The following is a 144,179-nucleotide window of genomic DNA, read 5'->3' as shown; positions in this document are numbered from 1 at the left end:
CCAAGCCTTACCATGTGCCCAAACAGTGGTTTACCCCCACATATGAGGTATCGGCGTACTCAGGAGAAATTGCCCAACACATTTTAGGATCCATTTTATCCTGTTGCCCATGTGAAAATGAAAAAATTGAGGCTAAAATAATTTTTTTGTGAAAAAAAAGTACTTTTTCATTTTTACGGATCAATTTGTGAAGCACCTGGGGGTTCAAAGTGCTCACTATGCATCTAGATAAGTTCCTTGGGGCATCTAGTTTCCAAAATGGGGTCACTTGTGGGGGAGCTCCAATTTTTAGGCACACGGGGGCTCTCCAAACGTGACATGGTGTCCGCTAAAGAGTGGAGCCAATTTTTGATTCAAAAAGTCAAATGGCGCTCCTTCCCTTCCAAGCCCTGCCGTGCGCCCAAACAGTGGTTTACCCCCACATATGAGGTATCAGCGTACTCAGGACAAATTGCACAACAACTTTCGTGGTTCAGTTTCTCCTTTTACCATTGGGAAAATAAAAAAATTGTTGCTAAAAGATAATTTTTGTGACTAAAAAGTTAAATGTTCATTTTTTCCTTCCATGTTGCTTCTGCTGCTGTGAAGCACCTGAAGGGTTAATAAACTTCTTGAATGTGGTTTTGAGTACCTTGAGGGGTGCAGTTTTTAGAATGGTGTCATTTTTGGGTATTTTCAGCCATATAGACCCCTCAAATGTGAGGTGGTCCCTAAAAAAATGGTTTTGTAAATTTCGTTGTAAAAATGACAAATCGCTGGTCAAATTTTAACCCTTATAACTTCCTAACAAAAAAAAATTTTGTTTCCAAAATTGTGCTGATGTAAAGTAAACATGTGGGAAATGTTATTTATCAACTATTTTGTGTCACATATCTCTCTGGTTTAACAGAATAAAAATTCAAAATGTGAAAATTGCGAAATTTTCAAAATTTTCGCCAAATTTCCGTTTTTATCACAAATAAACGCAGAATTTATTGACCTAAATTTACCACTAACATGAAGCCCAATATGTCACGAAAAAACAATCTCAGAACCGCTAGGATCCGTTGAAGCGTTCCTGAGTTATTACCTCATAAAGGGACACTGGTCAGAATTGCAAAAAACGGCAAGGTCTTTAAGGTCAAAATAGGCTGGGTCATGAAGGGGTTAAATGACTTCAGGACAGGCCAAAAAGAGTAAAATAGGAGTCTCCTGATTGGCCCCTTTGAAGTAGTGCTAACAAGCAGTGGTCCATTATTTACAGACAAAGGCAGCAGCTAATCATTTATTAAACAAACTACCCACGTTAATATTATATGGACGGATAAGTACATCTGTATACTAGGGTAAAGTTAATTGTACATGTGGCCAAACCCCTATACCAAAAGGAACCCCCAACCCTTACAAGCCAGTATCTGCACCGATCATGCCTTAGCATTACAGTTTCCGTGGTTAGATCTTTAGAAAGTCCTTTGGTGACATTATGGTCATGTGACCAAAGCTCCTTTATCCTGCTGGAAAATGAGTGGAAGTGTGGAGGAACTGATGATGAGGAGCCAGACTGGAGCAACTGAATGTCCTCTAGTGTGTGCATATATGTGGAACATGAGGGGTGGGGGGTGAGAGAGAGAGAGAGTGAGAGAGTGTGTGTGTGTAAAAGAGTGTGTGTATGTTTGCGTGTGGCATAGAGTATTGGTATGTGAAAAAGACAGAGTGTGTGTGTATACTGTATGTGAGTTATACGGCCATCTATCTGCTCCCTAAGGAGAATAATGAAAAGATAAGGCAACAATTGTAGGATGTCGTGAGAAACGCCCTGCATATCTCTGTGTCCAATGCTGATTTAATACATAGAGGCAGCAATTTCAATTCTAAGCCTTATACGGCATATCCTCTGCTATAGAATACCTATTTTAGAAGAGGCGGTCTACACCATTTATTTGTGCTGGAGTTTTAATCCCCTTCGACTATATTGGCTCTCTCATTGGGCAGTCCATCTCTATTATTATTACCTTAAAAACAGTGTAATTTTATTCATACACATAACCCATCTGGTCAAAATAGTTGTCTTGCCATGGTTCCAGTTTACCAGTGGTGGTTACAATCTTCTTTCTGAACGGGTCAGTGGCATAAAAGACTTTATTCTCTGTGGCTCTTTAATAGACAGGGACACTGGTCAACATAAAAAAAAAAATCAGCAAAGGTAATATGTCTGTTTTATGGAGTTTGATGTGCTGATTCAAAAAATATGCTTAGTTTTGCTCTAGCACAAAGTTTCTGACATATAAGTACTTTTGCTATTACGTTATATCTGCATTTTCAAAGCATGTGTTTTTTTCTATGGTATTTACGATTTCTTTGCTTGTCTTACTTAATTGTGAATTTTCTTACAGGGAAAACATTAGTAAAGGTTTTAGTGAGTTTTATAGGAAGGAGTATTGACAGTGCAGTCAACCAATGACTGCTTCTCGGAAAGTCACATGTTATGGGGAAGAGCTAACTATTATGAGGCGGTAAGATTTGAGTCAGTCAGAAAAGGATGGTGATGGCAACAAGGAGTAGCATGTGAGATTCTGACAGGAGACAGGCCTCTACAGGGATCTGAGCCCTGCCACAGTGAGATAGAAGGGAAGGCAGTGGACAGACGCCATTATGAGAGGATTTTCACAGCATTTCTTGGAGGGCAAGTCACCTCAGAGGGAAGAAAACAGCTCAGCCACTGAGGTGTAACTGAGTGAGGGTCTCCACAGAGAGAAAACCTAAAAGCAGCCAATATCACACCGAGAAACTGCCTGTTTGCAAATGTTCATCTGCAAGGAATAGGCTGACCCATTTACCCGTTTACCTCACAAGTGTATATAGTTACCTACCAGATTACCTCCAGTAAAATCAATTCTAAATACAAGCTGCCTCTTTCATCTCTGGGGAAATATCTACATATAGTTGGTCGGCTCATCACTTTTTTTTTTTTTGTCACCACCATTGAACTGAACTTACTGTACTGTTTGATCTGATTTAAAGGAGAGAAAATGCCCCGACAGAGTAGCAATCATCTGAACAGATTCTGCTGTGTGTGTGGTTCTTTTACAACAAATGGCCAAGTACGTTCAATCACTCATGATATTAAAAACATGTACCAGATGTACTTTAAGTGTCCACTTGGTGATCAAGACAAAAGCTAGGCCCCTCATGTGATATGCTCAAGTTGTTCAAATGGTCTTTGTAACTGGTTGAATATGAGGAAAGTGGCTATGCCATTTGTGTTCCCATGATTTGGAGAAAACCCAAAAATCATAGTGATGGTTGCTACTTTTGCTTTGTCAATTTTTTTCTAAAAAAGAACAAACAGAAGATTAATTACCTTGAACTTGAATCTGCGATTAGGCCAGTTCCACATGATGGTACCTTGCCAGTTCCTGTACCAATGTTGTCTGGGTTGGATGAAAATGAAGTAGAATATGAAGACTATGGAGCTGAAGTTACTAGCGTAGACATGGAGACCTCAAGTCAAGATGAGTATGTACGTGATGGAGCAGCCGATTAGCCAGAACCCTTTACTCAACGTGAATTAAATGATCTCAACAGAGACCTTTCATTGGCAAAAGATAAAGCTGAACTTCTTGCACCTAGGTTGAAGAATCTTCTTCATGATGATGTCAAAGTGTGTTATTACTGAAACAGAAGTAACACTTTAACACAACTTTTCACAGTTGATGGACCAATGGTGTACTGTAAAAATGTGAATGTCCTCTAATGCAGAAGAGCATTTGTAGGTGTAAACAGGTCGACAATCATTCAACAAATGAGCAAAATGCTGATTTATCAAGTGATTGCATCTTTTATGCCTGAATAACAGGATGTGTTGCTGATGACAGGTCGATGTATTCGTAATTGCTCTGTCCCCATCTCTCATCGTCAGCTTGCGTAAAGAGGCCAACAAACAAGAGCTTAACAACTAGAATATAGTCAACCAGAACTGTCTGATATCAGCGTGTGTAAATGAACCCTAGTGGTATATTCACACAATGTTTTATTCAGGTGTATTTAGAGCAGGTCTGATCTGAAAACATCCTGGAGAAGGGCTCAAGAAATGCTAAAAAAACAAAAAAAAAACTATTCATTTCTCTGTAAAAACAACTTTCTGTTCATAAGTTCAGACATTAGAGCATCATTTAACTCCTTTAGGTTTCTAAAAATGCCAAGTGGTTAAAAGAAGTGACCTCACCATTCTTCAAGAATTTTATTTTATTTTTTTTACTTGGAAGACAATCAAAGAGAAGCCAAAAATAAAAAATGCCTGGGCAAGTGTTTTTGACTAAGAAAAGCAGGCGTTTTACTCATTGATTAATGGATTTTTTAAAAAAATGACCACAAATTGCCCCCAAAACACTACAAAAATGCTTAAAGGACACCCCAAAAAGTGTTTAAGAAAACGCCACCAAAAAACTTAAAACTGTTCGGATGTTTCGGATGTAAAAAAATTCGGATGTTTCTGCATGTAAAAAAATTCGGATGTTTCTGCATGAAAACCTTGATGATTTTCTCAGCCTGGAAAAAAAAAATGTGTGAAGATACCACAAGTGTATCGCTGTGTAATTTTGCAAAATGTGAGAATTTGGTGCTACACTTTTAATTTTTGCCCGGGGCCACGGTGTAAGTTTTAATGTTTATAGCTTGGTGTTAAAGTTACCGACTACAGCTGAGGTCTAACCGCAGTGGTCAAACATGCACAGCAAGCACAAGCTCTTTCCAATAGCGTTTGTAATCACTGATCTGAAGGCGGCTGGATCGCTGGATCCCTCTGTTAGGGTACCGTCACACAGTGGCATTTTGATCTCTACGACGGCACGATCCGTGACACTCCAGCATCGTAACAATATCGCTCCAGCGTCGTAGACTGCTGTCACACTTTGCAATGTACGACGCTGGAGCGATAATTTATTCTAATTTCATGACGTATGTGCGATGTAGAAGACGTTGGTTACTATGCGCACATCGTATACAATATCGTGCACACCTTTGTTACACCATGCGATCATGCCGCCACAGCGGGACACTAGACGACGAAAGAAAGTTTCAAACGATCTGCTACGACGTACGATTCTCAGCGGGGTCCCTGATCGCAGGAGCGTGTCAGACACTGCGAGATCGTAACTATATCGCTCGAACATCACGAATCGTGCCGTTGTAGCGATCAAAATTGCACTGTGTGACGGTACCCTTAGACACTTATCCCAGACACCTTCAGTGCCACAGAGCTCCTGTGAGCTCATTTATATAAAGTGATAACAGATGATTTCTCCACAACAAGGCATCTGATATGAGACACACAAGGAGGACTGTTTCTAGTATGCCCATAGTAATAGTTTAGATAGGTAAAATGTGGTGACAGATTACCTTTAAACCAAGTTCTAGATCCTACAAGTCATACTGCATGAGAATATTAAAGAAACAAGAAGCGTATAATTTGCATTTTCATGACGTATAGAGTAATTCTGTGGAAAAAAAGTACAATCGCGTGAATCAGTCATTTCATGGTCTCGGTTTTGTTCTCCCACCTATCGAACCAGTCTTGTTTTCTTCTCTATAGCATACACCACCCTACACAGTCATGGACATTACACCTACTACGCTCCTAGTAGATCAGTTCCTCCCACTAAATTGCTTTTTCCTGTCACAATAGGGTGACTTCATTCATATCTGCTGAAAAAGGGATGATATGAAAACCAATGATCTCTATAACATCACATTTCTACAGCTAAACAAGCCTACTCGCTGACTATCATCTGAACAGCCTTCACTACGTCAACCTGTGTCATACTCAGGAGATGGAGACAGACAATAGAAAGTATGCAGCTGCAACTGTGCTGGGAACATTAACCCTTTTTTTCTTTTAGATTACCTGAGTTGCTTTTTTCAGTGCAATTTCATGCTCACTAACATTAGACGACTGTCACCAGATACATCCATGAAAGGTGTAAAGATCCAACGCTGAATTTTGTTGCAATAATTGAGGAATTCGGTGGTTCAGAGTCCGCACCAACTCTGAACACCGTATTCTTCAAATATTGCAACATATCTCCTTGGTGGTCCTGCTGCAGCCTTTAGATGCCTCTATAGGAGTCGTGACCGGCACAACCCCATCAGGTGAGTGTACCGATATCTAATATATAATTGCCTAGAATACTACTTCCTGCAATTTGTGCCAACTTCCGTGGCTTTGTCCGGAGCTAATGTCCGGAGCTAATGTCCGGAGATTAATTGCCTAGAATACTACTTCCTGCAATTTGTGCCAACTTCCGTGGCTTTGTCCGGAGCTAATGTCCGGAGCTAATGTCCGGAGCTAATGTGCGGAGATAATGTCCGGAGATAATGTCCGGAGCTAATGTCCGGAGATAAGTGACGTCAACAGTGTCCAGTGTCTGATTGGTTGCCGCCTGCTGCGAGCGACCAATCAGAAACGTGCCGTACTGTGACACACTCCGCCCGCCATTTTGGTGTGATTTTTGAATTTTTACCTCACAGCAAGTTTCTACTGCGTGGAGGCGGGCCCAGTGACGCTGTTCTTCAAGCTCCTGCCGAATTTCGTCAAAAAAATGATAATACCATTTACCAAAACTATATATATTTAGTTGTGAAGTGGTTCAGTGACATTTTCACACCAATTTTGAACTTTTGTTTGGTGTTTTCTCCATATACTGCCTATTATTTTTGTTCTTTCTTACTATTATTTATTAATTGTATTATTCTTACATTTGAATAAATAAAGTATATATGGATTCTAGACTCCCGATTCTTTAGAATCGGGCTGCCATCTAGTTTTACATAATTTGGCTATCAGATAAGACCCTATTTACACTTTTTGTCTCTACAGTTTTACCATTTGATTTAACACTGAATTTAGGACACCCCACCACTAATTTACTTAATGATAGACTCAGAAGAATACTTGTGTGTGAAAAAGTGTCTGCCCCTTCCCGATGTCCTATTCTTTAGCATGTTTGTCACACTTAAATGTTTCAGATCACCAAACAAATATAAATATTAGATAAAGATAACACAAAATGCAGTTTTTAACCCCTTTACCCCCAAAGGGTGGTTTGCACGTTAATGACCGGGCCAATTTTTACAATTCTGACCACTGTCCCTTTATGAGGTTATAACTCTGGAAGGCTTCAACGGATCCCAGTGATTCTAACAATGTTTTCTCATGACATATTGTACTTCATGATAGTGGTAAAAATTATTTGATAGTACCTGCGTTTATTTGTGAAAAAAACGGAAATTTGGTGAAAATTATGAAAATTTTGCAATTTTCCAACTTTGAGTTTTTATGCAATTAAATCACAGAGATATGTCACACAAAATACTTAATAAATAACATTTCCCACATGTCTACTTTACATCAGCACAATTTTGGAACCAAAATTTTTTTTTTGTTAGGGAGATATAAGGGTTAAAAGTTGACCAGCAATTTCATTTTTACAACACCATTTTTTTTTTAGGGACCACAACTCATTTGAAGTAATTTTGAGGGGTCTATATGATAGAAAATACCCAAGTGTGACACCATTCTAAAAACTGCACCCCTCAAGGTGCTCAAAACCATATTCAAGAAGTTTATTAACCCTTCTGGTGCTTCCCAGGAATTTTTGGAATGTTTAAATAAAAATGAACATTTAACTTTTTTTCACAAAAAATTTAATTCAGCTCCAATTTGTTTTATTTTACCAAAGGTAACAGGAGAAAATGGACCCCAAAAGTTGTTGTAAAATTTGTCCCGAGTACACCGATACCCCATATGTGGGGGTAAACCACTGTTTGGACGCATGACAGAGCTCGGAAGCGAAGGAGCGCCATATGACTTTTCAATGCAAAATTGACTGGAATCGAGATGGGACACCATGTTGCGTTTGGAGAGCCCCTGATGTGCCTAAACATTGAAACCCCCCACAATTGACACCATTTTGGAAAGTAGACCCCCTAAGGAACTTATCTAGAGGTGTGGTGAGCACTTTGCCCCACGAAGTGATTCACAGAAGTTTATAATGCAGAACCGTAAAATTAAAAAATCATATTTTTTCACAAAAATTATCTTTTCGCCCCCAATTTTTTATTTTCCAAGGGTAAGAGAAGAAATTGGACCCTAAAAGTTGTTGTACAATTTGTCCTGAGTACGCTGATACCCCATATGTGGGGGTAAACCACTGTTTGGGCGAATGGGAGAGCTCGGAAGGGAAGGAGCGCCGTTTGACTTTTCAATGCAAAATTGACATTAATTGAGATGGGACGCCATGTTGCATTTGGAGAGCCACTGATGTGCCTAAACATTGAAACCCCCCACAAGTGACACCATTTTGGAAAGTAGACCCCCTAAGGAACTTATCTAGATGTGTTTTGAGCGCTTTGACCCACCAAGGGCTTCACAGAAGTTTATAATGCAGAGCCGTAAAAATAAAACAAAAATTTTTTCCCACAAAAATTATTTTTTAGCCCCCAGTTTTGTATTTTTCCGAGGGTAACAGGAGAAATTGGACCCCAAAAGTTGTTGTCCTATTTGTCCTGAGTACGCTGATACTGCATATGTTGGGGTAAACCCCTGTTTGGGCACACGGGAGAGCTCGGAAGGGAAGGAGCGCCATTTTAAATGCAGACTTAGATGGAATGGTCTGTAGGTGTCACATTGCGTTTGCAGAGCCGCTAATGTACCTAAACAGTAGAAACCCCCCACAAGTGACACCATTTTGGAAAGTAGACCCCCTAAGGAACTCATCTAGATGTGTTGTGAGAGCTTTGAACCCCCAAGTGTTTCACTACAGTTGGTAATGCAGAGCCGTGAAAATAAACAAAATAAAAACTTTCCCCCAAAAATTATTTTTTAGCCCCCAGTTTTGTATTTTCCCGAGGGTAAGAGGAGAAATTTTACCCCAAAAGTTGTTGTCCAATTTGTCCCGAGTACGCTGATACCCCATATGTGCGGGGGAACCACCGTTTGGGCGCATGGGAGGGCTCGGAAGGGAAGGAGTGCCATTTGGAATGCAGACTTAGATGGAATAGTCTGCAGGCGTCACATTGCGTTTGCAGAGCTCCTAATGTACCTAAACAGTAGAAACCCCCCACAAGTGACCCCATATTGGAAACTAGACCCCCCAGGGAACTTATCTAGATGTGTTGTGAGAACTTTGAACCCCCAAGTGTTTCACTACAGTTTATAACGCAGAGCCGTGAAAATAAAAAATCTTTTTTTTTCCCCCACAAAAATGATTTTTTAGCCCCAGTTTTGTATTTTCCCAAGGGTAACAGGAGAAATTGGACCCCAAAAGTTGTTGTCCTATTTGTCCTGAGTATGCTGATACTGCATATGTTGGGGTAAACCCCTGTTTGGGCACACGGGAGAGCTCGGAAAGGAAGAAGCACTGTTTTACTTTTTCAACACAGAATTGGCTGGAATTGAGATCGGATGCCATGTCGCGTTTGGAGATGTGCCTAAACAGTGGAAACCCCCCAATTATAACTGAAACCCTAATCCAAACACACCCCTAACCCTAATCCCAACAGGAACCCTAACCACACCTCTAACCCTGACACACTCCTAACCCTAATCCCAACCCTATTCCCAACTGTAAATGTAATCTAAACCCTAACCATATTTTTAGCCCCAACCCTAACCCTAACTTTAGCCCCAACCCTAACTGTAGCCTTAACCCTAACCCTAGCCCTAACCCTAATGGGAAAATGGAAATAAATATATTTTTTTAATTTTTCCCTAAGGGGGTGATGAAGGGGGGTTTGATTTACTTTTATAGCGGGTTTTTTAGCTGATTTTTATGATTGGCAGCCGTCACACACTGAAAGACGCTTTTTATTGCAAAAAATTGTTTTTGCGTTACCACATTTTGAGAGCTATAATTTTTCCATATTTTGGTCCACAGAGTCATGCAAGGTCTTGTTTTTTGCGGGACGAGTTGACGTTTTTATTGGTAACATTTTCGGGCACGTGACATTTTTTGATCGCTTTTTATTCCGATTTTTGTGAGGCAGAATGACCGAAAACCAGCTATTCATGAATTTCTTTTGGGGGAGGCGTTTATACCGTTCCACGTTTGGTAAAATGGATGAAGCAGTTTTATTCTTCGGGTCAGTACGATTACAGCGACACCTCATTTATATCTTTTTTTATGTTTTGGCGCTTTTATACGATAAAAACTTTTTTATAGAAAAAATTATTTTTGCATTGCTTTATTCTCAGGACTATAACTTCTTTATTTTTTTGCTTTATGATGCTGTATGGCGGCCTGTTTTTTGCGCGACAAGATGACGCTTTCAGCGGTACCATGGTTATTTATATCTGTCTTTTTGATCGCATGTTATTCCACTTTTTGTTCGGCGAAATGCCTATGCAGCATCAATAGTAAAATATAAAATGTTAAAAACCAAAAAAAAAACAAAAAAAACCTGCTATTCTCACCGTCCGTCATCCAACGATGCACGCGCGGCTGCAGTCAGCTTCCGTTCCCAGAGATGCATTGCGAAATTACCCAGAAGATTTAGCGGTCTCGCGAGACTGCTAAGTCATCTGGGTAATTTCGCAAAGCATCGCAGGGAACGGAAGCTGGCGGCAGCAGCGCACGCATCGGGACAGCTTCGCTGGACGCCGGCGGGTGATTATATAACTTTTATTTTAATTTTTTTTTTTTTAACAGGGATATGGTGCCCACACTGCAACACCTGGGCTGTTATATACTGCGTTGCTGCTATATACTATGTGGCCAGTGTTATATACTGCGTGGGCTCTGTTACATACTGCGTGGGATGTGTTATATACTGCGTGGCTGCTATATAGTACGTGGGCAGTGTTATATACTACGTGGGCTGTGTTATACACTGCGTGGCCACTGTTATATAGTGCGTGGGCTGCGTTATATACTGCGTGGGCTCTGTTACATACTGCGTGGGATGTGTTATATACTGCGTGGCTGCTATATAGTACGTGGGCAGTGTTATATACTACGTGGGCTGTGTTATACACTGCGTGGCCACTGTTATATACTGCATGGGCTGCGTTATATACTGCGTGGGATGTGTTATATACTGCGTGGCTGCTATATAGTACGTGGGCAGTGTTATATACTACGTGGGCTGTGTTATACACTGCAAGGCCACTGTTATATACTGCGTGGGCTGCGTTATATACTGCGTGGGATGTGTTATATACTGCGTGGCTGCTATATAGTACGTGGGCAGTGTTATATACTACGTGGGCTGTGTTATACACTGCAAGGCCACTGTTATATACTGCATGGGCTGCGTTATATACTGCGTGGGATGTGTTATATACTGCGTGGCTGCTATATAGTACGTGGGCAGTGTTATATACTACGTGGGCTGTGTTATACACTGCAAGGCCACTGTTATATGCTGTGTGGGCTGCGTTATATACTGCGTGGGCTGTGTTATATACTGCGTGGGCTGTGTTATATACTGCGTGTCTGCTATATACTACATGGCTCATATATACTATGTGGCTGCTATATACATACATACATACATATTCTAGAATACCGGATGCATTAGAATCGGGCCACCATCTAGTTACCCATAAATGGCAAAAACATGGATCAGTGGTGAACCTTCCCAGGAAATCAGGAAGGAAGCAAAAACTTTTTCACACAGCTGTATGTAAAGATGAGAAATATCTAAATTTGCACTTTTCTTTGGGAAGTGAGAATGGGTAAAGTATTTTCCTAGTGAATTTTGCAACACGTTGTGCTTAAAGGGAATCTGACAGCAGATTTTTGCTACCTCATCTGAGAGCAGCCTGATTTAAGGAAAAAAAAGCTGAATCCAACGATGCATCAATTCGATTGGTGGGTGCAGCACTTATGACAAAATTAGAGCTTTTAGATTTAGCATGAAGCAGAGTTGAGTAAGCTAACAAGGCCCACTCAAGGCTCTCTATACACAATGTCCATAGACCACGAGCTGCCTATCACAGGAGGAGGCGTCTTGAACCAAGGCTAGTCACAAGCTAGTCACAGCAATGATAAGCAAACAAAGCTTGGAGTTTGATAAGAAAGGCATTGCTGAAATCTGTGTTTTAACCCCTACCTCATGTGGTCTTACATAGCAAAAACCTGATGACAGATTCCCTCTAAAGAATGCAAATCAAATCTAGGAAAAAAAAAGCTACTTTTGCAAAACAAATGGAATTCTAAATATCTTTACTAGACTTGGGTGTCAATTCCCTTTTAATTTAACTGACCATAAGAGAATATTAGGTTTATAGAAAAGACATTTGGTATTATGGCTTTCCATATAATAACTACAACTTACATTTAGGCTATGTGCACACGTTCAGGATTTCTCGCAGAAAATTCCTGAGAAAAACCGGACATTTTCTGCAAGAAATCTGCATGCGGTTTTGACACGTTTTTGCCGCATTTTTTTCCGGACACTTCCCAATGCATTTTGTAGTGGGAAATCCGCAAAAAAAACGCAAACCTAATCAACATGCTGTGGTTTTTACCGCGATGCGTTTTTTTGCGGAAAAAAACGCATCATGTGCACAAAACATGCGGAATTCATTCTAAATGATGGGATGCTTATTGTATGCTGTTTTTTTGTGGTTTTATTGCGTTTTTATCGGGAAAAACTGAGAAAAAAATGTGAAAAAAACGCAATGGGAGCACACAGCCTAAGAATCAATAAAAATTAAAGTAAAAAAAAAAAAAATAATAAGTTCATAAAAAATGGATAATTAACATGAACAGTGGCATTCAAAGAAAAGAACACGGTCCCTACAGTCAAACATGGTGGAGGTTCCCTGATGTTTTGGGGTTGCTTTGCTGCCTCTGGCACTGGACTGCTTGACCGTGTGCATGGCATTATGAAGTCTGAAGACTACCAACAAATTTTGCAGCATAATGTAGGGCCCAGTGTGAGAAAGCTGGGTCTCCCTCAGAGGTCATGGGTCTTCCAGCAGGACGGACCCAAAACACACTTCAAAAAGCATTAGAAAATGGTTTGAGAGAAAGCACTGGAGACTTCTAAGGTGGCCAGCAATGAGTCCAGGCCTGAATCCCATAGATCACCTGTGGAGAGAACTAAAAATGGCAGTTTGGAGAAGGCACCCTTCAAATATTATTTTGGCTAAAGGTTGCGCAACCAAGCATAAAGCTGAGGGTGCCAATACTTTTGTCTGGCCCATTTTTGGAGTTTTGTGTGAAATGATCAATGTTTTGCTTTTTGCTTCATTCTCTTTTGTGTTTTTTCATTTAAGACAAATTAAATGAAGATGATACCAAATAATTTTTGATTGCAATCATTTTCAGGAAGAAACTGAGTATTATCTGACAGAATTGCAGGGGTGTCAATACTTTTGGCCACAACTAACTAAATATTTATATATATATATATATATATATATATATATATATATATATATATATATATATATATATATTTATCTATATATATATATATATATATATATATTAATATTATATACTTGGTGCGCTCTGCCAACCCTAACAGCATGGAAATTAAATTTTTCCACATATGTGTCCCCCATCTTTATCTGCATGAGGCAGGGTGTGGGGAAAGCTAAAGATATAGCACAATACTACAGAGGAGCAGGGAGCAATTGGCTCCTTGTGCTGTTGTTCACTCTGGAAGATTCACCTATCAAGAGGCAACATTGATCGGTTAAAGAGCCTTACTAAAAACTAAAGCAGAAACTCCATTTGGTGACACGTGTTTCAGGATGTTTGCCACTTATCAGTGCAAAGTAGGAAAACTGGATTGGCTAGGTGGGAGACCTCTGACAGGGTACTTAAAGGGGGTGAACGTTTATCCTTTTCTAAAGCACCAAGTCCACTTAAGGAAGATTATAGGCTATACAATGCTCCCCTGGTAATTTAAGTCGCTCTAAGGCTGGCTTCACATTTGCGGTGGTGTCTGCAGCGTTTACACCTGCATGCGTCTTGATTTCCTATCTTTAACATTGTAGACACGGGTGTGTCTGAAGGAGCTGCAGAGTTCCCAAGCAGAGTACCTGTCCATACGACCACAATAAGCCGTACACTCCATAGAGGTGGCCTTTAAGGAAGAGTGGGCAGAAAAAATCTTTACTTACACACAAAAATTGTAAGACTTGTTTTGAGTTTGCCAAAAGACGATAGGAAGATTCCTCAAATGTATGGAGGAAGGTGCTGTGGTCGGATAAGACCAAAATATAAATTTTTGACAACGAAGGTAAACAATATTTCTGGAACAAAACTAACACAGCTCATCATCCCAAGAACACCATGTTTTTTGGCAGCAGTGACAGGGAAAATGGTCCCAGTCGAGGGGAAGATAGATGGTGCGAAATACAGGGATATTCTTGAGCAAAACCTGTTTCAGTCTGTCAGTGATTGGAGAGTGGGACAGAGGTTCACCTTCCAACAAGACAATGACCCAAAACATACTGCTAAAGCAACACTTCAGTGGTTTAAGGGGAAACGTATATGTTTTGGAGTGACCTACTTAATCAGATTGAGAATGTGTGGTCAGACTTGAAGATTGCTGCTCCCCAGTGGAAACTATCTAACTTGAAAAAGCTGGAGTAGTTTTGCTTAGAGGAATGGGGAAAAAAATATCACGGTGGCCAGATGTGGAAAGCTCAGAGACTTATCCAAAGAGTCTTCCAGCTGTAATTGCTGCAAAAGGAGGCTCTACAAAGTACTGACTTTAGGGGGATGAATAGTTATGCACATTGAAGTTTTCATTTATTCTGTCCTATTTATTATTTTTTTTACAATAAAAAGAAAACCAATTGTTCACGGTAGGCAAGTTATTTAAATGAACTGATGCAAACCCTCAAAGAAAACAGTGAAATTCCAGGTTGTGAGGAAGGAAAACACGAAAAATGCCAAAGGGGTGAATACTTTTACAAGCCACTGTATATATAAGGAGGTAGAAAGGATGGACAAATAAGGTCTGTTCTGCTGTCAAATATGGTTTACCTGTTAGACAGTAGGATGTGTCTGGTGTGCCAGCTGTGCCCTGTCCTTATATGTTTAGTTCCTGACAGCGACAACCACAGCTCGTCCCCACATGAGCCATTAGACAAGCTTTGTGAGTCATCCGCCAGCACCATAGGTAGCCTTATCGGGAGCTCTGCACAGCTCTCACCTTGACATTTCTAAGGATTCAGGCCAATATAATGACATGTTAACCGCCTCTGTCCTCCGCCTACACACAAACACCATGAGGGGCTGCCAGGGAATCTCCTGCAACTAGCGCTAGCATTAACCCCTGGTGTTCTCCCAGGCTGCAGGCAACCTATTTATTGCCTTCAGTCTATGCCTTAAAAAATAGAGAGCGAAAACAGAATTGATTTTGATTATGGCAGAACAAACATGAATAATATCTTCTTATCTAAATAGCTTTTGCACCAAGATTTCCATCAGCAATTTTTGTGTTAACATTGTTATGTAGGGACAGGGGACCGATATGTTAATCTGACATCCCTTATGCTGCATTGCCACCCACACTGCACAAAACCCCATTACATCTTCCTGCCGCTAATCTAAACTTGATAAATATACTAATGGTCACCGCAGGCATTGGAGGTTAGACGTAGGATATCCACATACACTCCCACACAGCACTTAACAAAACAATAAAGTGCAATCAATGATCTCCTAATTAGTGAGGATTTTCCCCGTGCTACCATTACATTATACCATGGAAATCAATAAGATACTTACTGGCATGTTGTCCACTGACATACTGCATAGCAAAATCCTATATTATGCACACGTTGCGGATTTTGATGCGGATCCGTAATGCTTTTGGATGCGCGGAAATGCATCAAATCCGCAGTGTAGTGCACTACCAAACTTATTGTATGTGAAATAAAGAATTGTTGTGCACACACTGCGGAAAAGTCTGCGCAGATTTACAGCGTTTTATTTCCCGCAGCATGTCAATTTTTTGCGGATCTGCAGCGTTTCTGCACACATTGACTTCCATTGAGTCAGGCACATATGCAGCAAAACCGCAGGCCTAAAAAAGATCTGCAGATTTGCTGAGGATGTGCGTGCGAGAATTGCTGCAGGTCGGGAGGAGGGAAGTGTGTGGGCGGTGACTGAGTGTGCGGAGAAGATGTGCGTGTCTGTGTATCTCTGTGTATCTGCGGGGCTCTGTGTGTGTGCGCGCGGGGGTCTGCGGGGCTGTGTGTGTGTGCGCGGGGGACTGCAGGGCTCTGTGTGTGTGTGTGCGGAGCTGTGTGCGTGCGGGGCTGTGTGTAGGCAGGCATCGTCCGATGGGACTACTAGTCCCATCCGGCTATGCCTACTACAGTGACAGCAAGCCGGATGATGGGACAGTAGTAGTCCCATCATCCAGCTACTGTGTAGAAAAAACAAAACACAAACACACATACAAGATACAGTACCTACTCACCAATCACCTAGTCCCCGAAGCCCTTGATAACCTGTAAAAAAAAAAAAATAATAAACCAACAGTATACTCCCTGATCCGAAGTAAACCATTTAATAACGAGTGTCCCACGATGATCTCCCGTGGAGAGCTGTCACATCGGGAGATGTGACCACTCTCCAAGGGCTCCGGTGTTACAATGACGGAAGGTATACTTCCGCACTGTATTACTCCACCGTCAAAGGTCACTGTCACCTGCAACGCTGCGTGGGAAAATTCTCATGCAGCATTTCCATAAAGTGGGAGCCTGAGCTCTCAGTGACAACACTGCAGGAGCCATTGTCTCCTGTCAGTGTGTCCCTGTAGGCTTATAGAGCAGTCACATCTCTTGATGAGACTGCTCTAGAGGGGAGATTGTCTTGGGACACTCATTATTATATGGACTGCGTCAGACCAGGGAGTATTTGTGTTGGGTTATTATTTTTTCTTTTTTGCAGGAGATCGAGGGAGTCGCATGGATTACCAGTACAATAAAGATGGCAAAACTGTGTGGTGCTTTATTTCAATAAAATACTGTATTCTGGCTGTGTGTTTATTTACATAGTAACATAGTAACATAGTAACATAGTTAGTAAGGCCGAAAAAAGACATTTGTCCATCCAGTTCAGCCTATATTCCATCATAATAAATACCCAGATCTACGTCCTTCTACAGAACCTAATAATTGTATGATACAATATTGTTCTGCTCCAGGAAGACATCCAGGCCTCTCTTGAACCCCTCGACTGAGTTCGCCATCACCACCTCCTCAGGCAAGCAATTCCAGATTCTCACTGCCCTAACAGTAAAGAATCCTCTTCTATGTTGGTGGAAAAACCTTCTCTCCTCCAGACGCAAAGAATGCCCCTTTGTGCCCGTCACCTTCCTTGGTATAAACAGATCCTCAGCGAGATATTTGTATTGTCCTCTTATATACTTATGCATGGTTATTAGATCGCCCCTCAGTCGTCTTTTTTCTAGACTAAATAATCCTAATTTCGCTAATCTATCTGGGTATTGTAGTTCTCCCATCCCCTTTATTAATTTTGTTGCCCTCCTTTGTACTCTCTCTAGTTCCATTATATCCTTCCTGAGCACCGGTGCCCAAAACTGGACACAGTACTCCATGTGCGGTCTAACTAGGGATTTGTACAGAGGCAGTATAATGCTCTCATCATGTGTATCCAGACCTCTTTTAATGCACCCCATGATCCTGTTTGCCTTGGCAGCTGCTGCCTGGCACTGGCTGCTCCAGGTAAGTTTATCATTAACTAGGATCCCCAAGTCCTTCTCCCTGTCAGATTTACCCAGTGGTTTCCCGTTCAGTGTGTAATGGTGATATTGATTCCCTCTTCCCATGTGTATAACCTTACATTTATCATTGTTAAACCTCATCTGCCACCTTTCAGCCCAAGTTTCCAACTTATCCAGATCCATCTGTAGCAGAATACTATCTTCTCTTGTATTAACTGCTTTACATAGTTTTGTATCATCTGCAAATATCGATATTTTACTGTGTAAACCTTCTACCAGATCATTAATGAATATGTTGAAGAGAACAGGTCCCAATACCGACCCCTGCGGTACCCCACTGGTCACAGCGACCCAGTTAGAGACTATACCATTTATAACCACCCTCTGCTTTCTATCACTAAGCCAGTTACTAACCCATTTACACACAATTTCCCCCAGACCAAGCATTCTCATTTTGTGTACCAACCTCTTGTGCGGCACGGTATCAAACGCTTTGGAAAAATCGAGATATACCACGTCCAATGACTCACCGTGGTCCAGCCTATAGCTTACCTCTTCATAAAAACTGATTAGATTGGTTTGACAGGAGCGATTTCTCATAAACCCATGCTGATATGGAGTTAAACAGTTATTCTCATTGAGATAATCCAGAATAACATCCCTCAGAAACCCTTCAAATATTTTACCAACAATAGAGGTTAGACTTACTGGCCTATAATTTCCAGGTTCACTTTTAGAGCCCTTTTTGAATATTGGCACCACATTTGCTATGCGCCAGTCCTGCGGAACAGACCCTGTCGCTATAGAGTCACTAAAAATAAGAAATAATGGTTTATCTATTACATTACTTAGTTCTCTTAGTACTCGTGGGTGTATGCCATCCGGACCCGGAGATTTATCTATTTTAATCTTATTTAGCCGGTTTCGCACCTCTTCTTGGGTTAGATTGGTGACCCTTAATATAGGGTTTTCATTGTTTCTTGGGATTTCACCTAGCATTTCATTTTCCACCGTGAATACCGTGGAAAAGAAGTTGTTTAATATGTTAGCTTTTTCCTCGTCATCTACAACCATTCTTTCCTCACTATTTTTTAAGGGGCCTACATTTTCAGTTTTTATTCTTTTACTATTGATATAGTTGAAGAACAGTTTGGGATTAGTTTTACTCTCCTTAGCAATGTGCTTCTCTGACATTAACCCCCTATTAACCTATATGCCACCACTACAGGGAAGTGGGAAGAGAGAGACTAAGTGCCAGAATTGGCGCATCTTACAGATGTGCCATTTCTGGGGCAGCTATGTGCTGGTATTTGTAGCCGGGAAGGGAGCAATATCCATGGTCCCTTCCTAGGCTATGAATATCAGCCATCTGCTGTCTGCATAGCCTTTTCTGGCTATTAATTATAGAGGGATCCCAAGTCGTTTTTTGGGGGGTCCCCCTATTTTAATAGCTAGTAAAGGTTAAATATACAGCTGCAGGCTGATATTCATAGAATGGAAATATCCATGGGTATTAATGCCTTCCTAATTTATAAACATCGGCCCCAGTCGCTGGCTTTCCCTCCCTGGTGCAGAAAATTGCGCTGGAGCCCACACCATTTGTTTTTAAATTCAACAGATATTGCGTTTAAGGCCGGGGTCACACTTACGAGAAACTCGCTCAATACCCTGCACTGTCGCCGGCACTCGGGACCGGAGTGTGAGGCTGCATGTTTTTCTATGCAGTTGAATGCTCCGGTCCGAGTGCCGGTGCCAGTGGCGGGTACTGAGGTGCGAGACTCGTGCGAGTTTCTCGCAAGTGTGACCCCGGCCTAACACAGATTTTGTGTGTGTCTTTATTTAACTCTCTATGTACCATTTTATTATGCTTATTACTAAACATCGGGCTTGGTATTATCTATCTTTAGATCTATCATCTATCTATCTGTCTGTGTAAACATTATTATTCAATGGAGTATGTAAATGAAGAGGTTGGACAAGAAATGACATCACAATTCTTTTTTTTTGATAAATAATAGATCTTTATTTAGCCTACAAAAACGCACACAATCAGCATGAAAAAAGCACATGAAAATCTGAATCAAAAACGCGTGGGATTTTAAACTGCGTTTTCTGCCAAGAGATTTTTTCCAAAGCGTTTGATACCGTGCCGCACAAGAGGTTGGTACACAAAATGAGAATGCTTGGTCTGGGGGAAATTGTGTGTAAATGGGTTAGTAACTGGCTTAGTGATAGAAAGCAGAGGGTGGTTATAAATGGTATAGTCTCTAACTGGGTCGCTGTGACCAGTGGGGTACCGCAGGGGTCAGTATTGGGACCTGTTCTCTTCAACATATTCATTAATGATCTGGTAGAAGGTTTACACAGTAAAATATCGATATTTGCAGATGATACAAAACTATGTAAAGCAGTTAATACAATAGAAGATAGTATTCTGCTACAGATGGATCTGGATAAGTTGGAAACTTGGGCTGAAAGGTGGCAGATGAGGTTTAACAATGATAAATGTAAGGTTATACACATGGGAAGAAGGAATCAATGTCACCATTACACACTGAATGGGAAACCACTGGGTAAATCTGACAGGGAGAAGGACTTGGGGATCCTAGTTAATGATAAACTTACCTGGAGCAGCCAGTGCCAGGCAGCAGCTGCCAAGGCAAACAGGATCATGGGGTGCATTAAAAGAGGTCTGGATACACATGATGAGAGCATTATACTGCCTCTGTACAAATCCCTAGTTAGACCGCACATGGAGTACTGTGTCCAGTTTTGGGTACCGGTGCTCAGGAAGGATATAATGGAACTAGAGAGAGTACAAAGGAGGGCAACAAAATTAATAAAGGGGATGGGAGAACTACAATACCCAGATAGATTAGCGAAATTAGGATTATTTAGTCTAGAAAAAAGACGACTGAGGGGCGATCTAATAACCATGTATAAGTATATAAGGGGACAATACAAATATCTCGCTGAGGATCTGTTTATACCAAGGAAGGTGACGGGCACAAGGGGGCATTCTTTGCATCTGGAGGAGAGAAGGTTTTTCCACCAACATAGAAGAGGATTCTTTACTGTTAGGGCAGTGAGAATCTGGAATTGCTTGCCTGAGGAGGTGGTGATGGCGAACTCAGTCGAGGGGTTCAAGAGAGGCCTGGATGTCTTCCTGGAGCAGAACAATATTGTATCATACAATTAGGTTCTGTAGAAGGACGTAGATCTGGGGATTTATTATGATGGAATATAGGCTGAACTGGATGGACAAATGTCTTTTTTCGGCCTTACTAACTATGTTACTATGTAGATGTAGAATCTGCACTGAAATTCCACAGGCAAATTTGCAAAGTGTACACATACCCATATTAAGCATTTTAATCTCTTTTGCCCATCTCTCACACAAAGTCAATGGGTAGCACTGGTGCTTTGCAGCACTGGGGTCCTGGGTTCACATCCCACCAACGACTACATTTGCAAGGAGTTTGTATGATCTCCCCGTGGTTGCGTGGGTTTCCTCCTGGTTTTCCGGTTTCCTCCCACACTCCAAAGACATACTGATAGGGAATCTAGATTGTGAGCCCCAATGGGAACAGTGATGATGTCTGTAAAGTGCTGTGGAACATAATTGTGCTATAGAAGTAATATACATAAATCAAATCTTACATAACATTATTAGAGTACTAAATGGTGGCCCGATTCTAATGGGTATTCTAGAATATGCATGTCCACGTAGTATATTGCACAGCCCACGTAGTATATTGCCCAGCCACGTAGTATATTGCCCAACCACATAGTATATTGCCCAACCACATAGTACATTGCTCAGTCACGTAGTATATTGCCCAGTCACGTAGTATATTGCCCAGTCACATAGTATATTGCCCAGTCACGTAGTATATTGCCCAGTCACGTAGTATATTGCCCAGTCACGTAGTATATTGCTCAGTCACGTAGTATATTGCCCAGTCACGTAGTATATTGCCCAGCCACGTAGTATATTGCCCAGCCACGTAGTATAATGCCCAGCCACGTAGTATAATGCCCAGCCACGTAGTATACTGCCCAGCGACGTAGTATACTGCCCAGTGACTTAGTATACTGCCCAGTGACGTAGTATATTGCCCAGCCACGTAATATATTGCCCAGTCACGTAGTATATTGCCCAGTCACGTAGTATACAGCACAGAGCCACATAGTATATTGCACAGCGACGTAGTATACAGCACAGAGCCACGTAGTATATTGCCCAGCCACGTATGTCACAGGTTAAAAAATAAACATATACTCACCTTCCGAGGGAGCCCTTGTAGTCATGTCGCCTGTGTGCGGTGCACTCGGCAGCTTCCAGTCCCAGGGTTGGTAGCGCAGGACCTGTGATGAGGTCGCGGTCACATGACCGTGACATCATGGCAGGTCCTTGTCGCATACCATCCTTGCCACCGGAACCTGCCTCTTGCATGGAGCGGTTACTGGAGCGTCGTGAGGAGCGGGAAAGGCGGCGGAAGGTGAGAATATAATGATTTTTTATTTTTTTTAATTATTTTTAACATTAGATCCTTTTACTATTGACGCTGCATAGGCAGCATCAATATTAAAAACTTGGTCACACAGGGTTAATAGCGGTGGTAATGGAGTGAGTTACCCGCGGCATTAACAACCCTGTGTGAGCGGTGACTTTGGGGAGTATGGAGCGGGCGCTGGGCACTGACTGCAGGGGAGTAGGGAGGGACTAATCAGACTGTGGCCGTCGCTGATTGGTTGCGGCAGCCATGACAGGCAGCTGGCGAGACCAATCAGCGACTTGGATTCCATGACAGACAGAGGCTGCGACCAATGAATATCCGTGACAGAAGGACAGACAGACAGAAAGACGGAAGTGACCCTTAGACAATTATATAGTAGATTTGCGGATTTTCAGATCAGGAGGTCAATGGTGCTGATGACTTTGATCCCTACACACTCAGCAGTAGGATACGTGTACTGGGTTACCAATTTTATTTTTTATTTGTTCTGTACAGCTTTTCAAAAAATCTCGTACAACCAACTTTTTTCCCTGACATATTAGAATAACTATCTTAATATCTTGCAATATACTTACCTTGCAATGTCTTCACATCCTGTTCCATCCAGATGTGTCCGGATCCCAGTATTCCAAGCTGCGGAAGATCACCGACCTCCATATTGGGACACCCAAGTGATGGGTGTCAATATGGAAACTGCTGGTGGTACAAGTCTCTTACGCGGCACCACCAGTGGAACACCATCACACTGTATACGCCATACGCACCACACACACACACACTGTATTCGCTGTACGCAGCTTATTGTGCAGTACCACCAGCGGAACACCGTCGCGAACACTTCTCCACCAGGGTCAGCCAAATGATTCACTGACCACCGCCATCTTTGTATAGGAGGAGCGCATGTGCAGTTTTAATGTGACTGCCACTATCTGTCTGCACAAAGATGGTGGTGGTCTGATTTACTGCACCTGCCCAAAAAAACATGAGGGAAGAAGACAGCACGGTAGTGCAGAGAGAGAGAGCAGACAAGGGGAAGAGCACATGTGGTACACAGGTCAAAGAAGAGATGACATGAGAGAAGACAACAGATGGGGAGAGAAAGCGCACAGGGGTGAGAGCACAGGGGGGAGACAGCTCAAATGGGACAGCAAATGAGGGGAGAACACAGCACAGGAAGGAGACCGAAGACAAGGGGGATAGTACATGGGGAAAGAGAGTGGATAGGTGGGTGAGCACATGCGGGGGGGAGAGATTCTCAACGCTGCAATGCTGTAAAGCCTGCCCCAATCGTAACATTGCCCTCCTGATGTGATAGCATCGGGCCTCCATCTAGTTCTGATTATAAGTGACACCTGCCAATCATGTACACAGAACGTCATCAGGTGATGGAGACAGAAGCTGTGGTAAGTGACCCCAGCCTCGCTCTCTGATGTTGTCCTGTGTCAGTGAGGGCGATGGAGGCTGCAGAGTAGAGTTACCAATGGTACAGAAATTACTGGACAGTCCTCAACCCCTTTCTGACATTGTACATAACAATACGTCCCTGCGCCCTGAGCCTTATTGACCAGGGATGGATTTTTGTATCTAAACGATGGGGAGCGCACACAAGCTGTTCGTGGGCGATGGCCGCTGGGTGTCAGCTGATTCTGGCACTAAGTTCCAGGAGTGGTCCTGTGTTGGAAGGAAAGCAGTCAGACTTTTTTTGTAGTTGATGATAAGGTTTGTGCACGTCAGGAGGAATTTTGGTCCACTCCTCTTTGCAGATCATCTCTAAATCATTAGGATTTTGACGCTGTTGCTTGGCAACTCGGAGCTTCAACTGTTGTGAATTCTGTGGCTGAGTTCACTTCTGTGGTCACAAGTGGTATTGCAGTCTCTGGGCTTCCTCCCTCAGGTGTTTTGGTGAGCTCGTTGGCTGCCTTGCTATTTAGCTCCACCTGAGTCTGTCTTCCTTGCTCCTTGTCAATGTTCCAGTGTTGGATCTGAGCTACTGCATCTTTCCTTGGGCCTGCTGCTCTGCTAGATAAGTGCTTCTAGTTTGTTTTCTGTTTTTTTCTGTCCAGCTTGCTATTGTCTTTTGCTGGAAGCTCTGAGAAGCAGAGGGGTACACCGCCGTGCTGTTAGTTCGGCACGGTGGGTCTTTTTGCCCCTTTGCGTGGTTTTCGTTTTAGGGTTTTTTGTAGACTGCATAGTTCTCTTTGCTATCCTCGCTCTGTCTAGAATATCGGGCCTCACTTTGCTGAATCTATTTCATTCCTACGTTTGTCTTTTCATCTTGCTTACAGTCATTATATGTGGGGGGCTGCCTATTCCTTTGGGCTATTTCTCTGAGGTAAGTCAGGCTTGTATTTCTATCTTCAGGCTAGTCAGCTCCTCAGGCAGTGCCGAGTTGCATAGGTAGTTGTTAGGCGCAATCCACTGCTGCTTATAGTTGTGTGAGGATAGATCAGGTACTGCAGTCTACAGAGATTCCACGTCTCAGAGCTCGTCCTATTGTTTTTGGTTATTGCCAGATCTCTGTATGTGCGCTGATTACTGCACGCTGTGTTGCCTGATTGCCAGCCATAACATTCAACTCCCTCCATAAGTTTTCAATGGGATTAAGGTCTGGAGACTGGATTGGCCACTCCGTGACCTTAATGTGCTTCCTTTTGAGCCACTCCTCTGTTGCCTTGGCTGTATGTTTTGGGTCATTGTCTTGCTGGAAGACCCAGCCACGACCCATTTTTAATGTCCAGGCAGAGGGAAGGTACTGGTCACTCAGGACAGGATTTTACGGTACATGGCTCCATCCATTCTCCCATTCATGCAGTGAAGAAGGCATGTGCCGTTAGAGAAACACCGCCAAAAGATAATGTTTCCACCTCCATGTTTGACAGTGGGGATGGTGTTCTTTAGGCTATAGGCAGCATTTTTCTTCCTCCAAACACGGCGAGTTGAGTTAATGCCAAAGACTTCAATTTTTATCTCATCTGACCACAACACCTGCCAATCGCTCACAGAATCATCCAGGTGTTATTGGCAAACTTCAGACGGCGCTGCAAATGTGCCTTTTTGAGCAGGGGGACCTTGCAGGATTTTAAACATTTACGGCGTAATGTGTTACCAATGGTTTACTTGGTGACTGTGGTCCCAGCTGCCTTGTGATCATGAACAAGTTCCCCTTGTGTAGTTTTAGGCAGATCTCTCGCCTTCTTCATGGTCAAAGATGCCCCACGAGGTGAGATTTTGCATGGTGCCCAGATCAGTCGATTGACAATCATTTTGAATTTCTTCCATTTTCTTACTATTGCACCAACAGTTGTCTCCTTCTCACCCAGCGTCTTACTTATTGTTTTGTAGCCCATTCCAGCTTTGTGCAGGTCTATGATCTTGTCCCTGACATCCTTATAAAGCTCTTTGGTTTTGCCCATGTTGTAAAGGTTAGAGTCTGACTGATTGAGTCTGTGGACAGGAGTCTTTTATAAAGGTGATTATGTAAGACAGCTGTCTTTAATGCAGGTAATGAGTTGATGAGGAGCGTCTAACTGGTTTGTAGGAGCCAGCACTCTTAATGGTTGGTAGGGGATCAAATACTTATTTCTCACTGCAAAATGCAAATAAATTTATATAATTTATACAATGTGATATTCTGGATTTTATTTGTGATATTCTCTCAATGTTACAATTAACCTACCCTCAAAATTATAGACTGTTCATGTCTTACAAAACCAGCAATGGATCAAATACTTCTTTCCCCCACCGTATCTCTGATTTAAGGGCATGGAAATTCGTAGTTTGAAAACTGCAAAATTTTCAACATTTTGGACACATTTCCGTTTTTTTTCCACAAATAAATGCAAGTCGTATTGAAGAAATATTACCACTATCATAAAGTACAATGTCCTGAAAAAACAAATCGCAGAATCAGTAGGACCCGCTCAGAATCATCGTGATCCGTTGAGCGTTCCAGAGTTATTACTTCATAAAGTGACAGTGGTCAGAATTGCAAAAATTGCCCCGGTCATTAACACGCAAACCACCTTTGGGGTTAAAACCAGGTATCTTTTTTTGCCCATCTGTAAAAAAAATGATTTGCATCTGTGATTTCTGTTTTGAAGCTGGATTAACTCAAACAGATTAATATGTGTGCAATGATCATCCTTTGACCATTCACAGTGAATGCAGATAGTGCTTTCATATCAGAATTATGGGCTGCAGACATGCAGCACTTATAAGCATAATGGTTTTTCTAATATGTCTGGAAAAAAAGTGGGTTGTATGAGATTTTTTTGAATAGCTGCACAGAACAAATACATAATAAAATTGACAACCCAGTGCAGAGAACGGACTGCACGGCCATAGCAGGATAGGGAGACTAGGAGGGAAGGTTATAATAAAGCAAATTACCGGAGTGTTTAGGGCTTAAATAGGACCTGTCAGCACGAGTCTGTAATGCAAAGATGGCTGTAATGGTGCTGTAATACTGATTACATTTAGACCTTTGGGGAAGAAATCTACTTTGTTCCTATTTAATCACCATTTGACATTTTCTGCTAATTAGATCTGGTGCACAGGGGCCGGATTGTACAGGGGGTCTTCTCCCTTTAATACTATCTGATTTATACTTATAGCACATTAATAAGTCATGCATTTGATCCTTTTTTTGGTGGGGGGGGGGGTGTTGAGGTAGGACCCAATATTATATTTCTTACATTGATTTTACTAATATTTACTGATTTGATACAATGGCTTTTTGGTAAATTAAAAAAAAAAAAAGGAAAAAGGAAAACACAGTGGTCTTTCCTGGATTCTGGTGTGCCTGCAGGTAAACTGTCATCAGAAAGGACCAATTGTTAAAATCAATCTTTATGTTAAACATATTTTTAGAGTTTTGTTTTTTTTTAATTTTATGTCACTCTTTAAAAAACTCTTGCAGTTTTAAGTCTGACCATTGAGCCTCGTAGTAGTCCGACACTCCCTGCTCTGTAGAGGTGATTTTCAGTAGTAGTATTTTTTACCTATTGTTGGATGATCTGCCGCTCATTTCCTCTTATCCTTGAATCTTTGGCTGAACTTCACCAGCAGGATCACCAGCAGGATCGGCACCTTACACACAGATTTAAACCCTCAACATCGGAGGACATGGCTTGGTGAGCGCACAATCCCCCCTCTATCAAACATTTTCCGTAGTCATTACCCTGGTACATAAATAACACAGGATCCTCCATTTAGACTAGGTGATGGTCACAGCTCACCTCCTCCCCTTCCCAAAGACCGCTGCACAGAGCACATGGCTGATCTTTAAAAATGTGAACTGCAGTTCAGGCAAGGCTGTTGCTCCTACAGTCATTTACAGAAAAATAAAAATCTACAAAGTTAGAAAATAGAAGAGATTGGAAAATGTCTCACTATCTGGTTGTGATTAGTAACACAACCACGAGATACAAAAATTTCATGGGATAGTGTCTCCATGGTTTTAAACATGTGAAGATATTTCCTAAAGGCCACGTTCACACCTTCAGTATTTTGCATCAGTATTTGGAAGCTAAAACCAGGAGTGGAACAATCAGAGGAAAAGTATAATAGAAACATATGCACCACTTCTGGATTTATCACCCACTCCTGGTTTTGGCTTACAAATACTGATGGAAAATACTGAACGTGTGAACGTGGCCTAAATCTGTATCTCATATTTGTCTTACGAATTAAAACCATAGTAAGTGAGTGGTACATACTATGTCAGATGTCAAGTTATACTGTGGGGGGAAGAACTAAGCACCATACCCAGTAGATGCTGGCAGTGGTAAACAGCCGGTAAAAGCAGTGATCAGAGCCAGGCTAAAATTGCTGTTAATGCTTTATATGCGGCTGTTAATTTGGTCTGGGTGGGGTGTGATGTTCCAAATGTCCATCATCCTTTCTCACAATCTTGGGTTGTCAGTGGGTTAAAATTGCAAAAGGGTCCGGTTGAAGTACTCATATAAAGCCCATCACAAACTCCTCTTAAAATGAGACTATTATTTTAGTGATATACAGCAATAGTGTAGTATTTCAGTATGTAGAACAAGCACGCAGTTGATTGCATGTCCTAAAGCACTAACGGGACTAAAATAATCAATGCCTCTTCTGAGAAAAAGAGGACTTAAACTCTATAGCGCCACTGGTCTGCGAACTGAGATACTGATTTGGCTTTTATCCTAAGTCATATTGCACGACTCGTTAAAGGGTTGATTGTGACTTGTAGGATAGCTACTTCCAACAGGTGGCGCTATAGAGTTTAACCCCTTTACCCCCAAGGGTGGTTTGCACGTTAATGACCGGGCCAATTGTTACAATTTTGACCACTGTCCCTTTATGAGGTTATAACTCTGGAACGCTTCAACGGATCCCAGTGATTCTGACATTGTTTTCTCGTGACATATTGTACTTCATGATAGTGGTAACATTTCTTTGATATTACCTGCGTTTATTTGTGAAAAAAACGGAAATTTGGCGAAAATTTCACAATTTTCCAACTTTGAATTTTTATGCAATTAAATTACAGAGAGATGTCACACAAAATACTTAGTAAGTAACATTTCCCACATGTCTACTTTACATCAGCACAATTTTGGAACCAAAATTTTTTTTTTGTTAGGGAGTTATAAGGGTTAAGAGTTGACCAGCAATTTCTCATTTTTACAACACCATTTTTTTTTAGGGACCACATCACATTTGAAGTCATTTTGAGGGGTCTATATGATAGAAAATACCCAAGTGTGACACCATTCTAAAAACTGCACCTCTCAAGGTGCTCAAAACCATATTCAAGAAGTTTATTAACCCTTCTTGTGCTTCACAGGAATTTTTGGAATGTTTAAATAAAAATGAACATTTAACTTTTTTTCACAAAAAATTTAATTCAGCTCCAATTTGTTTTATTTTACCAAGGGTAACAGGAGAAAATGGACCCCAAAAGTTGTTGTACAATTTGTCCTGAGTACACCGATACCCTATATGTGGGGGTAAACCACTGTTTGGGCGCATGACAGAGCTCGGAAGCGAAGGAGCGCCAGTTGACTTTTCAATGCAAAATTGACTGAAATTGAGATGGGACACCATGTTGCGTTTGGACAGCCCCTGATGTGCCTAAACATTGAAACCCCCCACAAGTGACACCATTTTGGAAAGTAGACCCCCTAAGGAACTTATCTAGAGGTGTGGTGAGCACTTTGATCCACCAAGTGCTTCACAGAAGTTTATAATGCAGAACCGTAAAAATAAAAAAATCATATTTTTTCACATAAATTATATTTTCGCCCCCAATTTTTTATTTTCCCAAGGGTAAGAGAAGAAATTGGACCCTAAAAGTTGTTGTACAATATGTCCTGAGTACGCTGATACCCCATATGTGGGGGTAAACCACTGTTTGGGCGCATGGGAGAGCTTGGAAGGGAAGGAGCGCCGTTTGACTTTTCAATGCAAAATTGACTGAAATTGAGATGGGACACCATGTTGCGTTTGGAGAGCCCCTGATGTGCCTAAACATTGAAGCCCCCCACAAGTGACACCATTTTGGAAAGTAGACCCCCTAAGGAACCTATCTAGATGTGTGGTGAGCGCTTTGACACACCAAGGGCTTCACAGAAGTTTATAATGCAGAGCCGTGAAAAAAAAAAAAAAAAAAAAAAAACTTTCCCCCCAAAATTATTTTTTAGCCCCCAGTTTTGTATTTTCCCGAGGGTAAGAGGAGAAATTTGACCCCAAAAGTTGTTGTCCAATTTGTCCTGAGTACGTTGATACCCCATATTTGGGAGGGAACCACCGTTTGGGCGCATGGGAGGGCTCGGAAGGGAAGGAGCACAGTTTTACTTTTTCAACGCAGAATTGGCTGGAATTGAGATCAGACGCCATGTCGCGTTTGGAGAGCCCCTGATGTGCCTAAACAGTGGAAACCCCCCAATTATAACTGAAACCCTAATCCAAACACACCCCTAACCCTAATCCCAACAGTAACCCTAACCAAACCTCTAACCCAGACACACCCCTAACCCTAATCCAAACCCTATTCCCAACCGTAAATGTAATCTAAACCCTAACTTTAGCCCCAACCCTAACTGTAGCCTTAACCCTAGCCCTAACCTTAACCCTAGCCCTAACCCCTAACCCTAATGGGAAAATGGAAATAAATACATTTTTTTAATTTTTCCCTAACTAAGGGGGTGATGAAGGAAGGTTGCATTTACTTTTATAGCGGGTTTTTTAGCGGATTTTTATGATTGGCAGCCGTCACACACTGAAAGACGCTTTTTATTGCAAAAAATATTTTTTGCGCTACCACATTTTGAGAGCTATAATTTTTCCATATTTTGGTCCACAGAGTCATGTGAGGTCTTGTTTTTTGCGGGACGAGTTGACGTTTTTATTGGTAACATTTTCGGGCACGTCACATTTTTTGATCGCTTTTTATTCCGATTTTTGTGAGGCAGAATGACCAAAAACCAGCTATTCATGAATTTCTTTTAGGGGAGGCGTTTATACCGTTCCGCGTTTGGTAAAATTGATGAAGCAGTTTTATTCCTCAGGTCAGTACGATTACAGCGATACCTCATTTATATTTTTTTTATGTTTTGGCGCTTTTATACGATAAAAACTATTTTATAGAAAAAATAATTATTTTTGCATCGCTTTATTCTCAGGACTATAACTTTTATTTTTTTGCTGATGATGCTGTATGGCGGCTCGTTTTTTGCGGGACAAGATGACGTTTTCAGCGGTACCATGGTTATTTATATCTGTCTTTCTGATTGCGTGTTATTCCACTTTTTGTTCGGCGGTATGATAATAAAGCGTTTTTTGCCTCTTTTTTTTTTTTTTCATACGGTGTTTACTGAAGGGGTTAACTAGTGGGCCAGTTTTATAGGTCGGGTTGTTACGGACGCGGCGATACTAAATATGTGTACTTTTATTGTTTTGTTTTTTTAGATAAAGAAATGTATTTACGGGAATTATTTATTTTTATTTTTTCATTATTTAGGAAATTTTTTATTTATTTATTTATTTTTTTACACATTTGGAAATTATTTTTTTTACTTTTTTACTTTGTCCCAGGGGGGAAGGACATCACAGATCGATGATCTGACAGTTTGCATAGCACTCTGTCAGATCACCGATCTGACTTACAGCGCTGCAGGCTTCACAGTGCCTGCTCTAAGCAGGCGCTGTGTGAGCCACCTCCCTCCCTACAGGACCCGGATGCCGCGGCCATTTTGGATACGGGCCTGGAGCAGGGAGGAAGGTAGGGAGACCCTCGCAGCAACGCGATCACATCACGTTGCTGCGGGGGGCTCAGGGAAGCCCGCAGGGAGCCCCCTCCCTGCGCGATGATTCCCTATACCACCGGCACACCGCGATCATGCTTGATCGCGGTGTGGCGGGGGTTAATGTGACGGGGGCGGTCCGTGACCGCTCCTGGCACATAGTGCCGGATGTCAGCTGCGATAGGCAGCTGACACCCGGCCGCGCTCCCCCCGTGAGCGCGGCCGATCGCTATGACAAACTATCCCGTCGGTGGGAATTAAGGCCCACCCCACCTCGACGGGATAGTACATCATATGGGATTAAGGGGTTAAGCCCTCTTTCTCAGAAGAGGCAATTTGCATATTTAATTTCCCAGAGGAGCATTGCACGGCGAATAAGCCTCCTTACCTTGACAAGCCAGCTGGTATGTTGTCATTCTCCATAAGGAGAAACGTTACCCCTTAGACTAAAATAAACAAAAAAGTTTTTAAAACTATAAAAATTCAAACCATCTAAAAGTTTCACTCATGAATTATAAGAATAAATAAAAATTAATAAAACTAAACATATTTGGTATGGATACCATCATACATCGGACTGTAATCATACTAACCTGCAGAATCAAAGTTACAGGTCATTTAGCACATCACAACCACCTTGATGACAAAAAAAAACAAAAACTTTGGCACAATTGTGTTTTTGCTTCTCGATTTCACCATAGTTGGAATTGATTTCCTGTTTTCCAGGACAATGTGAATGGAAAAACATTATGTAATTCAAAACTACAACTCAGCCTGAAAACCATCAAGTTCCCATACAGCCGTGTGGATAGAGAACTAAAGTTATATCTCTTGGAAGAAATAGCAGGAAAATAAAACAATGCTCAAAAATGGAAAAATCACCCGGTCATAAAGGGGTTAAAGAAGCAGTTTCTTTATATACAACAACCAACATTTTATATTAGTCACTACTTAAGAAGCGGACATTTCTCATGTGTGAAGGCATTTAGGAAACCAAAAACATCCACAGAAGTGCTGGATGAAATGATTTCTCCTTGAATATGAAGATGTCTGCCACTCTATTAAATGAATCCGTATATGACTCAATAAGAGCAGAGGGAAGAGGATTTTGATTTTCATTATCCAATTTCTAGAACTACACGGGCTCATATGCTCAAGTGTTTTATTTCTGCTCGTCTTCCATCGGACGGCGATCTAATTGGAGCAACATTGAAGTAAGCATCAACAATCCACAGAAAAGAAAGAAAAACAAAAAAATAAGGCTGTGGATTCAAGCTTGCCAAATGAAGTCCAAGATCCTGCAACATCTAACATCTGTATGAAGAGGTTTCTGCACGCCACATTCAGATGAGTGGGACAGTCACTGGAAGAATGTGAGGCCAGGAGAACATGGAGATGTATCCTACGACTGCAATTCCCAGATAAGTCAGGAGACCAAACGTGTGTGCGCACCTTGTCTGACTTGCCATGGCGTAAAAAACATACAATTTTAATACGAGACGCAACCACAAAGAGAAAAATGTGACAACTTTGGAAAGATCAGCACCTCGATCGTAGTAAGTTGGAGACTACAAGGCGACTCCACAGGAGTCTCACAATGCACGCCGTGATGTCAGTGTTGCAGGACACGTCGCCGTGTAGCGCTGCAGCCAATCGGTGAGGTCAGCTGCTCGAGCTGTCTATAGAGGTGAGCCACGGAGATCAAGGATTGTCTGCAGTGCGACGGATCAGGGAAGGGCAAATCAAGCACAGTCTAACAATACAAACAAAAAACAAAGAATCGTACCTAGGAACAAAAGGTTTCTGAAAAGTGAAAACCCCTTTAGGATGGGGCTCTACAGCGACCTTCTCCATGACGCATGACACGTGGCCAAAGTTTGCTAAATGTCACTCTCGTGCTATCCAAGTGTCTTCGGGGTGCTGGAATAATATGTTCGAGTCCCCGCGGCTGCATCTCTCGCGGCTGTTAGGCAATACCTGCGCATGTCTCGTGGCTGTCTAACAGGCGCGAGACACGCAGGCGCGGGGTATGGAAAATATTATTTGAGCACACTGAATACACTCAGATAGCATCCGAGCATGTTTGCTCATCGCTACTGTTGACAGATTCTCTTTAACCCCATAAAGATGGATCTACCTGTGATTTGTGTTTTTAACACATCCACGCCATATCCGTAAAGTTGCTGTATGCCAGCTTATTATATTACATTTCTATAATTTTTTCTATTTTACTATCTTTGCATAATGAAACCATTTTTGTGCTCTCACAGTCTAAGAGCCTCGTAAGGGCTTATTTTCTGTATGGATTTTTATTTGTACATTTTTTTCTTTTAGTCCTTTGGACTCGTGCGAGTTTTACAGTATCTCTATATTGCAAAATCTAGCTGTGTTAAGCAGGCAGCGCCCAGGATGCCTACACACTGCAGACCATAGGGGTCCTTTAGGCCACCTAGAGCATGCTGTATTAGGGGGGGGATAAAAAAAAGGTTAAAAATTGGAAAAGACTACATAAAATTTACAGTGTGTAGCACATTTTACATCTCTCCTTCCAGGTGGCCACAATGTTCTTGCTGTAGCTAAAGTATCCTACAACCCCCAGTATGGTCGCAGTAGTGCAGTGCTCTTCTGAAAAACATTGTGCGAAGGCATCCTTTAAAGAAAATGTGGCCCCAAGTGTTGCACAAGTCATGCAAGAAAGGCAGCACTTGATTGTTGTCAGCCTTTTTACAACCCTGGTGAAACCACTGAATGAGGAATTGTTCAGACATCAGTGATTTTTCTGGCATGGAAAAAAAACACGACCATTTTTTATCAGACTGTTGGATCAGATTTTCATCTGCGTTTGACCCTTGTGTCACTTTTTACAAGTTTTTTTTTACCAGTTTTAATTTTTTTTGCATTTGAGAAGGTTTTTTTTCAGACTTCCATCCATCAGATCCAAATTAAGTCTCCGTGGCTTGGTGCGGACCACTGAGTGGGGTCTGCTGCAAGTTGTGACATACACGGAAAACTCTGCAGACTGTGACGTTGGTCAGCAGTCTTGTAATCTATTTGCACCGGCCGACCTCACTTCAGAAGCGCACAGAACAATCTATAATAAATCGCTCAGCGCACAGGCTGCCATTGTTCTCGACAGCACGAGTTCTGTTTACACAGAATGATGCGCAGCCGAGATTTTTTTTTTTCTCTGCAGACAATAATAATTTTACGTGACGAAGAAGAGTTTTGCTCGTTCATCTGGTGATCGGCAGCCTGTTCATATTGCAAAATTGTCGCAACCGAGCATTTCTGGAATCACGATAATTGTGCAGTGTGAGCGGACCCGATACCTGGAATGTGACAGATGCAGAACTGCTGCCTCCATTTCTACTCTTTACAGCGCTGTCTGGTAGTAAAGGGTAGAGATGACGTTCGTACAGCTCCGACTCAAGGGTTAACTTGCGGCACTTGTCAGCGGACAAAATGAAAGCGTTGTGTGGGATGCCAGATCAATAGAAGAGGAAGAGTAATGATTTCCTATTCAAAAAGAAGTGGGATGGTTAAGTGTTTGTGCTCCTGAAGATAAAGCTGTGCAGCGTCTGCAGTGTTTGCTCAACCCTGGACGGAGATCGGCAGCATTCACATGAAGTGGCCAAAACACAAGTCTACGGCCCGTCAGATGAGCAGCCGAAGCCGCCACCTGCCGTAACGGCACAGATCTGATTGTAATGCCAGGCAACGACGCCCCAGGAAAGTGATGACGCCGAGCCTCATTGAAGGATCCACTAAAAGTCTGAAAGGCATCAGATTCAGTAGCCCAGCTAGCCAGAACCTGCAATGCCCTACGGCATAACTAGTACATGCACTGTCTGGCCAGCCTCTGTATAAGGCCGGGGTCACACTTGCGTGTGCAATGCGAGAATCTCGCGCCAGTCTCTCGCCTCAATACCCGGCACTCGGGATCGGAGGGTGCTGCTGCATGTATTTCTATGCAGCTGAACGCTCTGCTCCCGAGTGCCGGGTATTGAGGCGAGAGACTGGCGCGAGTTTCTCGCATTGCACACGCAAGTGTGACACCGGCCTAAGAGTAGTCCTCGCTTATACTGTCCTGTACGTTATCTGTTTTTCATGGTTAATAAGGGGTTAAACTCGTCACTGCAGCACACCGTGGACTGGCAGAAGTCTCCCCAGCGTGCTGGATGTGTCGCGTACTGACTTGTCAGACAGTGATACAAGCAGTGTCAGGCTCCAGTTCCGGAGATCAGGGCTTTATTGTGCACTACAAAGCAAAAAGAAGAAGTGAGAGGCAAATATCTGAGATAAAACGGCATCTTTATTAGTAAACCTAAAACTAAATATGTATAGCAGTAGTAGAGACATCATATGACCATGGGCAAGAAGGTACACCCTGCAATTTCAATGTCTACCATAAGATGGCAGTGTATAACCACAAGTTAAAAAAAAAAAAAAATGTGATTGATTAAAGAACATACACAAAGACTATTACCGTAGGAATAATCAAAGAGATATAAGGTAGAACATCAAGGAGTCGAGGACCCACCGCACCCAACAAGTATTTCACTTGGAAAGCTTCATCAGAAGTTGGAGAGCATGTAATGCTTACCCCGGGACAAAGCTTTTCAAGTGAAACATAGATCATGTGCGGCGGGCCTTTGGCTCCCTGCTGGTCTGCCTTATGTCACAATGACTGCAGTACTAAGTGATAACTCTTGTTTAAGTGCCTCCTTCAAGGGCTGTTTTCTCCCTTTTAGCTAAGCCTATTTTGGGACCCCACATGTTTGTGGAGTTAATTAGCAGCTTATACCCTCATCAGCTTTAGTTTATTTTTTATTCTCCTTGATAGTATGCAAATATTGTCTTGTTCTTACGTGCTGCCATCTTGTGGTAGATATTGAAATTGCAGGCAAACATTCCTACCCAGGTGTTTTCACATCCTGGTAGTCTATACTAGTGCTGGGTCTATTCCTACACCTTTTATTTTAGTTATATTAATAAAGCTGTGCTTTTAGCTTAGATATTGGCCTTGCACATCTCACTTCTGATGAGTGTTGCCTTCTATGGCGCTGTAGGCTGTTACATGTAGGTACATGGTGTAGAGCAGTGTTCCCCAACTCCGGTCCTCAAGAGCCAGCAACAGGTCATGTTTTGGGGATTTCCTTAGTATTGCACAGGTCATTGAATGCTTGCCTGTGCAGGTGATGCAATTATCACCTGTCCAATACTAAGGAAATCCTGAAAACATGACCTGTTGGTGGCTCTTGAGGACCGGACTTGGGGAACACTGGTGTAGAGGCTTCTCATTACTAAACCAGACAGGTAAAACGCTGCTTACATTGCGTTTTCCCATACTGAACATGTATAGGATATGCCATAAATGTGATGGATATGGGCCCTATGTCAAGAATGGGACCCACGCTACAATGATAAATGTAAGGTTATACACATGGGAAGAAGGAATCAATATCACCATTACACACTGAATGGGAAACCACTGGGTAAATCTGACAGGGAGAAGGACTTGGGGATCCTAGTTAATGATAAACTTACCTGGAGCAGCCAGTGCCAGGCAGCAGCTGCCAAGGCAAACAGGATCATGGGGTGCATTAAAAGAGGTCTGGATACACATGATGAGAGCATTATACTGCCTCTGTACAAATCCCTAGTTAGACCGCACATGGAGTACTGTGTCCAGTTTTGGGCACCGGTGCTCAGGAAGGATATAATGGAACTAGAGAGAGAGTACAAAGGAGGGCAACAAAATTAATAAAGGGGATGGGAGAACTACAATACCCAGATAGATTAGCGAAATTAGGATTATTTAGTCTAGAAAAAAGACGACTGAGGGGCGATCTAATAACCATGTATAAGTATATAAGGGGACAATACAAATATCTCGCTGAGGATCTGTTTATACCAAGGAAGGTGACGGGCACAAGGGGGCATTCTTTGCGTCTGGAGGAGAGAAGGTTTTTCCACCAACATAGAAGAGGATTCTTTACTGTTAGGGCAGTGAGAATCTGGAATTGCTTGCCTGAGGAGGTGGTGATGGCGAACTCAGTCGAGGGGTTCAAGAGAGGCCTGGATGTCTTCCTGGAGCAGAACAATATTGTATCATACAATTATTAGGTTCTGTAGAAGGACGTAGATCTGGGGATTTATTATGATGGAATATAGGCTGAACTGGATGGACAAATGTCTTTTTTCGGCCTTACTATGTTACTATGTTACTATGTTACAATGCTGCAATGTTCTGAACTTCCATACACATGATTAGAGACCACCCCATGCACAGCGGCGAGTGATGGGCAACTTTCAGAAGACGGGAGGGAGTCCCAGGAGTGGGACCTGTATCTATCATGTATTCATGGTTATCCTCTGGATAAACCACAAGTGTAGTATCTGCACATATCCTAATTTAGAGGAGTATCTATAAATGTAGGATGTGCTTGTAACCAATGAGGAAGGGAGCATGGCAGAGGCTGTATGCATTGCACCCCATATGGGTTCACCACACCTAGGTGGTCTTTATGGCCTTCCCTTTGCACAGTAAGGGATGAATTCTAGGGGGTCGCAATCTTCCTGCATTGGCCAATCCTAAATCCCCAGAATCCATAAGAGGGCCATATAGTGAAATAACATTTACCACCGCCAGGGAACTGGTTTCCACTTATCAGTGGTGGCCGATATTGGGCATTACACACGGTGACATCAGGTTTGACTATGGAAACCCATTATTTTAAGCTCCTAACAAACCATTTTTGCGTCACTGTCCGAGGAAGCGTGACACTACGGTGAGTGAAGCAATGAATGGATGAAGCTGCCCCCTGCTGTAGGTTTGCAGGGTCTCCCACGTGATGGCTGAGCCGCTACTCACAGACACTTCAGATTCACAATAATGGCACGTATCGCTGACCAGAGGCTACACAGAAGGACGTGTGGCAGAAGGGACAGGCTACGATAGGCGTAGGTGTAATGGCCGCGCTCTTCCGTACGACCCATATCACCAGCACTGATTATGTGGCAGTGTGCTTTGTTTTAGGCAGCTCTCTGCATTCGATATGCATGCCTAAAATCAATCACCAGGAGGGGTGCCCTGATGCTTGGGCCATATGGTGTAATCAGAGATTAAGAGCTCATTCAGGCGTCCATGGAAATCGGTCCGATCACGGACTGCCATGCACGGACTGGCCGACCATAGCGTGACAGCCACACAGAAATACATGGAGCCATCATGCTCTGGTCAGAAGGGCTACGGCCAGACAGCGCACTGCGCTCCATTTCTGGACCGATGTGAACGGATATCTGAATGAGCCCTCAGAAATCCATCTAGAAAGCAGAGAGGAGCACACACCAAAGCATCAGGGTGTTTAGGATAGGTCTGATTCTGCTGCAGAGTACCACGTGGATCCACGACAACCTTGCATCCAAATCTGTGAACTCTGACATAAATAAACTAACAGGCTGCTGCTGTTAAATTTGCACTGTAATTTAAAAGGAATCTGTCACTAAGTTTTTGATACCCCCATCTGAGAGCAGCATGATGTAGGGGCAGAGACCCTGACTCCAGCAATGTGTCACTTACTGGGATGCTAAAAATCATTGTTTTTCTCTGCTGCAGATCCACCAGTTCTCTGTATAACCCTGCTCATGCTACTGATTGGCAGCAGTGCATAGGCAGAAAGCAGCTAATCAGCGGAGGGGGAGTGGTTGGATCTGATCACTTCTGGTCTTGGTAGAGACCACCAGAATGGTTGTGCTGAATCGGTAAGGATTATGGCAATTCCTACGTCTTGCTTCATGTGCCAAAAATGGCAGCCGCTGTAATGCCCAATGTCAGCACGATTCTGAAACCAAATGGTGCAGCTGTTGGGCATCGAAACTGGGGGGAAACTTCGAACATACGCAGCAAAGTGCAATCACCCTAAGAGAGCGCAGTGGTAACAAGCCTTTATTTCTCAACAATCCCTTTGCTTGGGCAAACTCTGAAAACTTTGTAAAGGGATAGCGGAAATCTACTGCATAAAAATCACCTGTATGATCAATATAAATCTTCTCACCATGAAGTGGCAACAGCTCAGAGGTATAGCAAAGAGGGTGAACGGGCACACAGATTACACCCCACTCCCAGCAAGGATAAATGGGTTACTTTATTTAGAGGATTTTACACTATAAACCTTCATCACCTGTCTCGTTATAACTGAGGTTTTTGGACAGCAATTGCAAAAAGCCTAGAGAGCAAGGACTCTGGAATCCAGCAGTAAACGTTTTTCAGGACCGAATGACAGGAGCATGACTGACAATATCGGGAAAATCTCCCTGTGACTTGATCCTGAAAAATCCCGAAAAGGAGTTCATGATTGCAGGCAGAAACCCTTTAACAGTTTTGCACTCTTATCGGTCTATGTCCATCTCTGCAGTAGTATTTTCAGAGGACAATTTGAACAATTTTTTAAAAAGGTGCTAAAATTTCCACAAAAAAAAAAATATTGAAAGAAAAATTAAATAACAAAATTAAAAGAAAAACAACAAAGTGATCCCATTATTTAGTGTGCAGTACAGCAGCTTCTTAACACTCGCTACAAGGAGTGTTACAGCAAAACGTAGGGAAGGTAGGAATCACCAAAGATGGTGCAGGGACGTGGCGTGATATGAAACAGTGATTCCTTCGGATGAATAGCACATTTGTCAATGTTAGCATTTTTTGATTGTGAATGAACTGAGCACCAAACCACGGCTGTCCTCTGTCTTACAAAGTGCTATCTTCTTAGCTTGGGTCTGGCAGACTCATTACACTCAATGGACACCAGTCAGCTCTTCAGTATGCAATGTTTCTTCATCCCACAGAGACTTTGGAAAGTTTAGACTTTTGGGTAATGGAAACCCCTACACCTGGGTATGAGAGGACAGACTAAAGTGGAGGAGATCTGCTTTGTACGGCTGGTCGCAATAAGAACCAAAGACGAAATCATCCAGGAACTGAAAACGGATATTGGTGGCAGCCGTTATGGACGCCTCCCCTCATCTCCAAATAGGACATTGATCCCTCATCCACAGTCCAACAGTTCGTCCTTCATGAATAGGAATTTTCATAACCCAATTCTGGGGTTCAGTCTCTTGATTGGTAGAACAGGATATAACCCGACTCTGAGTTTTTGGAAATGTCTGATGTTAAACCGTAGAACTCTTCGATGGCTTGGGCGTCAATTTTCTGTTGGCAAAAGCGCGAAAACCATGCATTAAAAGTTTAGATGAGATTTAATAAAACGAGAATCTTTATGTAATATCATATACCTGCACCATCCCCAAAATGTGCATAGAAACAAAACCAGTGGTGGCTCAGTGGTTAGCACTGCAGCCTTGCAGCACTGGGGTCCTGGGTTCAAATCCCGCCAAGGACAACATCTGCAAGGAGTTTGTATGTTCTCCCCATGTTCATGTGGGTTTCCTCCGGGTTCTACGGTTTCCTTTCAGGGTTTGTGCACACGTAGATGGATTTGCGGATTTTTCCGAACCTGTTTTGAGAAATCCGCAGGTAAAAAGCACTGCGTTTTACCAGCGGATTTACAACAGATTTTATGCGTTTTTTGTGCGGATTCCACCTGCGTTTTACACCTACGGATTCCTATAATGGAGCAGGTGTAAACTGCTGCGGAATCCGCACAAAGAATGAACATGCTGCGGAATAAACAATGCAGCTTTTCCGTGCGTTATTTTCCGCAGCATGTGCACTGCGGATTTTCTTTTCCATAGGTTTACATGGTACTGTAAACTCATGGAAAACTGCTGCGAATCCGCAGCATCAAAACCGCTGCGGATCCGCAGCAAAATCCACAACGTGTGCACATAGCCTCACACTCCAAAGACATACTGATAGGGAATCTAGATTGGGAGTCCCAATGGGGACAGCGATGATGATGATGCATGTAAAGCGCTGCAGAAAAAGATAGCGCTCTATATGCAATGCATAATAATTAAAAAATAGGTATACAGCATGAAGATACACAGCCAATTAATGCTCTGTATATATCCGCCATAAGTGCTGGCAATTTAATGCCCCATGATGGCTACATGTCATGCTGATCGGGCTGATATTGATCAGATGCAGGACCCCAACTGACAAAAGCAGAGATCGGTCTGAAATTATGGGGATCGGTGAGAACACCCCACGTCCTCCATATAAAGCCCAGAATCCTACTCTGCCCCTACCAGCAATTCTTACATAGCTTAGTGTTTGGCATTGCTCTGTCCCCACATCTTGTCATCCATGTATTGTCCTAACCAACCTTTCTCTACTGCTACATTCTGGCGTCCATAGCTGTGGCACCATTGTCTATTTTTACAAAGAAATAAGCCCTTGGCTGTACCCCAACACAGTGGTTCTGCAGAATTTCCACGAGACTGTACGCAGATTGCAAAACTTAGTAAAAATGGCAAGTTACGCCTTTTTCTTGTTTTCAATGAATAAAATTTACTCCCCCACACACCCACCCCCGAAAAACTGTTACGAAAAAGCAGGACAAAAAGCAACAAACCTCTACAATGTCATCGTCAAACAGCAGCCAGAATCCATGACTCTTTACGATGGTGATGTAGTGTCCACGGTTTGGGCCACTGTGTTAAAAATGGAAATTGTAAAATGTTATTCTCTTGGTTTTGGGATTAAAGAGATGCGCTCCTTACACAAGGAAGCTGGTGACTGTATGGTAACAGGACGAACATGTGAGACAATGAGGGGTCCTACTACATGACAGGAGGCAACCATCTCAAGAGCCATAAAAACTGATAAAAAACATACATAGGTTTTCCGTCCTAAAGACAAAAGAAACTTTTGTTACCCAAGAGGCTCATGTTCGTGAGCATTCACCTCTTACACAGGTCAATCCTAAGCTACCTGTGCTGCCATTTAACATTTACATCACATGCAATCTGAAAGTGTAGTCTGATTTTGGGACCCAGGTTGGAATCAGTAAGGGCTCATTCACACCAGTCACTTTTCATCAATGGTTGATTAGTTTGGTCAGAGTCAGTTTTTACAACCACCGTTTGGTCAGAGATTCATCAATTTTTCTAGGATGATCTGATGGAGGTTTCTCAAGCTTCTCCTGTCAGACAGTAAAAGGATGGAGTGAAGTATGATTTTTTTTTAACGGATCCATAGACTTGCATTGGCGAGTTTTATCCAACCCTTGGATCAATATCGCACCAGGTTTTGTGATCTTGTGCTTATCGCTTAGGTATGAATAAAAGCAAAATCAGACACCTGAACAATCCCACAGATATTATTGGTACGAGTGTCATCTGTAAAAAAACATGAATCACATTCGTTCGAAAAAAACGGATGTGTGAAAGAGCCATAAGGTGACCACTCCCCCTTTTGATAAAGCGAGCACACGAAACGCGCGTCGGGGTTGTGGGAAGGCTGTGTAAGGTCCGGACCTACGATGGGTAAGCAGACACTTTTCTCTAGCACTTTATATCTGGGCAGAATATAGATATACTGCACTTATTTCTACATCATTTACTTGTCAGTGCTATTTTTGTGTATCCTTGAGCACCTCATTTATGACTATGCCTTTTTTTCTGCTTCCAAAGTCTTATTTCTGACCTACAGTCTCCTTCTTGTACTATGTGTAATCTGATTATTTAATAAAGATTGTTTATTCATTTTTTTTTTTTTTTTTTTATTCGGTGGTCCTTTTGCTACTCTTTTTTTCTGTTCTTAAGGAGCCATAAGGCGAGCATCGCGAGAAAAGGACGATTTAGCACAAGGCGATTTGGGAATATGGCATTACTGTGCTGTTAGTAGGGGGCTGTAAAGGAGAGTTCCATCCTGAAGTTTCTTCTATAAAACTTTATTCTTGCATCGTCTGCCTCTCTTTTGCAGATCCCTCGTCTTCATCCAAAATTGCATTTTGATTCTCTCACGAGATATTAGCCTCACAGGCTCACAACGTTAAGTAAGGACTGGGCAGCCATTGCCATCCAATAATACAGTGACTAGCCCAGGCTACTTCAAGGATTGCTAGAGATGAAGCCATGACTTTAATAATTATCCAATACTACTTGCCATCTAGGTTTACCATAAAAGATGAATGCTATAACATATCCCACAGGTATCTGGTGATAGAAAACTACTAGTCACGTGAAGAACCTGACATTTACCCACCTGCCACAGTGAACCACCACCGCTACGAGGTCATACATTCGGTCAGGGTTAGTGGCATCCCCAGAAGTGTTGAAGAGCCGCAGTTCTAGTGGAAAGACCACGCGGTAGGAAAGTTTGGTATATCGGTGCAGCTGGTCCATGTACTTAAACCTTTTCAAGTGCAGGGCTAAGATCATAGGCAACTTCTTCACTCTCATCCTGCCAACACATGTGAAGCACACTTAGCAAGCACTTCATCGGATTACTCAATAATCGTTTTCGGAAAGAAAAAAATAAGGGAAAGTCACCGACACTATACTTGAAAGGAAATTAAACAAAAATTGAATCGTCCTTAAGCACCAAGTACAAGCACAGCAATGTAATAGACCGCCTGCTGTGCGGTTCGAGACACAAGAAATGGCCTGTCTGCCCCGAGAGGAGAATATGTGAGAAATGAAGCGTTTCATATAAAGATGCATGGCAACTGTCTCAGAAGAACGACTGAAAAGCCAAATACATAGAGGACGTGCCGTCATAATTAGAAAGGGTAGCACATTGTCCCATTTTTTTGTGAGTGTCCCCACGCAGAATAATAAAAAGCAACGCAACCTGGTGCCAACCGCACAACTACATATATGAGTATGAGGGGCACAGCTTAGCACACCAAGGAGTTATCCACGGAAGAACTGTGTTCAAGGCTTTTTTGCCATTTTAGTTTGACATCATGCCAATGGTAGATTAAAAACCCTTAAAACTGATTCTCTGGGGCTTCTGACGCCTGCACTGATGACGTTTCGGTGACAGGTGCCTGCACAATAACTGGAGGACTGAAGGAAATCCCAGATTTTTCCCTACCGTCTTGTGGACATGCCTGGTGGACTTCCATGCCACTCTGAATCTTGAGGATATCCCTGGACGGGAACATGGCATACTCTTTCCTTCGATTTGGAGACTTTATCACATCTATGATCTCCTCAATATTTTACCTATCATTATGTAGAGATTTGGACACTTTGGGCTCTTACCTGAAGAAATATTATAGCTTACATAAGCAATAATGAAGTGCTGTGTGTGAGTGACCGCAAATCTTTCTTGACTTAAGGAAATAATAAACTTAGAAACTAATAATAAAAGCAAAAACAGAAGCCTGCGCTGTTTATAAGTCTGTTTTTTCTTAGGCTATGTGAGATCAAGCCTTTGTTTTGCGGATACAGCTGCCAAGTTTCTCTCGGCAAAGCAGCTTCAGGAAAAGCCAGTGGCCTGTCTCCGGGTGCCGCTTTGATGGTTGCTCTGCCGTCGTTTGTCCACTGTAGACTCCCGACGATTGAGCAGGTTACTCCTTTTAACCGCTTGATGGTTTCCGAACCCTGAAGTGGTTGAAAGAAGTGACAAAAGACTGAACACGTGCACAACAATGTGGCTTTAACATTGCTGGGCAGTATGTTCATTGCTAGCGGCGGTTTTGCGGTACGTTTTCATTCACGTGTTCTCAAGTGGGAGCGTGGAGAGAATCGGTGCCAGGCATCTATGCCAGGGTTTATCTAGCTAGAGAGAAAAAGGATGAAGAGTCTCAACTAAAACGGTTTATCTCTGTCCTCAACCAGATGTCATAGGCCTCCATGCCATCAGATGGCCAGCCAAAATCGTCAGGTTGGGTCGGCTTTAGTCTGGTGTGTACGGTGCCTTTAGAATATCTCTTAGAAGCCCTTGGCTATAACAAAAAGACAGAGCTACATAAAGAGAAAGATTGCAGCAAAACCTCTCAAAATTAAGAAATAATCATAGAATGTTAGCGTTGGAAGGGACCTCCAGGGTCATCGTGTCCAACCCCCTGCTCACTGCAGGAATCACTAAACCATCTCAGACAGATGTCTGTCCAGCCTCTGTTTGAAGACTTCCATTGAAGGAGAACTCACCACCTCTCGTTAAGGTTTTAAACCACAATAAACAGTACCGTTATCATCAATATAGTAAAATAAATAAGTCTCTCACCTCTTCTGTCCTTCCTGTTTGCTCCGACACTGCTCACAGTAATATTTGTACTCACTGCATAGTGTTTCTGTATTACTGAACCCCCTGCGGGAACACAAGGAAAGCTGGAGAAAGTCTGTACCGCACTCCACAGTTAGCACAGTTGCACAGCACAGAATTTGTGAAAACAAAATTATACGAGCATATATTATTGTATCCATATTGCTTATGGCTTTTTGTAATTATAAGAAAGTAGTGAGGATCTTGGTTGCGGAGTGATAAGCGAACGTGCTCAGATAAGGTGTTATCTGAGCATGCTCGGGTGTTATCAGAGTATCTGGGCGTCCTCAAATTATATGCTCGAGTGCCTGCGGCTGCATGATTCGCGGCTGTTAGACAGATGAGGGGATTGCTTGTTTGTGAGACAATCCACGCATGTGTTGAGGCTGTCGAACAGCCACAATACATGCAACTGCAGGGACTCGAACATGTCTAAAAACACCCAAGAAACTCAGATAACATGACATATGAGCACATTCGCTCATCACTAGAAGGGAGACATCTTCCAAAAATAAAAAAATACTAACAAATCTGTTACAACTTTTAGCATATTCATGCCAGTTTTGGCAAGCTGTGCCAAAATGGGCAGGGTTGGGTTAGGGCAAGGGAAAGCACGGTCATCAAATTAATGAAAAATGTAGCATAGTTAACAGTAGAAAAGTTAGTCTAGTTCCTAATCTGAGTAAGGCTACGTTCACATTTGCGTTGTGCGGTGCTGCGTCGGCGACGCAACGCACAACGCAAACAAAAACGCATGCAAAACACATTGTTTTGTGACGCATGCGTCCTTTTTTGGCATGATTTTGGACGCAAAAAAAATGCAACTTGCTGTGTCCTCTGCGCCCTGACGCGTGCGCCAAAAAAGGCACATGCGTCACAAAATGCAATACAACGCATGTCCATGCGCCCCCATGTTAAATATAGGGGCGCATGAGTCGCCGCGGCTGCGCCAGACGCAGCCCTGCAAAACGCTAATGTGAACGTAGCCTAACAGCTCCTGTGGAGGCACACGTCATTTGTAACAGGCGCCTAATTCATGAAGTGGAGAGCAGCTCTTAGAGGAAATCTGTCAGCAGGTTTTTGCTATGTAATCTGAAGACAGCATGAGGGATTAAAACGCAAATTTCAGCGAGCCTCTTATTTTGTTTGCTTACAATGATTGTTTTAGCACCAGGAGTTTATCATTGCTGGGGCACAGCAGCGCCCCTAGTCCGACACGCCCCCTCCTGTGATAAGCCCCTCACTGTCTATGGACATTGTATATACAGAGCCTGCTGTGGGCGAAGTCAGCAAAGCAGCAGAACCGAGGAAGCTAAATCTAAAAGCTCAAAAAACATTTCTCTGCCTGTTCTTAAACATGTTTTACCTCACAAAAAGAATCAGCTGTCATCCATTGCTGTCCTGTCTGTATACTCTTTTGCTTCCTCCCCTGCCCAGGCGATGTGTTATGATCAGACCATGTTCCTGCACGGTCAGACACCGCCATTACACAGTAGGGGCACATTTATAAGATTATCTCAGCACAGGAGCATTTTTTTCTAAGACATCCAATTGTAGAAGCTATTAGTATTCCAAGATCTATTCATTAAAATGTACTTTGTTGGTGTGAAAACCTCTTTCAGAGGTCCAGATATTCTATATAAGTTGGCCAAAAGCACGTTTTATAATGCAAAACTGAACCTTGTAAAATTAGGCAAATGAGGGGACAAATACAACACCCCCACTACAATCTTTATGGCTTGTGACTATGGCTCACCTTAAACAGTGTGTAATGGAAGTATTTTGTTCCACATCCACTGAGAGATCCAAGAAATCTTCATCTTTGCTACTAACCTTGATAGACAGATAGACATAAAGCACGTAAACCTTATGACATGGAAGCTCATCAGCATCTCAATTTCAAGAGTTATACGAGTGTTAAAATAAGGGTGAACACGGGGGCATATTACTTCACATGTATCCCTATACTTAGTATTTGTAGATGCATCTACTGAAGAAAAAGGAATGAACACATTTTTAAGCCAAAGTAGGCAGCAACTATGCATCACCTATTACATTGACAGCCATTAATCGGAGTGACTACTACATAGCACTACATCTCCCTGGTGTAGCTGATCATGTAGGGGTGTTAAAAGCTTATTGGGCCATCTTTATAGCGGCCCACCACTCTGCTGGTAGCGGAAGAACCAGATTTCTGTGCTCACCATCTCACAGCTCCAGTCCACATATTAGTGGGTATATCGCAAGGTACATAGACATGCATGGGAATGGTAAATATTAGAGAGCCCAAAAAAATGACGGGAGGAGAAAAATTAACAGAGAAAGACCAGTAAATATAATACAAAATCTTTAGGACAGACCCCCCCGACGAAGCCCAGGCGAAACGCGCGTCGGGGTTGCACGTGTGACTTGCAGGACAGCCATGGGTAAGAACATTTATTATTTGTAATCCTTAGGCTGCCATGTCAGCATTAGAATGTTTATCGGTCATGACACAAGATATTATAGTTTGGGCACTTGTGCTGACATGGTTGCATGCGTTTCATGGTTTACTTTTTTTGGATAAAACTTGAAGCACTGTCACTTTAGTTGTATTCACATGTCTTATTACTTGTCTTTACTATACTGTATCTGTGGGTTTGCACGTGATTTTTTGCTGCACCTGTTTCCTTGTTTTTGTTTTTTTTTAACTCTGTCAATGATATGGTCTTCATAATGTTGTTTTTTTGGTGCCTTCTATATATTTGGTTTAATAAAATTACTTTGCTTTTACCTCTTTAAGTGGGCTATTTTACTCCATTCTTGCCAGTAAATAGTTGCGGCTAACCAAAATGCCAGTACAGTAAGAATGCAGAGGGTTTTTTATATGAGAAAAAAAACACTGATCTCTTCTAACGATAATTATTGTGCCCAAATAATGATGTCTTGTAAAAATGCCGTAGAAGTTGCTAAGTGCCTTAGAAACTGCTAGATGTACACAGTGACACAAGCCCGGGATTTCTTGGAGGCTTGATGATTAATATTGCCATTTGGAACAGATGGTAACTACAGGTTACTGTGACCTGCAAGAACCAAAAATAAAATGCCATTTACTCCTCCCCGCTTCAGAGGGGTAATCATAAATGTCATAGCTGATCATATAAAGAGGGTGAATGACTTCTGGAGGTTTAGCGCAGTACTACATTTTCCTACAGATGTTAGGCTCTCTTTTATTTTTTGCATCCGTCTTACTGCACGTCATCCTGCCTACCGGCTAACAAGGGGCGACATGTAGACTGGTACCGTAAAAATCACTGTGAAAAATGGTGCAGAATTTGCTTCTAATTATTCATTTCAGCTGCATTGGATTTATCATTCGTCAGACAGACCTACAGGTGCCAATAGCGGTCTCTGAGGAATCCCCCAGACTTATGAACACTGCCCTATGTGTGAACAGGTGGACAGGTGCTGTCAGATACCTGTGGTGCCGGGGAAGAAAAGAATTGGGCATTTACACGGAAACGGACTGATCCTTCTCTGCCAAAAGCGAAGTGGTTAGGCCAGATCTGTATGCGATTACTCACCGCTGACATTTTTACAATTGACTCCAAAATTTTACATACTCGGCATGGCTATACATCTTAGGATCTGTTGACTTGTCAAGTAGCCATTTACGTTTTTGGATCTCTTTCAGGATCATAAAAATAAAAATGTTTCAGGATAGCATTCATCCATTTGAATGGAATCAGAAAATTCTGGAGAAAGACTATTCACATTGAGTGCTAATGAAGCGGGATTGCATAGGATGGCATCTCAATATCCGCAGAACCCAAGTATCTGTGGGCAGCATGGTGCAAACACAGGGAAGCTAAATGCAAAAAAAGAGCACTCACCATCCAAATTAATTCTTAGTCTTTATTGTGGCATTAAAATAATAGCAGGGTCCCACAGGGAGAACAGTAGTTTCAGGAGACTACGGCCGTTTCGCGCTGACGCGCTTCTACGGGCTGTTATTTTAATGCCACAATAGAGACTAAGAATTCATTTGGATGGTGAGTGCTTTTTTTTTGCTTTTTGTTTTTGCATATCGTGTTGGACTTTTTTCAACGAGCACCCGAATCCTATGAACTGGCTTGTTTAACGCATAGCAAGCTTTGTATACCCTACACCAGTGTTTCAGCAGCTGTTCAGTGCGGATTTTTCTTTCCTTTTGGTTTGGTACAGGGAAGCTAAAGACAGTGATACTTTTTGGATTTCAGGGAGTGCCAACTCTGGATTTGTGTGTCTAGTGGTCGGTCCCATGCAGTGATTGACAGCCACACCTGTATGGAGCATAGAGGAAAAGATGATGCCCCCCGCCCACCGGACTCCTCAGTGAGCTGGGGTGTACATAAATCAATTCCAGATATCCGTGTGCTCAGCTGCCCCTGCTCTGGAAGATGTGACAGGTTCCTTATGAAATAACACAGGCTTGTCCCCTGGTTTGATCATCTATGAACGAGAGTAATGAGCTGCAGGGCAGGGGGGGGCTCCTGCTTTGAGGGATTGTGGTTAGTCACTGAAGATAACAGACACCCACTGATCTCAGTGGGAGCTCGGCAATGCTTTATTTAGCGAGTCTACTGGGAAAATGAGCATTCAGTGAGCTGCTCTCCATGAGGATGATAAGAGATGACTACATGATTACACAGAGAGCATTAGGAGCTAGTGGAGAGGTCACGCTATCTGGACTGCGCTTGCATAAATGAAGACTCCCCGAAGGTATAAAATAAAGGTATTTGTTCACCCACGAGTTTCCAGGATATTGAAAAAGGCGCCAGTACAGCGTCGAAACGCGTGGGTGGACAAATGCCTTTATTTTATACCATAGGGGATTCTTCATTTATGAAAGCGCAGCCCACTCATATATACTCATATATACACTCATATTCTCACTAAAGTGATTTGCCATCTGGAAGAATTTTCCCTCCATCCATGGGGTGAAGTCACGGATATTACGGCTCTAATTAGAGCTGTGGCCATACACTACCACCCTAGACGAGCACTACCATTACTCTCTCAATTCTCTTGCGGTATTACACTATTGTGTTTTTAGACCAAGTGCTTGGTGTAGTAGACATAACTCACAGTTTCACAGTTAAGACATCTGGTTTCATTGGTTAAAGTCCCCTGGAAGATCTCATGAACCCAGGTGAGGTCGGGCTTATCTGGCTCCTGCAGCTCTAAGCTCCCATTCTGCAGCTTGCCGTTCTGGTTCTCCTGCTTCTTTTCTTCCTGCAGCAGGTCGGCGATAGTGTTGAGAAGGTAGTTCAGGAACTCGTGGGCATCCTGCTGCATGTAGTTGTCAAACAGTTCTGCAAAACAGAAGACATTCAGATCATGTTTTCAGAGCGAGTAGAAATCATAGTGACCACCCCCCAGTTTAAAGACACCTATAAATTCAGATATTACTATGGCTAGTCCTTATAACAAGGGCAGGGGAGTCTGTGTCCATTTTGGTGGAATCGGTATAAAATGGACAGACTCCGACTCCTGAAATATATAGTAAATTGGGTACAGTAGTATAATCCCGGATGTGCTGTGAATGTTTTCAGAATAATTTGGAAACGTTATGAACTGTCCTATAAATGTCTGTTCTGTTCCTGATCTAAGGATCTTGGCTTTTGGTGGAGATGAATCTGTGCTGCACTTTATGTACATGCTCAGTAGTGACCAGTGCTGTGGAGTCGTAGATGAGATGAATCTGTGCTGCACATTATGTACATGCTCAGTAGTGACCAGTGCTGTGGAGTCGTAGATGAGATGAATCTGTGCTTTACTTTATGCACATGCTCAGTAGTGACCACTGCTGTGGGGTCGGAGTCAGGGAAATTGAGGAGTCAGAGGTTTGGCTTACCAACTCCACTGCCCTGATTGTAACACATTCTTACCTTTGCCATATTTAAGAAATGTGACAAAGCAGCAATATCTTTCCGACCATAAGACGCACTTTTTTCCCTGCAAATTTGGGAGGAAAGTGTGGGTGCGTCTTATGGTCGGAATGTAGCATGTGGGGAGAGGGGGGGGCAGCGGCTAGTGGGATCGCACTGTGATTCCACTTGCAGGAGGCAGAAAAATGTCCCAGCTGCCTGGAATCCAGGGCTGGGGAAACCACATGGTCCCGATGATTAAAGTGCAGTGAATATTCATTAGCAGCTTCCCCGCCCACCTGTCAGCTGAGCAGTGAGCAGCACATGAATAGTCCTTCACTGAAACACACATGGTTTCCCCAGCGCTGGATTCCTGCAGCAGCTAGGAAGATCTGTGTCCAGCGGAGGAGGGGGCAGCAGCAGGGGCCAGAGGAGAGATCGCTGCATACCTGCCTGGGCTGTGCTGGATGCTGAGGCATAAGGACCTGTGTGATTTCATGAAGTGGGCAGGCTGGAGCAACACATGACAGCACAGAGCCCTCCCTCTTCTGATGTCTTCACAGGTCCTTCAGACTTCCCACTAGAATCTGCTGGTTTCCTCTTATGACCTGTGCTGTGGAAAGGCAGGGAGGGCTCTGTGTGTGCAGTCATGGGATGCTCCAGCTCTTTACCTCACCACAGTGTGGCTGGCTGCCACAATTAAAAGGTCAGTCTTTACAACACACAATAAAGCACTCTGCCACTCCTGTGGTGAACTATAACTCCCAGAATGCCACAGGATCTGCAGGACATGCTGGGAGTTATAGTTCTCCCAATGTGATCTTAAAGCAGCATTCCAGTGTTATTTTTCAGTTCTGGAGTGGTGCTTTAAATATAAGCCCTGTTCTCCCATTGTTATACTCACACTCCAGCGTCTTCATATAGTACATTACAGACACCACACAGGTCCCGCAGCACCATCTTCTACCGGTAGCTTCCAATATAACATACTATTATATATAATAACACCACATATAATAGTATGTTACTCAATTTTACCACCTTTTTTTTTTTTGTTGCTTCAAATATATTTTTCCCTATTTTCCACCTCTAAAACCTGGGTGCGTCTTATAGTCCAGTGCGTCTTATAGTCTGAAAAATACGGTAAATCTGCTACAAAAAGTACGATGTATCCAAGTACAAACCAGCCTGAAATCGGATCTATACAATGAAGGGTACATGAAGGGTTTGCACAAGCGGGGAGATCCTACCGAAGAGCCAGGAATCAGACCCCCTTTAACCTAACATTGATGGCTTTTCACAAGAAATCTAGTAGTGTTAATGTCTCCGCTGCCACATACACTACCAGTTTCCACTCCTTTCCTCTCACGTGGTAGCACAGTGGGACAAGTCACCACTAAGGGAAGATTTTTAGACAAGTAGCCCTGACTTCACTGGGCGCTATGCAGCGAGCTCCCCCCTAATTCAGACGTCCATTTCCATCATAAGTGATCACATGTATGAATTTGCACTTCTAGAGCACTGACATTTCATAGACTTGTGCAGATTGGGCACCATTCACACCAGACCAGCAGCACGCGGAGGACAATGTGAAGTCCTTATTTCACACACAAACACAGGTCAATTTGACAGGAAACTAATCTCTCAGAATAGGTTTGGGGTCTGAGACTAAATCGACGCATACACATGGGGAACATTGAAACCTCATGCAGATATTGTCCGTGGTCGGCTCTGAACCTGGGACCCAAAGCATGCCATCCACTGACCTACCATGCCACCCTACTGAACCGTGTATACCACAGCTGACAGGGGCTGAACGGCCCTATAGGCTCATACAGGCTTTATTGGCAAAAAGTAGATCAATAAGGGAAGAAAATAAAAGACTGCAGAAAAAAAATGCTCTTCAACAGGCCCCACATTATTCAAAGATCATTATAAATCCCCGTCTTCCCCTTTCCAGTTTGTAAAATGTAAAGTGATCTCAGATCAAATACTAGGGATTTTACGGCCAGCACACTAATCCACTAGATGGCAATGTCACTGATGTTGTGAGACAAACTTGTGTCTCTCAGACACACATCCCTCAAGTCAATGAGATCTGAACCAAGTGAGGCCAAGATCACCCGGGAGAGAACTCCTACTAGGAGGCACGTTCCAGCATCCTTACTGGTAGACAGATTGCAGCATGCTGTGCTAGTCTTAAAATTACTACCATTCCAATGGAAAAAAAAACAGACCCCATAATAGTCATTGGGGTCCATCTGGATAATGTGATGTTCCTAGTGCTAACCCTACGGCCACATTGTCATGAATTTGAAAATTGCTGAACTGACATACTGCATTATTGTGTGGCTATTTAGGAGTGGTCTCAACACATATATTAGATGCCTATAACAACAGGATTAAAGGGACTCTGTCACCTGAATTTGGAGGGAACAATTTTCAGCCATAGGGGCGGGGTTTTCGGGTGTTTGATTCACCCTTTCCTTACCCGATGGCTGCATGCTGGCTGCAATATTGGATTGAAGTGCATTCTCTGTCCTCCGTAGTACATGCCTGCACAAGGCAATCTTGCACAGCGCAGGCGTGTACTATGGAGGACAGAGAATGAACTTCAATCCAATATTGCAGCCAGCGGGTAAGGAAAGGGTGAATCAAACACCCGAAAACCCCGCCCATATGGCTGAAAATTGTTCCCTCCAAATTCAGGTGACAGAGTCCCTTTAACCCCTTAATGACCGCCAATACGTCTTTTAACTGACCTGAGATATAAGAGAATAGCCTCCCCATACAGATGACAATCCAGCATCTGTTGGTTGTACACTATAGCTGACAACTTGCTGTATCAGCCACGATCAGTATTTGCACCTTCTAAATCTGTTTAACCCCTTAGATGCTGCTGTCAATAGTGACTACATCATTACAAATGGTTAACAGAGTGTGGGGGCTTCTTCTTTATCCCAATTGGTGCCCTCAGATCATGATTTTGTTGTCCTGATGTTTGCGATGGCAATTCATGACCAAATAGTGGCCTTAGAGTCTGACGGCTATAGTAATCTGTTTAGAAGTTAGCAACATTTAGGTGGTAAAAATACACATTTTCATTTCTGTCATGCCACTTTGCATTAATTCCTGTAAAGCACCTGAAGGGTTAATAAACTACCTGACAGCAGTTTTCAATATGTTAGGGGGTGCTGTTTTTAAAATGGTATCACGTTTGGGGGTTTCCCAATATATGGGACCCCTAAAGTCACTTCAAACATGGATAAGTCCCTAAAAAAAAAAATGTGGTAAATTTCTTTGAAAAAATGAAAAATTGCTGCTACATTTTTAAACCTCCTAAAATGGTAACAAAATAAAATAACATTTTACAAATGGTGCTGATGTAAAGCCGACATGTGGGAAATGTTATTTATTAATGGTTTGCTGTTGTATGACTATCTGGATTAAAGGGATAATCATTCAAATTTAGAAAATTGCTAATTTTTTAACATTTTTCTCAAATTTTTTATATTTTTTATAAATAAACACAAAAAATGTTGAACTAAATTTACCACTATCATAAAGTATAATGTGTCACGAAAAAACAATCTCAAAATCACTGGGATTTGTTGAAGCGTTGCAGAGTTATTACCACATAAAGTGACACTGGTCAGATTTCAAAAATTTGGCTCGGTCACTAAGGGGTTAAAGAGCAGATTCAAGTAAATTGTGACTCTGCTGCAGATCCCTGCACAGGAGCACAACTGTGCAGGAAAACCTTCAATCGGCACTTTGTCACATATTTCTCAAGGCCATCAGCAGCTGGTCCCATGCTGATGAAAAAGTGATGCCATACATAAGTGTCTAAGGTTCTGATCACTTTGGCACCCCTACTAATCACTTCTGCACAGGGGCAGAAGGCTCAGTCCAAGATTTACAGAAGACAGGCTCAGTGCCAAGTCTACAAGCGCTCAGCTTAGCGCCCTTTGTGTTAGTGATGGCGAGGGGCTCAGCTCCCGGACCTCCACTGATCAAAACTTCAGAAAAGTCTCTGACATGTCAAATGTTTTGTAAAAGTGCAGTTATTCTATAATCTTTGTATTCTTCAGACAGAAATCTCAGGAGAACGGCCTGTGATTCCTATATACTCTGAAGACTAACACCCAGAAAGACTACAGAGAAGGTTAACTGCCCAAAAGCGAGTATGGTATATAGTACAGTGCAGGGGAATGCGGATGTTACCTAGTACTACATGGAAAGGGAGAGGTTAAAGGGTTGTTTCAGATTTATATAAAAGGGAATCTGTCACCAGGCTTTTTTTACCCCATCTGAGAGCAGCATAATGTAGGGGGAAAAGACCCTAATGCCAGCAATATATCACTTATTGGACTGCTAGCTGTAGTTTTGATCAATTACTGTTATTTGCGGCTTGGCCAGTCAGTCCTCTCAGTTATTAGCTCCTGCTATCCCAAAACTACAGCAAGCAGCCCAGTATGTGATCCAGTGCTAAAAATCAGGTTTCTGACCCCATTTTGTGCTGCCTGCAGATTAGGATGCATAGACCTGCTAACACGTTCCCTGTAAACTGACTGCAGGAAACATTATAAAATAAAAACACAAACTCTCGCCCGTGAAATATCCCCCTGGGCAATGGAGGGGTGTGGGTTTTAACAGGTGATTAGTAGGGATGGGAGAGTCAGTTTGCAGGACTCCGGGCTCTTTTTATGATGCGCCCGGCGGGACCAATGTCAAAGAAGAGGAGGGCATGCCAGGAGGAGAGGACATTCACAGGCTTCCCACCCAGCGGTCGCAGATTATATAACCTGGCCAATGGACCGGAGTCCTGCAAATTGATTCTCCCATTCCTTCTTTAAAAGCCTATGGAAATATGGTAGAAAAGGGAGTCATAAAAATGGATCACAATTGTCAAGAGGTCGATGAGTACAATTTTACTTTCCAAAACTAATAAAAGTGGAAAAAAGTTTCACTTTGACACCCTTTATCGTGGTCCGGATACGGACTGCAATGCATGGACTGGCTGGGGGTCTGCAAAGCTGAACTTCACACTGATCTTGATGAAGGGGTGGGGTGGAGTGCAAGGAGCCTGATTCATCAAAAGGTAGCCACCCCGTAATGAATCTGGCAAGGCTCGAAGTAGCCTTTATGTGCGCCATGCCACAAGTTTTACTCCAGGGACATCAATTTGACAAGCGTGGGTCACCATGACCCGTTATTCCCCGCCTCACACTTTTTAGGAGCAGGTATAAGTTGGCGTGACATTGAGACTTTTCAAGACTTAACGCCAATTTTCTGGGGTGAAAGCTTTGATGAATTGGGGCTAATGTGTTGACAAAATTAAAATTTGGAGAAGAATTTTTCCGCAGGGAAATTTGCCAATTTCTGCAGTTTCCCAGCAGTGCAGCGTCAGACATATACCAATATACTTTTTTATGGATCTCAAAAACACACAAGGAGAGCTGAAGAGGAAGAGGCACAATGCTCCCTATATGATAAGATAAGGGTTTTATGCCTTAGATATCTTATAACCTTTTAGGGGCATCTGAAATAATTATAGGATAAATCTAATAACCGAAGTCGAAACTTGATGCTGCAAAAACAAAAAAGGATCCATCCTCTATCAGAAGCCATGGGATGCACTCTGGATGTCCGTCTTCACCGTCTAGTTCAGGTGATCGGCGAGGGTCCCAGTGATCAGACAACTTTTTCTGAACTTTTGCGTACTTTTCCATACTCTGAGTTTGTGAACGACATTTGGGGATTAGTGACACACCCTTCGCCTTCCATTACCGCATGCTTTCAGGGAAGCTTTATCAACCTACCATTCTCTTTCCTCAGCCTGGAGATGAATTTCTTGGGCGGTATAACCCCCACTTTCTTCTTTTGCGTGGCAATGCTGTTGAACAGGTCTGCCAGGCATGTGAGTAAGCTTTCCTTCTTCCGTGGCTGGACCTTGTATGCCAGAACTTTTTCCCGAAACGGGCGACAAAAATAAAGTGCTTGTAGAACAGAGTTGCAGTAGCAGGTGTTGCCGAACTAGAAAGTGAGAAGAAAAAGAAGTAAGTCACAAGGCAACGTGCGTGCATGAACAAAGATCTGGTAACGAGAGGGTCACAAACATGTTCTGTATTCAACGTACATAGAAGAAAAAACACAATATAATCAAAACTCACACGAGAAATCAGATCAGAGAATCACCAGATTGCACCATTTCCCTTTTTAAAATTATTAGTAATTGTTTGGCAATTCTGTCTCTTAAAGGGAAACTGACACAGGTTCTGGTTTCCACATTTGAGAGCAGAATAATGTAGGGACAGAGACCCCAAATACAGTGATATGTCACTTACTGGGCTGCCTGCTGTCATTTTGCTAAAATCCATGTTTCATCTGCTTCAGATCTTGCAGTTCTCTGAATGCTGAGCTCTGTATAACCGGCCCACACCGCTGATTGGCAGCTTTCTGTGTACACTGTGCATAGGCAGAAAGCTGCCAATCAGCGGGGTCACACAGATCTCATGATTATGCATGACTACCTGGCAGCAGGTTTACTAGTCCTCTAGTGATAATCTCCTGCTGATAAAACAGTGATTCTAGCAAAACTACAGCAAGCAGCCCAGTAAGTGACACATCACTGGAGTAAGGGTCAGTAATAGTTTCTGCTGATATTGGCAAGAACTACCAAGATGCATGCAGCACTTTCCCTTCTATAATATCTGCAGATTAATCGCATGAACAGAGTATTTGACGGCAATGTGACCAATACCTCACATCCAACTAATAAAAGCGCCACCCGGTCAATAGGTATGACGTATAGACTAGGATGGTTTCAGCATCAAATCGGTGTGGGTCCAGATGATACCCGGCATGTTCACTGATCATCCTCATTGACCGGAGATGAACTGCATAGCTCCATACTGTGTGTAGCAGCCACTCCTGGGTATTGTAGTGTTCTGCAGTAACTAGCAGTGGCCGCTACACAGTGAACGGAGCTTTTCAGTGCAGCTCTGGTCAATGAGCTTACATCCAGCTGCCAAAGCTTATAACAGCCAATTGTGGAGATGGCCAGTTGTCGGACACCCCCAGATCTGATATTGATTATTCTAGGGGTAGGTCTGCAAGAAATATTGATTGGGCAATCCCTTTAAATACAGATGACATTCACTTTAACAAATACGGTATTTAAATAGAGGTGTAAACCTTCGCCTGCTACAAGGATCAAAAAATACCAAATATAAGTGCAAATAGCCCATTTAAGCTCGGTTTCTGGGTTTCATATAAAAAGTCAGTATTTCTAAGGTCACTGTTCTTGTATGGAAAGTGGTCGTGACAGATCACAGTAACAACGTGCAATAAACTAGGGACCGACCGAACCATGCTTTTCTACAAATAAAGAACACTGGATAAAGCGAGAGATAACATATAATAAAGCATTAATGTGAGCTTTATATATAGAGAAGCCAAACACATCCTAGATAAAGAAGAAAAAAAACATTCACCTTCGATTATTCGGGAATATGCTCAAGATAACAAAAGGGCATCTATTAGCCTGCAGCCGAAATAGAAGGAGGCGCTAGTATTTTTAGCATTTCTATTCATAGCCCAGTGAGAACGCTCGCTCCCATGTGCAGGCTACAGTCCTTACACCAGTCACAACTCACAAAGGAAAAATACTGTATGTGAACAGTCGGCAAAAGCACAACCTGGCATTTAAAGACGACCCCTCACACATTTGTGACTTTATAATCTGTACATTACTGTACAAAGATAGATTTTTTTTCCACTCCTTTCTGGAGGGAACCAAAATTACTGGTGCAATATGTTCACTTTCTAATTCAACGGTGTAGATGCGCCCCTAGCCTCAGTTACCCTCGCCCTCGCAAAAAGGAGCATTGCCCAGGTAAGCAGAAAAGTGCTCGGTGCATATGAATAAGTCATCTACCCATTACATAATACTACCAATGCCAATACAAGCATCACAGAGGGGAATATGAAAAGATAAAAGTAGCAACCTCAGCATCTGACTATAGGAAGGGCACATGTAAAACGTGCGTGCCTCTCCTCAGACTGAGGACTGCAGTGTGCGTGCACCGGGGCACGCTCAGTGTCAATCATCGTCACCAATCTCCCTCACATTATTCGGAGCGTGCGCTGGCCTAGCCGGGGCATGATCGGTATGTACAGTGCCCCTTATCGCGGGCACATACATATAGATATCGCTGTTGCTCTCTAGGCTTATATAGTCCTGGAGGTTGAACGGATGAAGAAATATGCAAAACACAAGTCGGGTCATGGGTCGCCGCCCAATCATGAGCAATCCTTTACGTTTACACCCCCTGAGGAAGCGACAACACGAAACGCAATGTGCAAAACTGTAAAGCGCTGCAAAATAGGTTAGCGCTATATAAAAATAAAGATCATTATTATTTATTAACTCACATCTGTACTTGTAATCATATATATTTCTATTGTAATTAATTAATAAAAACGTTGATTTTTCTTTTAGCATATTTTGACTCTGATTCTCCTTGTTAAGTATTCCTTTACTTTGGTAATATTTATCTCACTGCTTTTTGTCTGATACATGCAGGGCCGGCGTCAGCACCCGGCGCACCCGGGCAAGTTTCGGGGCCCTAGCGAGACGGGGAGGGGCCCATTTTGACAAGTGTGACCAACTTTTTACTGTTGATGCAGCCTATACGTGAGCTGTGTTATATACTGCGTAGCTGTGCTATATATTAGGTGGGCTCAGCTGTGCTATATGCTACGTGGGCTGTGTTATATGCTACGTGGGCTGTGCTATATACTACGTGGGCTGTGCTATATACTACGTGGGCTGTGCTATATGCTACACATTTTGCACTTTTACAAATGTTCTACGTTAATACTTTGTAATGTTTACTTTAAAAAGTTTTCCATTAAAAAATTGTCATATTCAATGTATGCAGTTTTTTATTTCAGCAAGTTTAGCTAACAATAAAATGCCTACTGGTAACTGCGGAAGAGGGAGGTGGTTACAAAAATTGACATATAAGGGGTTGACTTATATAAAGCCCCTCTGCTGTATGGTTTTGTAGAATTTACACTAGCTATCACTCATGTAAGAAGTGAAATCTGGCATTGTACTATACCTATATTACTCTGCTGTATCTGTGCATCATGAATCGTGGTATGTGTTAAAGGGGGGGGCACTGAGACTCTTTTGCCCGGGGACCTCAAAAACCAGGAGCTGGCCCTGGATACACACCCTCTCTAATTGACTCACTTCAGTATCACTTACAGTGGCTTGCGGGGAAAAATTCACCCCCTTGGCTTTTTACCTATTTTGTTACATTACAACTTGTGTTAAAATATTTTTGTAATCCTATTTGTGTGTGATGCAGCAACACTAAATAGTCTATGTTGGTGAATTTAGAAAAATATAGGAGTAAATTAAATTTATGGGATCAAATGACTAAAAATTGACACGTGCATATGTATTGACCCAGTTTGAGATGAAGCCCCTAAAAATTTCTTGTACAAGCAATTATCTTCATAAGTCACATGCTTAGTGACAAGACGTCCCCCTGTGTGGAATCTAAGGGTCACATGTCTGTCACTATATACATATATACACACCTTATCTGAAGGGTCACAGAGGCAGCAACGCCATTAATCAAGAGGCACCACTAACCAAACAGCACCATGAAGACCAAGGAGATCTCCAAACAAGTCAGGAACAAAGTTCTTGAGAAGAACAAGTCAGGGTAGGGTTATAATAAAATATCCCAATCTCTGATGATCCCCCGGAGCACCATCAAATCCATTATCATCAGATGGAAAGAACATGGTACCACAACAAACCTTCCAAGAGAGGGCCGCCCACTACTTTCTCCCAGCAATGATAAGCTCCTTGTGCTAAAACCATAATTTTAAGAAGACAAAACCACAGAGCTTGATAAGGAAGGCATTGCTGGAATCTGTGTTTTATACTGTACATCATGCTGTCTTCAGATTACATAGCAAAAACCGGATGATAGATTCTCTTTAACCCCTTCATGACCCAGCCTATTTTGACCTTAAAGACCTTGCCGTTTTTTGCAATTCTGACCAGTGTCCCTTTATGAGGTAATAACTCAGGAACGCTTCAACGGATCCTAGCGGTTCTGAGATTGTTTTTTCGTGACATATTGGGCTTCATGTTAGTGGTAAATTTAGGTCAATAAATTCTGCGTTTATTTGTGATAAAAACGGAAATTTGGCGAAAATTTTGAAAATTTCGCAATTTTCACATTTTGAATTTTTATTCTGTTAAACCAGAGAGATATGTGACACAAAATAGTTAATAAATAACATTTCCCACATGTTTACTTTACATCAGCACAATTTTGGAAACAAAATTTTTTTTGTTAGGAAGTTATAAGGGTTAAAATTTGACCAGCGATTTGTCATTTTTACAACGAAATTTACAAAACCATTTTTTTTAGGGACCACCTCACATTTGAAGTCAGTTTGAGGGGTCTATATGGCTGAAAATACCCAAAAGTGACACCATTCTAAAAACTGCACCCCTCAAGGTACTCAAAACCACATTCAAGAAGTTTATTAACCCTTCAGGTGCTTCACAGCAGCAGAAGCAACATGGAAGGAAAAAATGAACATTTAACTTTTTAGTCACAAAAATTATCTTTTAGCAACAATTTTTTTATTTTCCCAATGGTAAAAGGAGAAACTGAACCACGAAAGTTGTTGTCCAATTTGTCCTGAGTACGCTGATACCTCATATGTGGGGGTAAACCACTGTTTGGGCGCACGGCAGGGCTTGGTAGGGAAGGAGCGCCATTTGACTTTTTGAATCAAAAATTGGCTCCACTCTTTAGCGGACACCATGTCACGTTTGGAGAGCCCCCGTGTGCCTAAAAATTGGAGCTCCCCCACAAGTGACCCCATTTTGGAAACTAGACGCCCCAAGGAACTTATCTAGATGCATAGTGAGCACTTTGAACCCCCAGGTGCTTCACAAATTAATCCGTAAAAATGAAAAAGTACTTTTTTTTCACAAAAAAATTCTTTTAGCCTCAATTTTTTCATTTTCACATGGGCAACAGGATAAAATGGATCCTAAAATGTGTTGGGCAATTTCTCCTGAGTACACCAATACCTCACATGTGGGGGTAAACCACTGTTTGGGCACATGGTAAGGCTCGGAAGGGAAGGAGCGCCATTTGACTTTTTGAATGAAAAATTATTTCCATCGTTAGCGGACACCATGTCGCGTTTGGAGAGCTCCTGTGTGCCTAAACATTGGCGCTCCCCCACAAGTGACCCCATTTTGGAAACTAGACCCCCCAAGGAACTTATTTAGATGCCTAGTGAGCACTTTAAACCCTCAGGTGCTTCACAAATTGATCTGTAAAAATGAAAAAGTACTTTTTTTTCACAAAAAAATTCTTTTCGCCTCAATTTTTTCATTTTCACATGGGCAGTAGGGTAAAATGGATCATAAAATTTGTTGGGCAATTTCTCCCGAGTACGTCGATACCTCATATGTGGGGGTAAACCACTGTTTGGGCACTCGGCAGGGCTCGGAAGGGAAGGCGCGCCATTTGACTTTTTGAATGGAAAATTAGCTCCAATTGTTAGCGGACACCATGTCGCGTTTGGAGAGCCCCTGTGTGCCTAAACATTGGAGCTCCCCCACAAGTGACCCCATTTTGGAAACTAGACCCCCCAAGGAACTTATCTAGATGCATATTGAGCACTTTAAACCCCCAGGTGCTTCACAGAAGTTTATAACGCAGAGCCATGAAAATAAAAAATAATTTTTCTTTCCTCAAAAATGATTTTTTAGCCTGGAATTTCCTATTTTGCCAAGGATAATAGGAGAAATTGGACCCCAAATATTGTTGTCCTGTTTGTCCTGAGTACGCAGATACCCAATATGTGGGGGTAAACCACTGTTTGGGCGCACGGCAGGGCTCGGAAGGGATGGCACGCCATTTGGCTTTTTAAATGGAAAATTAGCTCCAATCATTAGCGGACACCATGTCACGTTTGGAGAGCCCCTGTGTGCCTAAACATTGGAGATCCCCCAGAAATGACACCATTTTGGAAACTAGACCCCCAAAGGAACTAATCTAGATGTGTGGTGAGGACTTTGAACCCCCAAGTGCTTCACAGAAGTTTATAACGCAGAGCCATGAAAAAAAAAAAAAAAATTATTTTCTCAAAAATGATCTTTTAGCCTGCAATTTTTTATTTTCCCAAGGGTAACAGGAGAAATTTGACCCCAAAAGTTGTTGTCCAGTTTCTCCTGAGTACGCTGATACCCCATATGTGGGGGTAAATCACTGTTTGGGCACATGCCGGGGCTCGGAAGTGAAGTAGTGACGTTTTGAAATGCAGACTTTGATGGAATGCTCTGTGGGCGTCACGTTGCGTTTGCAGAGCCCCTGATGTGGCTTAACAGTAGAAACCCCCCACAAGTGACCACATTTTGGAAACTAGACCCCCAAAGGAACTTATCTAGATGGCTGGTGAGCACTTTGAACCCCCAAGTGCTTCATAGAAGTTTATAATGCAGAGCCGTGAAAATAATAAATACGTTTTCTTTCCTCAAAAATAATTATTTAGCCCAGAATTTTTTATTTTCCCAAGGGTTACAGAAGAAACTGGACCCCAAAAGTTGTTGTCCAGTTTCTCCTGAGTACGCTGATACCCCATATGTGGGGGTAAACCACTGTTTGGGCACATGCCGAGGCTCGGAAGTGAAGTAGTGACGTTTTGAAATGCAGACTTTGATGGAATGCTCTGTGGGCGTCACGTTGCGTTTGCAGAGCCCCTGATGTGGCTTACCAGTAGAAACCCCCCACAAGTGACCGCATTTTGGAAACTAGACCCCGAAAGGAACTTATCTAGATGTGTGGTGAGCACTTTGAACCCCCAAGCGCTTCATAGAAGTTTATAATGCAGAGCCGTGAAAATAATAAATACGTTTTCTTTCCTCAAAAATAATTATTTAGCCCAGAATTTTTTAATTTTCCCAAGGGTAACAGGAGAAATTTGACCCCAATATTTGTTGTCCAGTTTCTCCTGAGTATGGTGATACCCCATATGTGGGGGTAAACTACTGTTTGGGCACATGCCGGGGCTTGGAATTGAAGTAGTGACGTTTTGAAATGCAGACTTTGATGGAATGCTCTGCGGGCGTCACGTTGCGTTTGCAGAGCCCCTGATGTGCCTAAACAGTAGAAACCCCCCACAAGTGACCCCATTTTGGAAACTAGACCCCGAAAGGAACTTATCTAGATGTGTGGTGAGCACTTTGAACCCCCAAGTGCTTCATAGAAGTTTATAATGCAGAGCCGTGAAAATAATAAATACGTTTTCTTTCCTCAAAAATAATTATTTAGCCCAGAATTTTTTATTTTCCCAAGGGTTACAGGAGAAATTGGACCCCAAAAGTTGTTGTCCAGTTTCTCCTGAGTACGCTGATACCCCATGAGTGGGTGTAAACCACTGTTTGGGCACACGTCGGGGCTCAGAAGGGAAGTAGTGACTTTTGAAATGCAGACTTTGATGGAATGGTCTGCGGGTGTCACGTTGCGTTTGCAGAGCCCCTGGTGTGCCTAAACAGTAGAAACCCCCCACAAGTGACCCCATTTTAGAAATTAGACCCCCCAAGGAACTTATCTAGATATGTGGTGAGCACTTTGAACCCCCAAGTGCTTCACAGACGTTTACAACGCAGAGCCGTGAAAATAAAAAATCATTTTTCTTTCCTCAAAAATTATGTTTTAGCAAGCATTTTTTTTGATTCACAAGGGTAACAGGAGAAATTGGACCCCAGTAATTGTTGCGCAGTTTGTCCTGAGTATGCTGGTACCCCATATGTGGGGGTAAACCACTGTTTGGGCACACGTCAGGGCTCGGAAGCGAGGGAGCACCATTTGACTTTTTGAATACGAGATTGGCTGGAATCAATGGTGGCGCCATGTTGCGTTTGGAGACCCCTGATGTGCCTAAACAGTGGTAACCCCTCAATTCTAACTCCAACACTAACCCCAACACACCCCTAACCCTAATCCCAACTGTAGCCATAACCCTAAACACAACCCTAACCGCAACACACCCCTAACCACACTAGTATTTCCAGCCATGGCCGATGATATTGCAGCATCGGCCATGGCTGGATTGTAATATTTCCCCCGTTATAATAGTAAATGCTAGAGTGTATGGGCTCCTTCCAGGTGTGACGTCATTTCCGGGGGGCGTGTCCTATTGGGAAGGGGCGTGTTTTCAGTCACATCATGAAGGCGGCAAAGCAAAGCAGCATGATTCTAGCTTGTGGACGCCATGGCACATGGAGGTTAGTGGTTTCAGGGTGAAAAAATGCTACTTGCTGCTCGCTATTGGGGGGAGGCTCTGTGGTGGGCGACCTGCTTGTCTGTGTGGGGGGCACCGCTGCTGCTGTGGGGGACCCCCATGGTGGGCTTTGTGGGGGGGGCACCGCTGCTGCTGTGGGGGACCCCCGTGGTGGGCTTTGTGGGGGGGGCACCGCTGCTGCTGTCGGGGACCCCTGTGGTGGGGGGGCACCGCTGCTGCTGTGGGGAATCCCCGTGGTGGGCTTTGTGGGGGGGGCACCGCTGCTGCTTTGGGGGACCCCTGTGGTGGGCTTTGTGGGGGGGGGGGGCACCGCTGCTGCCGGCCGGCTGTTGTGGGGGGGCCACCTCTGCTGCTGTGGGGGACCCCCGTGGTGGGCTTTGTGGGGGGGGCACCGCTGCTGCTGTGGGGGACCCCCGTGGTGGGCTTTGTGGGGGGGCACCGCTGCTGCTGTGGGGGACCCCCGTGGTGGGCTTTGTGGGGGGGGCACCGCTGCTGCTGTGGGGGACCCCCGTGGTGGGCTTTGTGGGGGGGCACCGCTGCTGCTGTCGGGGACCCCTGTGGTGGGGGGGCACCACTGCTGCTGTGGGGAACCCCCGTGGTGGGCTTTGTGGGGGGGCACCGCTGCTGCTGTGGGGGACCCCCGTGGTGGGCTTTGTGGGGGGGGCACTGCTGCTGCTGTGGGGGACCCCTGTGGTGGGCTTTGTGGGGGGGGCACCGCTGCTGCCGGCTGTTGCGGGGGACCCCCGTGGTGGGGGGGGCACCGCTGCTGCTGTGGGGGACCACCGTTGCTGCTGTGGGGGACCCCCGTGGTGGGCTTTGTGGGGGGGGCACCGCTGCTGTTGTGGGGGATCCCCGTGGTGGGCTCTTGGGGGGGCACCGCTGCTGCTGGCTGTTGTGGGGGACCCCCGTCGTGGGCTTTTTGGGGGGGCACCGCTGCTGCTGGATGTTGTGGGGGACCCCTGTGGTGGGATGTTGTGGGGGGACCCCTGTGGTGAGATTTGGGGGGGGCACCTACTGCTGCTGGCTGTTGTGGGGGGCACCTGCTGCTGCTGGCTATTGTGGTGGGACCCCTGTGGTGGGATTTTGGGGGGCACCTGCTGCTGCTGACTATTGTGGGGGACCCCTGTGGTTGGATTTTGGGGGGCACCTGCTGGCTGTTGGGGGGGACCCCTGTGGTGGGGTTTGGAGGTGACCTGCTTACGGGGTGGAACCCTTTTAGTGGGGGACCCCTGTTGTGGGATTTGAGGGCTATCTGCTTGTGGGATGTGGGGGGAGACCTGCTGCAGGCTATTGGGGGACCCCTGTGGTGGGACGTGGGGAGGCGACCTGCCTGTGGTGGGACGTGGGGAGGCGACCTGCCTGTGGTGGGACGTGGGGAGGCGACCTGCCTGTGGTGGGACGTGGGGAGGCGACCTGCCTGTGGTGGGACGTGGGGAGGCGACCTGCCTGTGGTGGGACGTGGGGAGGCGACCTGCCTGTGGTGGGACGTGGGGAGGCGACCTGCCTGTGGTGGGACGTGGGGAGGCGACCTGCCGGTGGTGGGACGTGGGGAGGCGACCTGCCGGTGGTGGGACGTGGGGAGGCGACCTGCCGGTGGTGGGACGTGGGGAGGCGACCTGCCGCTTACGGAGGGATCCCCTTTATTGGGGGGCGACCTGCTTATGGGTTGGGTTTGGGGGGCTGATGAGGGCTTAGGCTGGGTGGAGTGGACGTCCGATAAGAGTTTAGGCTGGGTCGGGGGTGGACGTCCGATGGGGGGGGTTTGTGCTGGGTGGGGTGTCCGCGTCTGATGGGGGTGTGTGCTGGATGGGGGGGTCCACATCCTGTGGGGGTTTGGCCGTCCGGTGGGGGTTTATTATTGGGTGGGCGTGGTGTGCGATGGGAGTAATGCTTGGAGGAGGGGTGGACGTCCGATGGGGGTTTATGCTGGGGGGTTAAGCTGGGGTGGCATCCGATTGGGGGGGTGTCTGATGGGATTTATGGTTGGGGGCAGGGGGCGTCATATGGGGATTTACGCTTGTGGGAGGGAATGTCTGGTGGGCTTTGGGTTTATCCTGTGGGGTCCGCTGGTTAATGTGAGGTGGAGGTTTCTGACTGGAGGAGTGAGGTTATGCTGTGTGGCCTTCTGGTTGATGTGGGGGAGCTAATGCTTCATTGGGGTACACAAAAAAAAAATGGGTGTATGCTGCTTATGCTATGCAAAAAAAAAATTTAGGTATTTCCTGTAGAGGAGGGTACACCACCAACTAGCACGAAGCTAATCTGTTTTAACTTAATGTCAGTAGGAGGAAGACATGGGTCTGGACCGCCCAGCCCAGTTTAGGCCTTAGATTTTGGGAGGTTTTTTTATTAACGATTTTTCTTTTTAATTTTTTTTTTTCTTCCCAGATATGGCTTTTGAGGGCGACAGTGGAATTGTCACTCTAATCTCCCACCTAGAATTGTCACTACCATATCATCTGTGGTCTACGAGGCAAGGCCCTAACACATCAAGAGTGTTTGGGGTTCCCCGGAGGACCGTTCATGCCACGAATCGCCCTACCCTCTCGCCTCTCTGCGTCCAGGTTATTCCATGCCCGTCTTCATCATCGCTCTGCGAAAAAGGATTTGTGATCTTAAGGACTGGTATATCCTACGAGGCAGTAAGGGGGCTACTTTAAAAAAAAAAAAAAAAAACACAGGACAAATATGTCCTAGTTTTCCCCTGAGCAATGTGGACGTCTCCTGAGGAAACCTTCCTATTCATGCAGCCTCCACGTTTTCCAGAGGCTCCAGTGACCTTGCTCTTAAAATATCCAGGCTTTGGTCTAGGCCTTCTCTGGTGGCCGGTCCACACCGCCAGCGCCCTGAACAATCATGCACGCCAGCTTTCTAGTGCTTCCTACTCTGCGCCTATCAGTTTAAGAGTACTTCGCTTCTGCAACAGAGGACTAAAGTCTGCCTCCCAAGAGATCTGTTCAAATTTGGTTGTTTTGGAAATGTTCTGTCCAAAAAAAAAAAAACGACGGGACAACTTCCTGACCCGCCAGGAAAAGACGAGACCTTCCTTTAGGCCAGCTCCCTCCTGGCATCCATGAACCCACCAGTACTGGTCTGCTAGGCCTGGATCTAGCAGACTCTCTTCGACATGATGGGGCATTCCCACCTTGGATGTTTCTCAGGATCGGCTGCCGTGTCCTTCACAATTCAAGGCCGGTATTATGATCTCAGGTCCGGGACACCGAAATCTCAGACACCGGAGGCAGGCCTGAGGGGGGGGGGGGGGGGGGGGCTTCAGAGCCGCATACCCTACCGACAGTCCTGCCCGCATGCACCAACAGCATATTACATTTTTACAATACTTTAGAAATGCATAAAATGAAACAAGCAAAGGCATAAAATGAAACAAGGAAAGGCATAAAGTTTTTCTATGCAAAAAAAGGCAGTTTTATAAAATTAGAAATATTTCTATATCTATTGTTAAAATGATATTTATCCAGTATTTCTATAAGTAAAAGTCTGAGATTTCTGTGAGAAATGGTAATTGTTTACCTCTTAAACCAGTTCTGAATGTAAATAAAACATTGCTCTGATTAAGTCTCCACATTGTATTTGTCTTTCATTTCATGCGTAGGGCAGGACAAGCCCATGATGTATCTGTGTAAAGCTAGGTTCACATTGCGTTAATGGGTTAACGCTAACGGACTGCGTTGCACGGCGAAAATGTCGAAATTAACGCCGTGCAACGGGTCCGTTAGCGCACCCATGGACAGCAATGTTACTTTTAGCTGAAGCGCATCACTAGCGCATGCCATTTTCGGCACGCGCTAGCGATGTGCCGTTCTTTTGAGGCCCGTTCCTCGCTACCGCAGATCAGGGATCTGCGCTAGCGGGGAGGGTGAACGCCGACCCTCTAGAAACATTGCGTTAGCGCAATCCGCTAGCGCTATGCGCTTAACGGATTGCACTAACGCAATGTGAACCTAGCGTAAGACGTAAGGTGCTATAATAACAGCCTTGGGCTGGTTTAACACCAGCATTCGGCAGGGCTGTGGATGGCAGCCTTCTTCCTCCGTTAAGCCCCGCCCAATGCCGCACCTCTTCCTTCAGTTCCGCCTACGTCTGCATGCGTCCTGCATCTGCATGCGTCCTGCATACCCTATCTTTAACATTGGGTACGCAGGCCAAGCGGATGCCTCTGCATGCGTTGTTTTAATGCTGCGCCGACCGCAACAAAATGCAACATGTTGCGTTCGACGCAGTTCAGTGCATCGTCAAAACGACACGTGCCTGTGTACCCAATGTTAAAGATAGGGGATGCATGCAGACGTAGGCGGAGCTGAAAGAAGAGGTGTAGCAGTGGGTGGGGCTTAACGGAGGAAGAAGGCTGCCGAACGCTGGTGTGAAACCAGTCTTAGACAGGTAAACCACTTTTGAAACAATGTTCACTTGTACAAGCATTTAACCCCTCAGTGACGGGGCCAATTTTTTAAAATCTGACCAGTGTCACTTTATGTAGTAATAACTCTGGAATGCTTCAACATATTCCATTGATTTTGAGGTTGTTTTTTTTCCTGACATATTAGACTTTATGATAATGGTAAACTTGGGCTAATGATAAACTTGGGTTAATGTTTTGCTTTATTTTGTAAAAATATCAGAAATTTTAAAAAATTGAAATTTTCAAATTTTGAATGATTTTCCCTTTAAGGCCGGAGTCACACTAGAGAGGAATACGGACGAGTGCTATGCGAGAAAAAAAAATTGCATAGCACTCGGACCAATGTTAATCTGTTGGGCAGCTCCCATCACTTTTTTTTTTTTCACGGCCGTATTATATGTGCGAGTGAAATTGCACTATGCTGCGATTTGCACCGTATATCAGCCGAGAATCCCCAATGAAAGTCTGTTTATGAAAGAAAAACTCATACCACACGGGCCATCAGTTTGACTTGCGAGAAATACGCAATGGTGTCCTTTTAAAGGCTTGCAATTCAGGTGCAGTGTACAGTAAAATCACACTGACAGCTTATAATATTTACAAATAGTTAATTTGTCGGCTTCTGTCAAATCATTGCAGGATAGGAGACATGGTTTACATACAGTAAACCATTGCAGAACGGTTAGATTTATATAGGTCAGTGACTAATACGGTTAGTAGTATGTGTGTGTGTAAAATTTGGGACCTGTATGCATTTAATAAAAATGTTTTCACTGAAAAAACTGGCGTGGGCTCCCACACAATTTTCTGAGGGAAAGTCAGTGACTGAGGACAGATATTATAGCCTAGAGAGGGACCATGGTTATTGCCACCCCAGAAAAGGTGCATCTGTAAGATGCGCCAATTCTGGCACTCAGCCTCTGTTCTCACTGCCCTGTAGCGGTGGCATATGGGGTAATAAGGGGTTAATGTCACCTTTTGTATTGTAAGGTGACAGTAGGCCAGCTTACTTATGGAGAGCTGTCTGATAGATGCCTCTCCATTACTTACCTGTGGGCTTGATGTTACTTGACAATAAAATGGTGACATCAACCCCACAAATCTGAGCCCCACTGCTACAGGGCAAGTGGGAAGAGCGAGGCTAAGTACCAGAATTGGCAGATCTATAAGATGCGCCATTTCTGGGATGGCTGAGAGCTGATGGTTTTTAGCCTCTGGGGCTGCCAATATCCATGGCCTCTTCACAGACTATTAATATCAGCCTACAGCTTTTATAGGGGAACCACATGTCAATATTTTGTGTCCCACTGTAAAATAGCCAGTAAAGGCTAAGCAAACAGCTGTGAGCTGATATTAATAGCCTGGGAACCTTTATGGTTATTGGCTCCTTTCCAGAATATTAACATCAGCTGTCAGCTTTCCCTCTGCTGGTTATGAAAATTATGCCGTGCTAGATATAGACACTGACATTCACAGCAGCGCGTGCGCCCCGCTGCTCTTTTCTGACTCCTTTCTCAGGCCCCCAAAAAAGTGTTAACTAAGTACCCTTTATTTTCTTGCACTGTAGCCGTTCACTTACTACAGGGTATTCAAACATTGTTTCTGCGCCGCCCCCCCCCCCCACATAAAGTACGACCACTATCTATATGCCTTTATATACAGCATTCTAGAATGCTGTGTATATATAGTAGGCCCACTGCCTGTATACCCTTATATACAGCATTTTATAAAGCACAACCACTATCTGTATGCCCTTAAGACTTGCCTAGCCCCATACAATGGGCTTTGCTAGTCTTAATCCGGGGCCTTCTCCTCTTCTATCACCGTCCTTCTTTCTTTGAGTCGATGACGCGTCCTATGTCATCCACACGGTGTCTTCCGTCGTGCTCCTGTGCATCGCACTTCTTTCTGCCCGTTGCAGTACTTTGCTTTGTGCTCGGCAGAGAAGTGTTCCTGCACAGAAGCGTGATGAGGGAGGTTGTGTGGATGATGTAGAACACATCATCCACGGGAAGGACTGTGCCGGATGAAGACCAGCGCCAAACATAACACTGGACCGCCCCGTAGGTGAGTATAAGAAGTTATTTACATTATGCACATTGGCTTAGGGACATACCGTATATACTCGAGTAGAAGCTGACCACCCCCCCCCCCCCTAGTTTTGCCACAAAAAACTGGGAAAACTTAATGACTCGAGTATAAGCCTTAGGGTGGAAAATGCAGCAGCTACTGGTAAATGTCAAAAATAAAAATAGATACCAATAAAAGTAAAATTAATTGAGACATCAGTAGGTTAAGTGTTTTTGAATATCCATATTGAATGAGGAGCCCCATATAATGCTCCATAAAGTTTATGATGGCCCCATAAGATGCTCCATATTAAAATATGCCCCATATAATGCTGCACAAATGTTAATAATGGCCCCATAAGATGCTTCATAGAAACTTTTGCCCCATACAATGCTGCATAAAGGTTGATGGCCCCATAAGATGCTCCATAGATTTTACTCCATAGATTATGCCCCATGAGATGCTCCACACATTATGCACCATTTGCTGTTGCTGCGAATAAAATTAAAAAAAAACACATACTCGCCTCTCTTCGCTCAGGCCCCCGGCACTTTCCACTGCTGCGCGCTGCTCTGTCTTCCATCCTCTGCACTGACTGTTCAGGCAGAGGGCGGCGCGCACACTAACTACATCATTGTGCCCTCTGACCTAAACAGTCACAGCCAGAGGACAGAGCGGCCCGCAGCGGTGGAAAGGGGAGAGGTGAATATCGCGCAATGCTCACCTCCCCCGTCATACTCACCTGCTCCCGACGCGGTCCCTGGCAGCTTCTCACTGTCAGATGGTCTCCGGGAGTCGGCACCGTCTTCCTATGTTCAGCTGTCACGAACAGCTCATTAAAGTAATGAATATGCATCCATATTCATTAATGAGCGGTTCCACGTGACTGTTGAACAAAGGAAGAGCTGCCCGGAGACCATCGGACATGCAGGGACCGCGCCGGGAGCAGGTGAGTATGTGACAGCCGCCGCTCCCCCTCCCCCGCCGACAATGACTTGAGTATAAGCCGAGAGGGTCACTTTCAGCCCAAAAAAGTGGGCTGAAAATCTCGGCTTATACTCGAGTATATACGGTATGTACGGTACAGCACTGTAGAAGGGTGTGTATAAGGGCATATAGGTTCTGGTGGTACTATATATGGGGAAAACCTGGTGACAGGTTCCCTTTAAGAAACCTATGGAACTAGGTAAAAAATAGCATTTTTTGGATGGTGAAAAACTTGTAATTTAAATATTGATGAAGGCTGAGCTGCAGGTGGTCTGTGTCTCTTCATAAGTTTAAGGCCGGGGTCACACTAGCGTAGAATACGGACGAGCGCATGTGAGAAAACATCGCATGGCACTCGGACCAGTGTTAATCTATGGGGCAGATCACATCTGTGATTATTTTTTCATGCCGAATCGGCATACGAGAACAATCGCAGCATATATACCTGACAGGGGCCCATACATTCTGATATCATCAGTAATATATACCTGACAGGAGCCCATACTTTCTGATATCAATAATAATATATACCTGACAGGAGCCCATACATTCTGATATCATCAATAATATATACCTGACAGGGGCCCATACATTCTGATATCATCACTAATATATACCTGACGGGCCCGTACATTCTGATATCATCAGTAATATATACCTGATAGGGGCCCATACATTCTGATATCATCAGTAATATATACCTGACAGGGGCCCATACATTCTGATATCAATAATAATATATACCTGACAGGAGCCCGTACAGTCTGTATCTACAATAATATACACCTGACAGGAGCCCGTACAGTCTGTATCTACAATAATATATACCTGACAGGAGCTAGTACAGTCTGTATCTACAATAATATATACCTGACAGGAGCCCGTACAGTCTATATCTACAATAATATATACCTGACAGGAGCTAGTACAGTCTATATCTACAATAATATATACCTGACAGGAGCCCGTACAGTCTATATCTACAATAATATATACCTGACAGGAGCTAGTACAGTCTATATCTACAATAATATATACCTGACAGGAGCTAGTACAGTCTGTATCTACAATAATATATACCTGACAGGAGCCCGTACAGTCTGTATCTACAATAATATATACCTGAGAGGAGCCCGTACAGTCTATATCTACAATAATATATACCTGACAGGAGCCCGTACAGTCTATATCTCCAATAATATATACCTGACAGGAGCTAGTACAGTCTGTATCTACAATAATATATACCTGACAGGAGCCCGTACAGTCTATATCTACAATAATATATACCTGACAGGAGCCCGTACAGTCTATATCTACCATACTATATACCAGGAAGGAGCCCGTACAGTCTATATCTACCATACTATATACCTGACAGGAGCCCGTACAGTCTATATCTACCATACTATATACCTGACAGGAGCCCGTACAGTCTATATCTACCATACTATATACCTGACAGGAGCCCGTACAGTCTAGTGTCTTCACCAGTGAGCTGACTAGACTGTATGGGCTGCAGTCAGGACCTGGCAGGAGCCCATATATTCTGCTGGCTTTAATAATTTATACCTTGAAGGAGCCCATACAGTCTAGTGTCATGTATTTACTGCAGTCAGGGCCAGGCAGCCGCCCATAAAGTCTGCTATCTTCAAGAATATATACCTGACTGCAGCCCATACACTCTAGCATCTTCAGTACTGAGCCGGCTACAATGTATGGGCTGCAGTCAGGCACCTGGAAGGAGCCCATACAGTTTAGCATCTTCAGTACTGAGCCAGCTACAATGTATGGGCTGCAGTCAGGCACCTGGAAGGAGCCCATACACTCTAGCATCTTCACAGTGAGCCGGCTAGACTGTATGGGCTGAAGTCAGGTGACCTGGAAGGAGCCCATACACTCTAGCGTCTTCAGTACTGAGCCGGCTAGAGTGTATGGGCTGCAGTCAGGACCTGGAAGGAGCCCATACACTCTAGGCTCAACCCCGTTATAATGGGTGAAATATTACAAATCGCTCTGATTGGCAGTTTCACTTTCAACAGCCAATCAGAGCGATCGTAGCCACGAGGGGGTGAAGCCACCCCCCCTGGGCTAAACTACCACTCCCCCTGTCCCTGCAGATCGGGTGAAATGGGAGTTAACCCTTTCACCCGATCTGCAGGGACGCGATCTTTCCATGACGCCACATAGGCGTCATGGGTCGGAATGGCACCGACTTTCATGACGCCTACGTGGCGTCAAAGGTCGGGAAGGGGTTAAATGCACCTGGACTCCAATTATATTCAAGACTGGTCATCAAGACAGGCAAACAAAACACCAATGTGCTGAAGATGCGACAAATTTGTGAATTTAGTGCATGTTTTAGCTGTGTGCGCTGCTGGAATAAATGTACTTCAGTCGGTGCTGGAATACACTCTCATTTATGTCACCTTGGTGCGGTAAAATTATGCTGAATTTGTTGGCGCGCTCAACTACACCCCTTTCCTCGCTAAGCCCCACACATTTCAAAAAGTTGATGGATCTTGTGGCGACAGGCTGCAAAACTACAAGTTGCACAAATATTTTGGTGATAGTACAAGTTTTAAGGTACCGTCACACATAATGATATCGTTAACGAAATCGTTATGTGTGACAGCGACCAACGATCAGGCCCCTGCTGGGAGATCGTTGGTCGCTGGGGAAAGTCCAGCACTTTATTTTGTCGCTGGATCGTGTGACGTGTGTGACGCCGATTCAGCGATGTCTTCACTGGTAACCAGGGTAAACATCGGGTTACTAAGCGCAGGGCCGCGCATAGTAACCCGATGTTCACCCTGGTTACCAGTGTAAATGTAAAAAAAAAAAACCACTACGTACTTACATTCCGGTGTCTGGTCATGTCCCTCGCCTTCAGCTTCCCGCACTGACTGGTGAGCGCCGGCCAGTCGTAAAGCACAGCACAGCGGTGACGTCACCGCTGTACTTTACGGCCGGCGCTCAGTCAGTGCGGGAAGCTGAAGGCGAGGGACATGACCAGACACCGGGAATGTAAGTATGTAGTGGTTTTTTTTTTACATTTACAACGGTAACCAGGGTAAACATCGGGTTACTAAGTGCGGCCCTGCGCTTAGTAACCCGATATTTACCCTGGTTACCCGGGGACTTCGGGATCGTTGGTCGCTGGAGAGCGGTCTGTGTGACGGCTCTCCAGCGACCAAACAGCGACGCTGCAGCGATCGACATCGTTGTCGGTATCGCTGCAGCGTCGCTTAGTGTGACGGTACCTCTACACTAGAATACTGGGGACAATTGTTAATGAATCAGGGCCATGGAGTCATAAATGCTGAGCGGTCAGGAAGGATTACAGATTGTCAGGTGATCTATTTCATGATATACACAGATTATATCGTCAGATCGGCTGACAGATCCTCTTTGAATACAGTCAGTATTGTGAAATCTGGTGACAGATCCGATTACTGCAATTTTTGACTGCATGGTTTGTGATTTATATATCTGTTTGATGTAGGGAAAGTTAAAGAGAATCAGTTATGTATCACATTTCCATATCATTACTCAGATTACAGATGATTATTTTAGGTCTGTACTTTCAGCATAGTCCGTACTGCAGGTTGTGTGCACCTCATGCATGTCAGTATTACCTCCTCCCCACCAGGGACTAGCCAGCACTGTACGGAGCATTATCTGGGCCATCCTGCCTTATCTATCTACAGTACAATACAGATGATATCAGCTTTAGGTCTCCCAACCTGACGGCAGCATAAAATAGGGACAGACACCCCGACAGCAGTGTCTTACAAGGCTTCTTGCTGTAGTTTTGATATCACAACTATATCTGCTCATTCTCTCACTGATGAGATCTATATAACCATGTCCACCCACTGATTGACAGATTTTAGCCTCCATTGTGCATAGGAAGAAAGCTGCCCATCAGTGGTGGGACTAGCCAGAGCTCAAGAATATCAAGGACTACATAGCAGGAGCTCATCACTCAAAGGACTAGCTGTGGATGAACCAATGTTTAATCAAAACTACAGGAAGAAGCCCAGCAAGTGATACATGAATGGAATCTGGGTCTCTGCCCTTCTTTTATACTCCTTCCAGATGGGACAGAAAAAAAAAAAACTTGGTTACAGATTGCTTTTCATCCATCTTCAAACATGAGAGAATTCTGCTCATTCTGTCTCACTCTACACTGCACAGCTGCCAGAGAACGAGAGACATAAGCCAGTGTGAAAATTACCATTTCAAAGGCCACCATTATTTTAAATGTGTATCCTAAAACCAGATTTAAATAGGTTATTCATGACAATACATCTCCTCTAAGGTCCATGTATGAGCTTACTATGATATGCACAGTGATTTATTGGTCGTGAGGCTATGTGCACACGTTCAGGATTTTTAGCGGTTTTTTAGCGTTGTTTCGGCTGTTTTCTGCCGAAAACCGCTAAAAAAAAAACAAAAAAAAGCTTACATAAGCATCCCATCATTTTTAATGCATTCCGCATTTTTTGCGCACAAGCTGTGGTTTTTTCCGAGGGCGGAATCGCATTCCGGAAAAAAAACGCAGCATGTTCATTCTTTGTGCGGAATCGCGGGGATTTCGCACACATAGGAATGCATTGATCCGTTTACTTTCCGCATGTGGCTACGCCCACCAAGCGGGAAGTAAGCGGATCATGTGCGGATGGTACCCAGGGTGGAGGAGAGGATACTCTCCTCCAGGCCATGGGAACCATATCATTGTTAAAAAAAAAAAAAAAAAAAAAAAAGAATTAAAATAATAAATCGTGATATTCTTACCTTCCGGCGTCCCCAGCAGCCTTTCCGCTCCTCGCGATGCTTCCGTTCCCAGTAATGCCTCGCGAAAATGACCTGTGATGATGTAATGGTCTCGCGAGATGCTACGTCATTTGGGGTCATTGCCGTGAGGCATTACTGGGACCGGAGCATTGCGAGGAACGGGAAGCCTGTCGGGGACACCGGAAGGTGAGAATATCAAGATTTTAAAAATTTTTTTTTATTATTTTTAACATTATATCTTTTTACTATTGATCCTGCATAGGCAGCATCAATAGTAAAAAGTTGGTCACACTTGTCAAACACTGAGTTTGACAAGTGTGACCAACCTGTCAATCAGTTTTCCAAGCGATGCTACAGATCATTTGGAAAACGCTAGCATTCTGCAAGCTAATTACGCTTGTAAAACGCTAGTGTTTAGCGGGAAAACGCATGCAATTCCGCATGCGATATACCTGCGGCAAGGATGCAGAATTATCGTGAAAATTTCCACCGCAATTCTGCAACGTGTACTCTTAGCCTAAGGCTACTTTCACACTAGCGTTAACTGCAATACGTTAAAATGCGTCGTTTTGCAGAAAAAACGCATCCAGCAAAATATTTTGCTGGATGCGTTTTTTCCCCATAGACTTGTATTGGCGACGCATTGCGACGGATTTGCATACGTCGGTATACGTCTTTCGACGGATGCGTCGAAATTAGGCGACACGTCGTCTGGAAAAACGTAGATTGCAACGTTTTTTGGCTCCGACAAAAAAACGTGTCTCGGCGCATCCATCGGCATGCGTCTTTGGCTACAATGAAAGTCTATGAGCAACGGATGCGTCGAGACACGTCGTACGACGCAATGCAGCGCTGCAATACGTTTTTTTCTACTGAGCATGCTCAGAAACAGGATTTTTTTAGCTAATTGGTCAGACATCCCCAAACAGACGGATCCGTCGAAATGCTGTATGCGTTGCATACATTTTGCACTTTTTTGACGCATCCGTTTTTTTGGCAAAAAGACGTTTTTGTGACGGTTTGCAGCTAACGCTAGTGTGAAAGAAGCCTAATGGTGCAGAGTTTTCTGAATGTCAGGACCTCAAACTTTTAAAGTAAGATACCCACAATCTTGTCTTTCTGCTGCATCCTCTACTTTTTACATCATAGAAAAGAAGGAAAGGAAATTATATATTTCAACACATTATGCGCTAATGAAGGTAAACTTACATTGACCAACCCGAAATAATGTTCATTTACAGGAAATTGCTCTGGGCCTATTTCTTTTTCCAATGTTGAGGCATTGGTGCCCTGTGGGAACAAAAATGAAAGTCTCTTTAGCAAAATTATACAAAAAGATACTGTACATAAATGCAAGATCCATACATGTAAACCATGTGGAAAGCTGGTGTAAAGTCGCGACATTTGTATCACAATGTGGAGTGGTGCAAAAGCAGCTCTGCCAATATGGGTGGCGCTAGATAGCAGCTGGGGTGGGATCGGGCATGACTACACCCACCCCTCAAATTCAGCAAAATGCCAGAAATGTTACTGCTGTCGTTCACGGTAGCTCAAATCCAACCAAGGATAACATCTGCAAGGAGTTTGCATGTTCTGCTCGTGTTTGCGTGGGTTTCCTCCCACACTCCAAAGACATAATGATAGGGAATCTAGATTGTGAGCCCCATCGGCTTATCAGCAATGATAATGATAATGTCTGTAAAAAGTTACGGAATATGACGGCGCTATATAAGTGAGTAAAATAAATTAAATGGTGTGTGCCTCTTAATTCGGCACATTATATTACTGAACCCCCCTCATTAAAGGGAATCTGTCACCCCCAAAATCAAGGGTGAGCTAAGCCCACCGGCATCAGGGGCTTATCTACAGCATTCTGTAATGCTGTAGATAAGCCCCCGATGTGTCCTAAAAGATGAGAAAAAGAGGTTAGATTATACTCACCCAGGGGCGGTCCCGCTGCGGTCCCGTCCGGCGCCTCCTATCTTCATAGAATGACGTCCTCTTCTTGTCTTCAGGCTGCGGCTCCGGCACAGGCGTACTTTGCCTGTCATGTTGATGGCAGAGCAAAGTACTGCAGTGCGCAGGCCCCGGAAAAGGTCAGAGAGGCCCGGCGCCTGCAGAGTACGCCTGCGCCGAAGTCTGAAGACAAGAAGAGGACGTCATCCTTTGAAGATAGGAGGCCCCGGACCGGAGCAGCAGCGGGACCGCCCCTGGGTGAGTATAATCTAACCTCTTTTTCTCCTCTTTCAGGATACATCGGCGGCTTATCTACAAGCATTACAGAATGCTGTAGATAAGCCCCTGATGCCGGTGGGCTTACCTCACCCTCGATTTTGGGGGTGACAGGTTCCCTTTAAGACTGGTATAGGAAAGGTCAGACGTACCGTAACATGTCCAAGAATTTTGAGAAAAAAAAAAAAGTCTCTTCCAAATAATCCTGTTAGCTTATGGTTAGTGACTCCATCGGGGCCCGATTAACAGGAACCAGAGGTTCCTAAGCACGCTCATTCACAATAATCCGCCAGTGTAAATGCACATTAGGGTCTCATTCAGATGTCTGTCATTTCTCATGTACGCAAAAAAAAAAGGTCTGAGTTTCATCAGCGGTTTAGACCCAATTTTCATGAGCGTTTCAGTTTTCACCAGTGATTTTTACATATGTAGAAAAAAAAAGCAAAAAAGTTTCTGTAATGGTAATTGCGGACTGCACATGATACCATCTGTGATTTTCATGGACCTGTATGGCCGATTTTGATCTGTTACTTTGATCAAAAACAGACGTCTCTAATTTTTTTTTTTTTTGCAGACACTGTCCGCTAAAAAATCCAGACATGTGAGTAGAACCACAGACTGTGACTGGTACGTGCTGTCTCCGTGAAAATCATGGAGAGGACATGAATGCGAGTAATCGACGTCGGACATGAATGCGAGTAATCGACGTCTGAACGAGCCTTAGAAGCAGATAGTAATGTGACTTCGGGACCTGTGATCAGGGGGCTGCAAGACTGCAAAGGAGCCGCAGGCACAAAACTGTGAGATTCAGAGTTCAGAGTAATATAATCACGCAAAAAAAGACAATTTCGGATATTTTTGGCCAGTTTCCTTTTATAGAATACCCCCATTATAGGCCATTTACTAACCACAATGTTCTCCTGCAGTGTCTCGTATTTGCGCTAGCACTTTTCTTCGCCATGTTTGGATATCCCCCAGCTTAACTGGAACAAATTAAAACCAGCAACATCATTATACCCCAACGTGTGTTTATGGCACAAAGTACACGGGAAGCATTTGGCAGATAATTCTCTTCTGCCCATTTCACGCACCCCTTATACGGGTGCCGATCCTGCTCCTCCACCCGAGCGGTCCGATTCTTAGGCGGTTTCCAAAATTACTTTTTTCCTCTGTGTATTTTCACCACAGCATCAGTAAAGTGGATTTTTTTTTTTTTACTGTAGAATAATGACCTGCGGTGCTGAGGTTTATGGGCCAATTTTCCCCATAGAATTGCATTAGATATGGGAAATCCACATAGGCGTTTATAGCGCATTTCTGCTGCGGAAACATAAAAATGCATGCCAACTACACGACTGTGTAAAAGTTTTAATAACGACAAATACGAAGAGGTATTAAACACAAAGCATCTTTGTTTACAACAGGAGGTACCCAAAAAAAAAAAAAACCCAAAGCCTCAGCATCAAAAACGAGATAAAAATGCATGGAAAAAAACTCAAGTAACTTAATTGAGCTAATAGGTGTACAAATGCTGCAACATCAAAAGCTCACAGACTGCCCATCATGGGAACATAGCCTTTGGCATATATGAAGCAGTTAGCTCAGGTCAGGAGATGTGAGAATGTTCTGTATTTCACTAATGTCTGAAATTGGACTTACTGCTCATTTAGTTGCTTGGGAGTCATAATAATTATAACCAACAGGTGGTCTGAAAAAGCAGAGCTGCAGTGTAAAGCAGCATCCTGTAATAATGATAAAAGATGAGGTGCATTTGAGACTTCCTCGGACCGCCCGGCAGACCATGGCTGTGGACTCGGTGTCCAGTCTGGTGGAGTCGGAGTTAGAGTCGGTATAAAATGGTCTAAGGCTACTTTCACGCATCAGTTTTTTGCTTTCAGGCTCAATCCGGCGAATTAAAAAAAAGAAAAAAAAAAAAAAAAACGCATCCGTTGCAAATTGTGAGAAACTGATGCAGCGGATGTTTTTTCACCGGAGCCGACTAGGGGCGGGGAGGGGAAGAAGAGAGAGAGTGACCCCTAAACCGGAATCCGGCGCCATAGGGTTCCATTATAGCAAACGACGGACGGCGCTGTCCGTTTTTTCGACGGGCACAAAAAATGTTACTAGGATAGGAGCACTCGGAGCAGTGACCCCTAAGTTGGAAGAATGGCTACAACAGATCCCAGAAGCAACATCTGAGCTCTATGTCCAGAAAAGCGCAATGCTAGGAACAGCCAAGATCCTGTGCAGAACCCTCAAACTCGCAGGCCTCTGGTAGAGGACCCGAGAGAGAGAAAGGACAACAAAGACCACCCCCACAGGGGGAGAGAAGGAAGAGAGAGATCTATATTAGTATACCGGGCAGTATAATTTTTTCTTTACCATTGGATGCCACTGTATGGAATAACACAGCCTGTGGAACTATTCTTTAAAGCCAAAAATACACCTGCCCTTAGGCATAGCACCAAACAGGTCCCATTGGTTCCATCTAGTCGATGGCAATCTATTGATTCACTTACTATATGTCCTGCAAGCTTTCCTCGATGAGAAATTATGTGCCCCATTACATTTAGGGGAGGGGTGGGATTAGAACGGTAGTGAGAAGGTAAGTAGCTACAATCACATCTTGCTCCAAATGAGGCCAAGTGTCACCTCCATGTCTCCAATGTGTGCAGGTATTTGGATGTGAAGAGGAGTGTGTAGTGTCTGTAGACACCGGCATACTGTAAATGCCGGGTGACAATATTAGAGGATTACACAACCAATCTCAAAGACTTTTCAAAGTAATTACACCAGCCCCATCAGATCCAAGATCCACTTCATAATGATTGCAGCTTGTATTGTGAATCTGGTCACAGGTCTTCATGCAGTTACTGGCGCTTGGAATTTTAAGGAGGCATTCCAATTGTGAACATTTATGGCATACCCACATGATGGGCTGGAAACACACAACAGGTGGAGGTCCCCTGATTGTCCTTCCATGACCACCACATTCTCCTTACATCCCAATGGAGAGAAGGCAGCTCTTGAACATGACCTTTTGCACTTAATTCTATGGGAGCTATGGAAAATGTGGAGAGGGCTGTGCACAATTATGGACAGTATACTGCCACGGTGCATGAGAAATGCAAAAGCCTGACAGTGAAGGACCCCTCGCTCCCAAGTATAAGGGATTCCAAAAGGTGAGAGCAGCACTGAAGACATTTATGACCTACTAGATGGTGGCCCGATTCTAACGCATCGGGTATTCTAGAATATGTATTTATGTATGTATATAGCAGCCACATGGTATATAGCACAGGCCACCTAGTATATAGGAGCCATGTAGTATATAGCAGACAAATAATACGTGGCCTGTGCTATATACTATGTGGCTGCTATATGCATACATATTGTAGAATACCCGATGCGTTAATACAGGCCACACAATATATAACAGTGGCCACGCAGTATATAACACAGCCACGTACTATATAACAGCCCACGCAGTATATAGCAGCCACAGGCGACGTAGTATATAACACAGGCCACGCAATATAATACTGACCACGTAGTATATAACAGTCCACGCAGTATATAGCAGCCACATAGTATATAACACTGCCCACACAGTATATAGCACAGCCCACGCAGTATATAGCAGCCACATAGTATATAACACTGCCCACACAGTATATAACACAGCCCACGCAGTATATAGCAGCCACACAGTATATAGCACAGCCCACGCAGAATATAGCAGCCACGTAGTATAGAACACTGCCCACGCAGTATGTAACAGTGGCCACGTAGTATATAGCACAGGCACGTAGTATATAGCAGCCACGTAGTATATAACACTGCCCACGCAGTATATAACAGTGGGCACGTAGTATATAGCACAGCCACGTAGTATATAACACTGCCCACGGAGTATATCACACAGCCCACATAGTATATAACACTGCCTATGTAGCATATAGCAGCCACGCGGTATCTAACACAGCCCACGTAGTATACAGCAGTGTGGATTTCCATGACAGACAGAGGCTGCGACCAATGAATATCCGTGACAGAAAGAAGGAAAGACAGAAAGACGGAAGTGACCCTTAGACAATTACGGTATATAGTAGATGGATACTTCAGAAATGCTGAAAATAGAAATAAAATGTTAAAGAGTAACTAAACCTTTTAAATGTTTTTTCTTTTCACATTTCATTGGCCTAATGAGGACATACAGCTCAGTGGGGTTCTGGGTTTTGAGACCACCATGGATTGTGTGGGGTTCTTCGGACACAAAGCCCAACTGACGTTCTTGTAATCATCAGGGCAATGAAATGTGAAATGGTTTATAAAAAAAAAAAAAAAAAAGGTTTTAGTTACTCTTTAAAGGGAATCTGTCAGCAGGTTTTTGCTACCAAATATGAGAGCAGCATAATGTAGGGGCAGAGACCTTGATTCCAGAAATGAGTCTCTTACTGGGATGCTCGTTGTAGCTTTGATAAAATCAGTTTTATCAGCAGAAAAATTATCCCTAGAGGACTAGTAATCATGCTACCAGGTAGTCCTCCATATTCATGAGCTCTGTATATCCCAGCTCCTAGCACTGATTGGCAGCTTTCTGCCTATACACAGTGCACACAGTAATCTGCCAATCAGTGGTGTGGGCGGGGATATGCAGGGCACAGCAATCAGTTTTTATCAAAACTACAGCAAGCAACCCAGTAAGTGACATTGCTGTAATCAGGGTCTCTCACCCTACACTATGACTCTTTCAGATGGGGTAGAGAAACCTGGCGACAGATTCCCTTCAAGGTATAATATATACAGATAGATACATTTTTGTGACCAGAGACACTAAGAAATTAAAATTTGTATACTATCCATAACGATGTATCCATCTGGGTCTGCTATTTGCCATTATACAATCACGGATATAAACACAGCTGTATCTGGCAGACAGAGTTCATACCAACACGAACAAGATTTGTGCTCATTACGTTAAATGTGACCTTTGTGAGCAGATCGTTATGTACATCGCGTACCTCACAGCAAGAGGAAAACGAATTACAGGAAAACCGCCGTAAAGTGACCCGCCCCACACCTACACCATCAATAGCCCAAAATGTGACTTTTCATCTACGGACAGTGTCGTCCAGCTCCCAAAACAAAGTCGTTTTCTTTTTCTTTCTTTTTTTTGCAGTAAACTTTGTTGAGAGATATAAAAATATATATTATATGGACCATTATGGAAAAGTGCTCAGTGGGTGGCAATTTTCCCCTTTTGCATTAATTCATATGTACCATACTTTCCCCAACCACCTCCCGGTTTGCACGTTTTAAATACCAGTGTCAGGAAGAAAGCGACATTTACAGGGACTGTCGGCACAGAATGACTTCAAACCACGGCAAGTGCCAACGCTATGCTCCTTTACCTGCATCAAAGACAGGGACCAGACTTGTGGGCGTACTATTATGTCATATGTCGAGAAGGGGTTAATGGGGTTGTCAACCTTTTCTTTTACTTCAGTCTATATGTTTGGAGATGAAACTAATTTTTGCAATTGGGCTTCATTGAAGGCATATCGTGTCTCTGCACATACAACTTTGATTTGGTCTGTGATCATAAATCAACTAGAAAAGTTTAGAAAAAGTAAGATGATCACAAACTCACCATCAGGCCATCATAGCCAGCGGACTGACTGATTCTCAGTTAACTCATTCTGCAGCCAGCAATGGAGGGTAAAGAAAGCAAATAGCTGACATTTTTAAATTGAATGAAACCAACCAATTGAAAGACTGATTTTTTAGCGCCAATTATATGCATTTAAGTAAGAAAAACAAAGGTGGACAACCCCTTTTACAATCAGGCCATATGGCTGGGGAAGCAACAGTCATGGGACTTCTGGCCGTGAAATATGGCATAAACGTGACGAGTGTATACGACGACACTGCTCTATTTGGCGGAAGTGTCTGGCAGCCCGGGTCCTATTGTAGGTAACGCATATAACACATGACTGATCTCTCCCATAGGATGTGACACAAGTAGATATAGAGCAGGCCGCTCCGCCGCTTCCCTGATCTCTTCCATGGAGGCGTTTTTCCACATTAGCACTCTGATCTTAAACAGCTTTGGAGGGCAGTCAATGGAAACGATGCTCAAATAAACCTTATTAGCAAACATTACACCAACAGAGGAACACAAATGGAGGTTAGAGCAGTATTTGTTATGCTTAATGTAGTAGCTGTCATTCTAGATGGAGACATCAGTCACTGAATGGTAGCTGGGCTGCAGTACCCAAGAACGGCCACTACACGGTGTAGGGAGCGGTGGTGTTCCAGCACTGTGCACTTTTGGCAGTAATGGGACCTGGTAACAGCTATCAATGAGGTTACTGGGTATTGAATCCACACCAACTGGATACGGATAACCCATCCTAATGATAGCTGATCAATATCTAATTCTGAACAATCCCTTTATATGCAAATTCTTGAATTAGCAGGCCCATGAGAACATATTTCATTAACCCCTTCCCGACCCATGACGCCGCGTAGGCCTCATGAAAGTCGGTGCCAATCCGACCCATGACGCCTATGTGGCGTCATGGAAAGATCGCGTCCCTGCAGATCGGGTGAAAGGGTTAACTCCCATTTCACCCGGCCTGCAGGGACAGGAGGAGTTGTACTTTAGCCCAGGGGGGGTGGCTTCACCCCCCCCCACCCCCCCCGTGGCTACGATTGCTCTGATTGGCTGTTGAAAGTGAAACTGCCAATCAGAGCGATTTGTAATATTTCACCTATGAAAAAGTGTAGTTACTCACCGATAACGGTGTTTCTCAGAGCCCATGACAGCACTACCAGAGAGGGGATCCGCCCTTCAGGGACAGGAAACCTACAGGATAAAAGGGCGGTACCTCTCCCCTGCATCAGTTTTGTTTACAGAGCATCAGAGGTCCTCCAGGTTAGTCACAACAACACAAAAAATATGCAATTTAATCATAATGCTTAACAGTGAACACCGTGTCCATATGTAAAAAACCACTTCACACAAATAATGTGCTCACCGCACACGTGATGAGGGGGGGGAATAAGCAGGTGCTGTCATGGGCTCTGAGAAACACTGTTATCGGTGAGTAACTACACTTTTCTCAGTCGCCCATGACAGCACTACCAGAGAGAATTACAGAGATCATTGCTTAGGGAGGGACCACAGCCTGCAAGACCCTTCTCCCGAAGGTTAGGTCAGACGAAGAGGCTAGGTCTAAGCGGTAGTGTCTGAAGAAGGTTGAAGGTGATGACCAGGTGGCCGCCTTACAGATCTGATCTAATGGTACCTCTGACCTTTCGGCCCAGGAGGTCGCCATAGCCCTTGTAGAATGTGCCTTCAGTCCTTGCGGAATGGCGTTCCCGGAGGATGAGTACGCCAAAGCTATTGCGTCTGTGACCCATCCAGCTATAGTGCCCTTAGAAGCTTTGAGTCCTTTCCTGGGTCCCTGGAAGCAGATAAAAAGAGACCCTTCCTTCCTATACTGCTGGGTGATTTTTATGTATTGGACCAGGCACCTTTTAACGTCTAGTGTATGGAATTTCTCTTCCTTCTTATTTTTAGGGTTTTGACAGAAAGAAGGAAGGATTATTTCTTGGGATCTATGGAATGTTGACGCAACTTTCGGTAGATAGGAAGGGTCTGTTTTTAATATAACTTTATCATCCAGAATTTGTGTAAATGGAGGGTTTACAGACAGGGCTTGGAGGTCACTTATCCTACGGGCCGAAGTCAGGGCTATTAGGAGGGCCGTTTTAAGAGAAAGAATTTTAAGGGGTACCGATTCTATGGGCTCAAACGGGGAGTCTGTTAAGGCTGACAGAACTAAGTTCAGATCCCAGGTTGGTAATCTACTTATAGTTAGCGGTTTAGACCTTGCGGCTGCTCTGATAAACCGTATAACCCAAGGGTTGGCTGCTATGTTCTCACAGTATAAAGCTCCTAGAGCTGCTATCTGTACCTTTAAGGTACTTACCGAAAGGCCTAAGTTTAAGCCCTTCTGTAGAAATTCTAGTATTTCAGACACTGGAACACCATCTTGCAATTTTACCCCAGAGGAGGACAAAAATTTTTTCCATGTTTTGCCGTATATTTTTGTGGTCACAGGTTTTCTACTTTTCATTAGTGTAGACACTAGTTTGTCAGAAAACCCTCTTTCCCTCAATAGTGACCTCTCAAAAGCCACGCTGTCAGATGGAGATTTTCTGATTGAGGGTGGAACACAGGTCCCTGAGACAGGAGGTCCGGAAGATCCGGAAGCACCCAGGGATCGGTGATTGATAACATCCTCAGCCATGAAAACCAGGCTCTCTTGGGCCAGAAGGGGGCTATCAAGATGAGTCTGGATTTGTCCTGCCTGATCTTTCTCAGAACTGCTGGAATGAGAATAGTAGGGGGAAATGCATATGTTAGGGTCTGTGTCCAGGGTATTGTGAATGCATCCACGGCCTGAGGATTCCCCCTGGGATCTAGGGAACAGAAAGTTTCCACTTTCTTGTTGTGCATATTGGCAAAGAGGTCTATTACAGGGATCCCCCATAGATCTGTAATTTTGTTGAATATGCCCTGATTTAGAGACCACTCCCCCTGCTTTAGTTGGGTACGACTCAGAAAGTCCGCTTTTTGGTTTTCCACCCCCTTTATATGTAGGGCTGATAGGGACAGGAAGTTGTTTTGTACCAGGCTGAAAATTTCGGAGGTAGTTTCCATTAATGATTGAGACCTGGTTCCCCCCTGGTGGTTTAAGTAAGCTACTACTACTTTGTTGTCCGAGAATACTCGGACATGATGGCCTTGCAGTTGGTCTAGGAAGTACAGTAGTGCATGATTCACGGCCCTCATCTCTTTTTGATTTGAGGAAGATCTGAGCTCCTGAATTGTCCATATCCCCTGAGTGACTCTGTCGTCCAGATGAGCCCCCCACCCTGTGGGACTTGCATCTGTGGTAACTATCTGAGACTCCTCTATTACCCAGGGAATCCCTTTTGATAAGTTGTTGGGATTCAGCCACCAGCCCAGGGAATGAATAGTGGGTAAACTTAGAGTCATTCGATTTTCTAACCGTCCTCCTAGTATTTTTTGGTTCCTTAAAATATCCCACTGAAGTGTCCTTGTGTGGAGCTGTGCCCACTGAACCGCTGGGAAACAGGCAGAGAGGAATCCCAGTAATGACATTGCCTTTCTTAGAGTCATGGTAGGGTTTGCACGCGCTTGTGACACTAGGTGGATTATGTTTTGTTTTTTCTTGTCTGGTAGGTAACAAACCTGAGAACTTGAGTCCAGGATGAGACCCAAGAATTCTTGAACCTTGGTTGGTTCCAGTTTTGATTTTTGGAGGTTCACCAGCCAGCCCAATTTTGTTAAGGTGTCTATGACTCTGTCGCATTGTTGACGGCAGAGTTCGGCCGAGTTGCTCACAATCAGAAAATCGTCTAGATATGGAATAATCAAGACGTCTTCCTCTCTCAGATGTGCCATCATCTCCGCTATCAACTTTGTGAAGATGCGGGGAGCAATTGATATGCCAAAGGGAAGAGCCCTGTATTGGTATTCCCTGGTCTGTCCTTTTATGACTACTGCCAGTCTGAGGAATTTCTGAGAGGTCTTGTGGATGGGGACGTGATAATATGCGTCGCTGAGATCTAGAACTATCATAAAACAGTTGGGAAACAGATTTTTTATTGTTGATTTTATTGACTCCATTTTGAATCTGTAGTTTTTTACATAGGTATTCAACTTCCTTAAGTTTATTATAGTTCGGAAGGTTCCGTCCGGTTTGGGAACCAGGAACAATGGAGAGTAGAATCCCTTCCCTCTCTCCAGAGGGGGGACTTCTTGGATGACAGCCTTGTTTACTAGTTTTACAATTTCTAGTTCTAGAGCTTCTTGTTGATGAGGAGATGATCTCAGCGGTGTTACCACATAATTCCGTGGGGGCAGGGATAAAAATTCTATGCGAAGCCCTTCTCCTATTAATTTCAATATCCAAGGGCTGGTCGACATTTTCTCCCAGGCCGGGAGGAATTGAGTCAATCTCCCTTCCACCCTGGGGAAGACGTCACTTGGGGAAGGGGGGGGGGGGGGTTTCTATCTCGAGGGGAGTTACCAAAAAGGAAACCTCTGTCTTTCTTTCTCCCGTCATCCCATCGGTTTTGCTCCCTCGGTGGTCTCCTTCTAAAAAATTTTCTGTTCCGAAAGGGCCGTTTATTATATGTTGGGGCCAGGATGGGAAAACCTTTCTTTTTATCACCTGCTTTTTGCAGGATATCGTCCAAAGTCTCTCCAAAGAGGAATTTACCTTCACAGGGGATTGAACACAGTTTGTGTTTAGTTTGTAAATCCCCCGGCCAGCTTTTTAACCATAGGGTTCTACGTGCCGCATTTGAGAGAGCTGCCGATTTAGATGTTAATTTAATGGAGTCGGCCGAAGAGTCTGCCAAGAATGCCGCGGCTCCTCTAATCATAGGGATGGACTCTAAAATTTTATTCCTAGGGACCCCATCTCTAATCTGTTTCTCTAAGTTGTCGACCCAAATCATTAAGGAACGTGACGTACATGCCGCTGCTATAGTTGGCCTTAAGCATCCTCCAGCTGACTCCCAGGCCCCTTTAAGAAAGGTATCTGCTCTTTTGTCAAGAGGGTCTTTCAAGGTTCCCATATCCTCGAATGGTAATGCAAACTTTTTCGAGGCCTTAGCTACCGCAACGTCGAGTTTGGGGGCTTTATCCCACGAGACCGAAGCCTCTTCTTCAAAGGGGTATTTCCTTTTAATAGAGGGAACCGATGATTTCTCCTCTCAGGTTTCTCCCACTCCTTCTTAATTAACGTTTGAATATTTTCATTAAGGGGAAAGACCACCAAACATAATGTCCTGTACCGTTTTATCAGGACGAGGATCTAACACCCCCATCGTCGATCTTACAGCCTTTACAAGGCCGTCAACCTCATCTAGGGGGAAGCAATGACGACCCCCACTTTCACTGTCTGAAGAGGAGAGGGATGAATCTTGCGTATACGAGTTTTTACTCTCGGAGCTAGAAGAGTCGGAATTTCTATCAGGAACTGATTTCTTAGTAGATCTCCTGTCGCTTTTAAGGGAGTTAAACACCGTCTCAACCTCCGCTTTAATTACAGAGCGTAACTCAGAGGCGAAGTTCGGGGTCTCCTCACAGAGGACTCGCTCAATACAGGAGTCGCATAATTTCTTCTCCCAGGACTGTGGTAATGCTTTCTCACATAAGGGGCAGGTCCTATTTTTCATCTTCCCCGTTCTCTTCCTTGCCTAGATAAGGGAGAAGGGGAACCCCAATTACAAAAAATGAGCTTTCACGAAGATCACTCACCAATCTGACGCAGCCACAGGTACCGGTTCTGGAGGAGGGGTAGGATCCTGAGGCGTATGATCCGTGGCCGGCCGCAGGTATACCACACTGGAACTACATGGTGTGGAATGGCTACTGGATCGGGAACTTCGGTTGCTTGCAGAAGTTCTCTTCCCCTGGGCATCTGGTTTCTGGCGCTGACGATGGCGCTGCTGCTGCGGCGGCGGCGGTGGCTGGAGCTGCTGATCGCTGTCTTCCATCTTGGAACAGCATGCAGCAAGGGTCTGTCAAGCGCACCTTCTTTTAAAGGGTGGCGCTTGGCCCCCTCCCCCCGTGGTTGCACTGTTTGGGGGAAGCGCTTTTTTTTTTTTTTGTCATTCCTAGCCACTGCGCATGTGCGCGCAGCTAGACGACCCGGAAATGAAGGATTCCGGTTCCGGGGTAGCGCCATCTTGGTGTAGCCATTCACCTCACTGCCCCCGAACCGGAAGTCCCTCCACTACTTCCGGTGCGGCGCCATCTTGGATCCTGGCGTCCTGCGGCAGTGTGCTGGAGCGCTCCAACTCCTATCCGGAGTGGCGGCGGCGCTTCCCCCCGCTCACGCTTCTAGAACCCTCGGTCGAAGTCGTGGCGGCTTCGGATACCGGACCAGCCGTGGCAGGGGCCTCCCCGCCGCCAGAACTCGGACTGGCCGGTTCCGGATCTTCGCCAGGTTAGTCTTCCGGTCGTTCATGACAGGTACCATCCGAGAAGGTTCCCCGTCAGGGACAGGAAACCAAACTGATGCAGGGGAGAGGTACCGCCCTTTTATCCTGTAGGTTTCCTGTCCCTGAAGGGCGGATCCCCTCTCTCTGGTAGTGCTGTCATGGGCGACTGAGAAACTGGTGAAATATTACAATCCAGCCATGGCCGATGCTACAATATCATCGGCCATGGCTGGAAACACTAATGTGCCCCCACCACACCGATCGCCCCCCCAGCCCTCCGATCTGTCCGGTACACTGCTCCGGCTCCCCTCCGTCCTGTGCTCCGATCCCCCCGTGCTCTTCTCCGCTCACCCCCCCTGCACTCCGATCCAACCCCCTTGCTCCGTTCCACCCCCCGTGCTCCGTTCCACCCCCCCCCCCCCCTCGTGTTCCGTTCCACCCCTCCCGCGCTCCGATCCACCCCCCCATGCTCCGATCCCCCCCATCATACTTACCGATCCTGCCGGGGTCCGTCCGTCTTCTCCCCGGGCGCCGCCATCTTCCAAAATGGCGGGCGCATGCGCAGTGCGCCCGCCGAATCTGCCGGCCGGCAGATTCGTTCCAAGGTGCATTTTGATCACTGAGATAGATTATATCTCAGTGATCAAAATAAAAAAAATAATAAATGACCCCCCCCTTTGTCACCCCCATAGGTAGGGACAATAAAAAAAATAAAGAATTTTTTTTTTCCACTAATGTTAGAATAGGGGTAGGGTTAGGGTTAGGGGTAGGGGTAGGGCTAGTGTTAGGGCTAGGGTTAGGGGTAGGAATGTGCACACGTATTCTGGTCCTCTGGATTTTTCCGCTGCGGATTTGATAAATCCGCAGTGCTAAACCGCTGCGGATTTATGGCGGATTTACCGCGGTTTTTCTGCGCATTTCACTGCGGTTTTACAACTGCGATTTTCTATTTGAGCAGTTGTAAAACCGCTGCGGAATCCGCACAAAGAAGTGACATGCTGCGGAATGTAAACAGCGATTTTTGTTTCCCATAGGTTTACATTGAACTGTAAACTCATGGGAAACTGCTACGGATCCGCAGCATTTTCCGCAGCGTGTGCACATACCTTTAGAATTAGGCTATGTGCACACGGTGCGGATTTGGCTGCGGATCCGCAGCGGATTCGCAGCAGTGTTCCATCAGGTTTACAGTACCATGTAAACCTATGGAAAACCAAATCCGCTGTGCCCATGGTGCGGAAAATACAGCGCGGAAACGCTGCGTTGTATTTTCCGCAGCATGTCAATTCTTTGTGCGGATTCCGCAGCGTTTTACACCTGTTCCTCAATAGGAATCCGCAGGTGAAATCTGCACAAAAAACACTGGAAATCCGCGGAAAATCCGCAGGTAAAACGCAGTGCCTTTTACCCGCGGATTTTTCAAAAATGATGCTGAAAAATCTCACACGAATCGGCAACGTGGGCACATAGCCTTAGGGTTAGGGTTGGAATTAGGGTTGTGGTTAGGGTTGTGATTAGGGTTATGGCTACAGTTGAGATTAGGGTTAGGGGTGTGTTGGGGTTAGTGTTGGAGGTAGAATTGAGGGGTTTCCACTGTTTAGGCACATCAGGGGTCTCCAAACGCAACATGGCGCCACCATTGATTCCAGCCAATCTCGTATTCAAAAAGTCAAATGGTGCTCCCTCACTTCCGAGCCCCGACGTGCGCCCAAACAGTGGTTTACCCCCACATATGGGGTACCAGCATACTCAGGACAAACTGCACAACAATTACTGGGGTCCAATTTCTCCTGTTACCCTTGTGAAAATAAAAAAATGCTTGCTAAAACATCATTTTTGAGGAAAGAAAAATGATTTTTTATTTTCACGGCTCTGCATTATAAACTTCTGTGAAGCACTTGGGGGTTCAAAGTGCTCACCATACATCTAGATAAGTTCCTTTCGAGGTCTAGTTTCCAAAATGGTGTCACTTGTGGGGGGTTTCTACTGTTTAGCCACATCAGGGGCTCTGCAAACGCAACGTGACACCCGCAGAGCATTCCATCAAAGTCTGCATTTCAAAACGTCACTACTTCAATTCCGAGCCCCGGCATGTGCCCAAACAGTAGTTTACCCCCACATATGGGGTATCACCGTACTCAGGAGAAACTGGACAACAAATATTGGGGTCAAATTTCTCCTGTTACCCTTGGGAAAATTAAAAAATTCTGGGCTAAATAATTATTTTTGAGGAAAGAAAACGTATTTATTATTTTCACGGCTCTGCATTATAAACTTCTGTGAAGCACTTGGGGGTTCAAAGTGCTCACCACACATCTAGATTAGTTCCTTTGGGGGTCTAGTTTCCAAAATGGGGCAATTTCTGGGGGATCTCCAATGTTTAGGCACACAGGGGCTCTCCAAACGTGACATGGTGTCCGCTAATGATTGGAGCTAATTTTCCAGTTAAAAAGTCAAATGGCGTGCCTTCCCTTCCGAGCCCTGCCGTGCGCCCAAACAGTGGTTTACCCCCACATATGGGGTATCAGCGTACTCAGGACAAACTGTACAACAACATTTGGGGTCCAATTTCTCCTATTACCCTTGGCAAAATAGGAAATTCCAGGCTAAAAAATCATTTTTGAGGAAAGAAAAATTATTTTTTATTTTCATGGCTCTGCGTTATAAACTTCTGTGAAGCACCTGGGGGTTTAAAGTGCTCAATATGCATCTAGATAAGTTCCTTGGGGGGTCTAGTTTCCAAAATGGGGTCACTTGTGGGGTCACTTGTGGGGGAGCGCCAATGTTTAGGCACACAGGGGCTCTCCAAACGCGACATGGTGTCCGCTAACGATGGAGATAATTTTTCATTCAAAAAGTCAAATGGCGCTCCTTCCCTCCCGAGCCTTACCATGTGCCCAAACAGTGGTTTACCCCCACATGTGAGGTATCGGTGTACTCAGGAGAAATTGCCCAACAAATTTTAGGATCCATTTTATCCTGTTGCCCATGTGAAAATGAAAAAATTGAGGCTAAAATAATTTTTTTGTGAAAAAAAAGTACTTTTTCATTTTTACGGATCAATTTGTGAAGCACCTGGGGGTTCAAAGTGCTCACTATGCTCCTTCCCTTCCAAGCCCTGCCGTGCGCCCAAACAGTGGTTTACCCCACATATGAGGTATCAGCGTACTCAGGACAAATTGTACAACAACTTTCGTGGTTCAGTTTCTCCTTTTACCATTGGGAAAATAAAAAAATTGTTGCTAAAAGATAATTTTTGTGACTAAAAAGTTAAATGTTCATTTTTTCCTTCCATGTTGCTTCTGCTGCTGTGAAGCACCTGAAGGGTTAATAAACTTCTTGAATGTGGTTTTGAGTACCTTGAGGGGTGCATTTTTTAGAATGGTGTCACTTTTGGGTATTTTCAGCCATATAGACCCCTCAAACTGACTTCAAATGGGAGGTGGTCCCTAAAAAAAATGGTTTTGTAAATTTCGTTGTAAAAATGAGAAATCGCTGGTCAAATTTTAACCCTTATAACTTCCTAGCAAAAAAAAATTTGGTTTCCAAAATTGTGCTGATGTAAAGTATACATGTGGGAAATGTTATTTATTAACTATTTTGTGTCACATAACTCTCTGATTTAACAGAATAAAAATTCAAAATGTGAAAATTGCAAAATGTTCAAAATTTTCGCAAAATTTCCGTTTTTATCACAAATAAACGCAGAATTTATTGACCTAAATTTACCACTAACATGAAGCCCAATATGTCACGAAAAAACAATCTCAGAACCGCTAGGATCCGTTGAAGCGTTCCTGAGTTATTACCTCATAAAGGGACACTGGTCAGAATTGCAAAAAACGGCAAGGTCTTTAAGGTCAAAATAGGCTGGGTCATGAAGGGGTTAAAGACGTCAGTGTTGCAACCAGCTTATGGCTGAGGGTCAGTTTTCCACTCTAAGGCCGGAGTCAAACACAACGTATAAAAAATAGGGTCAGCTTTTGATGGCCAAGATACGCAGAAAATTTCCTGAACAGTGATCCGTATTCAATGCAAGGATGCAGATTTTTTTCTCCAAAAATTATCCGTGTGTCATCCGTATGGCGAGATTTTCTCGCCGGCTTGCAAAATGGACACAGAATGGATCCATGGCCTCAAATATTCATAAAAACATACATACAGCCTATATATCGCTATATGCAGGATATGAGACATTAATTACACACAGTAAAACATTTTATAGCCCTTATTTTTGCATATTCCTCACTAATAATGTTAGTGTCTGTGTGCTAAATTTGGGGGCTCTAGCTGTTAAAATAAAGGGTTAAATCACGGAAAAAGCTGGCGTGGGCTCCCGCGCAATTTTCTCCTCCAGAGTGGGAAAGCCAGTGACTGAGGGCAGATATTAATAGCCTGGAGAGGGTCCATGGTTATTGCCCCCCCCCCCCCCCCCCCGGCTAGAAACATCTGCCCCCAGCTACCCCAGAAAAGGCACATCTGGAAGATGCGCCTATTCTGGCACTTAGCCACTCTCTTTCCACTCTCCTGTAGCGGTGGGATATGGGGTAATAAAGGGTTAATGTCACCTTGCTATTGTAAGGTGACATTAAGCCAGGTTAATAATGGAGAGGCGCCAATAAGACTCCTATCCATTATTAATCCTATGTTCATAAAGGGTTAAAAAAAAACACACACATTAGGAAAGTAGGAATTAGTCCTACCGGTAATATTGTTTCCAGGAGTGCATCATGACCAGGAGGTTGTCCTTCTTATCCTTGATAGGGACAGGAAACACAGAAGAGGTTAAATAGCCCCTCCCAACCTCCACCCCTCAGTGATTTTTTCAAGTACCACACCAGGATGGATGCAACTCTATTTTATTGAAATTCCTTTCTACACATGTTTACATCACACATCAGACAGGAACTCAAGGGAGGGTATATAAGGGGTGCTGTCATGATGGACTCCTGGAAACAATATTACCGGTAAGACTAATTCCTACTTTCCAGGACATCCCTCCTGACAGCACCACCAGGAGAAATACCAAATAACTTTTTTTTTAGGGCGGGATTACAGCTTGGAGGACTTTCCTCCCAAATGTAGTCTGTTGGTTTACTGTTACATCTAATTTATAATGCCCACAGAAGGTATTTGATCTCGACCATGTTGCAGCTTTGCATATTTGGTCCATAGAAGCCCCAGCGCTTTCTGCCCATGAGGCTGAGATTGCCCTTAGTGAATGTGCCTTGAGGCTTTCTGGAGGCGTTCTTCCTGCCGAGATGTAGGCTGACGTGATGGTAGATTTAATCCATCTTGCTAGGGTAGCTTTGGATGCTTTCTTCCGGCCATGTGGATGAAGAGGTCGGAGTCAATTCTCCAATCATTTGTGATCTCTAAGTAGTGTAGGATTGTCCTTTTGACATCTAAAAAGCGTTAAGAGAACGCTCCTTGACATTACTGAAGTTTTGGCAGAATGTAGGCAGAACAATTTCTTCTACTACTTTAGGAAGGAACCCAGGATCTAGTTTAAGGATGATACAATCATGCTGGACCCTTAAGTATGGATCTTTAATGGCTAAAGATTGGATCTCACCTATACGTTGCGCTGAAGTTATTGCTACCAGGAAGAGAGCTTTAAGGGTTAGAGGATTTTGGTCTGCCTGAGCTAGTGGCTCATATGGTTCCTTACAGAGTTCATTCAAGACCAGGTTTAGGTCCCAGGGAGGCACTGAACGGCGAATTGTAGGCCTAAGTCTTTGAATGGCCTTGACAAACCTCACTATCCATGTTTGGGAGGCTAGCTGGAAGTCAATAGAAGGAACTGAGGGCTGAGATCTGTACCCTCAATGTACTAGGCCTTAGTCCTTTATCAAAGCCCGACTGGAGAAAGTCTAGAATTTTTGGAATATCTGGACCTTGAGAGACCGATACAGGAGCTGTACTCTGGGAGCAGAACTTTTTCCATATTTTCCTGTATATTGCGGAAGTTACAGCTTTCCTACTGTTTTGGATAGTAGCAATGACCGGCTCCGAGAGGCCCTTTGATCTTAGGATCTCTTTTTCAGGATCCATGCTGTTAATTGTAGTAGACTCGGGTTTTGATGAACTAGGGGGCCCTGAGATAAAAAGTCCGGTACTGCTGGTAGATGGATTGGATCTTCCAAGGACATCCATTTCAGTAGAGGAAACCAGCTCCTTTTGGGCCAGTATGGGACTATCAGGATAACTGATGTCTGGCCCTCCTGGATCTTTCTCAATACCCTTGGTATTAGAGCCAACGGAGGAAAGGCGTATGCCAATTCCATGTCCCAGTTTTGAGCCAGTGCATCTATTCCCGATGGTCTGTCTCCTGGATTCAGCGAAAAGAACCTTTGTGTTTTTGCATTCTTCCTTGAGGCGAACAGATCTACCTCCGGGAAGCCCCAACGTTGGGTTAGTTGGAGGAAGACTTCCTCGTTTAAGGACCATTCTGTGGGGCATAATTTCTGTCTGCTTTGAAAGTCAGCTACCTCGTTTTCGGTGTCTTTTAGGTGACCTGCCGCTATTGATTTGACTGTCTGTTCTGCCCAGGAGACTATTGTATCTGACAGGTCCTGTAAGTAACGATGTTTTGGACCTCCTTGGTGAAGTAGAAAGGCTACTGTGGTTGAATTGTCTGAAAAGACACGGATGTGTTGATCTTTTAATCTTTCCTGGAATGTTTTTAAGGCTTCCCAGACCACCCTGAGTTCCCTGTAATTTGAAGACCTGGTTCGTACTGATGCAGGCCAAGTCCCTTGAGAGTAGTTCTCTTCTATGTGGGCTCCCCAGCCGCTGAGGCTTGCATCCGTAGTGATGCTTATACACGGAGATGTTCTCCAAGGCCTTCCTTTCTCGAGGTTTTTTGTTATGGTCCACCATGACAGTGAACGCTTTGCATCTAGGGATAAGCGCACTTTTTTGTCCAGGGTTACATCTCTGCCATCCCAAAGTGAGAGAATTTCTTGCTGCAGGGGTCTTGAGTGATATTGACTCCACTGAGCACTGGAAATGCATGATGTCATTAAGCCCAGTACCCGCATGGCCTTTCTTATGGATGTTTGCTTTTGCTTCTGTAATGTTAGGAACTCTTTTTTTGAATGATTCCTGCTTGCGATGCGGGAGGTATGTATGTTCCTGAACTGAGTGTCTAGGATCACTCCGAGGAATAATTTCCTTGTTTCGGGTCTGAGGTTTGATTTTTTTAGATTTATTAGCCATCCTAGGCTTTTTAAGAGTGACAACACTGTTGATAAGTTCTGCTCCATCTGTTGAGGGAAGTCTGCTATAAGCAGGATGTCGTCCAGATAAGGGATGATGAGGATCTCTTTTTTCCTTAAGGCCATCACCTCTGCCATGAGTTTGGTGAATATTCTGGGAGCAGACGAGAGACCGAATGGTAGGCACGTGAACTGGTAATGTAGAATGTGATCTCGGTCTTTTATGGCGAACCTGAGATACTGTTGGTGTGGGCCGGAGATGGGAACCTGGTAGTAGGCACTTTTTAGATCTAATGTGCTCATTACTGATCCCTTCTGGATTAGAGGTATTACAGTCTTGATGGATTCCATCTTGAACTGTTTGTAAGCTACTGATAGATTTAAAGGTTTCAAGTTTTTTAATCGTACGGTATTCTCCGCCTGGTTTCTTTATGGAGAACAGACTTGAATAATGTCCTTTGAACCTCTGGAAACGGGGTACCGGAATGATGGCTTTTATCTGGAGAAGTTCCTGAATATGCTTTAGAAGTCTCTGATGAACCGATAATGACTGGGTCTGAGTTAGGCAAGATCTTCTGGGAGGTGTTTGGCTGAATTCTATTCTGTACCCCCGTTCTATCAAACTTAAGATCCATAGGTTTTGAGTGATGTTTTTCCAATCCTGTAGGAAGTACTGAAGTCTTCCACCCACTAAGTTGGCGTCATTGTTTGTTGGTTCTTGACTTTTGATCCGGAAAGGTACCCCTGCCTCTACCCCCTTTCGGGTAGCTCCATCTACCGCCTTTTCTTTTCCCTCTATAGTCTTGTCTGGGATGGGACCGAGCTCTATGAAAGGATGGTGTATTCTTTGGTTTTTCTTCAGGAAAGCCCTTATTTTTATCTGCTGCTTTTTCAAGCAATTCGTCCAATACTGAACCGAAAACATGAAGGCCAGAGAAGGGGATTGAACATAGTTTGTTTTTTGACTGCGTGTCACCCGACCATGATCTTAGCTATAGAGCTCTCCTTGCTGCGTTAGATAAAGCGTTGTTTCTTGCAGCGAACCGAACAGATTCTGCCGAAGCATCGGCCATAAAGTCTGTCGCCATCTTTAGGTGTGGTAAAGATTTCAGGATTTCATTTCTGGGCGTCTTATTATTAATTTGGGTTTCTAATTTTTCTACCCACAGCGACATTGACCTGGCAACTGAGGTGGCCGCAATATTTGTCTTCATGATGGCGGCTGAAGCTTCCCAGGCTTTTTTGAGGAGATCTTCAGATCTTTTGTCCATAGGGTCTTTGAGACCCAAGGAATCCTCAAATAGTATGGCGGTCTTTTTTGAGACCTTGGCCACAGGTATATCTACTTTAGGCACAGATTCCCAAACTTTGGTTTCATCTGGATCAAAGGGTTGACACCTCTCCATTGTTAACCTGGCTTAATGTCACCTTACAATAGCAAGGTGACATTAACCCTTTATTACCCCATATCCCACAGCTACAGGGGAATGGGAAGAGAGAGGCTAAGGGCCAGAATAGGCGCGTCTTACAGATGTGCCTTTTCTGGGGTGTCTGGGGGCAGATGTTTTGAGCCAGGGGGGTCCTATAACCATGGACCCTCTCCAGGCTATTAATATCTGCCCTCAGTCACGCCAGTTTTTTCCGTGATTTAACCCTTTATTTTAACAGCTAGAGCCCCCAAATTTAGCACACAGACAGTTCTAACATTATTAGTGAGGAATATGTAAAAAAAAATAAGGGATATGAAATGGTTTACTGTATGTAATCCATGTCTCATATCCTGTCGGGTTTGGGAAGGAGATAGCAGAAGCCGGCAATTGAATTACCGCCTTTTCTGCTATCTAGCGCTATATGAAATATATGTGTGATTTTACTGTACACTGGAATGAATTGCCAGATTTTCTATCGATCACCGGTGCGTATTTCTCCCAAGTCACAGTGATGGTCCATGTGTAATCAGATTTTTTTTCACACCCATAGACTTGCATTGGCGATTCTCGGCCGAGATACGCTGACAATCACAGCATGCTGCGATTTCACTCGGATCCTGAATACGGCCGAGAAAACAACGGATAATAGGAGCTGCCCCATAGATTAACATTGGGCCGAGTGCTATGCGATTTTTTATCGCATTGCACTCGTCCGTATTACGGTCTAGTGTGACTCCGGCCTAATGATCAGTCCTTATTGGGGTTGATATTGATTACCTCTTTTTAGTTACTTGTTGAAAGGAAGCAGAGGAGATCCAGCCCTCTACGCTCTGCACGACAGGCATACTATAAGCATCGAGGGTGAGCAGGTCTTATGGCCACTTTCCAAAAGGTAAAACAGATTGTGAGAGGGGCCATCAGATAGCCCCCTTCACTCAGTAGCATCTGATGCGCCCATCACCCCAGGTCCAGTTCTAAATACAGTTACTATTGATCTGTAAATGACTCTTGCTGTGCCAATAGTCCTTGCCAACGAGATAGCCGAAGATGAGCTGCTGACAAATCCCCGGCCTGACGAGAACACTGGGGGGCAAGTCGATATACGCTGGATGATGAGAGCAGATACAAGGCACTGACGGACTTCACCCATTACCATTTCACTCCACCCTGCCATCACGCCGCAGGTGAAATTATCCATGCAGCATTGTGACAAGCGCCAACGTGTTCTCCACACAAACTCAATAGGAGACGCCAAAAACCAGCGAGACCATTCCTGCAGCCGAAGGATCTGCATGTCAGGTCTCACTGACAGCTCTACCTGGGCCGTCTGTGATATTCATGTACCCATTATGCGGACTGTTCACATGTGGTTTTTTTTGTCAAACCCAGTGGACTGAAAAATACATAAAAAAAAAAAAAAAAAAGAGACATGTCCATTTTTTTTCCAAGCCATGGATTAAAATTACACATACAAGTCTATGGGTCAGTGAAAAAAAAAATCACTGACAGCACACAGATGCCGGCCATTTATTGTTGTAGATCAGAGAAGTCTTGCAATTTATACATATAGTTTTTTCCTTATGAGAAAATCACTGATGGTAAAACCTGACACAAGGAGCGAACACTGAGGAAAATCTGACCCAAAACACTGATGAACTTTGTGCCTTTTTTTGCATAAGAGGGAAATCACTGACGTCTGAATGAAGTTTTAGGCTGTGTTCACATTCCTGTGTGAAGAGTCAGTGTGCGGCTCCATTTTTTTTTTTTTTTAATCGGAGACTATACAGGATCCACCGAGTTTGTCCTATTCTGATCCTCAAAACTGGATCACAAAAGCACATGCTCGGAGTTTCACAGATCTCATTCTCAGATCCATTATTTTAACGAATACCCGAATAGAGAAATTTAACTTAATGGGCTTTGGGCTTTCCAATTAAAAGGAAAAAAAAATTAAAAAATTAAAATCAGCCTGCACATGGTGATGCCACACAGAGGTGTGAATGCGGCCTAATACTGAGATCTCAGTAACTGCTTTCATAGCATTAACTACAGTGTGCAGTCTCACACAATGTAAGTGATGTGTAAAATGATGCTGGGAAAGTCATTACTGCAGCACTTACAGCATAAATCGGTCACATTAGATCACATTATTTGATAGGATTATAAGATCAGTGCCGTTTTTCCCATTTATACCCAAAAAGCAATATTTACATCTGCAGGCCTACTCAGATTGTTGTAAGCACTATTCTTACAGCACTGACATAAGAAAAAAATAATCTGTTATGAAAACGACATTATGCTCATATCAGTCTATACGTCACATTGGGAGTCTTTCAATGAGGGCTGACCATGCCATAGTGAGCGTCGCCTACACAATGGATGGAATACATCGCAGACCGTCAAAGGTGTGTCTGACTTCAATGAAGGCCCAGAGCGAGCAGTGAGCCTGCGACCTGGAACATCGGCTCACATGTGAATACATACAGTGGACACCTGTGTCCCAACCCTGCAGATCGCGGCCACCAGTCAGTCACACAGGAAACAGGTGGGCACTTGGCCACCTTGTCGCTGGCAGATCGGCTCACACCATTTAATCAAAATGCGTGCAATGTGCCTTAAATGTATTCATTTAGTCTATGTAGCGGTAAAGTGTAGATTGTATGACAGTAAGAAATAGTTATAGAGATGCATGTGAATAGATGCTTCACCAGCCGTCCTGTATGTGTTGGTTTTGGGGGCACTTTGCAGGTTACTTAAAGGGATTGTCCACCCTTGCTGACGTTTCTCACTCAAAACTGAAATGCATGTAATGGATGCAAATAAAATGTTTGCAGTTGGGTTTCGCTAACAATTTTGCACCTTCTACTTTCTATGGCCCCTGCATTAGGCCGGAGTCACACTAGCGTAGAGCGTCCGATGCAATATGCCAATGACCCCCGGCTCCTGCTCTGCTGTGAGCGTGAGCTGAGTGTCAGTGATCCGATCCTCTCCCATGACAGGATCGGAGCAGACGGAGAAACTAATCTCTCCATCTCCTCTGCTGCCGGCATCGGCAAGAATCGCACTGCATTCGGGTGATATCCGAGTGCAGCACGAGGTTTCACTCACACCGATAGACTTGTATGGGTGCAAGTAAGCAGAGTCTCGGTGCCAATCACAGCATGCTGCCATTGTTCTCTCATGCCGAATCAGGATGAGAAAATAATTGCAGATGTCCTTGCCCCATAGATTAACACTGGGCCGAAGGTTATATGATGATTTATCAACTGCAAAGCTGTGGGAAAAATTCAGCGCAAAATAAGGTCTTATCCGGTGGAGATTTCAAATTTCTACTTAGATTGCACTAACCTGATAGATCCATTATTAGAGCGAAATTTCAGGGAAATGTCAGCTGCAGCAGATCCCCGGGTCAGCAGGTGACCATATCAAGCTTGGAATGAAAGGAATATTGTGCATATTACCCACGCTGCTCAATAAAATTCTAATCCAGAGGAGAAGAAAGAAATATGGTGGTTTATTATACACGTTTTAAAATATTCAAATACAGGGTGTAGATCGAAAACGTTCAGCTTATCTGTGCACAATAAAATGGAACTTTTTCTCCTCACTACCTTTTTGAGTGCCAAAACTTGACACTAGACCTTGGAAATCAAGGTCCCAGAGTCTGGAGGAAGAGTTGAGAGGCCATAATCCGAGCTGCTTTGGGTCTAGTGTGAAGTTTCCACAATCAGTGATGGTTTGGGGAGCCATGTCATCTGCTGGTGTAGGTCCACTGTGTTTTATCAAGACCAAAGTCAGTGCAGCCGTCTACCAGGAAATTTTAGAGCACTTCATGCTTTCCTCTGCCGACAAGCTTTTTGGAGTTGGAAATTTCATTTTCCAGCAGGACTTGGCACCTGTCCACAATGTCAAAAGTACCAATACCTGGTTTACAAACAACAGTATCACTGTGCTTGATTGGCCAGCAAACTCGCCTGACCTTAACCCCATAGAGAATCTATGGGGTATTGTCAAGAGGAGACACCAGACCCAGCAATGCAGATGAGCAGAAGGCTGCTATCAAAGCAACCTGGGCTTCCATAACACCTCAGCAGTGCCACAGGCTGATCACCTCCATGCCACGCCGCATTGATGCAGTAATTGATGCCAATAGAAGCCCCGACCAAGTATTGAGTGCATTTACTGAACATACACTTCAGTAGGCCAACATTTTGGATTTTAAAATAATTTCTTCAAGCTGATGTTATGAGGTATTCTAATCTACTACGATAATGACATTTGGGTTTTCATTGGCTGTAAGCCATAATCATCGACATTAACAGAAATAAACACTTGAAATAGATCACTCTGTAATGACGCTATATAATACATGAGTTTCACTTTTTGTATTGAAGAACTGAAATAAATTAACTTTTTGATATTCTAATTTTGTGAGATGCACCTGTAGAAAACACACAGCGGCTCTTTGGCACCATATTCCCAAAGAGGAAGGGTGGTGTGAGGGTGCAGAGTACACACAGTGGCTTAAAAAGGCACAGGACTCCCACAGGTGGGGGGTGAAGTCTATACACAGCGGCTTAAAAGGCACAGTACTCCCACAGATATGGGTTGCAGAGTACACACAGCAGCTTTTTGGCACAGTACTCCCACAGATATGGGTTGCAGAGTACACACAGCAGCTTTTTGGCACAGTACTCCCACAGATATGGGTTGCAGAGTACACACAGCAGCTTTTTGGCACAGTACTCCCACAGATATGGGTTGCAGAGTACACACAGTAGCTTTTTGGCACAGTACTCCCACAGATATGGATTGCAGAGTACACACAGTAGCTTTTTGGCACAGTACTCCCACAGATATGGGTTGCAGAGTACACACAGCAGCTTTTTGGCACAGTACTCCCACAGATATGGGTTGCAGAGTACACACAGCAGCTTTTTGGCACAGTACTCCCACAGATATGGGTTGCAGAGTACACACAGCAGCTTTTTGGCACAGTACTCCCACAGATATGGGTTGCAGAGTACACACAGTAGCTTTTTGGCACAGTACTCCCAAAGATATGGGTTGCAGAGTACACACAGCAGCTTTTTGGCACAGTACTCCCACAGATATGGGTTGCAGAGTACACACAGCAGCTTTTTGGCACAGTACTCCCACAGATATGGATTGCAGAGTACACACAGTAGCTTTTTGGCACAGTACTCCCAAAGATATGGGTTGCAGAGTACACACAGCAGCTTTTTGGCACAGTACTCCCACAGATATGGGTTGCAGAGTACACACAGCAGCTTTTTGGCACAGTACTCCCACAGATATGGGTTGCAGAGTACACACAGCAGCTTTTTGGCACAGTAGTCACACAGATATGGGTTGCAGAGTACACACAGCAGCTTTTTGGCACAGTAGTCACACAGATATGGGTTGCAGGGTGCAGTGTCAGATTTTGTCCCTCACTCCAGCTGCGTCCCATCCCTACACTAATGAGAGCATAATGGCGGCGTCACTCATTATCCAGCCTTTATATAGGCCAGGTCACGTGGTGCGCCGGCCAAGTACTGGCATGGCTGTGATGGCTCCAGAAGTGCCCAGAGTTTAAAAGCTTGTTGATTAGTAAAGCTTATTGAAAGGCAGCCAAACTAGCAAACCCGAACAGGAAACTGGACGTATATTAAAAAGTTTGTGTTTGGGATTGGGTATCGGATACTAAGTGTCCGGTATGGACCCCGAACTTTACTCAGGACACAGTCTCGTAGATCACACTCTGAACAATCAAAAGCTGGCAGTGTCAAGCAGGGGACAAAAAAAATACATTACATGACCCTAGAGAAGCTTAGAACAGGCTTTATTTGTAAAGACAGACAGCCCTGCTTCCGTTTACTGATCTAACTGCCGGCGATTACTGTGCAGGGGGGAGCAGGGCTGTGTCACTAAACACCACTTCCAGCTCTCCTCTCCGGCACTACCAGTTCTGCTCTACTGCCCCTCCTCACAGACTGACTGCAGTGAGCTGACTGCTGCAGAGGTGTTTGTAATAACACAGCTCTGCTGCTAATACCATTCTCCGCTTACACTTGAAGAAGGTGTTGGCAATCAGATCAATGAAAAACAAGAGCAGGGCTCTCCTCATGGCAGTCAGTGTGAGAAAGGGAGGAGGAGGAGGGCAGGAGAGTAGAGCTGACAGTGCTGTTGGAGAAGAGGCATGTGTAATGACAGGTACACTTTGCTCTACTCCCCTGTATAACAATTGTGTGCAGATACAGGTGCTTCTCACAAAATTATCAAAATGTTAATTTATTTTCGTTCTTCAATACAAAAAGTGTAATTCATTACAAAGGGTCAGTACAAACAGAGTGATCTATTTCAATTGTTTATTTCTGTTAATGTTGATTATGAGATAATGACTTTTGGGTTTTGATTGGCTGTAAGCCATAATCATCAACATTAACAGAAAAACAATTGAAATAGGGTCAGTACAAACAGAGTGATCTATGTAATGAGTTACACTTTTTGTATTGAAGAACTAAAATAAATGAACTCATTACATAGGGTCAGTACAAACAGAGTGATCTATTTCAATTGTTTATTTCTGTTAATGTTGATGATTATGAGATAATGACTTTTGGGTTTTCATTGGCTGTAAGCCATAATCATCAACATTAACAGAAATAAACACTTGAAATAGATCACTCTGTTTGTAATGACTCCATATAATATACGAGTTTCACTCTTTGTACTGAAATAAATAAACTTTTTGATGAGATTCTAATTTTGTGAGAAGCGCCTGTAGATCTGTGTGACCTAGTTGGATCAGTCTTTCCATATGACACAGAGAAAGCCTCATTTACGCTATTCTGGAAGCTTGTTCTCTTTTCCTCTTGTATGATGCCTCCCATTTATGATTGGACAGCATCATACAGGGGAAAAAGTAACTTCCCCCAGAGAAGATTATCTGCTTCTGCCCTCTTGGGCTTAACAAAAATAAAGACTATTCAAACTAATGACAGGTTAGGAAAAAAATAAAAAAATAGATTTTATTCAGCTCTACAGCTATTGTCTCATCATGTGGCCAGTTTGACATGCTAAATGTGGTGTAAGGTCCTCTTAAATGCTCATTTGAAAGGGATGTTTTCCGCTCACTAACGAGCGGCAATCAACTACGTCCAAGTCATTTGGCGCTCACTTTCTGATCAGAATGATAGCCAACATGACCATTTTGTCCACATACAACATCTTGTTACCTGTAGGACATCTGCTTACATGAGGCAAAGTGCTGCCAATAACAATGATCTTTAGAAAAAGTCTGTCTTTAGACAGAAAGAATTCATGCAGCTGAAAATTGGAAGTACCCAATAAAATCTAGATATATGAGGCCTCATGCATCTTAATGTGTCTTTTATTAGGTTTCCACATAAAAACTAGCATAATAAGGCTGTGTACATGAGCTCTAAAGCTACAAGTAAATGGAAGAACAGGTTGTCTCATGGAAAGTGATGTGTAATCAGGTAAGGGTGTCCTGTAACAAGAAAACACCAGATACCCATCGTCATTCCTGCCGTGTCAGCACATCATTTTCTACAAAGCCCAAATGAGAGAATAGCTTTAGGGATTAAGGATAATGTACGTGTGAGAACCGCTCTGCTTACTGCAAGCCCTCACCATGCCTCTCTGAGGTAAATGCACAGCTATTTAACTCTTCAGCTCTGGCACTGACAGGACGCTAGTACAGCAGACATTGAGGAGGAAAAACTCCCCAACATGACACCGATTCCACACGCACAGCGCCAACTGCAGTGCTATTAAGCGGAATTCACATAGGAACAATGCAACATGTAACATAGTAACATAGTTAGTAAGGCTGAAAAAAGACATTTGTCCATCCAGTTCAGCCTATATTCCATCATAATAAATCCCCAGATCTACGTCCTTCTACAGAACCTAATTGTATGATACAATATTGTTCTGCTCCAGGAAGACATCCAGGCCTCTCTTGAACCCCTCGACTGAGTTCGCCATCACCACCTCCTCAGGCAAGCAATTCCAGATTCTCACTGCCCTAACAGTAAAGAATCCTCTTCTATGTTGGTGGAAAAACCTTCTCTCCTCCAGACGCAAAGAATGCCCCCTTGTGCCCGTCACCTTCCTTGGTATAAACAGATCCTCAGCGAGATATTTGTATTGTCCCCTTATATACTTATACATGGTTATTAGATCGCCCCTCAGTCGTCTTTTTTCTAGACTAAATAATCCTAATTTCGCTAATCTATCTGGGTATTGTAGTTCTCCCATCCCCTTTATTAATTTTGTTGCCCTCCTTTGTACTCTCTCTAGTTCCATTATATCCTTCCTGAGCACCGGTGCCCAAAACTGGACACAGTACTCCATGTGCGGTCTAACTAGGGATTTGTACAGAGGCAGTATAATGCTCTCATCATGTGTATCCAGACCTCTTTTAATGCACCCCATGATCCTGTTTGCCTTGGCAGCTGCTGCCTGGCACTGGCTGCTCCAGGTAAGTTTATCATTAACTAGGATCCCCAAGTCCTTCTCCCTGTCAGATTTACCCAGTGGTTTCCCATTCAGTGTGTAATGGTGACATTGATTCCTTCTTCCCATGTGTATAACCTTACATTTATCATTGTTAAACCTCATCTGCCACCTTTCAGCCCAAGTTTCCAACTTATCCAGATCCATCTGTAGCAGAATACTATCTTCTCTTGTATTAACTGCTTTACATAGTTTTGTATCATCTGCAAATATCGATATTTTACTGTGTAAACCTTCTACCAGATCATTAATGAATATGTTGAAGAGAACAGGTCCCAATACTGACCCCTGCGGTACCCCACTGGTCACAGCGACCCAGTTAGAGACTATACCATTTATAACCACCCTCTGCTTTCTATCACTAAGCCAGTTACTAACCCATTTACACACAATTTCCCCCAGACCAAGCATTCTCATTTTGTGTACCAACCTCTTGTGCGGCACGGTATCAAACGCTTTGGAAAAATCGAGATATACCACGTCCAATGACTCACCGTGGTCCAGCCTATAGCTTACCTCTTCATAAAAACTGATTAGATTGGTTTGACAGGAGCGATTTCTCATAAACCCATGCTGATATGGAGTTAAACAGTTATTCTCATTGAGATAATCCAGAATAACATCCCTCAGAAACCCTTCAAATATTTTACCAACAATAGAGGTTAGACTTACTGGCCTATAATTTCCAGGTTCACTTTTAGAGCCCTTTTTGAATATTGGCACCACATTTGCTATGCGCCAATCCTGCGGAACAGACCCTGTCGCTATAGAGTCCCTAAAAATAAGAAATAATGGTTTATCTATTACATTACTTAGTTCTCTTAGTACTCGTGGGTGTATGCCATCCGGACCCGGAGATTTATCTATTTTAATCTTATTTAGCCGGTTTCGCACCTCTTCTTGGGTTAGATTGGTGACCCTTAATATAGGGTTTTCATTGTTTCTTGGGATTTCACCTAGCATTTCATTTTCCACCGTGAATACCGTGGAGAAGGAGTTGTTTAATATGTTAGCTTTTTCATCGTCATCTACAACCATTCTTTCCTCACTATTTTTTAAGGGGCCTACATTTTCAGTTTTTATTCTTTTACTATTGATATAGTTGAAGAACAGTTTGGGATTAGTTTTACTCTCCTTAGCAATGTGCTTCTCTGTTTCCTTTTTGGCAGCTTTAATTAGTTTTTTAGATAAAGTATTTTTCTCCCTATAGTTTTTTAGAGCTTCAATGGTGCCATCCTGCTTTAGTAGTGCAAATGCTTTCTTTTTACTGTTAATTGCCTGTCTTACTTCTTTGTTTAGCCACATTGGGTTTTTCCTATTTCTAGTCCTTTTATTCCCACAAGGTGTAAACCGCTTACACTGCCTATTTAGGATGTTCTTAAACATTTCCCATTTATTATCTGTATTCTTATTTCTGAGGATATTGTCCCAGTCTACCAGATTAAGGGCATCTCTAAGCTGGTCAAACTTTGCCTTCCTAAAGTTCAGTGTTTTTGTGACTCCCTGACAAGTCCCCCTAGTGAAAGACAGGTGAAACTGTACAATATTGTGGTCGCTATTTCCTAGATGCCCGACCACCTGCAGATTTGTTATTCTGTCAGGTCTATTAGATAGTATTAGGTCTAAAAGTGCTGCTCCTCTGGTTGGATTCTGCACCAATTGTGAAAGATAATTTTTCTTGGTTATTAGCAGAAACCTGTTGCCTTTATGGGTTTCACAGGTTTCTGTTTCCCAGTTAATATCCGGGTAGTTAAAGTCCCCCATAACCAGGACCTCATTATGGGTTGCAGCTTCATCTATCTGCTTTAGAAGTAGACTTTCCATGGTTTCTGTTATATTTGGGGGTTTGTAACAGACCCCAATGAGAATTTTGTTACCATTTTTCCTTCCATGAATTTCGACCCATATGGACTCGACATCCTCATTTCCTTCGCTAATATCCTCCCTTAAAGTGGACTTTAGACAAGACTTTACATAGAGACAAACCCCTCCTCCTCTCCGATTTTTACGATCCTTTCTAAACAGACTGTAACCCTGTAAGTTAACTGCCCAGTCATAGCTTTCATCTAACCATGTCTCGGTTATTCCCACTATGTCAAAGTTACCTGTAGATATTTCTGCTTCTAGTTCTTCCATCTTGTTTGTCAGGCTTCTGGCGTTTGCGAGCATGCAGTTTAGAGGATTTTGTTTTGTTCCAATCTCCTCGCTGTGGATTGTTTTAGAAATGTTCTTACCTCCCTTCTGACTATGTTTTCCTGGATCTTCTTTGTTCAAGTCTAATGTTTTTCTTCCCGTCCCCTCTTCTTCTAGTTTAACGCTCTCCTGATGAGTGTAGCGAGTCTTCTGGCGAATGTGTGTTTCCCAGGTTTGTTGAGGTGTAGTCCGTCTCTGGCGAGGAGTCCATCATACCAGTAATTCACACCGTGGTCCAGGAATCCGAATCCTTGTTGTCTGCACCATCTTCTTAGCCAGTTGTTTGCATCAAGGATCCTGTTCCATCTCCTGGTGCCATGCCCGTCTACTGGGAGGATAGAAGAAAAAACTACCTGTGCATCCAGTTCCTTTACTTTCTTCCCCAACTCTTCAAAGTCTTTGCAGATTGTAGGCAACAGCCATAGACTGTAATGGTCCTAAGGAAAACCGAGAGTCTGCTGGGCCTAAATACAGACTGTGGTGCCGCAGTGCGGACCCAGATTCCAGCCGCTCAGTGTATCACCCGCTTAGGAAGACAAGTGATCCAGTCTTCTATATTCCTCCAGTTTTCCAGCTTTTTACCCATCTGGTTTATAGGGAGAAACCTGGCAATCAGCCGCCGCTCAGGACTACAAGTACTCAGCTCAGTTACAAAGGGTGTACTCTGATTGCTGGAGTGATGGCACCCCTGATAAACTTACAAAATACAATCATGGGGCATTTTGTTTCAGAGGACGTTACATGTCTAATTTAACCCCTTTATCCCCTCATACCTGTTTCCACCTTCATAACCAGGGCAAATTTTACAAATCTGACCACTGTTAATTTATGAGGTAATAACTCTGGAAAGCTTCAACGGATCCCGGGGATTCTGAGAATGTTTTTTCGTGACATATTGTACTTCATGATCGTGGTAAAATTTCTTCGATTTGACTTGCTTTTATTTGTGAAAAAAAAGGAAATTGCCAAAAATTGTAAAAAATTTTAACTTTTCATTTACCGTATATGCCCTTGAATAAGAGAGTTATGTCACACAAAATAGTTAATAACTAACATTTCCCACAGGTCTACTTTACATCAGAACAATTTTTTTTAATATTTTTTATTTTTTTGTTAGGAAGCTATAATGGTTAAAATTGACCAGAGACTTCTCATTTTTCCAACAAAATCATTTTCTTAGTGACTTTGGAGGGCCTATATGACAGAAAATACCCCAACGTGACACCATACTAAAAACTGCACCCCTCAAGGTGCAAACCAAAATACATTCAAGAAGTTTATGAACCCTTCAGGTGCTTCACAGGAATTTTTGCAATGTGGAAGGAAAAAAAAAATTAACTTTTAACTTTAAATAGTGGATTGATCGGAAAATGACAGATGTGAGGTTGAAATGACAAGTGTTAGGGGGGAATGAGAGGAGTGAGGGGGAAAATAAGAGGAGTGAGGGGGAAAATGAGATGTGTAAGGCTATTTTCACACTAGCTTTTTTTCAATACGTCGCAATGCGTCGTTTAGGGGAAAAAACGCATCCTGCAAAGTTTTGCCCCATAGACTAACATTAGCGACGCATTGACACACGTCGTAACGTTTTTTGCTTCCGACGGTCCGCCATTTCTGACTGCGCATGCGCGGCCGGAACTTCTCCCCCACTTCCCCGCACCTCACAATGGGGCAGTGGATGCGCTGGAAAAATGCATCCGCTGCCCCCGTTGTGCGGCGCATTCACTGCTAGCGTCGGTAACCTCGGCCCGACGCACTGCAACGGGCCGAGCCCGACGCTAGTGTGAAAGTAGCCTAAGGGAGAAAATAAGAGATGTGAGGGGGAAAATGAGAGGAGTGATGGGAAAATAAGAGAAGTGAGGTGCTATAACTAACCACAGATATTTACTATGCCCAGGCAACGCCGGGCCCTGTATGTCATCTCCTTCTGTGTATAGTATATACCTGTGTGTCATCTCCTCCTGTATATAGTATATACCTGTGTCATCTCTCCTGTATATAGTATATAACTGTGTCATCTCCTCTTGTATATAGTATGTACCTGTATGTCATCTCCTCCTGTATATAGCATATACCTGTGTGTCATCTCCTCCTGTATATAGTATATACCTGTGTGTCATCTCTCCTGTATATAGTATATATCTGTGTGTCATCTCCCCTGTATATAGTATATACCTGTATGTCATCTCCTCTTATATAGTATATACCTGTATGTCATCTCCCCTGTATATAGTATATACCTGTATGTCATCTCCTCCTGTATATAACCAGAAACACATGGGCAACTTGCAGATTTTTTTGCAAAAAAACTATCAACTAAATACCCTGTTTTTTCCCCATCTTCTGACTAGCACTTGCTTATTACTATGATTTTTTTTTACAACAGAGTCTGTGCTTCTGTCTTTCTGTCACGGATATTCATTGGTCACGGCCTCTGTCTGTCATGGAATCCAAGTCACTGATTGGTTGTGGCAAAACGCCCACGACCATTGCCACGACCAATCAGCAACGGCCACAGTCCGGCAGCAATATGGCCGCTCTTTCCTCCCCGCAGTCAGTGCCGGCTCCATACTCCCCCTCCAGTCATTCAGTCAGCCCTCACACAGGGTTAATGCCAGCGTTACCGGAGCGCGGTGTAACGCACTCCAGTTACGCAGCCCTGTGTCACCAACTTTTTACTATTGATGATGCGTATGCAGCATCAATAGTAAAAACATCTAATGTTACAAATAATAATAAAAAAACAAAAACGTTATTCTCACCCTCCGACGTGGCGTCCTGTCCTCGGCAGAGCAAGCAGCAGGTTCCGATGCTAAGGATGCTATGCGAGGGGGCGTGGCCTGAGAGTCCATGTGAGCGGACGTGCGGCTGTGAGCTCCCGCCGCTGTATATTGTAAAATCCTGCAGAGCCGCTGCTGTTTGGTCCCTGCGGGGGCTTACTGGCTGCGGGGAGACTTGGAGAGTTCGGCGGTGCTGTTCGGTAGCGCTGGAACCGACGAACATGACCAGGAGACGGCAGAAGGACGCGGGAGCCGGGGATGCAGGCGCAATCCAAGATGGCGCCGACTTGAGGGAAAAGGCAGACAAGGAGAACGCCGCATGCAGAAAGCGCATGGAGGTAGCGGCAAAGCTCCAGCAGTTTGCGAGAGCGGAGGCCGCAGAGGAGGGAGCCGGAGCTGATACCGAAGAGGAGGAGGAGAGCCCAGCAGGAGAACATGAGGTACAACAGGGGAGAAAGGAGAGTAAAATGGCGGTGGCAGAAGGGGGACCCGAGGAAATGGCGCCAGAAGCTGAGCCTACCCTAAGAGACGTTTTTGCGCTAGTCTCTTCATGTAAACAATCTCTGACCATACAGATACAGGAGGTTAAGGGGGACACAGCCCAGATAAACGCAGCCATGCAGAAGATTGACAAACGTGTGGGGGAGGTAGAGGAGAGAGTGAGCACTGCAGAAGATCATATAGTGCAGCTGCAAAAAGCAGAGAAAAAGTTCACTCAAGCAATAGCTGAATTGGCTGCGAAAAATGAGGACCTTGAGAACAGGTCCAGAAGAAATAATATTCGCATAGTGGGCATCCCTGAAAAAGCTGAAGGGAGGAATCCAACGGAATATATTGAAAAATGGCTGTTAGAGACATTTGGAGATATGGCGCTAACAAAAGTGTTCGCGGTAGAAAGAGCGCATAGGGTCCCGCCGAAACCACCTGTCCCTGGAGCGAATCCCCGTACCATGCTCGCCAAAATTCTAAACTATAGAGACAGAGACATTATACTGAGGAAGGCCAGAGACATGACGGATCTGACAGTTGAAGGCCAAAAGATTGCTATATACCCAGACTATTCTACTCTGGTGCAGAAACAACGGATGATGTTCACGGGTATCAAGAGACGGCTGAGGGAATTGGGTGTGCAGTATTCCATGATGTTCCCAGCAAGACTGAGGGTGGTGGCGTTTGATAAAATTCATTTTTTCCAGAAGCCGGAGGACGCTACCCAGTGGATCGATATTAATGCTAAAAAGCTTAAAGGAAAAGGAGACTGAAACTGTGGGAAGAGTCTGAAGTTGTTTACTTATCTGTCAGTTGGAAAAGAGTCATGTGATTGACAAACCAGGGGGTATGGGTGGTGAAGAAGGGAGCTGGATTGTATTAAGTTAAAGGGATGGTGTAATGGTTGCTGGGAAAGGGGGAGGAAGGGTATGCGGCATATTTTAAGTGTATGCAGGCTTCTTGTGTGTGCAAATAATTCTAAGTTAAAATGTTTTGAGAACGTTATTTTTCAAAATGTCTGAAATCCTGCTATGTACAGTGGTGGGAGGAGGGTTGGGAAGGTAATGCCAAACGGAGTGTTCGCTATGGGCGATGATGCCCCACTCTTGGAAAGAGGTGGAATGGTTAGATGTGAGGGGGGAAGGGTGGGAGGGGGAGTTGGGAGGGGGGGGGGGGGGGGAGGGTAGTTAGACAGCCTGAGCTCAAAATTGATGATACTTATAGTGAAGATGAGCCAAGTGATGGGGACCCGTTTTAAGATTTTGTGCTGGAATGTGAGAGGCCTAGGGGAGAAATCTAGACGTGCTGCGTGTTTGCAATATGCAAGAGACCAAAGGGCCTCAATGATATGCTTGCTGGAGACGCATTTGGTAAGGGAAAAAGTGGATGTTTTGAATAGACGATGGATCCAGAGGGGATATCATTCTACCTTCTCCACGTATGCAAGAGGAGTCTCAATCTTGGTTCCAGCGGGAGTTCAGTATGAGGAGGTGAAGGTATATGTGGACGTGGAGGGACAGTATGTACTATTACGGTGTATACTGTATGGAGTGATGCTGTGTGTTGCCGCGATGTATATTCCGCCTCCCTACTCTAGCAGGAAGATTAGAGAAGTAATGGAGCGAGTGGAAAAATGGGGACCGACACCGTTAATAATTATCGGAGATCTAAATAACATCTGTGATGAATATTGGGATAAAAATAAAAATACTCAGAATAGGTCGGAGGGACACATAACAACATTTGGCACCTATATACAGGAGATAGGTTTGATTGATCTGTGGAGGGTTAGACATGTGGGGGAGAGAGGGTACTCATGTTATTCACCGGCACATGCCACACTCTCTAGAATCGATATGGCTCTGGGTAACAGGATCTTGGACACACTGGTTGGGGAGGTGAGATATCTGCCAAGGGCCTTGTCGGACCATAGTCCAATTGAAGTAGAGGTTAGATTGGAGGGGGCTCGCTCGCTAAGTGGGAGAGAATGGAAGATTCATCCTAATTGGTTACAGAGTATTGAGTTGGAAAGTATAGGACGGGAGGTGGCGGAATTCTTTCTCTTAAATGATGGAAGCGCCGACGCTCTTACAATTTGGGATGCAATGAAGGCGTACCTGAGGGGACTACTGTTTAGGGACATTAGTAGGTGTAAGCGGAAGACGAGAGAGGTAGAAAAAGCGGCAGTTGAGGAGTTGAAGGAAGCAGAGGATGGGATGGCCACACTGGGAACCCCTGAGGCAGAGAAAAGAATGAAAAACGCACAAGATCATTTGGAAAAAATTCTGCTAGGTAAAGCTGAGAGGAAACGAGATTTCCAAAGGGTATTGTTCTATCAGGAGGGAGAAACAGTGGGACATATGCTGTCGGTAGTGGCTGCTGCTCGGAGAGGTTCTTCATATATACACTCTTTGGATTCTGCTAGTGGAGGTAAAATAACGGAAACACCTGAAATTTTGAGAGCCTTTGCGGACTTCTATGCAGATTTGTATTCCTCTCGGGTTGGTGAATCGGTCGAGGATGCACTGACTTTCTTGGAAGGTCTGGATTTGCCGAGACTGAGTGAGGCAGATAGGGAGAGCCTTGAGGCCCCTATCACTGAGGAGGAATTGAGTCGGGCATTGATGTCTATGGCCAATGGGAAGGCGCCTGGGGTCGATGGGTTACCCGCTGAGATCTATAAAGGGTTGGCAGAAGTGTTGATTCCTAGATTAAAAATGGTATTGGAGGAAGCTAGGTCTTGTGGGCGCTTGCCAGCCTCTATGAGAGAGGCCATAATAGTGGTCATTCCAAAGGAGGATAAGGACTTGGGGAAACCGGAGTCGTACCGCCCAATTTCTTTACTAACAATTGATGTCAAGCTTCTGGCCAAGGTGTTGGCTCTCCGCCTCTCTAGTGTTATTGCGAGTCTGGTGCATTCGGACCAATCTGGCTTTATGCCGGATAGATCAACGGCGATCAATTTGCGGAGGTTATATGTAAATTTGCAGGTAGAGTCTGATAACTGTGGTCGAAGAGTGATTGTATCGCTAGATGCACACAAGGCGTTTGACAGCGTCGAATGGGGGTACCTCTGGCAGGTGCTGGAATGTATGGGGTTTGGCCCGCAGTTTGTGGCCTGGATACAGCTGTTGTACTCATTACCATCCGCCAGAATTAGAGTAAATGGGGAGCTATCTCGTCCTATAGGGCTGGCTAGGGGTACTAGGCAGGGATGCCCGCTGTCACCCCTCCTGTTCGCGTTGGCTGTAGAACCTCTTGCTGCTAAGATTCGGCAGTCGGATGGGGTCCCTGGGTTTAGGTATGGCAAAGTAGAGGAAAAAATAGCGTTATATGCGGATGATGTTTTGCTGTTCCTGGAGGATCCAGACAATTCACTAAGAGGGGCCGTTGAAATTGTTGAGAGATTTGGTACTGTGTCGGGACTAACAATTAATTGGGATAAGACGGTTCTTTTTAGAGTGGATGACGTAGGAGAGAATGTGAGTGAGGATGTTGGGGATGAGAGGCTGAAGGTGGTTTCCCAATTTAAATATCTTGGAATATGGATTTCGGTGCCGGTGGCGGAGTTTCTGCAAAGAAATTTGACTCCTGTTATGGGGGTACTCAAGGCAAAGGTAGACGCCTGGAATAAGCTACATCTATCGGTCGTCGGTAGGGTAAACCTTATTAAAATGGTCCTTATGCCCAAAATTCTCTATGTTCTGCATAACGCACCAATTTGGATCCCTCGGGGGAAGTTCAGGCAGATTAATGCCCTCTTTAGAAGTTTGATATGGGGTAGACAATATCCACGTATTAGCTTGGAGACGCTTCAACGACCCAAGGAAGATGGTGGTTTGGCTTTGCCCAACCCGGAAATATACTTCCTTGCGGCCCAGAGCCAGCATTTGAAGGGCTGGGCGCGAGGGGCGTCATCCAGTGCAGTACAACAGCTATTGGAAGAGGTGACGGACCGACGACCGATGGCCAGGTGTTTGGAGGATGGCTCATTGGGCGCGCTGGGGAAAATATATCCAACCCTGTTCCTGATTCGTAAATTATGGAATAGACTAAGGCAGATTCGTGGGGTTACAGGGTTGACTAAATTCACACCGATATGGTCTAACCACAACTTAAAGGATTTTGAGGCCCTGGGAGGATTGATGGAATGGCAGAATAAGGGAATTTGCTTTGTTCACCAGATAATCCAGCAGCAGGAGCTGAAGTCCTTTTCCCAATTGCAGGAAGAATTTGGTTTGCGATCCACAGGGGAATATCAGTATGCGCAGATGAGACATGCCTTTAGAGCTCAGAATAAGAAGGCTGATATCAGGGTTCAAGATGATATAGTGTTGGAGTATGTGTGTGGTGAGGGTACTACAAGGGGAGTTATTTCCACTCTGTATAAGGACCTTATGCACACATTTCTGCTAGATTTCCCTATAAAGGCGAGAGCTAAGTGGGAGAGAGAAGTGGGGCCGATGGAAAATGAAACCTGGGAATCGGTGATGGAGTGGGTTCCGCGACTGTCCTTGAGTGAACCATATAGGCTCTAGCAGCTATACATTTTGCATAGGGTATATAAATCTCCGGAAGTGTTATACAAAGCGGGATTGCGTGCCAATTCTGGGTGTCCGAGGTGTGCGAGTGAGAAGGCAGGAATATATCACATGATGTGGACGTGTCCGAGACTGGCTGCCTTTTGGGTGGTGGTTTTGAGCCGGGTTGAAGCAGCATATAAGTGCAGAGTTGTTAGAGACCCGATAGTATGTGTGCTGGGATATGTGGAAGAAATTGGAGTTGACAATACTTGGAAGATTGCAATCGCTAGGCTACTCTACATGGCCAGGAAAGTAATAGCACGAAACTGGATAAACGCGGAACCACCTGTGAGAAGGGAATTTCTCCAATATGTTCAACATGGTCTAAAATTGGAAAAGGGGGTGTACAGTAAAAGGGGGAAAATAGAACTCTTTAATAAAATATGGTCTCCTTGGCTTGATTTGGATTGAGGAGTATAGGCGTCGTGTTTCCTAAGACCTGGAAGAGGATAAATTACATGAGGCAGATAATGCCTCGGTGGGGTGGAGATTGAGACTGAGCTGTCTTATGGGGGAGGGGGGTAGTTGGGGTAATGTTGGGGTTTATTAAAGTAAGAAAATGTGTATCTGATATAATGCAATGTAAATGGCATTCTGTTGTTCTCTTTTTTTTATATTGTTAATAAAAATCTATTTAAATAAAAAAAAAAAGGATGCTATGCGAGAAGGACCTGCCATGACGTCACGGTCATGTGACTGCGACGTCATCACAGGTCCTGCGCTCATACCAACCATGGGACCGGAAGCTGCCGCGTGCACCGCACACAGGCGCCAGGACTTCAAGGGGCCCTCGGATGGTGAGTATATGTTTATTTTTTATTTTTTAACCTGTTACATACGTGGCTGGGCAATATACTACGTAGCTGGCCAATATACTACGTCGCTGTGCAATATACTGCGTGGACATGCATATTCTAGAATACCCCACCATCTTGTGTATGTGTGTATGTATCTATATATATAATTGTCTAAGGGTTTTTCCGTCTGTCTGTCTGTCTGTCTGTCCTGGAAATCCTGGCTCTCTGATTGGTCGAGGCCGCCAGGCCTCGACCAATCAGAGACCGGCACAGCATCGACGTAGAAATCCCGCGTCTCTGATTGGTTGAGGCCGCTAGGCCTCAACCAATCAGCAACGGGCACAGCGACGATGATGTCATAAAGGACGTAGAAATCCCGCGTCTGATTGGTCGAGGCCGCCAGGCCTCGACCAATCAGCAACGGGCACAGCGACGATGATGTCATAAAGGACATAGAAATCAGCAACGGGCACAGTGACGATTATGTCATAATGGTTGCCATGGCGACGATGATGTCATAAAGGTTGCCTCGACCAATCAGCAACGGGCACAGCGACGATGATGTCATAATGGTTGCCATGGCGACGATGATGTCATAAAGGTTGCCTCGACCAATCAGCGACGGGCACAGTCTGCCGCGAATTCTGGAATCATCATTGTCCATATACTACGGGGACATGCATATTCTAGAATACCCGATGCGCTAGAATCGGGCCACAATCTAGTATGTATATAATTGCCTAAGGGTTTGTCTGTCTGTCCTGGAAATCCCGCGTCTCTGATTGGTCGAGGCCGCCACACAGCATGGCGACGATGATGTCATAAAGTTTGCCTCGACCAATCAGCGACGGGCACAGTCTGCCGCGAATTCGCCTCAACCAATCAGCGACGGGCACAGTATCGACGTAGATGTCATAATGGTTGCCATGGCGAAGATGATGATGTCATAAAGGTTGCCTCGACCAATCAGCGACGGGCACAGTCTGCCGCGAATTCTGGAATCGTCATTATCCATATACTACGGGGACATGCATATTCTAGAATACCCGATGCGTTAGAATCGGGCCACAATCTAGTATCTATATATATAATTGTCTAAGGGTTTTTCCGTCTGTCTGTCCGTCCAGGAAATCCCGCGTCTCTGATTGGTCGAGGCCGCCAGGCCTCGACCAATCAGCGACGGGCACAGTATCGACGTAGAAATCCCATGTCTCTGATTCAATCATCGACGATGATGTCATAAAGGACGTAGACATCCCGCGTCTCTGATTGGTCGAGGCTGCCAGGCCTCGACCAATCAGCGACGATGATGTCATAATGGTTGCTATGGCGACGATGACATCATAAAGGTTGCCTCGACCAATCAGCGACGGGCACAGTCTGCCGCAAATTCTGGAATCATCATTGTCCATATACTACGGGGACATGCATATTCTAGAATACCCGATGCGTTAGAATCGCCAGGTCTCGACCAATCAGCGACGGGCACAGCATGGTGACGATGATGTCATAAAGGTTGCCTTGACCAATCAGCGACGGGCACAGTCTGCCGCAAATTCGCCTCGACCAATCAGCGACGGGCACAGTATCGACGTAGATGTCATAATGGTTGCCATGGCGACGATGATGTCATAAAGGTTGCCTCGACCAATCAGCCACGGGCACAGTCTGCCACGAATTCTGGAATCATCATTGTCCATATGGGACATGCATATTCTAGAATACCCGATGCGTTAGAATCGGGCCACAATCTAGTGTGTATATATATATATATATATATATATATATATATATATATATATATATATATATATATATATATATATATATATATATATATATATATATATATATATATATATATATATATATATATAGGTGCCATGCCACATTGGCAGAGCCCGTGAGGTGCCAGAACAGCAGTACCCCCATAAGAGACCCCATTTTAAAAACTAAACCTCTCAAAGAATTCATCTAGGGGTGCAATGCTCATATTGGCAACAGATGTGGGTTACAGAATTTTATACCATTGGGCAGTGGAGAAAAAACAATTGCAATTTTACCCCCAACATTTTGTTTTAGCCCCAGGATTTTACATTTTCACACTGGGAAATAAGTAAAACGGCACCATAGTTTGCCCCACAATTTCTGCTGAATGTAGAAAGACCCCATATGTTGTGGACTGTACTGCATAGCCACACAGCGAGACTCGGGAGAGACGGATTTGACTCCTGGAGAGCAGATTTTCCTAGAATAGTATGCGAACTTCAGATACAGAACTGCTATGAACAGGTGATTCAGAACCACAATGGACCTAGTGGTTAAGAGCACACAAAGTGACCTGATAGTTACTAACATAGGACGAGCTCTGAGACGGGGGAACTCTGCTGACCGCAATCCCTAATCCTATCATACCACACTAAAGGTAGCCGTGGAGCGCTCCTGACCAAAACCTAGGCGCCTCGGGCACAGCCTGAGAAACTAGCTAGCCCTGAAGATAGAAAAATAAGCCTACCTTGCCTCAGAGAAATTCCCCAAAGGAAAAGGCAGCCCCCCACATATAATGACTGTGAGTAAGATGAAAATACAAACACAGAGATTAAATAGATTTAGCAAAGTGAGGCCCGACTTACTGAATAGACCAAGGATAGGAAAGATAGCTTTGCGGTCAGCACAAAAACCTACAAACAACCACGCAGAGGGGGCAAAAAGACCCTCCGCACTGACTAACGGTACGGAGGTGCTCCCTCTGCGTCTCAGAGCTTCCAGCAAGCAAGAAAAACCAATATAGCAAGCTGGACAGAAAATATAGCAAACAAAAAGTAACACAAGCAAAACTTAGCTTATGCAGGGCAGACAGGCCACAAGAACGATCCAGGAGAAAGCAAGACCAATACTGGAACATTGACTGGAGGCCAGGAACAAAGAACTAGGTGGAGTTAAATAGAGCAGCACCTAACAACTTAACCTCGTCACCTGAGGAAGGAAACTCAGAAGCCGCAGCCCCACTCACATCCACCAGAGGAAGCTCATAGACAGAACCAGCCGAAGTACCACTCATGACCACAGGAGAGAGCTTGACCACAGAATTCACAACACAGAACCCCCAAGTACTAAAAGAGCAGAATCCCCCCTCAAGTGACTCCATTTTGGTTGTAAGTGATCAGTACGTTATGCCCAGCTCGTGCTTCTGAAGACACGCACCCGTAAATTAGGGGGGCTCTCATCACTATAGAAATGCCAACCATGTGGACGCTAACTGTGGTTTAGGCACACTGGAGCTCAGAACGGAGGGGTCAATTGCATATGGGAGTGCAGAATTTGCTGAATTTGTTTTGTGGGGTGAGGGGCCATAGCGCTTTTCCAGAACCTTTGCACTACCTGTACTGGGGAAGCCCCCTATATTTCCGTTAACAGATGATGGACCTGAGTGGGGACTTGATTTTTTTTAGGGGGGGAATTGATTTGAAGCTTTTGTTAGGAACTTTTTACATAACATTTTGGATCACGTTTATCATGCGCTCTACGTTGAGCACTTAATTTGAGGTTTCTATCCAAATCTGAGTGACATGATTCAGATGAAACCCTCGAGGAATCCATTCACTATAATGAGGCAGCAGAGTTACTCTGGGCTCCGCCTGGCCTCTGTTCAGCGGAGTCCTTTATTCAGAGGTGCACAAAACTGGTCAATTGCGCTTTTATGCACGGCTAAAAAGAGGGACACTGCTGGATTATAGGCAGCCACATGGCGTCCACAGTGCCTCATTATAAGAAATTTTCCACCGGAGGTTCCATCTGAATCACATATTTCAGAGATTTACACAGAGACCCTGGTGCAAGCGCTCAGCGCAGAGTGCAGGAAAAATGAGAGTCGAGCCTTACTGCGATCTTTAGGAGGCAAAATGAACAAATTAACAGCAGGTGAAGAATTGGTTTTACTATATTTATTTTTTTATGCCGTTCCTCATGTGGTACAAATGATTAGGCAGCTCTATTCTTCGGGTTGGTGTGATTACAGCCATACCAGGTTTATATAGCTTTTTTAATGTTTGGCTGCTGTCACACACACATACACACACTAGAAGATGCTTCTTATTGCTAAAGCATTGCCATATTTTGAGAGCAATAATTTTTTAACGGCAACGCTTTCTGTCACATAATTGCTTTCTATTCCAATTTTTGGGAGGCAGAATGAACAAAAAACAGCAATTTAGGAATGGTTTTCTTTTATGCCGTTCCACGTGTGGTAAAGCTGATAAGGCAGTTGTATTCTTTGGGTCAGTACGATTACAGCGATACCACAGTTATATTTTTTTTTTATGTTTTGATGCTTTTACACAAAAACTATTTTATAGTTAAAAATAATTATTTTTGCATCGCTTTATTCTGAGAGCTATAACTTTTTTATTTTTCCACTGATGGAGCGGTGAGGTGGCTTGCTTTTTGTGGGACAAGATGATGTTTTCAGAGAGACCATATTTATTTACATTCGTCTTTTTGATTGCGTTGTATTCCACTTTTTGTTCGGCGGTATGATCATAAAGGATCGTTTTTTGTCTCTATTTTTTTTTTTTACGATGTTCACTGAGGGGTTAACTAGTGGGACAGTTTTATAGTTCGGGTCGTTCCATATGCGGTGATACGAAATGTGTACTTTTAATTTATTTTCATTAAAAAAATCTTTATGGGTGCAATATATTAGTATTTTGTCAATATTTTTTTCCAACTTTTTTTTTCTTTTTTACACTGTCCCACTATGGGAATTTTACTTTTTCAGTCCGATTGATTATAAAGCATAGGAATGCAGGAGCTTTCCTCTGCCTTATAAACGGACAGTGATGAATTGACAGAAACTGATCATGATTTATACCGTTTGCTAGCTCTGGTGAGCTGACGACATCAGGTCACTAGGGCAACGATTGGACCCCCGCGATGACAATGATCGGACCCCCGATTCCTTCCTCTACCTTCTTCATAAATACTGCAATCGATAGCAATCGCAGTATTTAGTTGGTTAAAGTGCAGGCACTGCGTGCTAGGTGTCAGCTGTCAGAAACAGCTGACATCTGCCAACGATCACCTGCGGACAGTCCCCTGTGCGCGGGCGATCGCCACGACGTATATAAACTGCATTGGTAGGTGACGTATATATACTGCAAATGTCGGGATGGAGTTAAAGTACCACTCCAGCAGTTTTTTTTATTGCCTCACTGGAGTGGTGCCAGTAATCTAAGTTCCCCGAGACTAGTCTTATATTTACCAGCTGCCATCTTCAGCTCTTCTCGGCATCGCTCTGGTCCTGATCTGCCATCTCATGATCTCAGCCCCTGACTGACTAGAAGTCAGAAGTAACCGTTACAAACTCTTAGTGGAAGTCTATGATTGCCATGTTCTGGCCTCCTTCTGACTCTCATAGACTTACATTGGGTCACCCAGCAAACACCAGAACGATCCATCACAAACTGCGGAAGATGACGGCTGATAAGTATAATACTAGGGTCAAGGAACTTAGATTAATAACACCACTCCGGCGGTAAAATTACAGAAAACGCTGGAGTGGTGCTTTAAATGTTTGTATGTTCATAATGTTTTACCTAGCTAGGATGGCTATTTTACGTCACCATTTTTTTTTTTCAGGATGAAAAAAAAAAAAAAAAAAAACAGAACTATGATAATTGTTATTTACTGGGACAGTGCACATGAGCGATTTTTTTTCACGGACCGAATCGGTGTGAAAACAAAAATAAAATCACGGCATGCACAATCTTCTTCCGTAAATTGGATGAGACGCACCCATTCAAGTCTATGGGTGATTTAAAAAAAAAAAAAAAACACAGATCCCATATAGAGCCACAGTGGCATCTGATTTTTCCGGATACATTACAATTCTGTAACATAGGAAGCTCTAAATGGTCTTGTAAATTATTCATAGCTGCTGAAAAAAAGGACTGCATACAAAAGACAAGCCAGAAAAAAGTTGTCTCCTTTTTCTAGAGGAAATTCCGATATTTTTTTTATATGCCCATGTAAATCCATCCAAAGTAAGGGCATGTAGTTACACCAGGAATGGGTTGGTGGAATAGACGTTTGCATCTGTTTTGGCTGCACCCTTTTACACGACCCAACAAAGATTCATAGAGTTTATACCACATTCCTGTGAACTGGATCCATCTTTTGAAGATTAATGAACATAATCTTCTTTGGAGGCCCCTCTGATTCCTAATACTGTACACAGCTCTCAGTACCGATAGATGAATGGATGACAAAGTCCACGTCTGGGGCAACGGTGCCCACCAGAACGACCCTTCAGTATGATTACTACACCCTGACTCACAACACAAGAAAACTTGTACAATTCTAATACAAACGAACAAAAGAAAGGAGCAAAAATAATCCCAAATAAAATATATCAAAGAGTATATTAAGAAGAAGTAATATAAACCAACGGAGTAAATTACATAGATCACAAGAAAAAAAGAGACAAAGTGGATAGTTGATTAAGGCTAGGTTCACATTGCGTTAATGAGTGTCCGCTAGCGGACTCCGTTACATGGCGCAATTGTCGCAATTAACGCTATGTAACGGATCCGTTAGCGCACCCATTGACTGCAATGTGCTAACAGATCTCTAGCGCATCCGTTAGTTGCGAACGGACAGGTATCTACGCTAGCGGGATCGCCAAACGCAATCCCTTTTGGGACAATGCGTTAGCGCAATCCGCTAGCAGATGCGCTAAATGGATTGCCCTAACGCAATGTGAACCTAGCCTAACACCGGTGTAAAGCGGATGGTCCCCAAAAAAAGGAGCGGAAGTAAAGGGGAATGGGAAAACCAAAAAAATAGCAGCAAGTCATATAAAGTGCCAGTATAAATGCAGTAATTACTCCCATAAACCACAAATATGTACAAGAAAAAAAGACAGTGTATATCACCCCTCAAAATAATAGGGTGTGTATCGCTTTAAGGGAGCAAAGACCGCAAATACAGTTAGGTCCATATATATTTGGACACAAACAACATTTTTCTAATTTTGGTTATAGACATTACCACAATGAATTTTAAACAAAACAATTCTGAAGTTCAGACTTTCAGCTTTCATTTGAGGGTATCCACATTAAAATTGGATGAAGGGTTTAGGAGTTTCAGCTCCTTAACATGTGCCACCCTGTTTTTAAAGGGACCAAAAGTAATTGGACAATTGACTCTGAGGCTATTTCATGGACAGGTGTGGGCAATCCCTTCGTTATGTCATTCTCAATTAAGCAGATAAAAGGCCTGGAGTTGATTTGAGGTGTGGTGCTTGCATTTGGAAGGTTTTGCTGTGAAGTAAACATGCGGTCAAAGGAGCTCTCCATGCAGGTGAAACAAGCCATCCTTAAGCTGCGAAAACAGAACAAAACCATCCGAGAAATTGCTGCAATATTAGGAGTGGCAAAATCTACAGTTTGGTACATCCTGAGAAAGAAAGAAAGCACTGGTGAACTCATCAATGCAAAAAGACCTGGGCGCCCACGGAAGACAACAGTGGTGGATGATCGCAGAATTATCTCCATGGTGAAGAGAAACCCCTTCACAACAGCCAACCAAGTGACCAACACTCTCCAGGAGGTCGGCGTATCAATATCCAAATCTACCATAAAGAGAAGACTACATGAAAGTAAATACAGAGGGTTCACTGCACGGTGCAAGCCACTCATAAGCATCAAGAATAAAAAGGCTAGACTGGACTTTGCTAAAAAAAAACTCTAAAAAAGCCAGCACAGTTCTGGAAGAACATTCTTTGGACAGATGAAACCAAGATCAACCTCTACCAGAATGATCGAAAGAGAAAAGTATGGGGAAGGCGTGGTACAGCTCATGATCCAAAGCATACCACATCATCTGTAAAACACGGCGGAGGCAGTGGGATGGCTTGGGCATGCATGGCTGCCAGTGGCACTGGGTCACCAGTGTTTATTGATGATGTGACACAGGACAGAAGCAGCCAAATGAATTCTGAGGTATTCAGAGCCATACTATGTGCTCAGATCCAGCCAAATGCAGCCAATCTGATTGGTCGTCGTTTCATACTACAGATGCACAATGACCCAAAACATAAAGCCAAAGCAACCCAGGAGTTTATTAAAGCAAAGAAGTGGAATATTCTTCAATGGCCAAGTCAGTCACCTGATCTCAACCCAATTGAGCATGCATTTCACTTGTTAAAGACTAAACTTCAGACAGAAAGGCCCACAAACAAACAGCAACTGAAAACCACCGCAGTGAAGGCCTGGCAGAGCATCAAAAAGGAGGAAACACAGCGTCTGGTGATGTCCATGAGTTCAAGACTTCAGGCAGTCATTGCCAACAAAGGGTTTTCAACCAAGTACTAAAAATAAACATTTTATTTAAAATTATTTAATCTGTCCAATTACTTTTGGTCCCTTTAAAAACAGGGTGGCACAGGTTAAGGAGCTGAAACTCCTAAACCCTTCATCCAATTTTAATGTGGATACCCTCAAATAAAAGCTGAAAGTCTGAACTTCAACTGCATCTGAATTGTTTGGTTTAAAATTCTTTGTGGTAATGTCTATAACCAAAATTAGAATAATGTTGTCTCTGTCCAAATATATATGGACCTAACTGTAGATCAAGCCAGATTCAGTTCTTACCCATAGTATCCACTTGGGACCAGATACTCTCAGCCCTGACGCGCGTTTCACGTGGGCTTCCTTGGTGGGGCTTGTTACAATTCTAACAAGCCTGATAAACACAACGGCTCCACATGTCCCGTACACTGACATCGTTCTACGTACCAATCTACAATTTTAGGTACAGACTGGATATCACGTCATTACCTTCCACAAGATAAGCACATAATTGACCAATTAGCCAGGGCAAACAAAAAAAGTGATGAAATACACATGAAATCCAATAAATGTGCAGTAAGAATAAATCAATATAGAGAAATAAGTCAAAGACAAAGTCAGTACAAGTCTAGGAATACTAATGACAACCAGTGAATGAGAGAAAGTCTAATTTCTGCATCAAAGCCAGGAAAATAAAAATGTTGGAACTCAAGAGTCAGAAGCCACGATGTAGGAGGCAGCGGAACATTTCATGGGGTATTCTACCAATCCTAAACCACATGGCGGCTAACGTCTCACTTCTGGCACAACACACAGCCTTCATCTCCCTTCCTTCTGTTTAGTGACTGCTGTCTGAGCCGGGGCGCTCACTGACCACCCCAAATAATACCAGCAACCATGAGGCTCTCCATCAGCGACCTCAGACAGCACAAGTGGATGCAGGAACAGGGTGAATCAGCAGAGAGCACATTACAGAAGGCCTGCTACAGAAAAAGCACCGCGAGGAGCAAGGAGGAATGTTGCTGGGGTACAGAGAGGAAAGAGTGGAGGGCTCCAGAAAATTATAGGGGAAAGATTAGAGACCCAATAGCTGGTAATGCTGGGGAAGAGAGGAGCCTCCTCCTGCTAAATGGATAGAGGTGACCATGCTAGAATTACTATGGAGCATGATGGGATAAAGGGTATTCCGAGGGTCTTCAGCGTGCTCGAATAATATGTTCCAGTCCCCACATATAACCGGCAATCCCTGCATGTGTTGTCAAACATATTATTCGAGCACTCTGAAGACACTTGGATAGCACCATAGCATGCTCATAACACCTTATCCCATTGTGTTGGCTCATCACTAGTGACCATGTATTTAATGTTACTTGTAGGGGTACTCAGCTACTAGGGAAAAAATAGAAGGTTGAGCTCCCGGTGAATTTTTAGGGAGGCTTTGACACTGCATTTTTGGCGGAGCAAAATGCAAGATATCTAATTTACATAGTAGATGCAAAAAATCTGCAACATCAAAACCTCACCAAAAGATGGGAACGTAGCCCATAGATGGCTTCAATCTCACAGTTTTATAAGTTTATTCTTAACATATCTCTGCAGCTAAAAGGGATTTTAAAAAATACAAAGCATTTTTGTCATGTTATCTGGTGTCAGCAGAGAGGTGGTTCTCCCAGACATAACATGATCTTGGTTTGGTGATTTTACTGGTGTTATGCTATAGCATTCTCTTTAGGACTTCAAATGCTAGAATAAAAAACAGATCCAAACAATAATAAAAAAATAAAACAATTCAGAGCCTTACTGCTACTGTAATACTACTGGGAGTTCACACAAACAAAACTTTAAGGGTTTGTCCACTACCAGGAGAACCCATTCTTGATCAAAATGTTTGGCCCCCATATAATAATAAAGCCTATACTCACCTCCCATGTCGGCGCCGTTCCCGCAGTGTTGGTACTTGATCTCCCCGGGGCTCTTGTGCGGTGTTATGACAAGTAACACCAGCACCCAATCAGCGCTGGCATCACTGTCCCAACCTTCGGACAAATCCAACATGAAGAGGAAGTCTCGGATTTCATCTCAATGTTTGATTTGTCAAAGGTGGAAACAGTGATGCCAGTGCTGATTTGACGGCGGCGTATCGTGACAACACCATACGAGAGCCCTGGGAGAACGAGTGCCAACACTGCGGCAACGGCGTCCGCACGGATGAGAATAGGCTTTATTATTTTAATCGGTGCCAAGTGAAGAGTAAGACAAGAAGTTGTCCAAGTCCGGTGATGAGCGATCATGCTCTGATAAGGTGTTATCTGGGCATGCTCAGGTGCAGACCGAGTGGTACCAAGCGAGGAGCAAGACAAGAAGTTGTCCAAGTCCAGTGATGAGCGATTATGCTCTGATAAGGTGTTATCTGGGCATGCTCAGGTACTGACCGAGTGGTACCAAGCGAGGAGTAAGACAAGATGTTGTCCGAGTCCAGTGATGAACAATCATGCTCTGATAAGGTGTTATCTGGGCGTGCTCAGGTGCGGACCGAGTGTCTTTGGTGTGCTCGAAAAATATGTTTGAGTCCCCGCGGCTTCACGTCCCGCAGCTGTCGCATCTTATCCGAGCACATTTGCTCATCACTAGAGTTACGTTTCCAAATTGGCTTCATGTGCTTGGCCACATAGTGGGTTCTGGAGCCATCTGCCATTCACATGCACAAGTTCAGTCTTTGTATGAGACTAGGACCTGGCTCATGGAAACATGAGGCTGTGTGGAAGATGCCCATGTGTAATTAGTGTGAGGTTGTTGTTCAAGCAGACAGAAAATGCTCATGTGAACATACCCTAAAGATGGGGTCACACAGTGTCAGACAGACGTATGAGGAACCTTTGCAGAGAAGTTGCTTCCTAATCCTGCGGCACTGACTGACAGCAGCTCAGCATTAGACCCAGCTGTCAGTCAGTGTGCCCCTTTGACTGAAAGTAGCCAGACTGCCAGTGGGCATAAAGTTCCTTTCCTCCCTGCAGCGTGGCTTTCATTGCCGCATGATGTCAGAACACTATTAACCTGTAGATTAATAGCGTTATTTTACATGACCGATTCCATTTAAAGAGGTTATCCCAGAATGTTTTCCAAATTCCATGTAGTCTAATAACCTCTCTAACGTAACCAAGCCATTCCTACAGAGCCTCGACGGATAATTTCTTATATCTTTTTCTGGCTCCAGCATTATTGTGTCCCTATGCTCAGTGAGAAGCGGGCGAGCCTTCAGGGCTGAACTGGTGACCACTGGAAACTACATTCCCCCAAGGATTGGAGAAGAGGATAACTACTCCTCATCTGAGAGCAGCAGGTCCACAGCACCCATGGCCACCCGGAGCAATCACACATGTGCTGTGTCACCGCAATTTAAGAGGGGGGCACCCACGATAGAATAGCAGGTGTCTACTGAGCATGTGCCCATCTGTCATGGAAACTGCAGGACGTATCCTTGGCAAGCTTGGTAGGTGAAACCCGGCGGTATATGATTTTTCATGGGGTGAGATCTGGAGCAGAGAGAACTTTTGGAAATTGACTGCACTTGAACACTTTATTTCAGGATTGTTACTGACTGATTTTGTGGGAATAACCCTTTAAAGGGACACTGTCACCTGAATTTGGAGGGAACAATCTTCAGCCATGGAGGCGGGGTTTTTGATTCACCCTTTCCTTACCTGCTGGCTGCAATATTGGATTGAAGTTCATTCTCTGTCCTCCGTAGTACACGCCTGCGCAAGGCAAGATTACCTTGCGCAGACGAAGGATTTTTGATCCGAAACGCGCGTCGGGGCGCGTTTGCTCGCACTCACCGCTATACACAGGTAAAACCATTGCATTTATAGTTCACATGTTGTGACCGATATCTTATGCAGCTGCAGGTCACGATATATTTTGGCCCTACATATAGCAATGGATTCAGTCGTATACTCAGTGATTTACTCTATTTAGATTTATGTGTACTGACCATTGCGGCCCCTTGGTTCCCTGATGTATGTATCTCTATGTACATGTATCTGCCCCATAAGTACATTCTACGGGGTATATATAACAGTGTTTCATATATGATATTAATTTATTTATTTATTTTTCTGTAATATCTTGTACATACATATATTTTGATACTCTTTATGCGGTGTTAGTGTGATTGTATACACATTGTGTGTGGTTAGCGCCACTTTGCCATTCCCTTTTTCTTTTTTTGTCCTTATTTGTTACCAATAAAATATACTCCTTTGATTTATTTATATATTACTTTGTCAGTTTTTTTCATTACTGTGTTGATCTTTGTGTTCGGTCTTTTCTCCTTTTTTGCATCCGTAGTACATGCCTGCACAAGGCAATCTTGCCTTGCGCAGGCGTGTACTACGGAGGACAGAGAATGAACTTCAATCCAATATTGCAGCCAGCATGCAGCCAGCGGGTAAGGAAAGGGTGGATCAAAAACCCCAAAACCCCGCCTCCATGGCTGAAGATTGTTCCCTCCAAATTCAGGTGACAGTGTCCCTTTAATCTCTCACATTGATCTGTGGGGGCAGCCGCGCACGGGGACGGCCCGGGCAGCCGCGCACGGGGACGGTCTGGGCAGGGGACGATGTGGGCAGCCGCGCAGGGGACGGGCCGGGCAGCCGCGCAGGGGACGGGCCGGGCAGCCGCGCAGGGGACGGGCCGGGCAGCCGCGCAGGGGACGGGACGGGCAGCCGCGCAGGGGACGGGACGGGCAGCCGCGCAGGGGACGGGACGGGCAGCCGCGCAGGGGACGGGACGGGCAGCCGCGCAGGGGACGGGACGGGCAGCCGCGCAGGGGACGGGACGGGCAGCCGCGCAGGGGACGGGACGGGCAGCCGCGCAGGGGACGGGCCGGGCAGCCGCGCAGGGGACGGGCCGGGCAGCCGCGCAGGGGACGGGCCGGGCAGCCGCGCAGGGGACGGGACGGGCAGCCGCGCAGGGGACGGGACGGGCAGCCGCGCAGGGGACGGGACGGGCAGCCGCGCAGGGGACGGGACGGGCAGCCGCGCAGGGGACGGGACGGGCAGCCGCGCAGGGGACGGGCAGCCGCGCAGGGGACGGGACGGGCAGCCGCGCAGGGGACGGGACGGGCAGCCGCGCAGGGGACGGGACGGGCAGCCGCGCAGGGGACGGGACGGGCAGCCGGGCAGGGGACATGGGATGATACCAGTCTGTGTGAGCCACATTAGGGTAGAGCAGGGGTGCAGACTTATGACACTGAGCACATGACCACAAGTCCGGGGAGACCCATAATTTAGGGGCACAGGAAGCACCTAGAAAGTCACACGGGGTCCAAGCAGGAGCAGCCACTGGCACAGCCCCGCTCTGCCACCTGTAGCACTGAGGCTCTGGGCACGCTGGCACTTGTAGTGCTATCCCAGCTGGCCTGCAGGTATATGTGCACAGACATGTATATACCGGGGGTGTCCTCCTGGCACCTCACCACCTATGTCCCTGCTAATCCTGCTCCCTGTCACCCCCTTATCCAGCAGGGCGGCCCCCGGACCCCCTCACCGCCCTGCCCGGACACTCACCATCGTACAGATCGAGGCGATCTTACGGACGGTCATCAGTACGTCCATCCGCCCTCCTCCACCGTCGCCATGATGAACCGGAGCTCGGCCCTTGACAGCCGCAGCAGGGTCACCGGGAAAGCGCTCCGCCCGCTGATGTGCTACATTGATAATGCGTCGACCGGAAACACGTAGAAATGAACCCGAGTTCCTTGTCTAGACGTTCCGCACAACGAGCTAGAGAAAAACCGGGCGACCTGCGGATAACGTGTACCGGTACTGCGGAACTTCTCTATAGCCGCTTATGTGGGTGACTATGGGCTCCGGTGAGGGCTACGGTGGGGTCTGAAGGGAGCTGCCGTGACGTAACAGTCATGTGGTGCGGGCTGTCACGTGACTCAGCTCCGCACCTCTAGCCAGTGCAGCTGTGCGCTCAGTCAGACGGGGACTGGCCGCGGTGTAGACGGGTCCTCGCCCGGTTGCGTCATCTCCCGGTGCCGGGGGTGGGAGTCTCTGATGGAAATTATTTCAGGAAATGCTCCTTATTTTCTTTTCCTGAAGTTTTTTCTTTTTCTTACAGCCTTTTTGGCTGAATGGGTTCATGAAGCTGGGCGTTGTTCACACCCGCCTGTGTGTGTGATCCCCGCCATGTATCCTACTCCTGTCCCAGCCGGAGTGAGATTTGTGTCCTAGCCAACACCGCTGCTCTTCATGAATTTAACGAGGCCCCGTCAACACCCTTCCCTCAGCCCACTGTATAGAAGCTGGGCGAAAATGGCGTAAGACCGCCAAAAGATGCATCCAAATGATGCGACTTTTCCACCTAGAAGCTGTGATAAATAATAATAATCTTTATTTTTATATAGCGCTAACATATTCCGCAGCGCTTTACAGTTTGCACACATTATCATCACTGTCCCCGATTGGGCTCACAATCTAGAATTCCTATCAGTATGTCTTTGGAATGTGGGAGGAAACCGGAGTGCCCGGAGGAAACCCACGCAAACACGGAGAGAACATACAAACTCTTTGCAGATGTTGTCCTGGGTGGGATTAGAACCCAGGACCCCAGCGCTGCAAGGCTGCTGTGCTAACCACTGCGCCACCGTGCTGTGGGACCTGTGTGTCCAGATGGAGCAGAGTCCTCCATGAACTTCTTTTTCCACCAAGTGTTTTAAGCGTCTCCGGTCGGACATTAGACTAAGACCTAAATGTTCACACAGAGGTTTGTGATGAAATCTTGGAGAAGATCTCTAAAATCCTCCTCAGAAACCCTTGAAACCTCTATTCATTTCTACAACCCCTGGCAAAATTTATGGGATCACCGGAGGATGTTCATTCAGTTGTTTAATTTTGTAGATAAAAAGCAGATCACAGACATGGCACAAAACTAAAGTCATTTCAAATGGCAACTTTCTGGCTTTAAGAAACACTAAAAGAAATCAAGAATAAAAAATGTGGTAGTCAGTAATGGTTACTTTTTTTAACCTAGGATCGGGGAAAAATTATGGAATTATTCAATTCTGAGGAAAAAATTATTGAATCATGAAAAACAAACAAACAACTCAACACTCCAACACATCACTAGTATTTTGTTGCAGCACCTCTGGCTTTTATAACAGCTTGCAGTCCCTGAGGCATGGACTTATGAGTGTCACACAGGACTCTTCATCAATCTGGCTCCAACTTTCTCTGATTGCTGTTGCCAGATCAGCTTTGCAGGTTGGAGCCTTGTCATGGACAATTTTCTTCAACTTCCACCAAAGATTTTCAATTGGATTGAGATCCGGACTATTTGCAGGCCATGACATTGACCTTATGTCTCATTTCAAGGAATATTTTCACAGTTTTTGCTCTATGGCAGGATGCATTATCATCTTTAACAATGATTTCATCATCCCCAAACATCCTTTCAATTGATGGGATAAGAAAAGTGTCCAAAATATCAACATAAACTTGTGCATTTATTGAAGATGTAACGACAGCCATCTCCCCAGTGCCTTTACCCGACATGCAGCCCCATATCATCAATGACTGGGGAAATTTGCATGTTCTCTTCAGGCAGTCATCTTTATAAATCTCATTGGAACGGCACCAAGCAAAAGTTCCAGCATCATCACCTTGCCCAATGCAGATTTGCAATTCATCACTGAATATGACTTTCATCCAGTCATCCACAGTCCACGATTGCTTTTCCTTAGCCCATTGTAACCTTGTTTTTTGCTGTTTAGGTGTTAATGATGGCTTTCGTTTAGCTTTTCTGTATGTAAATCCCATTTCCTTTAGGCGGTTTCTTACTGTTCGGTCACAGACGATGACTTCAGTTTCCACCCATTTGTTCCTCATTTGTTTTGTTGTGCATTTCCTATTTTGGAGACAAATTGCTTTAAGTTTCCGGTCTTGACACTTTGATGTCTTCCTTGGTCTACCAGTATGTTTGCCTTTAACAACCTTCCCAAGTTGTTTGTATTTGGTCCAGATTTTAGACACAGGTGACTGTGAACAACCAACATCTTTTGCAACATTGCGTGATGATTTACCCTCTTTTAAGAGTTTGATAATCCTCTCCTTTGTTTCAATTGACATCTCTCGTGTTGGAGCCTTGATTCATGTCAGTCCACTTGGTGCAACAGCTCTCCAAGGTGTGATCACTCCTTTTTAGATGCAGACTAACGAGCAGATCTAATTTGAAGCAGGTGTTATTTTTGGGTATGAAAATTTATTGGAAAAAACAAAATCCAGCTCACCATACCGACATTCCCAAGAGCTCGGAGCACGGAACCGCTGTGTCAGGGCGTAGACGAACAGGAAAGAGAAGGCGATCCAGCTCAACGAAATAGTGAAAAATCCATAGTTTATTTCACTTAAAATATAGTGAAAGGACAAAACATCAGCATACAAAAAAATATTTTAAAACCAAGGTCAACGCGTTTCCGGTGACTAAGCACCCTTAATCATGATTAATGATCATGATTAAGGGTGCTTAGTCACCGGAAACGCGTTGACCTTGGTTTTAAAATATTTTTTTGTATGCTGATGTTTTGTCCTTTCACTATATTTTAAGTGAAATAAACTATGGATTTTTCACTATTTCGTTGAGCTGGATCTCCTTCTCTTTCATGAAAATTTATTCCATAATTTTTTTCCTCAGAATTGAGTGATTCCATAATTTTTCCAAAATGCTTTGTTAAAAAAAGTAACCATTACTGACTACCACATTTTTTGCTCTTGATTTCTTTCAGTGCTTCTTAAAGCCAGAAAGTTGCCATTTGAAATTACTTTAGTTTTGTGCCATGTCTGGGATCTGCTTTTTCTCTACAAAATTAAACAACTGAATAAACATCCTCCAAGGCCAGTGATTCCATAATTTTTGCCAGGCGTCGTATGAAAAATCCACTTTAATAAAAAAAGTTTTATTTCTCAAAAAATTTTAAGCATTTTTTTTGTTCAGTACTTTAAAACATATGAATTTGCTGTGAATTGACTCTGGGTCGAATTTCATGAAATTTGCAGAATTTGAACAATTTGCAGTTGAAGCTTCACAGATTGAAAAAAATGTTTAGTGTCATTTCACACATGAAATACCGTGAGGTTTTTTTTGTGGAAACTGCTTCAGAAAACGTACCTCCTTTGCTGGGGATTTTCTTTTCCTGCAGCATTTTTGCAAAATTTTTCTATGAAGTATTTTTTGCATCTTTTTGATCTGACAGTTCCTAGATTTAAGCATTTTCTGTCAGGAGCAAATTAAATCAAAGAAGTGACGTACTTTCTTTTCTCCCAGCAGGCGTTTTTGAAAGCTTGAAGCACTTTTAAGACAAATCAAAAGCCTAACCATGTTTATTTTATTATTATACATTTTTATAGCGCCATTTATTCCATGGCGCTTTACATGTGAATACGGGGCAAATATAGACAAATACATTAAACATGAGCAGATAACAAGGCACACGAGTACATACGGAGGGAGGACCCTGCCCGCGAGGGCTCACAGTCTGCAGGGGGTGGGTGAGGATACACTAGGAGAGAAGAGGGCGACCAGCAGCAGTTTCATGGCCCCATACTGGCAAAATTTTCAGGCCTCCTTGAGAGTCAGCCCAGGCTCCACCCCAGCTCTGCCTCCAACCCTCAACTGTCCACAGTCCCACCGCCCACTCTTGGAAAAAATCAAATTCTGGAGGCCACTCTAACACCAAAGAAGTCAGCGGCGGGCGCAGCGCAGAGCCGTACGTGGAGACAGTGAGCGGGCAGGCAACATGCAGCCCATGGACCTCTGATTTCCAGCCCCGCGGCTGTCTCAGTCCACGGGCCAGATTGAGACAGCCAGAGGGCCGGATGTGGGACGCGGGCCACACTTTGCCCAGGCCTGCTCTAGGACATTGAAACTGCATTGCTGCCATAGAAAACAATAGAAACAAAGCGCTATATAATGTACACATGAAATATTTATCTGCAAAAATTGCTATGAAAAAAGGAAGGTACTTCGCGCATACACTGCCATTCAAAAGTTTAGGGTCACTTAGAAATGTCCTTATTTTTGAAAGAAAAGCACAGGTTTTTCCAATGAAGCTAACATTGAATGATTCAGAAATACACTCTATACATTGTTAATGTGGTAGATGACTATTCTAGCTGCAAACGTCTGGTTTGTAATGCAATATCTTCATAGGTGTATAGAGGCCCATTTCCAACAACCATCACTCCAGTGTTTTTATGGTACTTTCTGTTTGCTAACTGTGTAAGAAGGCTAATGGATGGTTAGAATACCCTTGAAAACCCTTGTGCAAGTATGTTAGCACAGCCGAAAACAGTTTGGCTGATTAGAGAACCTATAAACCTGACCTTCCTTTGAGCTAGTTGAGAATCTGGAGCATTACATTTGTTGGTTCCATTAAACTCTCAAAATGGCCAGAAAAAAGAACTTTCATGTGAAACTCTACAGTCTATTCTAGTTCTCAGAAATTAAGGCTATTTTGCTAATTGCCAAGAAACTGAAGATTTCCTACGATGGTGTGTACTACTCCCTTCAGAGGAGAGAACAAATAGGCTCTAACCAGAGTAGAAAGAGAAGTGGGAGGCCCCGCTGCACAACTGAGCAACAAGATAAGTACATTAGCGTCTGTAGTTTGAGAAATTGACGTTTCACAGGTCCTCAACTGGCAGCTTTATTAAATAGTACATGCAAAACGCCAGTGTCAACGTCTACAGTGACGAAGCGACTCCAGGATGCTGGCCTTCAGGGCAGAACGGCAAAGAAAAAGCCATATCTGAGACTGGCTAATAAAAGGAAAAGATTAATATGGGCAAAAGAACACAAACATTGGACAGAGGTAAATTGGAAAAAAGTGTTATGGACAGACGAATCCAAGTTTGAGGTGTTTGGATCACAAAGAAGAACATTTGTGAGACGCAGAACAACTGAAAAGATGCAGGAAGAATGCCTGACGCCATCTGTCAAGCATGGTGGAGGTAATGTGATGGTCTGAGGTTGCTTTGGTGCTGGTAAAGTGGGAGATTTGTACAAGGTAAAAGGGATTTTGAATAAGGAAGGCTATCACTCCATTTTGCAACGCCATGCCATACCCTGTGGACAGCACTTGATAGGAGTCAATTTCATCCTACAACAGGACAATGACCCAAAGCACACCTCCAAATTATGCAAGAACTGTTTAGGGAAGAAGCAGGCACCTGGTATAGTGGCCAGCTGTTATGATCAGGTGGCCTTGGAGCAGCATGAAATGACCTTCGCTGGAGCAGTGGTAACTTTACTGACCGCAAACCCTGATCCTATCATCGCAACTAGAAGTAGCCGTGGGGTGTGCCTAACCAGACCTAGACACCTCGACACAGCCTAAGGACTAAATATCCCTAAAGATGGAAATAGGAAAACTCTCTTGCCTCAGAGTAGATCCCCAAAGGATAGGTAGCCCCCTACAAATAATGACTGTGAGTAGGAGAGAAAAAGACACACGCAGACAGAAAACAGGAATAAGCAAAGGAGGCCACTTCTACCTAGATAGGAAAGGATAGAACAGGATACTATGCGGTCAGCATAAAACACTACAAAATATCCACAGCAGAAAAATACAAAAACTCCACCACCTAACTATAGATGGGGAGAGTATATCTGCGACTCCAGCGAGTCCAACTAGACTGAGAAAAACATCAGGCACAGTCTAGCAGGAACAAAATAGAAACAAGATAAGCACAGAAAATAAACACAGCAGTGTGTCTAAAAAAAAGAAGCAAACACTTATCTTAGCTGAATTGGCAGCAAGCAGGAGAGGCCAGGCAGAGGACCAACACTTCCAAAGGAACATTGACTACTGGCAAGTACAAATGAGTCATGCACAGCTAAATACCCCAATCAGAATTGCAATTAGCAGAAACACCTGTCCAAGACTGCTGCTCAGGAATAACTGCATTACCATCAACAACCACCGGAGGGAGCCCAAGAGCAGAATTCACAACAGTACCCCCCTTTGAGGAGGGGTCACCGAACCCTCACCAGAGCCCCCAGGCCGGTCAGGACGAGCAAGATGAAAGGCACTAACCAAATCAGCGGCATGGACATCAGAGGCCGAAACCCAAGAATTATCCTCCTGTCCATAACCCTTCCACTTGACAAGGTACTGAAGCTTCCGCCTCGAAAAACGAGAATCCAAAATCTTCTCAACCACATATTCCAACTCCCCATCGAACAACACAGGGGCCGGAGGATCAACAGAGGGAACAACGGGCTCCACATATTTCCGCAACAAAGATCTATGGAAGACATTATGGATAGCAAAAGAGGCCGGAAGCGCCAGACGAAAAGACACCGGATTAATAATGTCAGAAATCCTATAAGGACCAATAAACCGAGGCTTAAACTTAGGAGAAGAAACCTTCATAGGAACATGACGGGAAGATAACCAAACCAGATCCCCAACCCGAAGCCGGGAACCAACACACCGACGACGGTTAGCAAAACATTGAGCCTCCTCCTGAGACAACACCAAATTGTCCACCACCTGAGCCCAAATCTGCTGCAACCTGTCAACCACAGAATCCACACCAGGAAAGTCAGAAGACTCAACTTGCCCAGAAGAAAAACGAGGATGAAAACCAAAATTACAAAAAAAAGGCGAAACCAAAGTAGCCGAACTAGCCCGATTATTAAGGGCAAACTCGGCCAATGGCAAGAAGGCCACCCAATCATCCTGATCAGCAGACACAAAGCATCTCAAATAAGTCTCCAAAGTCTGATTAGTACGCTCGGTCTGGCCATTTGTCTGAGGATGAAATGCAGAAGAAAAAGACAAATCAATGCCCAGCCTAGCACAAAAGGCCCGCCAAAACCTAGAAACAAACTGGGAACCTCTGTCGGACACAATATTCTCAGGAATGCCATGCAAACGGACCACATGCTGAAAAAACAATGGAACCAAGTCAGAAGAAGAAGACAATTTCGGCAAAGGCACCAAATGAACCATCTTAGAGAATCGGTCACAAACAACCCAGATAACAGACATCCTCTGGGAAACAGGAAGATCGGAAATAAAATCCATAGAAATATGCGTCCAGGGCCTCTCAGGGACCGGCAATGGCAAAAGCAACCCACTAGCATGGGAGCAACAAGGCTTGGCCCGCGCACAAGTCCCACAGGACTGCACAAAAGACCGCACATCACGCGATAAAGAAGGCCATCAAAATGACCTACCAAACAAGTCTCTGGTACCAAAAATGCCAGGATGACCAGCCAACACAGAACAGTGAACCTCAGAAATCACTCTACTAGTCCATCTGTCAGGAACAAACAGCTTCCCCACAGGACAACGATCAGGTTTGTCAGCCTGAAATTTCTGAAGAACCCGTCGTAAATCAGGAGAAACGGCGGAAAGACCACCCCTTCCTTCAAAATACCGACTGGTTCCAAGACCTCAGGAGAAACAGGCAATAAACTCCTAGAGAGGGCATCAGCCTTAATATTCTTAGAACCCGGAAGGTACGAGACCACAAAATCAAAACGAGAAAAAAACAAGTACCATCGAGCCTGTCTAGGATTCAACCGTTTGGCAGACTCGAGGTAAATCAGATTCTTATGATCGGTCAAGACCACAATACGGTGCTTAGCTCCCTCAAGCCAATGTTGCCAATCCTCAAACGCCCACTTCATAGCCAACAACTCCCGATTGCCGACATCATAATTTCGTTCAGCAGGCGAAAACTTACGAGAAAAGAAGGCACACGGTTTCATTAAGGAACCAACAGGATCCCTCTGAGACAAAACAGCCCCTGCCCCAATCTCAGAAGTGTCAACCTCAACCTAAAACGGAAGAGAAACATCCGGTTGACGCAACACAGGAGCAGAAGTAAAACGATGCTTAAGTTCCTGAAAGGCAGAGACAGCCGCAGGGGACCAATTCGCCACATCAGCGCCCTTCTTCGTCAAATCAGTCAAGGGTTTAACCACGCTGGAAAAATTTGCAATGAAACGGCGATAAAAATTAGCAAAACCAAAAAATTTCTGAAGGCTCTTCACGGATGTGAGCTGAATCCAATCATGAATGGCCTGAACCTTAACCGGATCCATCTCTATAGACGAGGGAGAAAAAATAAAGCCCAAAAAGGAAACCTTCTGCACCCCAAAAAGACACTTAGACCCTTTCACAAACAAGGCATTGTCACGAAGGATCTGAAATACCATCCTGACCTGCTGCACATGAGACAATCATCGGAAAAAATCAAAATATCGTCCAAATATACAATCAGGAATTTATCAAGATAATCCCGGAAGATATCATGCATGAAGGACTGAAAAACAGATGGAGCATTAGAGAGTCCGAATGGCATCACAAGGTATTCAAAATGGCCCTCGGGCGTGTTAAACGCAGTTTTCCATTCATCACCCTGCTTAATACGAACAAGATTATAAGCCCCCCGAAGGTCAATCTTAGTAAACCAACTAGCTCCCTCAATCCTAGTAAACAAATCGGAAAGCAAAGGTAAAGGATATTGAAACTTGACCGTGATCTTATTCAAGAGACGATAATCAATACAGGGTCTTAAGGAACCATCTTTTTTAGCAACAAAAAAGAACCCCGCTCCCAACGGTGAAGAGGATGGCCGAATATGCCCTTTCTCCAAAGACTCCTTAATATAGCTCCGCATGGCGGTATGTTCAGGTACAGACAGTTTGAAAAGTCGGCCCTTAGGAAACTTACAGCCTGGAATCAAGTCAATAGCACAATCGCAGTCCCTGTGTGGTGGAAGGAAACTGGACTTGGGCTCATCGAATACATCCTGAAAATCAGACAAAAACTCCAGAATTTCAGAAGAGGGAGAAGGGGGGATAGACATCAGAGGAACATCATTATAAACCCCCTGACAACCCCAACTAGTCACAGACATGGACTTCCAATCCAAAACAGGATTATGTACTTGCAACCATGGAAAACCCAGCACGATAGCATCATGCAAATTATGCAACACCAGAAATCGACAATCTTCCTGATGGGCTGGCGCCATGCGCATGGTCACCTGTGTCCAAAACTGGGGCTTATTTTTAGCCAAGGGTGTAGCATCAATGCCCCCCAAAGGAATAGGGTTCTGCAAAGGCTGCAAGGGAAAACCACAACGCCTGGCAAACTCAAAGTCCATTAAGTTCAAGGCGGCGCCTGAATCCACAAACGCCATGACAGAAAATGATGACAATGAACAGATCAAGGACACAGATAACAGAAATTTAGGTTGTACAGTACTGATGGTAAAGGAACTGGCG

The 144,179-nt window shown here is 44.2% G+C and overlaps 1 protein-coding gene and 1 long non-coding RNA gene across 2 annotated transcripts; one reads left to right on the top strand and one right to left on the bottom strand.

Annotated features, from left to right (window-relative positions):
• Positions 1 to 39,627: 39,627 nt before the first annotated feature.
• Positions 39,628 to 134,793, bottom strand: LOC138662085 (ubiquitin carboxyl-terminal hydrolase 12-like). Its single transcript, XM_069747224.1, has 9 exons — positions 134,441 to 134,793; positions 79,410 to 79,490; positions 57,385 to 57,598; positions 50,781 to 51,007; positions 47,431 to 47,507; positions 45,636 to 45,719; positions 43,665 to 43,862; positions 42,031 to 42,109; positions 39,628 to 40,706 (listed from the first exon to the last, which is right to left on the bottom strand). Exons 1-9 carry the CDS (start codon positions 134,486 to 134,488, stop codon positions 40,605 to 40,607), a joined length of 1,110 nt encoding a protein of 369 aa, XP_069603325.1. The 5' UTR covers positions 134,489 to 134,793; the 3' UTR covers positions 39,628 to 40,604.
• On the top strand, positions 65,795 to 69,504 carry LOC138662084 (uncharacterized). The gene is made up of 2 exons (XR_011318000.1): positions 65,795 to 65,906; positions 68,312 to 69,504. It is a non-coding gene; the product is annotated as an uncharacterized lncRNA (long non-coding RNA).
• Positions 134,794 to 144,179: the final 9,386 nt, after the last annotated feature.

This window comes from Ranitomeya imitator, chromosome 2 (assembly GCF_032444005.1).
Source record: "Ranitomeya imitator isolate aRanImi1 chromosome 2, aRanImi1.pri, whole genome shotgun sequence".
Classification (NCBI taxonomy): domain Eukaryota; kingdom Metazoa; phylum Chordata; class Amphibia; order Anura; family Dendrobatidae; genus Ranitomeya; species Ranitomeya imitator.
This window is presented reverse-complemented; position numbering and strand designations above follow the sequence as displayed.

Coding starts and splice junctions, on each gene's coding strand:
- LOC138662085 (XM_069747224.1), bottom strand. CDS start 134,488: ATGGACGTACTGATGACCGTCCGTAAGATCGCCTCGATCTGTACGATG. Junction 42,110..43,664: donor GTGGTGGTTCACTGTGGCAG/GTGGGTAAATGT, acceptor TTTTTAACACAG/TGGCCCAAACCGTGGACACT. Junction 40,707..42,030: donor TTGACGATGACATTGTAGAG/GTTTGTTGCTTT, acceptor TTTTGCCAACAG/AAAATTGACGCCCAAGCCAT.